The sequence below is a fragment of the Phaethon aethereus genome (genome assembly GCF_964289735.1).
Source record: "Phaethon aethereus genome assembly, chromosome: W".
NCBI classification, from domain to species: domain Eukaryota; kingdom Metazoa; phylum Chordata; class Aves; order Phaethontiformes; family Phaethontidae; genus Phaethon; species Phaethon aethereus.
In genome coordinates this window covers 11,992,374-12,136,552 of record NC_138581.1, presented here as the reverse complement: position 1 = coordinate 12,136,552, position 144,179 = coordinate 11,992,374, and the positions used below count along the sequence as shown (strand labels likewise).

Below are 144,179 nucleotides of genomic sequence, written 5' to 3'. Positions count from 1 at the left end.
CTGGGTCAGCAGTCTGTCAACTTTTGATGAAATGCTGTACTTGGAGTGAACTTTGCTTATTATAATATCATTATAATACCAAAACGCACACCCCTCTCAAAAGTTACCCACCTCCCAAGGTGCAACCACTCCTCAATGAGCGTGCACACTGAATTTTTCCTAGTCTGTGCCTTTAAACGCGAAGCGAGAGAATTTTGGACCAATCCTGATAAAGGTACGTATGACTAGAGTCACTCAAGCTCCACCTGTAAAGTAAAACACTATAAAATAGTTTGAGAAGGACTGGATGTCAGGGAAGATACCATCGCTCCTGACCTTTAGGATCCGCCGACGGGCTGACCCTCTCTTCCCCCCATTGGGACGCCTTTGGGTAAGATTTGAACACTCGACTATCCCAAGTGAATCCCCGGGAACTTTAGGAATCTCTATATAGAGTTGTTTTATTACCCCACGTGTGTGTAACCCGGCCGTATTTAATTTATTGTATGTGCTTTGCAGACAGTGAATTTATCAATGGCAATCCAAAAGAATTTGTGCATCTGTTGCTTCAATAAATCGCACTATTGATTGACTCAGCCAAGTGTGTTGTCCCTGAATGCGACTGTACCTCTGAGTGCGGCCGTGTTAGTTCAGGAGGTGTCCGGCTGAGCAGGCAGTGTGATGTTAGTAGTGCATCCAGACCCGTGATAGTCCAACGAAGGTGTTGGGCGCGACCGGACTACTAACGCTGACTTTGGGCATCACTCAGAACCTAAGCTCAGCCGCCCCCAGTCCCTCTGATATCTGAGGATCGACTGGAACGCAAGGGGGTTTAGTTTCTGCCAAATTGCTCTGCCTCTTAACGCAACAGCATGCGTGGGGGTCTCAGGTGGTCGTTTGGGGAGTTAGCCCCCTACTCCTTTTTCCCTTTTATGGTCACAGGTCTCCTAAGGACAGTTTCTTCTCCTTGGATGTTTGTCCCTTCTGCTGTTCAGCCAAGTGGTTCCTTTTTATCATCCTTCTTTGAGCACTCCTGCTAGAATGTTCTATTCTCAAGGTTAATTTCTCAGTCCTTGCTCTTAACTCTTCTTTGTTTTGACTTCATGAGGCCTCTTGGTTCTACACTCATGCTTTCCTTGTGATTAACTATTTACACATAGCTGAAATGTTAGCATTGAGGCAAGTATAGCCTAAGGACTATGAGAGTAGGCTGTTAAACACAATCACACAGTCATTAGGCCAAAGAAATCGGTACAAAAGCCAAACCAATCATGCAATCAACAACCCTCCAGAAAGTACACACAACTACAAGAGGAAATTTACAAAGCCCACACCTGACTAATTACACATGCTGAAATAAACTCATAAGTGTCCCAGGTCCTTGTTTCATGTCACTGTTATTTAGATCAATTACATAGCACCACTTTTTGTCTATAATTTTGGAATGTGGGATAGACTCAAGGGTTTTGTGCACCCCACCCATACATATCTGTATTCTTTTACCTATTGTCTAGCTCAGAACCTCTGGATTGGCCATCCCCACTGCCTAGCATGCTCCACGGAAGCCACAGTGCAATCTGCTGACTCCTCCACCACCCTTGCTACATTTGAAGGTGGGGGTTGAGCTTTCAAATGCATCTTCTACACTTGTGACAATGCAATCATCAGGCACAGTCAGCATGGGTTCACAGAGGGAAAGTCCTATCTAACTAAATTTGATATCCTCCTACGATAAGATCACCTGCTTAGTGGATGAAAGGAAGGCGGTAGATGTAGTTTTTCTGGGTTTTAGGAAGGCTTTTGATACTGTCCCTCACAGCATCCTTCTGGACAAGTTGGGATGAGCAGGTTCATGGTGCGCTGGGTGAAGAACTGGCTGAACAGCAAGGGCTCAAAGGGTTGTAGTGAATGGGACTACATCTGGCTGGCGACCAGTCACCAGTGGTGTTCCTCAGGGCTCAATTCTAGGGCCAGTTCTGTTCGATATTTTTATCAGTGATCTGGATGCAGGAGTTGAATGCACCATTAGCAAGTTTGCTGATGATACTAAACTGGGAGGTGCTGATGACTCTCGCGAGGGACGAGAGGCCTTGCAGAGGAATCTAGATATACTGGAGCATTGGGCAGTCATCAATGGCATGAAATTTAACAAGAACAAATGCCAGGTTCTGCACCTGGGATGGAGTAACACCGGGCACAAGTATAGATTGAGAGAGAGATGGCTGGAGAGAGGGATCTAGGGGTGCTAGTTGACAGCAGGCTCAACAGGAGTCAGCAGTGTGCCCTGGCAGCCAAGAGGGCAAACCATATTCTGGGGTGCATCAAACACAGTACAACCAGCCAGTCAAAAGAGGTGATTATCCCTCTGTATTTAATGTTGGTGCAGCCTCACCTTGAGTATTGTGTGCAGCTCTGGGCCTCACAGTTTAAGAAGGATGTGAAGGAACGTCCAGAGGAGGGCAACAAGGCATATCCTATGAGGAGCAGCAAAGGACACTGGATTTGTCTAGTTTGGAGAAAAGGAGGCTGAGGGGGCGACCTCATTGCTCTCTAACAGCTTCCTGAGGAGGGGAAGTGGAGAGGGAGGTGCTGATCTCTTCCCCCTGATATCCAGTAACAGGACACGTGGCAATGGTTCAAAGCTGCATCAGGGGAGGTTAGGACTTGACATTAGGAAAAGCTTCTTTACCAAGAGGGCAACACTGGACCAGGCTTCCTAGAGAGGTGGTTGATGCCCCATGCCTGTCAGTGTTTCAGAGGCATTTGGGCAATGCCCTTAATAATATGCTTTAACTTTTGGTCAGCCCTGAAGTGGTTGGACAGTTGGACTAGATGATCATTGTAGGTCCCTAAAAACTAAACTATTCTATTCTATTCTATTGTTTAGTCTCTGTGAGTAATTAACGAGGCCCAAACTTGAGGGAAGGAACAAGATAACCACAAAGGGAACACAACTACTGAACTTCAAGTGAACTATCCTAATTAACATAGTAAAAAACCTGCCCTCGAGTAGGGAAAGCCCCCTACCAACAGAAGTCCCTTCCTCACTGAGCATGCACAGTAAACGAGAAGGACACTGGGACTTCAAGTGGAGACAAGGCTTGCGAGAACCAATAGGAACAAGGGTAACGGAGCCAACTTTTAAAAGACACTGATAACTGTTGCTCGAAGTGTATAAATATTTACCGTGTGTTAACTGAGGTGTGCTGGCTTTGTGGACCTACCACCTGGCACCCAACTCTGTGCAGATTTGGAATAAAAGCAAATATCTCGGCTCTGTGTGTTTTTCAGCTCTCTGCACACCGGGTGGAAGAACCCATATTTGGGACAACAGTTTTGGCACCCCAGATGGCACAGCCATAAGGCCTTGCCCGGATCGTCTTGCCGACCCCGACAGCGGAGAATCAGACCGGACAGGACTCCAGCATGCACTGACCTGTTGATCGGGGACTCCTCTGGATCTCCTCTGAGGTCAGGGCGACGAGCGACTCAAAGGTGCAATGCCTGAAAAGAGATATTTGCACAGGGCAAAAGGGGGGTGAATCCTTGGATTGGTGAGTATTAAAATGTAATTATTTTCATGGGAAAGGTACAAAAAGGTAAAAAAAAAAGTCGCATGCACATAAGTCGCCCGTAGACGCTGGCAAGGGGTGCCTTAATTGACCAGTGGGGTCAGAGCCAAGGGCGCACAGGGGTACGTTCTTTACATGCTGAAGCTTGGTACCAGGAGGGTGCCTCGCTGAGTGTGAGAACCAGGTATAGGCTATACCTATAGTAACAGTTGGCAAAATGGGCTTGAACCAATCCATGATTCCTCCCTGTAGCCCTTTGGGGTGTATTTTGAAGAACTGGAATAAATTTGGGGAAGATCCAATGACTATAGATAAAATGAAAAAACATTGTAATCAGTGGTGGCTAAATTACAAATTGGATGATGGTGAACAACGGCTGGAAAATGGGTCTTTACAATTTAATATTATACTGCAGTTAATGTTGTTTTGTCATCGACTTGGGAAAATGAGATGAAGTTTTGTATGTTGATGCTGTTATGACTCTGTACAGAAATCCTGATATTCAGAAAAATGTAAACTAACAACTGACCTAATGATGTATACAGCTTCTGATTATTAAAAAAAAAAAAAGGGATTGTAGCATAGGCTGTGATAATAAAAATCACAGAGGGAGAAGAGCAGGAGGATGTGCAACTGTTAGTCCCAATGGCCCCACCTTCCACCTTTATATAGATAAGTGGTGAGACCGGAAGGATTGCCAGTTTTTGTACATGTCCTGTTCACTACCTCTGACCTGTTAAACTGGAAACAATCTGTTGGTTTATAGAGAGAAAATCCTGAAAGAATGCACCAACTTTTAGAGACTATAATGCTGATTCACAGTCCTAGTTGGGGAGGTGGGAGATGTACAAGCATTATTAAATACTTCCTTTACAGCAAAGGAAAAGGAATGATAATAAAAAAAAACAGGGAAGAAGGTGAGAAAAGAAATAGACAGGAGGACCCTGGGGATTATTTGCCTACTAGAAAAGACCCGGAGTGGGATCCTAAGGGGGGGGAAAGGCCCAGCTGAAGCAATACCAGCAATTAATATTATATGGGGTCCAGCACAGAGTACCAAAATCGAAAAATGTGTCCCCTCCCAGCTTCCCGTGCACCCCCCTCCCACCTTCTTGCTGGCAGGCCAGCATGAGAAGCTGGACAGTCCTTGACTGCTTAGCAATGACTAAAAACATCAGTGTGTTATCAACATTCTTTTCATCTCAAATCCAAAACACTGCACTGTGCTGGCTACTAGGAAGAAAATTAACTTAATCCTGGCCAAAACCAGGACAGAGGTGGGACAGGGCCCCAATGAATCACAGAATCACAGAATCACAGAATGGTAGGGGTTGGAAGGGACCTCTGAAGATCATCTGGTCCAACCCCCCTGCCAAGGCAGGATCACCTAGGGCAGGTTGCACAGGAATGTGTCCAGTCAGGTTTTGAAGGTCTCCAGAGAAGGAGACTCCACAACCTCTCTGGGCAGCCTGTTCCAGTGCTCCATCACCCTCACAGTAAAGAAGTTTTTCCTCATGTTGAGGTGGAACTTCCTGTGCTGCAGTTTATGCCCATTGCCCCTCGTCCTATCACTGGGCACTACTGAAAAGAGACTGGCTCCATCCTCCTGACAGCCACCCTTCAGATATTTGTAGACATTTATAAGGTCCCCTCTCAGTCCTCTTCTCCAGACTAAACAGCCCCAGGTCTCTCAGCCTTTCCTCATATAAGAGATGTTCCAGTCCCTTAATCATCCTCGTAGCCCTCTGTTGGACTCCCTCCAAAAGTTCCCTGTCTCTCTTGAACTGGGGAGCCCAGAACTGGACACAATACTCCAGGTGAGGCCTCACCAGCACAGAGTGGAGGGGGAGGATAACCTCTCTCGACCTGCTGGTCACACTCTCCTTAATGCACCCCAGGATACCATTGGCCCTCTTGGCCACCAGGGCACATTGCTGTCCCATGACAATAACTTATTGTCTACCAGGACTCCAAGGTCCTTCTCCATGGAGCTGCTTTCCAGCAGGTCAGCCCCTAACCTGTACTGGTGCATGGGGTTGTTCCTCCCCAGGTGCAGAACTCTACACTTGTCCTTGTTAAATTTCATGAGGTTCCCCTCCGCCCAACTCTCCAGTCTGTCCAGATCCCGTTGAATGGCAGCACAGCCTCCTGGTGTATCAGCCACTCCTCACAGTTTTGTATCATCAGCAAACGCTGAGGATACATTCCAACCCTTCATCTAGGTCATTGATGAAGATGTTGAACAAGACCAGACCCAGTACTAATCCCTGGGGAACACCACTAGCTACAGGCCTCCAGCTGGACTCTGCGCCGCTGACCACAACCCTTTGAGCTCTGTTGCTTAGCCAGTTCTCGATCCATCTCACAGTCCACTCATCCAACCCATACTTCCTGAGCTTCACTATGAGGATGTTATGGGAGACAGTGTCAAAAGCCTTACTGAAGTCAAGGTAAACCACATCCACTGCTCTCCCTTCATCTACCCAGCTAGTCACTCCATCATAGAAGGCTATCAGATTGGTCAAGCACGATCTCCCCTTGGTGAATCCATGCTGACTACTCCTGAGAACTTTCTTTTCATCCATGTGCCTAGAGATGGCCTCCAGAAGGAGCTGTTCCATCACCTTCCCAGGGATGGAGGTGAGGCTGATCGGCCTATAATGTCCCGGGTCTTCCTTCTTGACCTTTTTGAAGACTGGGGTGACATTGGCTTTCCTCCAGTCCTCAGGCACCTCTCCCGTTCTCCATGATTTTTCAAAAATGATGGAGAGAGGTGTTGCAACATCAGCCAGCTCCCTCAGCACTTGCGGGTGCATCCCATCAGGGCCCATGGATTTGTGAGTGTTCAGTTCAGCCAAATGATCTCTAACCCAAACCTCATCGACCAGTGGAGAGTCTTCCTCCCTCCAGGCTTTTTCGCTTATCTCCAGGGTCTGGGATTCCTGAGGAATAGTCTTAGCAGTAAAGCCTGAAGTGAAAAAGGAATTCAGTAACTCTGCCTTCTCTGCCTCCTCTGCCTCCTCTGTCACCAGGGCTCCCACTTCATTCACCAAAGGTCCCACATTTTCCCTAGTCTTCCTTTTACCACTGATATACTTGAAGAAGCCCTTCTTGTTCTCTTTTACTTCCTTTGCCAGATTTAGTTCCGAGAGGGCCTTGGCCTTCCTTGTTGCATCCCTGCATATCCTGACAACATTCCTATAGTCCTCCCAAGTGACCAGTCCCTTTTTCCACCTACTGTAAACTTCTTTCTTCCATACAAGTTTTTCCAACAGTTCCTTGCTCATCCATGGGGGGTCTCCTGCCTCCTCTACTTGATTTCTTACTTAAAGGAATGCACCGATCTTGAGCTTTGAGGAAGTGGTGCTTGAATATTAACCAACTCTCCTGGGCTCCCTTACCTTCTAGAGTCCTAGCCCACGGGATACCTCCAAGTAGGTCTTTGAAGAGGACAAAGTTAGCCCTCCTGAAGTCCAGGGTCGCAATTTTACTTATTGCCCTGCTTCTTCCTCGTACGATACTGAACTCCACGATGTCGTGATCGCTACAGCCAAGGCTACCCCCAACCTTTATGTCCCTAACCAGTCCTTCCTTGTTTGTTAATCCAAGGTCCAGCAGCACACCTCTCCTCATTGGCTCCTCCACCACCTGCGTCAGAAAGTTGTCATCAATGCACTGCAGGAACCTTCTGGATTGTGTGTGCCTAGCTGTGTGGCCTTTCCAACAAATATCTGGGTGATTGAAGTCACCCATAAGCACCAGGGCACGTGATTTTGAGGCTACTTCTAATTGTTTGTAGAAGGCTTCATCTACTACTTCTTCCTGGTCTGGTGGTCTATAGTGAACATCCACAACAATATTGGCCATATTAGCCTGCCCCTTGATTCTTACCCATAAACTTTCAACAGGTACTTCATCCCCCCCTAGGCAGAGCTCAATACATTCCAGTTGTTTACATACATAAAGAGCAACACCACCACCTCACCTACCTGGCCTATCTTTCCTAAACAGGACGTAGCCATCCATGACAACGTTCCAGTCATGCGAGCTATCCCGTCATGCCTCCGTGACTGCAGTGATATCATGGCCCTGTGACCACACCCAGATCTCTAGTTCTTCCTGTTTATTCCCCATGCTGTGTGCGTGCGTCGGTGTACAGGCATTTCAGGAAGGGAGTCGATCGATTGTCACAGACAATCTTGATATTATTATCACCCTCACCCTTCACATGTAGTTTAAAGCCCTGTCAATCAGCCCCGCTATCTCTTGGGCAAAGACTCTCTTGCCCCTGTGAGAGAGGTGTCTCCCGTTTGATGCCAGCATTCCTGGTGCTGTGTATGCCATCCCATTATCAAAAAAAACAAAATTGTGGCGGTAACACCAGCCACGGAGCCATGTGTTGATGGACCGGATCTTCCTGTTCCTTCCAATGTCACTGCTTTCAACTGGAAGGAGGGAAGAAAAAATAACCTGCGCCCTGGATTCTCTCACTAACCGTCCCAAGGCCATAAACTCTCTCTTGTTTGTGGACTACAAATTGCTGCTTCTTCTAGAACCCCCATGGAAAATCAGTAGTGGGTAGTAATCTGTGGACCTCACTAAGCTAGGAAGTTTCCTGGTGATGTCCTTAACCTGGGCTCCAGGGAGACAGCAGATGTCCCTGTGAGGAGGGTCTACGCGGCATATTGGACCCTCTGTTCCCCTCAGAGCAGAGTTGCCTACAACTACAACCCTTCTTTTTTTCCTTTTGTGTGTGGTGGTGATACAGGCAGTAGGCCTGTCTGACTCTGTAGACAACTCTGGTGTAGCTTGCCTGTCGTCCACATCCTCATTTGGCTGTTCTTTCTCAACCAGAGCCTCGTACCTATTGCTCAGAGGCACCTGGGGGGGCAAGGTGGGCAAGAGGGGATTTCGCCTTGCTGCCCCTACCATGGACTTGCCTCCACTCACTCTTTTCATTTAGGCTTCTGCCTTTGGCTTGACAGGGGCAGGATACAGAGGCCCCTTTGATCCTGGGTGCTCTCTGGTGGGTGCTCCCAATTCTGTTTCAAGGAGGGCAGAGCCTGGCTCCACCAGTCTATCTCCTGTTCACCCTCCCTAATGCTCCTCAACCTTTCAGCCTCCTCACGCAGCTCTGCCACCAGGCTGAGCAGGTCGTCTACCTGTTCACAGCAGACGCAGCAGTTCTCATCACTGCCACTTGTTGCCAGTGCAAGGCTCTGGCACTCCCTGCAGTCTGTGACCTGGACAGCTGCATGTTTCCATGGGAGTTCTGTCTGGGTTCCCACGTCCATTCTGGCAAGTGTAGAGGTCACCGCCTTCCACCTGGCCATGGCTGAGCTCTCCCGCGTGCCCCGCTCGCAACAATGGAGGAAGTGCTTACAGCGAGAAGGCCACTGCTTCGCTCCTTGCTGACTGGGAACTTACTGAACTTAACTCTTGCACTAGCAGAGCTCTTAGCGCCTGCCCGCGCGTCCTGTTGCGCAAACTACAACGCCTTGGGGTGACGCCCCAGATACGCCCCCTCACTGCTTGTTTGAATGACCTGGTCGCTGCGCTCCCTCGGGGCTTCTTTTATGGGGGGGGGTCTCGGCGAGTGACCGTTAGGCGCGTTTACGCCTCGTTTGGATCTGCACTGGAGCTGGTCTCCTCAGCGAGACACCTTCCCCGCACGCCCTGCCTGCGCAAAATGACGCGCCACGCCCTTCTGACGCGCTGCGCTCCGGGTCGCTCGCGCTCCTGGGGGCTGGTCTTGTACGTGAGGGGCTTTGGCTGCCGCCGCTCTAGGCCCCGCCCACGCTGAGTCAGAGCTGCCGCTCGCCAGGAGTCCGCTCTGCCGGCTCCGGGGTGGGGGCTGCGGCACCCTCTGCCTGCACTGCCGCCTTCGCGCTTTTGCCGCCTTAGGCAGGGTCCCCCCGGCGCGATCCTCCGCTCCGGAGCCCTTCGCCTCGGTGGTTTCCATGGGCCTTTTACGAGGGGTTATGTGAAGTAGCTAGAAAATGGATGGACTTGAATCAGCAGTCCTGGTTAACAGGGCAGGTCCCAGAAGACTGGAGGCTTGCCAATGTGACATCCATCTACAAGAAAGGCCAGAAGGAGGATCCTGGGAACTACAGGCCTGTCAGCCTGACCTCTGTACCAGGGAAGATCATGGAGCAGTTCATCTTGAGAGTGCTCACAGGGCATGTGCAGGAGAACCAAGGGATCAGGCCCAGCCAGCATGGGTTCATGAAAGGCAGGTCCTGCTTGACCAACCTGATCTCCTTCTATGACCAGGTGACCCGCCTAGTGGATGAGGGAAAGGCTGTGGATGTTGTCTACCTGGATTTTAGTAAAGCCTTTGACAGCGTCCCTCACAGCATTCTCCTGGAGAAACTGGCGGCTCGTGGCTTAGACAGGTTTACTCTTTGCTGGGTGAGGAACTGGCTGGACGGCCGAGCTCAGAGAGTCATGGTGAATGGAGTTAAATCCGGCTGGTGGCCGGTCACAAGCGGTGTTCCCCAGGGCTCGGTTCTGGGGCCCATCTTGTTCAATATCTTTATTGATGATCTGGATGAGGGGATCGAGTGCTCCCTCAGTAAGTTTGCAGATGACACCAAGTTGGGTGGGAGTGTTGATCTGCTGGAGGGTAGGAGGGCTCTGCAGAGGGATCTGGACAGGCTGGATCGATGGGCTGAGGTCAACTGTATGAGGTTTAATACATCCAAGTGCCAGGTCCTGCATTTGGATCACAACAACCCCATGCAACGCTACAGGCTTGGGGAGGAGTGGCTGGAGAGCAGCCTGGCGGAAAGGGACCTGGGGGTGCTGGTTGACAGCCAGCTGAACATGAGCCGGCAGTGTGCCCGGGTGGCCAAGGCGGCCAAGAGCATCCTGGCCTGTATCAGAAATAGTGTGGGCAGCAGGAGTAGGGAAGTGATTGTGCCCCTGTCCTCGGCACTGGTGAGGCCGCACCTTGAATACTGTGTTCACTTTTGGACCCCTCACTACAAGAAGGACGTTGAGGTACTCGAGCGTGTCCAGAGAAGGGCAACGAAGCTGGTGAGGGGTCTGGAGCACAAGTCTTATGAGGAGTGGCTGAGGGAACTGGGGTTGTTTAGTCTGGAGAAGAGGAGGCTGAGGGGAGACCTTATCACTCACTCTCTACAACTACTTGAAAGGAGGTTGTAGTGAGGTGGTTGTTGGTCTCTTCTCCCAAGTAACTAGCGATAGGATGAGAGGAAATGGCCTCAAGTTGCGCCAGGGGAGGTTTAGATTAGATATTAGGAAAAATTTCTTCACTGAGAGAGTGGTCAAGCATTGGAACAGGCTGCCCAGGGAGGTGGTGGAGTCGCCATCTCTGGAAGTGTTCAAAAAACGTGTGGATGTGGTGCTTCAGGACATGGTTTAGGGAACATGGTGTTGTTGGGCTGACGGTTGGACTTGATGATCTTAAAGGTCTTTTCCAACCTTAATGATTCTGTGATTCTGTGAATCCAGACGATGAGGCAGATCAGAGGATGTTCAAGATGCTGTTCATTGGGCAGCGACTCAGGATACAAGGAGAAAGTTGAGGGGGCAGGGGGAATGTTGATTTCACAATTGATAGAAATAGCATATAAAGTGTACAATGATCGTGATGAGAGGTGGAAAAAGAAAAAGAGAGCAGAATGAGGTTACAAGCATCTTTGCTGGCAGCAGCAATAAACAGAAACAATGTCAAGGGAAAGGTAGAGGAAGAGGCTCACAAAATCAAACCTCTCTAGGACCAAATCAGTGCGCAGCCCGTAGAAAGGAAGGGCACTGGAAGAATGAATGCCCAAACCAAAAGGGGCCAGAGGAACAAGATCACGCAGGAAACGCTAATCTTACTATGTTAGAAGGTTCAGACAACGAATGAAGAGGATCAGGGAAAACATTAAAGTCTCCCCAGCCAATGTCCTGGTTATAGTTAAGCTGGGGAATGAGACCATAGATTTTTAAATAGATAGTCAAGCCACTCATTTAGTAGTCACTCGTTGTAAAGGGCCCCTAAGCACAACTGCTATACAGATTGTTGGGACAATGGGAAAGAGAACATTAAGGTCATTTTTACCACCTATGGAATGTACAATTGGAAATACTAAACTAATTCACGAGTTTCTATATATGCCAGAATGCCCCCTTCCACTGCTAGCATGGGACTTGTTATGTACACTGAATGCACAAGTAACTTTTTCTGAGAACTCTGTACAGCTTCACATCCTATCCGAAACAGCATGGAAGGCACAAATCTGCCTACTGACAGATAAAACCCCGGAAAAGCCTGGAAACAACATCCTGGACACAATATTGGATGCAGTAATTCCTTCGCCATGGGCCTCAGAGAGACCAGGTAAAGCAAAAATGTAACTCGGATTACAGTAGAACTAAAGCCGGGGGCAAAGCTGGTAAGGGTAAATCAGTATCCTATTAAATTGGAAGCACACAAGGGTCTGAAGCCCTTGACAAATACTTTTATGCAATACAGATGGCTTAGAGAATGTCAATCTGAATTTAATACTCCTATTTTACCAGTAAAGAAGCCTTGTGCTGAAGAATATAGACTTGTACAAGACTGGACATACACCCTACTGTATTGAAACCTTACACCGTACAACTTTGCTACCTGAAACAAATGGCTATTTTACTGGTTTCAACTTAAAAGATGCTTAAACGGCCCTACTCTGTTTGGTAACATATTGACAAAAGACTTAGAACAATGGTGGGGTGAGAATGATGATGCAACTCTGTTACAATGCGTAGCAGGAAAGGGAGAATCAATTGGTGGAAATACCGAAATGTTCAAGAGATACAGAAGGCTGGTAGGTAACCCTGAATCTGCAAGTTTTTACTACAACCAAAATGATGGAAGCTCTCCTCAAGAAACTACATGAAGAAACTCAGCTGGGATCTGACGCTATGATCAGCAGTGTTAAGAGAGACGCTATAAGGCCAAAAATGCAATCAAGTGTGGACCTAATAGTAAGAAGATGTCAGACCTGTGTTGGGATCACCCTGCAAGGGCTCGACCTTAAGGAGAAGGAGCTGTGGCATTGAGAAGCTGGTAAACAGCTGGACACCTGCAGGGCTCAGCCTTGAGGAGAAGGAGCTGTGGTAAACAACTAAGAGGAAGCAAAGGAGCGCGTGGACATCTGCAGGCAGCGAATCCTGACTGTGTGAGAAGCGCGTGGACTGTGTGTGGTAACCAACTAGGACGTATGTTGTGGCACGTGAAAGAGCTGTAACTGCATAAAAAGCGGACACTTGTAGCAATAAAGGTCTTTGGCCTGAATCCCCGCCAGAGTCCGTGTCCTATTACTCCACAAATGGCGCCCTAACAGGGACCTGAATTGTGGGAAGAGAACGACCGGTGGAGTAGCCCAGCTGAAAGGAGAAAATAGCAGCAGACCAGAGAGCTGCAGGGGAAAAATAGCAGTGGGACAGAGCGCTGCAGTTTGGATGAATAATCACCAAAGAGGTGAGCAGCTGGGGACATTAAGTAATGGGGTCGCAAATATCTTCGGAAGAAAAAGCAGTCCTTTGTATTATAGTAAAAATTCTGAAGAAAAGGGGGATTACTTATGATGAATAAACTTTGCGATTATTGTTAGCATTTTTGAAGAGCCAGGGGCTAGCAGCAGACTCTGCAACAGTTTTAGAGCTAGATACTTGGGACAAAGCAGGGAAATTGGTGTTTGAGGCAGCCTCTAAAGAGGATCATATGGCTGCAAAAGTGTTAACAACCTGGCAATTAGTCAGAGACTCTATAAAGGCAATAAAATCAGAGCGGACAGCGGCGGCAGCAGCTGCCGCTGCCACAGCCTCGGGAGAGAAGGGAGGCCGAGCTGGGGATGATGAGAACGAGTGACCCCCACCCGTGCCCCCGTCCCACCGCTAACGCAACCAACGGAGGTGGCGAGTCCTCCTTGGCCCCCACCTCCTGACCTGGAACATGAGCGCTGGTCGCCCGTGCCGCAACAGGAGGGGGCTGCCTGGGGCGATCCTTCCCCCAAGTCAAGATACGACCCTGCCCAACATTGGCAAGGCATGAGACAAGAGACCTTGGCAGAGGGGGAGGGGACGGAGCGAAGTGGGTACCGGCCAGGTTGGTACGGCCGGCAGTAAGACCTGAAGATCCTGTCACACGTCCCACGGACGCAGAGTCTGACTCCAATGTATCGCCAGCTGATGCTTTCACTCTTTTGTATGGGAAATGACGGCTCGTTGACCATCTCAGCGGCACTCCCTGGACGGTCAAGAGCAGGAAGTTCAATATGCCATATTTGTAAAACGGTGTTGTGGGTTTGTTCTATGTCGTTGTAATTATTGTCACAAATGTATCATTTCTTTTACAGGGAATCAAAGAGTATATTTCAATAAGATACTCTCCCCACGGTGTATACGGTGTAACAGAGTTGGGGAGGATAGAGAATTTTGGGTATATTCGATATTTCTAGCGGTATCATTAGAGGAACATGGAAAGCTATTAGGGCAAAGCGCTCTATAACTACAAATCCTTTGGTGAGATATAATAAAGGTTATTATAGCTTTGTACGGGTGCTTTTTCCATCGCTAGGAGTAGTACAGCTAGAAAAAGCAATAGTTAACTTGTCGGCAGAAATGGAAATTATTGCTAATCGCACTGTAGACGTGATTTTAGGCTTGCAGCTGTATACGGAGGGGTTAACAGATGGAATTTTGGCCTGTGAGAAAAGTGCAGTTAGCATAGGAGAAAACGGATGGCTGGGTAAGAAATAAATACTATGCTGGGTGAGAGAAAACAGCCCACAGAGATAAGAAAGTTGATCAAGGTTAGGGGAGGATGTGGAAGACGTGCAGCAACGGAGGAATATAAAGCACAATTCACAATTTTGTTTGCCTTGTAACATTCTGCTCTTTGGCTTAAGCATAGTTGATATGTGACTGCTGGATTATGGTAATATGCTGTGTGAACAAAGCCTATGAACCAATAGACGGGATGGCTGTGGCACGTGCAGCACGTCTGGCCAGCGGGCACATACGCCATAGGCTCCCTGTGTTGAGAGGTGGCAACCAAGGCGTGTTCCGACACTCGCTGGCCATGTGTGTCGAAACTCATTCCTCTGCAAATGTATAAATACCGGGATTTCCCAAAGGGCAGTGGGCCGGTGTACGGCAAGGCCACCGTTGCCTCCGTGGGGACACCCACGTAAAGCTGGCACCTACCGACTGCTGGGCTGAGTTCGCGGCACAGGATGATACAAGAATGTACAGATGGTCCATCTTCCTCACAGTCCTTGGGTTGCAAATGATCCATCAGGTTTTGTTTATAGATAAACAAAAAGGGGGAGATGTTGGGATCACCCTGCACGGCTTGACCTTAAGGAGAAGGAGCTGTGGCATTGAGAAGCTGGTAAACAGCTGGATATCTGCATGGCTCGGCCTTGAGGAGAAGGAGCTTGTTATTGCCATAACAATCAAGCTAGGGAAGTGATTAAAATTTTATTAGAAGAAATAATTCCCCAGTTCAGAATCCCTGAGGGCTTATTCTCCGATAATGGACCTCATATTATTTCAGAAATAATCCAAGGGGTGTCGAGGTTCCTTCAATTGAGATGGGATCTACATACCACTTGGAGATCACAGTCTAGTGGGAAGGTAGAAAGAATGAATCAAACCCTTAAAACACAAATTTCCAAAGTATGTCAAGAAACCCAGCTTACATGGGTAGATATCCTATCAATTGCCCTGATGAGGATTAGGATCGCTCCATGGATGAGAGAAGGGATAAGCCCCTTTGAAGTGTTATATGGAAAACTATATCCCGTCAATGAGGTGGGTAGCTGGAGTGATCAGATAAAAGGTGAAGGAATTTCACATTAAAGGCGTAGGAATTTTGAAAGATTATTTTTTATCTCTCTCGTGGGTATTATCCTCTTTACACAGGTATCTCAACCAGTGGGCTCCGCATTCATGCATAGCTTGGATATAGGCAGCCTTTGCGATAGCTGTCGAGAGGTCATTTAAAGATTTAATGGGTAATACCAGAGGTTCTCCTCTCTCTAGCATATCTATTCCACCAGCCCAGTATGCCACTCTGCTTGTTATCGAGTGGGGATCATTCAGTGGTGCAGGGCCACCATTTAAAAAGACACCAGGACCCCAAAATCCATTGACTTCATCACCACTTAGTAAGATCCTATCTCCCCCCCGTTAAACACTTTAGTTAAAAATCTATTGCCTACTCCCATTGGGATGAATCTCTGGTAAAAAAACCTTTTACAACATAAGGATCTATGCCAGTTGCTGGGATGTGCCTGAGATGATGGACAAAGGACTTTATTCACCGTTCACCATGATGCAGAAGAGGGACATCATGTTTTGGACTGTATGAAGAAAGATGGAGAACATAGATGGTGGGAAGCCCTCCTCTGATGTCATGTGACATCCCGTTGAGATCTTATCGTCACTAACGTGTTTACGTATATTGCTTATAATCATATTGTACTTTAAGGTTTGGCTCATAATGAAGCAAATAGCTCTAATGCAAGGTAGGCATGCTCACCACAGAGGAAAGTAAAATCCTCAGACCTGAAAGCTTTCCTATAAAGGATAGAAATTTTCCAACAAGACATATGGCAATGGGAAGAAAGCATAGAGCAATTCTGGAAAATGCTGAAGCCTCCCAAGGATGGGGACTTTAGAATGAAAAGATCTAAGTGAGACTTATTTGAAATATTGATTATTTCTCTAAGTCTTAAAGGGGGGAATCTGTTGAAGGCATGGAAGGAATGAAGCTGGGGGTATTGTTTAGTCTCTGTGAGCAGTTAACAAGGTGCAACCTTGAGGGAAGGAACAAGATAATCACAAAAGAAACACAACTACTGAACCTTGAGTGAATGTCCTGGTTTCAGCCAGGGTAGAGTTAATTTTCTTCATAGAAGCTAGCGTGAGGCTATGTTTTGGATTTGGGAAGAGAAAATGTTGATAAGGTTTTGAGTTGTTGCTAAGTAGTCAAGGACAGTCCAGCTTCTCGTGCTGGCCTGCAGCGAGCAGGCTGGGGGTGCACGGGAAGCTGGGAGGGGACACAGCTGGGACAGCTGACCCAGGCTGGCCAAAGAGATATTCCATACCATATAACGTCATGCTCGGTATATAAAGCTGGGACGAAGAAGAAGGAAGGGGGGGGACACGTTCGGAGTTATGGTGTCTGTCTTCCCAAGAAACCATTACGCGTGCTGGAAGCCCTGCTTCCCTGGAGATGGCTGAACACCTGCCTGCCCATGGGGAGTAGTGAACAAATTCTTTGTTTTGCTTTGCTTGCGTGCGCGGCTTTTGCTTTACTTATTAAACTGTCTTTATCTCAAACCATGAGTTTCCTCACTTTTACTCTTCTGATTCTCTCCCCCGTCCCACCGTGGGGGAGTGAGCGAGCGGCTGCGTGGTGCTTGGTTGCCGGCTGGGGCTAAACCACGACAGTCCTTTTTGGCGCCCAACGTGGGGCTCGAAGGGTTTGAGATAATGACAAGTTTGATTGGAATGTGCTAGATGATAGAATTTATAGCTGTTATTGCTGTTTAGCCATTAATTGCCAGGCCCCTGTGCTTGCCATTGGTTTGCCTTCCCTGCATATATTAGAGTCCGGTGCTCGTTAGTGGCTGCTTTTTGCTTTCGCTGCTGCTGCCGTGCTGCTGTACCGCTGATCGTCTGACCCTGCTGTGCCTGGGAAGATTCTGATAACAGCAATGGCCTTGCACCTGGGCTGGCAGATGGCTGGGGTATTGCTGGTTTTTTTTCTGTGCTGCTGTACTGACTAGGCTGGAACTCCACTGTGAACTCGAGTCGAAGGGACTGTGACCTGTGGATGAGTTCATGTGGGAGCAGGACACCCCGAAGCGTCTGTGGCCATGCGTAAGCCCATGCCAGGAGCAGGTATATCTCGAAGCATCTGTGGCCATGGTTATGTCTGTGCCACAGCAGGTATACCTCTGATGGGATTGTGGCACAAGGATAAGTCCACGCTGGAGAAGGTACATCTCGAAGCGTCTGTGGCTGTGGATAAGTCTATGTTGCAGCAGGTACACCTCAAAGCATTATTGGTTGTGCATGAGGTCATGCTTGGAGCACCTCAAAGTGTGTGGCCATGGAGAAGCCCTCAACAGTGCAGGTATATTGCTGGAGGAACTGGAACTATGGGTAAGACCACGTTGGAGCAGATGTATCTCTGGAGGTAGTGTGGCCTGTGGAGACGGCCATTTTGGAGCAGGTGCACCTCGAAGTGACTGCAACTGTGGATAAGTCTATGCCGCAGCAGACATACCCCTGGAGAGACTGTGGCTCACGGAAGGGACTGCAGTCTGTGGATAAGTCCAAGCTGGAGCAGGGGCAAGGGGAGGAGTTCATTGCAATGTTAAACCCTATGGTCCAGTACAAAGGGCCCAGGGGTGGAGATTGTAATGGAAGTACCTTTAAACTCTTGTAACCTGGGATTTGAGTTGCATGTTATAGGAACTACTATAGCAGGAACCACCTGAACCAATGGAGGACAAGCCTTACAAGAAGCAGTGCCAGTGCAGCAGTGACCTGACCTGAGCTGGCTTTGGTGCCCAGTAACTCCATGCAACACCCCACCTCGCCTGTCCTGAGTGACCACCATAAGAGATGGAGCCCAAAGTCATGGACTAAATGAACTCAGCAGACATTTCACGGACATTTTAGAAGGAAGTCTATGGACTAAGGGGATGATAATCTGTGTATTATATTAAAGGATGGGAAGGGGGGTGTTGGTTGATGAGGTTATATTGGATAGTGTGGTACCTGAGCATGACGTAAATGGTATGGAATAAGGGGTGGATAATGTCCTGGTTTCAGCCAGGGTAGAGTTAATTTTCTTCATAGAAGCTAGCGTGAGGCTATGTTTTGGATTTGGGATGAGAAAATGTTGATAAGGTGCTGATGTTTTGAGTTGTTGCTAAGTAGTCAAGGATAGTCCAGCTTCTCGTGCTGGCCTGCAGCGAGCAGGCTGGGGGTGCACGGGAAGCTGGGAGGGGACACAGCCAGGACAGCTGACCCAGGCTGGCCAAAGAGATATTCCATACCATATAACGTCATGCTCAGTATATAAAGCTGGGACGAAGAAGGAGGAAGTGGTGGAAGGACGTTCGGAGTTATGGCGTCTGTCTTCCCAAGAAACCATTACGCGTGCTGGAAGCCCTGCTTCCCTGGAGATGGCTGAACACCTGCCTGCCCATGGGGAGTAGTGAACAAATTCTTTGTTTTGCTTTGCTTGCGTGCGCGGCTTTTGCTTTACTTATTAAACTGTCTTTATCTCAAACCATGAGTTTCCTCACTCTTACTCTTCCGATTCTCTCCCCCGTCCCACCGTGGGGGAGTGAGTGAGCGGCTGCGTGGTGCTTGGTTGCTGGCTGGGGCTAAACCACGACAGTGAACCATCCTAATTAACATCTAATTAACATATAATTGGCATAACAGAAACCTGCCCCTGGGCAGGGAAAGCCCCCCCCTCACAAAAGCCCCTTCCTCACTGAGCATGCCTAGGAAAAAAGAAGGATGCTGTGACTTTAAGTGGAGACGAGGCTTGTGAGAACCAATGGGAACAAGGGTAACGGAGCCAACTTTTAAAAAATACTTATAACTATTGCTTGAAGTGTATAAATATTTTCTGTGTGTTAACTGAGGCATGCTGGCTTTGTGGACCTACCACCTAGCACCCAACTCTGTGCAGATTTGGAATAAAAGCTAATATCTCGGCTCTGTGTGTTTTTGACTCTCTACACACCGGGTGGAAGAACCCATATTTGGGACAACAGTTTGAAACAGGGCTTTGATGTTATAAACATGTTAGGAGGAGATATCTCCCATGTGTCCGGCGCTGTAATGAAGATATCTACTTAATAACACTTTGATGTTATTGAGTTTAAATTTCTTTGAATCATTTGGCGACCCAGATGGGACACTCTCTGTTCGGCTGCAGGACCTGATGAGCCTGGGACTCTCTTGGGTATCCCCGGAGACCTTTTCCGGCAAGACTCCTGGTCTCAATTGGATCACTGTGGGAACAGACAAGACCCTTTGGTGAGAAGACATCTTTATATTTTAAATTGGTAAGATGACCGGTCGGGTTTGGGAATCGTCCATAAGACGTGAAATGAATCATGCAGGTCGGCGTATACCGGGTTGCTAGCACCTAACAGGTATACATTTGGTTATTTGGTTATTTGGTTATTCGCCATTTGGTTATTTGGCATTTTAAGTAAGGTACCTGTTTTTTTGTATAAGGGGATTGAAACCCCTCTGTTTGTATTAGGGGTTTAAGTCCCCATTTGGAGAATAAGGGATTCTGGTCCTATCTGTATAAGGGGTTCGAGTCCCCATTTGGAAACAGGTCTGGTTAACTGTGATCTGACATTTGGCTATTGAGTTTTGGATATCGATTATTGGTTTTTCATTTTTAACAATTGTGGTTTGATGTTTGGTTATTGAATTCTGGTTATTGGCTGTGAAATTTGCATCAGGTTAAAATACTTTGGCATGGGTGGGTCACAAAGTGGCAAAATTTTGAAGAAAAGCCCACTGGGATGCGTTTCGGGCCATTGGAAGGAGTTGGGGGGACCACAGGAAGGAAGGGTGGATAAGAAAACATTAATTAAGTACTGTAATCAGTGGTGGCCTCTATATAAGTTAGACGATGGAGAAAAATGGCCCTTTAACGGGACATTGAAGTACAATACATTACTGCAGTTAATGTTATTCCTCCAGAGGGAAGGAAAATGAGATGAGGTAGTTTATGCTGATATGTTTTTCTCATTATGAAATCATCCAGAGTGGCAGAGAGACTGTGGGATTAATATACCCCCTTCAGAACCTTTTGTTCTGGCTCTGGAAAAGGAGAAAAGGAAAGAACTGGGAAAGTTGAAGCGCTGCTGCTCAGCATGCAGCATAGGGCAAAGATGTCTTAAGTTGAAGGAAAAGGGAGAATCAGAGGAGAGTGCCTCAAATTGCCAGGAAACAAACTGCCTACCGTAATATCAGGAACGGAGTGTCGGGGACCTGGGGAATCTACCCTAGTGGATCCACTGGTTAAATTAAAGCTAGGGGAACAGAAAAAGGAGGTAGAATTTTTAGTAGATACGGAAGCCTCATATTCTGTTCTAAATCAACAACTAATTCCCGTAGATAAAGAATTTGTAAGTGTGGTGAGTGCCACAGGTCAGCAGGAAAAAGCCTTTTTCCTGCAACCACTTAAGTATAAATTAGGAAAGCATATTGGAATCCACAGATTTTTGTATATGCCTGGGTCTCCTAAGCTGCTTTTAGGGAGAAATTTGTTAGAACAATTAGAAACTAAGATTGTTTCTGAGAAAGGAAGAATTAAATTTAAGATTAAAGAAGACCAATTGATAGAGATTTTAAGCCTAGCCTTGATTCAGACAGAAGAAAAGAACCAGATACGCCAGGAAATTTTGGATCAGGTTTTTCCAGGGATGTGGGCATCTGGAGTTCCTGGAAGGGCTAAGAATGCAGCCCCAGTGGAGATTAAACTAAGACCCGGAGCAAGACCAGTCCGAGTCAAACAATACCTCTAAGAAGAGAAGATAGAGAAGGGATAAAAGGGATAATTAATGACTTTTTACAATTTGGGTTATTGAAAGAATGTGAATCTGAATATACACTCCTATCCTACCAGTGAGAAAGCCCGATGGAAAAAGTTACCGCTTAGTACGGGATTTAAGGGCCATAAATAATATAGTTGAGAACCTATACCCTGTAGTGGCAAATCTTTATACATTACTAACTAAACTTAAGAATATTCAAAACTGGTTTACCATTTTGGATTTGAAGGATGCCTTTTTCTGTCAAAGAGAGCCAGAAACTTTTTGCATTCGAATGGGAAAATCCCAATACCAGGAGAAAAAAACAGTTAACTTGGACAGTGCTACCCCAAGGATTTAAAAATAGCCCAACTATTTTCAGTAATCAATTAGCCCGGGAACTTGAGGGGTGGGTTCTGCCATTCCCCGAATGGGACTCTATTACAGTATGTGGATGATCTGTTAATCAATACGGAAACCAAGGAGGAATGCATCCAATGGACTCTTAGCTTGTTACATTTTCTGGGACTAAGTGGTTATTGAGTCTCTCAGCAGAAGACTCAATTAATTCAGACACAAGTGACGTACCTCGGGTACAAGATTTCGGGAGGACAGCGGGAGCTGGGAACAGAACGAAAGGAGGCCATCTGTTGAACACCGAAACCCACCACAGTAAAAGAATTAAGGACCTTTCTTGGAATGACAGGTTGGTGCAGATTATGGATCTATAATTATGGGATACTAGTAAAGCCTTTGTATGATTTGTTGAAAGGAAGCCCTTCACAGCTAGTTTGGACTAGAGAAGCAGAAAAAGCCTTTAAGCAATTAAAGACTGAATTAATGAAACCACCGGCTCTAGGGCTCCCTGATGCATCCAAACCATTTTGGCTCTTTTCACATGAAAAACAAGGCATTGCTTTGGGCATATTGGCACAACGATTGGGACCATATAAGTGGGCAGTTGCATACTTTTCTAAACAATTGGATGAAGTAAGCAAAGGCTGGCCCAGTTGTTTGAGGGCCGTAGCAGCAGTAGTACTTAATACTGAGGAAGCCCGCAAATTGACCATGGGCCAGAAGATAACTGTGTTGGTGTCACACAGTTTCAGCAGTGCTGGAACAGAAGGGAGCACATTGGTTATCACCTTCCTGGTTCCTGAAATATCAGGCCCTTTTAGCTGAACAGGACGATGTAACAACTAATGTTGTGAATCCAGCATCTTTTCTCAGTGGCGAAGTCACTGAACCAGTAGTCCATGACTGTCTGGAGACAATGGAAGTGGTTTACTACAGTTGACCTGACCTAAAGGAAGAACCACTGGAGGATGCTGAAGATAACCTGTTCACCAACGGAAGCAGTTTCGTGAAACAGGGGATCTGTAAGGCCGGTTATGCGGTGACCACCACTTGTAAGGTAATTGAAGCTAATCCTCTACCCGCAAGAACGTCGGCTCAGAAGGTGGAGATAATTGCCTTAATTCAAGCATTGGAAATTTCAAAAGGAAAAAGAGTCAACATATGGATGGACTCCAAATATGCTTTTGGAGTGGTACATGCTCATGGAGCTATTTGGAAAGAAAGAGGGTTGCTTACTGCTCAAGGAAAGCAGGTGAAACATGCTAAAGAGATTCTGCAATTGCTGAATGCCGTACAATTGCCAGAGAAAGTTGTGATTATGCATTGTAGGGGACATCAAAAGGGCAGCACTGACCAAGAAATTGGAAATAAATTGGCTAGACGAGCTGCAGAACGATTAAATTATGTGGAAGCTTTTTCCTTAATTCCAGATGGTAAACTCAGTGTTATGGAGGGTAGACCTTTACCTATTTATACTTATACTAGTCTGCGGTCTGTTTGTTTTAAGTACTTGTTGTGTAATTCGGTGTTCTATATGGTGTTGTCAGAAGAATGTGGATGACTATGCCACATGGAAAAGAAATAAGATAAAGCATGAAGTTACATCAGGGAAATATTTTAAGAAAAGACTAGATGAAAATGGCACATTATAAATATGGTTGTGAAAGAATTCGCAAAGGTAAAAAGAAAAGGGGGGAATGAAACAGGGCTTTGATGTTATAAATTTCTATTGTATCTTTTGAATCATAACTGAAACTCCTGTGTAAGAGAATTGTGTAAGATAAGTGAACCATGTTGAACATCCTGTATCTTGTAGTTAAGGATAAACCACAGAGCTGGCAAGAACTGGTACTAAGTTGCAGTAAAAGTCAAAGCAGAAAGGAGCATGTGCAAGAACCCACTAGACCAAGAAGTTCACCTAAAGGACAGCAGAAATAAGGGGCTTGATATCACAAACGACCACCAGGGACCAACAGAGGACCACCGACTCATTTGACAACGCATGTGTCAAGGACATTTGAATATGTAAAGCATTTATCGGAAATGTCATAAATATGCAAATAATTGCAATGAATATGAATGTATGTACTTTATATAATTCGGATGCTGGTAACACGAGGTACGCATGTTAGGAGGAGATATCCTCCATGCGTCTGGCGCTGTAATGAAGATAGATATCTACTTAATAACACTTTGATGTTATTGAGTTTAAATTTCTTTGAATAATTTGGCGACCCAGATGGGACACTCTCTGTTCGGCTGCGGGACCTGATGATCCTGGGACTCTCTTGGGTACCCCCGGAGACCTTTTCTGGCAAGACTCCTGGTCTCAATTGGATCACTGCGGTAACAGACAAGACCCTTTGGTGAGAAGACATCTTTATATTTATAATATAAATTATTTTAGTTATATATATAAGGTATATAAAGGATGAACTTTTGTTTCAAGGCACACACGTTAGGAGGAGATATCCCCCATGCATCCGGCGCTGTAATAAAGATGTCTGCTTAATAACACTTTGATGTTGTTGAGTTTAAATTTCTTTGAATCAAGTTTCTCCCAAGTAACTAGCGATAGGACAAGAGGAAATGGCCTCAAGTTGCGCCAGGGGAGGTTTAGACTAGATATTAGGAAAAATTTCTTTACTGAGAGAGTGGTCAAGCATTGGAACGGGCTGCCCAGGGAAAGGGTGGAGTCACCATCACTGGAAGTATTCAAAAAACGTGTAGACATGGAACTTCAGGACATGGTTTAGTGGGCATGGTGGTGTTGGGTTGACCGTTGGACTTGATGATCTTAAAGGTCTTTCCCAACCTTAATGATTCTATGATTCCATGATTAGTGACGATGGAACCTGGACTATGCAATTGCCTTCAGGAGGAAAACGACAACATACATTAGGTACGTTAGTGATACATTTATGTACTTTCTGGAAGGTTATTGATTACATGATTAGTTTAACTTTTGTACAGATTTCTTTAGCCTGATAACTGTGTGATTATGTTTAACAGCCTACTCTCATAGTCCTTAGGCTATACTTGCCTCAAGGCTGACATTTCAGCTATGTGTAAATAGTTAATCACAAGGAAAGTGTGGGTGTAGAACCAAGAGGCCTCATGAAGTCAAAACAAAGAAGAGTTAAGAGCAAGGACTGAGATATTAATGAGTACAGAGAAGATATCTTTACCTTGAGAATAGAAACATCCTAGCAGGAGTGCTCAAACAAGGATGATAAGAAGGAACTGCTTGGCTGTACAACAGAAGGGGCAAACATCCAAGGAGAAGAAACTATTCTCAGGAGACCCATGACCATAAAAGGGAAAAAGGAGTAGGGGGCTAACTGTCCAAACGACCACCGACAACCAGCCGAGACCCCCGCGCATGCATAGTGTAGTTTTGCAACGCCAGCATTATGTAAATGTAGTAGATCGGCAGGGAGGCGGAGATTTTTCGGAAAATGTAATGAATATGTATAGCTTGTTACAATAAAAGAAGTGCTTATGAAACTCAAGACAGACACATTGGGCGGAGTTATCCCCTGTGTCTCCAGTACTGCAATAAGGAATGCCTGCCTTCTAAAACTTCAAACTAAGTGTTAGAGGGTTTTCTTGCCAACTTTTTTGGTAACACAGGTCTTTCTGGCTGGACTTGTGACCCCGTGGAAGGGACCCAGGCTGGAGCAGTTTTTGAAGAACTGCAGCCTGTGGGAAGGACTCACGTTGAAGTTCATGGAGGACTGTCTCCTGTGGGAGGAACCCCACACTGGAGCAGGGGAAGAGGAGGAGGAAGGAGCAGCAGAAACAATGTGTGATGGACTGACCACAACCCTCATTCCCTGTCCCCCTGTGCCGCCCGGGAAGGAGGAGATAGAAAAATCAGGAGTGAAGTTGAGCCCGGGGAAGAAGGGAGGGGTGGGGGGAAGGTGTTTTAAGATTTAGTTTTAGTTCTCATTATTCTACTCTGATTTTGACTGGCAACAAATTAAATTATTTTCACCAACTTGAGTCTGTTTTGCTGGTGACTGTAATTGGGGAATGATCTCTCCCTGTCCTTATCGTGACCCACAAACTTTTCATTACACTTTCTCTCCCCTGTCCAGATGAGAAGGGGAGTGATAGAGTAGCTTTGGTGGGCACCTGGCATCCAGCCAGGGTCAACCCACCACAGATATTAAGGAAAAGGGGAAGCCATAAACAGAATATACAGGCACAAACCTGACAAGCAAATATAATGCGGAGAAAGACAAGAAACAAACCCGGTCAGTCACAGTAATTGATGGGCAATCAATAAACCACAGGCAAAGAGGGACTTTGTGACTGATAAGGATGCAAACCTGAGGGTCCAGAATGTTGGATGGGGGTCAGTAGAACTATGCAAACTGATGAGGGAATGTGCAGGGGAAGGGAAGTGGGGACGAACAGTGGGGTAGACAGACATGTGTATAAAAGGTGCCAGTCTTGTGTAAAACAGGGCCAGTCAGCACGCTTGTCTGACTGACCCCTGTGCCTGATCACTGCAGTCTGTCCTATTGTCTTATTAAATCCTTTCTTAACTATGTCTCTGCCTAATCTTGCTCTCTGTTTCTTGTATATGTGTGCTGCAAGTGCCAGCTACTTGGGAGACCAGCATGAGTGGATTTGGGGCCAGCAACTGGAGTCAGACCAGGGGTGTGGGTGCCCTGAGGCCATGGTACCAACAACTGGAGTGAGTGATAAGTCTCAGCATCAGTAGCTGGAGGGGCCACAGAAGCTGGAAGCGTTATACCAGAATATCCTCACAGGCTCCTTGGTAATACCTGTTAGCTGGCTTATGATCCAAGTCTTTTTTTGTCTGTTGGATAACGAACATGTTGCTAATGTGATGTCAAGGTTCCTAGAACTGCTATCACCTCCCATAGCCTGGGACTTTACACCTGAGCAGGCAAGCAACCCTGGAAAACTGACTTGCCACCTGATAGAAGGGTGCCTTGCCTCAATGAAAACCAACACCTTCTAGCACTGTACTGGGGCCTGGCCTGTGCCCATCAAGCCACAGTTCAGGACTCTCAGAGGACTGTGGTCAATGCAGGGGCCCAAACAACAACTACAGTAATTGCCCCAGTAGTGAAAAAGAAACAATAGACAAGGAGAACAATGGGTCCATATCATCACTTAGTAAGGGAGGAGGAAGAGGAGGAAAGGTTTGATCAAGAAGCTGGTCCTTTGACAAGGAGATTGGAAGGAGAAACTGGCGGCTCGTGGCTTAGACGGGTTTACTCTTCGCTGGGTAAAGAACTGGCTGGATGGCCGAGCCCAGAGAGTTGTGGTGAACGGCGTTAAATCCGGCTGGCGGCCGGTCACAAGCGGTGTTCCCCAGGGCTCGGTTATGGGGCCGGTCTTATTCAATATCTTTATTGATGATCTGGATGAGGGAATTGAGTGCTCCCTCAGTAAGTTTGCAGATGACACCAAGCTGAGTGGGAGTGTTGATCTGCTGGAGGGTAGGAGGGCTCTGCAGAGGGATCTGGACAGGCTGGATCGATGGGCAGAGGCCAACTGTATGAGGTTTAATAAGGCCAAGTGCAGGGTCCTGCACTTTGGCCACAACAACCCCATGCAATGCTACAGGCTTGGGGAGGAATGGCTGGAGAGCAGCCCGGCGGAAAGGGACCTGGGGGTGCTGGTTGACAGCCGGCTGAACATGAGCCGGCAGTGTGCCCAGGTGGCCAAGAAGGCCAACAGCGTCCTGGCCTGTATCAGGAATAGTGTGGCCAGCAGGAGTAGGGAAGTGATTGTGCCCCTGTACTCGGCACTGGTGAGGCCGCACCTTGAATACTGTGTTCACTTTTGGGCCCCTCACTACAAGAAGGATGTTGAGGTGCTGGAGCGTGTCCAGAGAAGGGCAACGAAGCTGGTGAGGGGTCTGGAGCACAAGTCTGATGAGGAGCGGCTGAGGGAACTGGGGTTGTTTAGTCTGGAGAAGAGGAGGCTGAGAGGAGACCTTATCGCTCTCTACAACTACCTGAAAGGGGGTTGTGGCGACGTGGGTGTTGGTCTCTTCTCCCAAGTAACTAGTGATAGGACAAGAGGAAATGGCCTCAAGTTGCGCCAGGGGAGGTTTAGATTGGATATTAGGAAAAATTTCTTCACCGAGAGGGTGGTCAGGCATTGGAACAGGCTGCCCAGGGAGGTGGTGGAGTCGCCATCTCTGGAAGTGTTCAAAAAATGTGTGGATGTGGCGCTTCAGGACATGGTTTAGGGGACATGGTGGTGTTGGATTAATGGTTGGACTTGATGATCTTAAAGGTCCTTTCCAACCTAGTGATTCTGTGATTCTGTGATTCTGTAAAGGTACAGACTAGGAAAAATTCAGTGCGCACACTCATTGAGGAGGGGTCGCACCTTGGGGGGGGGTAACTTTTGAGAGGGGTGTGCATTTTAGTATTATAATGATATTATAATTAGCAAAGTTCACTCTAAGTACAGCACTTCATCAAAGTTGGCAGGTCCTTGGCCCAGGACATTGTAAGCGCAGCTTATCAATGTACATCCTGTGCATCCCTAAACTCCCCTGTTCACAGAGCGTGGCCACGAGGTCTCCACTCTGCTCCACCCTCCATGTAATCTCTCCCAGAGTCAGCACACCAGGCGCCCCTGATGTTGCCAACATCCAAGGCCGTTCAGGGAGTCTCCATGGCACAGACCCGTTGTACGAGTGCTACGTTCCACCTGGTTTCAAGGCTGTTCTTAGAGGGTAAATTTCCAAAGTACCCCTCAGCGATTACTCCACACTGACCTCATCAGAACTTCAAGACATGTGGAAAGATTATAGCCACCAGCCAGGTGAGCGGATTGCTGCCTGGCTGCTCCAATGCTGGGATAACAGGGCCAAGAGTCAGCAACTGGAAGGTAAGGAAGCCCAACAGCTGGGATCCCTTGCTAGAAACCAGGGAATTGAGAGAGGAATTGTAAAAGAGGCAGCAATTTGCAGTCTCTGGAGATGGCTCCTCTCAAGTGTGAGGGCAAGATATCCATTCAAGGAAGACCTTGCGAACTCCCCAGGAAAGCAGACTACAGCAGATGAAGGCATCCAGTACCTGACAGAATTAGTGGTGGTGGAAGTCATCTACAGTGATCTAGACAATGATGAGGTCCCCAAAGATCCAGAGGATGTCCTGTGCACACGGGATATGTGGAGGAAGGTGATTCAAAGTGCCCCAGTGTAACCAAGGTGGTAGGGAATTAAAATAAAATAGGGTTAGAAAATAGGTTTGTGAATTTGTAGCAAGTTGTAACTATAAGAACATTATGCACCAGCAATGCTGCTCGAGAACCCACCTAACCCTTCCCATCTTGATTTAATTATCAAGGAGTTAAGTGTAACATTGTGATCATGGTATTATGTTTTGTTCTAATAACAAGTAGTCAGAAAGAAGGAACACCTTGGTCAGTTCTACGGTCCGGTGGGTAGGTAATTATTCATTCTATAGTCTTGTCTTAAAACAAAGGACTGTGGGGTGAATGATTGCATATTGGACCGACAGCCCGTGAAGGCCTATTTAGTGTTGCCAAGCTTAAGTGAACTTTGTAGGAAAGGTAATTCCGGCAGGGGGAGATCGCGACCACCGACTCAGAGACCACCCACTCAAGAAACCCTCCGACTCAAAAGATTAAGGAAGTAAAATCCCAAGAAATTATAGTGAGCATGCGTGGTCATTTACATGGTAGGCGAGGAATACTTAACCAATCATTGTATGGACACTTGATGAATATGTATTAATCTTGTAATCATAGGCCTATAAATGTTTGATTTTTGAACTGATCGACGAACACGATTTAGGAGGAGCTATCCCCCGTGTTCCCGGCGCCGTGAATAAAGAATGCCTGCCTTTTAACACTACATTGGTGTTACGAGGTTTATTCCCGATTTCGGTGACACCAGCATCATATTGTAACAGCTTGGCAGCGATGTATTGCCTGAATATGGATACACCAACTGTGGAGAGAGTGTCGTCTTGGCTCCAAAACTTCGAGGAAAATCTCTGTCCCTCCTCATCCTTACGGGCCAGTGCCTTGGCTGTCAGGGGCACCCCCAGAAATCAGTCGTCTCCTATTGTTGTGGTTTAACCTGGCAGGCAGCTAACCATCACAGAGTCATTTGCTCACACCCCCCTCCCTGGCAGGATGAGGGAAGAGAATAAAAAAAAAAAAAAAAAAAAAGGCAGAGAGTAAAATTTGTAGGTTGAAATAATGACAGTTTAATAGGACAGAAAAGGAAGGGGGAAAAAAAATGATAAAAGGATGTACAAAACAAGTGATGCACAATGCAATTGCTCACCATCCACCAACCAATGCCCAGCCCCTTCCCGAGCAGTGTCCCTCCCTGGCTAACCCCCCAGTTTATATACTGAGCATGATGTTGTATGGTATGGAATATCCCTTTGGCCAGTTTGTGTCAGCTGTCCTGTCTGTGTCCCCTCCCAGCTTCCTGTGCACCCCCAGCCTTCTCGCTATCAGGCAAGCATGAGAAGCTGGACTGTCCTTGACTGCTTAGCAACAACTAAAAACATCAGTATGTTATCAACATTATTTTCATCCCAAATCCAAAACACAGCACTATACCAGTTACTAGGAAGAAAATTAACTCTATCCCAGCCAAAACCAGGACAGTACCAAAAGAAAAGATTGTTCAGATGAAGCGTTTAATGCAATACAAGAATTAAATCAGAATATTCACAATTACACTGACACCAAAGTCCAATAAAAAGTAAATGCTATTCAGTAACACACAGGGGAATGCTTTATTTCACTACTTTCATTTTATCCAAATAGTCTTCAGTATCACATGACTCTTCCTTTCTGTCCTCCACTTTATACTCCAAATATTGTTTGCTAATCTTAGCCCAAAGTCTGTAAATAGTCCCAGAGCTAACACTGAAAGGTCAGTCATATTGAATGCTGCATAATCACCAATTGCAAACACACTGAAACAAGATGCTTAAATACTGTTTTATTCATTTATTATCTGTGCACAAGAGATATCTACCAATAAAAACTCAAGAGATATACAGTATTTTTTACATGGTGGTTAAAAGTAATTAGAGCATCACATGACAACAGCTGAAAGTAGTGTTTCCAATTACAAATCATAATGCATGTTAGAACCTCAATAAAAAAAGACAAAATGCCTTAGAAACAAGTTTCAGAGTACAAGGCAGTGCTCCTTTAATTTGCGCAAAGGTAATTTACAGTTAATCTGCTGCAATGAGAAAATGTTACAGTGCAAGTTTCTTTATGACTAGATGTGAATGTATAACTAGAACAGCAATTCTAGTATATTTTAAATTAACTTGCCTAAGCATTCCCCCCCCCCCCCCCCGAGATGTTTACTAAAGATGCCAGAAGATTCTACACTAAAACCCATGTCTTACTACTTTTTCTTTTTTTTCCCCTGGACTTTTTTGGTTACTTATAATTTCATTCTATTGCAATGTGTAAATTTCTAGAAATGAGCTGCCTCCATTGTATATGTTGTATTTAGAATTCATACAAATAAAAGCAAAAATGGTAAATTACTTAAGCAGTATAAATCTTACAGCATTTTGCTAGCAAAAAAATACATACCAAAATCACCATAAGCAGCATTGGTACCCACAAATTATAGCCTTCAATTGTTTCCTTTTTAACTTGTATCCTACATAAATTACTACTGAAGGCTAAAGGTTTAGTAGTAAATAAATTGGACAGTTGTAAGTCAGACAAAGCCTGCTCAACCAACTGTGAAAGCTGATATTGTTTCCAAAAAAAAAAAGAAATAATTAAGAACAAGTGTGATGCATGTAACAGAGTGAAAATGCGTCAATTCCCTGTTTGAAGAAAACTACTGCACTTGACCTTAAAATGCATGACTCGGTTATAACAAGACAATCCCAAGAGTCAGAATGAAATAAAGCAACTATTTCAAAGATTTAAGAACTGTTATCAAAAATAAATTACATTTTTCCAAGTTAAAGAAACACTGCTATGAAGGCTGAGCACCAAGCAGCCTTTCGATAGCTGCACTGATATCTCCTCCTGTTGCTATTAAAGCTTGTAAATTTGCTTCATGGTTCAAAAAGCCCATTGCACTCAGCTGCTCCAGTTGGTGCTGAAATCTAACTTCTGGATTTTGTAACTGCTAAGAAGAAAAATCTCAAGCTATAAAAACATAATACACATTTGGCAAAGTACAGGATTTAAACATAGTTAGTTCTGAACCACTTCTTGCCTTTTCTAATTTCTGAATGCATGTTTTTCAAGTTCCCCAAACTAGACTATGACAAATTTCATTCACAATTGAATTACTGATCAAACAAGTCAGATTAGCCTCAAATTTTTAGTATCTTCATTTATGTGACATTTTTGAACTACAAGAGCAGCTGCTTGTTTGATAAAAAAGGAACAGTTAAATCTGATAAATGTGTCCCAAGAACAGTTTCCTGAAGATGTACATGCAGACTTTTTTTTTTTTTTTAAATGAAAGAATCTAATCTACTAATGTGGGACAGCAGGATTTTGAGAATTTCAGTGTTGACAACAGTGAATGTGACAGGCTTTTTTTTTTCCTTGACATAAAAGTTAATTCTTTAATGCTCCAAGTATTTGTTGACTAAATTTACCAAAAGTCTAGTTAGAAAAACTTCAGTCTAAGGCAGTGACAGCTGTGCTTTATGAGTTGATCTTGCTCAAATAAAACTGTTCAAACTAATGGCAAAATTCTCAATAATTTCAGTTGTATGATCTTCAACTCAGAGGCATTTTTGAAACAGAACAATTATATGAAAATAATATGCTTTAGGTATATAGGGTCAGAGTAATACTGAGAAGCCACTTATTTAAATGAGTGAGACAGTTTACATAACAACACAAGATTTTTGCAGCTACTGCTAATTTTCCTTTTGTTCTACTTAAAGTTTCATCCATTGAGAAATTCCTACCAGTATTTAAGAACTGCATGTACTTCCAAACCAATAAAATGTAAATATACTGGCTGAAATTTAAACATTCCTCTCTCACCCCCCCCCCCCATCTGCTTCCCCCAAGCAAAACCACAGAATACTGAATTGGTAGTATAAGATCTGGCAGGATAAAAATATCTATGGGAACATAGTTTCCTATAGCTACGCCTACCACCGCTTTCTCATGGTTACATAAAGTAACATTTTTCTGTCAGATCAGCAAGCTGAACTGCCTTATTCTGTGGCAACAGAGGAGGTAAGAGCAGGGCTGTCCCTTTTACCAGCAGTCTGCCATTACACTGGATATTTACCACAGTGTAATGGTGCTGTTTCACACAGCACTCTTGAGGTACCTCTCCACTGTTATGGGTGTGCCCCCTTTAAAACCAGTCTTGCTCACCACCCTACATTTACCTGCAAAGCTTGACTTCTGGAGCTCTCCAGAAAGCCTGAATCCCACTTGGTATGTTAACACAATATACACTGTTCAGTCTGGACCTGCAGGATGTCAGGGAAGCATGCTACAAATTCAGGCCCCAAATAACCTGAGCATGGCTACTATGAAGCATGGAACAGATGCTGTCACAGCTACAGAGTAACAACCAGCAACACAGATACAAAGTACAGAGATAATGATGTTCAATACCCTTAAGTTCTTTTCTTGTCTGAGCCCACATTTCACTTGCCAGGGAACCAGTCTTCTCTTTAACACCTTAATCTGCTTCTTTCCAGGCATTTGAGAAACTCAGAGGTATGAAAATAGGTGTACAACAATCAACCATTCAGAGGACACATTTACTCAAATGTGATGTTTTTCCAGCATTTATTTGCACAGCTAGAACATCACTTTTAAGCTTCCTTTGCTCTCCTTTGACCAGAAACATTCTGTTGGTTTACACTGGGGGGGTGGGGGGCTGGATAGTTAAAAAAACCCTAACAAACAAAAACCAAATACAACCACCACCCAAAACCAACAACCACCCCCCCCACACACACTAGAATACAGTGACTTACTTTACCTGAGCATTTGCACCAGCAAGTGCCTGCAACATTTGTTGGACAAACTGCTGGTGACCAGGTTCAGCAGCCCCTGATGTTGGACTTGTATTTTCACTGGGAACAGAACTAGGTACAGTGGACCCTGTAGGAGCTCCAGTGCTTCCCAATCCACCTAAACCAGGATTGAATCTGCACAAATGACAAAGAGAAATACATCCCTAACATAGAAAATGGCATAGAAATGTTGTAATGTCTCTTCCCATTATATGCAATTACTAAGTAAAAATTCTGTCAAATAAAAAAAAATGGATGACAACTTAAGTAAAGCACCAAAACAAAGACCATAGCCATCATTGCTTAAAAGTGCATTGCAGCAAGTGTGACAGATTCTAAAACAAGTTTAGTGAAAATAAAAAATGCAAGAGGAACAGTCTATAAAAACTGGATAAACCTCCACATGTTAAAAAGATGGATAAAAAGATGAAAAAAACCCAAAACACAAAAGAAAAGTTCTTGTATAAATTTGTACGACCAATTCTTACCCTGGTATAAGTCCCGGTGCTTCTGTTGCTAGCGTCTGCAAGCCCTGCTGAATCTGTAGCAAAGCCTGCATTGCTCTAGGGTTTGACATAGCTGATAACGTATCAGGATTCTGCATCTAAAAACAGGAGAGAAACTCATAATTGAATAATATACAGACATTCAAAGTTGATCTTTATCACTAGATGTTTTATAGAATCTGATATCCTTTCAGAACTTGCTGTTTCTCAACTTTGTATTTGAATGTTTACATTAAATGATTCATATTTTTCTTGAGAAAACTTTCACAGGAGGTGATCAACAAGCTCTCTAGACTCCTTTTAAATAAGGAGAGCATAAGGAAAATTATTTCTCATTACTTCTTCTAGTAGAATTTATCATCTTCCAAAGTCATAGGAGTGTATTAGTTCAATGTAATTCTAAATTAGTCTCCTATATCATACTACTGGTAAGCAACAGGGTTGAATACAGTGAAACCTGATTAGTAGGTATCTAATAAAGATGTTTTATAACTTTCTGTTTCTAGCTAAATTCAGACTACAGCTATTCAATCATAATTTGTGCATGTGTTCATATCTGTAGTGCCATCAACACCTACAGACATACAAATACTCTGCAAAACATACTAGCAAACATGTAATATTCAAGGACCCTCATTCTACTGTAAATTCAACTAAAAACTGGCTTTTGCATCCACAGATATGACATACTTTTGATTTCTGAAATTAAACATCTAAACCCCAGACTGCTTTAGATACAAAACCAAAACTAATGGCTTATGCTCACCCCTGCTTATAGATGCCACATGTAAGGTATTTCTTTCAGTTAGAAGTCTTGACAGCCAGATCTGCTTCAAATAGCAGACAGGCTGGTTAATCTCAGCAGCCTTCACTTGGTAACTAGACCAAATTCCTCCTGCTGCAAAAACATTTTTTGATTCAAAGAACTGCACAAATTAAGGTTAAGCTTCCTCTGGTGCAAAACAGAAGAGCAGAATAGGGCAAAGATCAAATGTTGATTCTGTCCTGAAATATGGGTGTGTAATGAGACTTGAGCACAGCAAGTTTTTAAACACTCTCCATTTGTCTCGGATTTGTATCTTTGTGATAGCTAAAAGTCAGAGGAGAATAACTAAATGTATAGCTGAAGTTCATCCAAATCTTTAAAGGAGGAAACCATTTTAGATTCACTGAAGTAAGCTGCTGTGATTACTTTGTTTAATAAAATAACCTTTAAGCCATGACTTACTATCTGATATTTAGAGTTGTTTTTAACAGAAAATTGACCCAATGATCCTCTGAGCACTTGGATCTCTACTAATGTTTTGAAACAAAGGTCTGAGACAAGGAAGAAGGTTTTAATATGTAAAATCAATCAAATGTGAGTTCTGTAAATTTCCTTTTGCATGCGAGGATTGTGTAAGATAAACTGTTGTGGAGAACTTCTTTTATCTTAACCAAGTAACTGGCAGGAACCAATAAGAACCAGTACAATGTTAAAATACAAGCTAAGCAAGTGGACAGAGCCAATAAGAAAAGAGTTCCTCTGGAGGACAGACAAGGGGACCAAGTACTGCAAAAACCCACCAGAGACCACCAGAGGACCACCGACTTGTTTAACAGCGCATGCGTCAGGGACATTTGAGTATGTTAAACATTTCTTGGAAACGTCATGAATATGCTAACAATTGCAATGAATATGAATGTATGTACTCTATATAATTCAGATGCTGGTAACACAAGGCACGCATGTTAGGAGGAGATATCCCCCATGTGTCCAGCACTGCAATAAAGATGTCTGCTTAATAACACTTTGATGTTATTCAGTTTTAATTTCTTAAGTTTGAATTTCTTTGAATCAGTTTTTAATTCCAGCTGTAGAGTAGCAGTAATTCTGGGTAAAACTTATGTAAAAGGAGCAGAAAGAGTAGTTCATGAATGTGTTTTCCTAGTTGTGCTGAGCAACTGGCCATTTATTGCAAGTGCTTTCCATTATACAGAAGAGCATTTCATAGTTTCCATCACCCAATCCCATAATATAATGGCAACAGATGAGTGAGGAAGTATGGGCTGTGATACTGTCAACATTCTGAGAACATCCAGGTATTTCTCCAGTTTTACTTCATCTGTTAATGTTGTTGATCATCTGACCTAACATGGAGAAAACAGCAGAGAACTACCTGTGCAGGTAAACCCCAAGGTGATATTGATGGAAAGAGATACAAAAGCATTAAGAGTGTCTGGGTGAAGATTAGGGGGTTGGAAAACAAAGCAGACGTCGTAGTGGGTGTCTACTACTGATTGCCCGGCCAGGATATTAACACTGATGAGTTATTCTATAGGCAATTATGAGAAATCTCTGGATCAATATGGGAGATTTCAGCTTCCCAGGCATCAACTGGGAATACCATACTGCTGAGCAAGTCTGGGAAATTCCTGAGGTTTGTGGAAGATAACTGCATGGGATCAGCCAGTTAGACCAGTTTCGGAGCACAAAGGCGAGATGGTGGGAGTTGTGATTCGACTCAGCTTCATCTCACCTTGACAGATCCTTATCTATGCAGAGATGACTTGGGGGGAGCTGCAGAAATGGCTCAGCCCGGGGTTGCCTGAACAGTGCATCATGACAAGAACCAAAACCTGAATGGTGCCTTGAATAATCCCTTAACAAACAAATGCCCTGAGCACCATTCCACCACTATTCAGTTACTTTGTGTGCTAGCAATACAGACTAAGGGGCCATCACATCACCAGAGATAAACATATAATCCACTCAGGCTAATCCTGCCCCCACCCATCAAATCAGGAACTAAAAACTGTAAAGTTTGAGCAGAAATTGGGGGATGAAACAAAGGTATGAGACAAGGAAAAGGTTTTTAACATGCATAATTAATCAAATGTGAGTTTCCATAGAATTTTCTTCTATAAGGATTGTGTAAGATAACTGCACCGTGGAAGACTTCTTTTATCCTGTGGTTAACCTTCACCACACAACTGACAAGAACCAGTGCAAGGTTGAGATAAGCAAAAGACAGGTGGAAGGGACCAATGAGAAAAGAGTTCATCTGAAGGGCAAATGAGTTAAGGGGGCTAAGTGCCATAAACGACCACCAGAGACCACCGACTCATTTAACAGCACATGTGTTAAGGACATTTGAATATGTTAATCATTTCCCGGAAATCTTATGACTATGCAAATAATCACAATGAATATGAATGTATGTACTCTATGTAACTCAGATGCTGGTAACACAAGGCACGCATGTTAGGTGGAGATATCCCCCATGTGTCCGGTGCTGTAATAAAGATGTCTGCTTAATAACACTTTGATGTTATTCAGTTTGAATTTCTTAAATTTGGATTTCTTTGAATCATTTGGTGACCCAGATGGGACCTCCTCTGTTCGGCTGCGGGACCTGATGAGTCTGGGACTCTCTTGGGTACCCCCAGAGATCTTTTCCAGAGAGACTCCCATTCTCAGTCGGATCACTGCGGGAACAGACAAAGACCTTCTGGTAAGAAGACATCTTTAAATCTTGAACTTGGTAAGATGATCGATTGCATTGGGGACCGTCCGTAAGGTGTGAAGCGATTTGCGCAGGTCGGCGTATACCAGGTGGCTAGCAACTGTATGAGGTTTAATAAGGCCAAGTGCAGGGTCCTGCACTTTGGCCACAAGAACCCCATGCAACGCTACAGGCTTAGGGAGGAGTGGCTGGAGAGCAGCCCGGCGGAAAGGGACCTGGGGGTGCTGGTTGACAGCCGGCTGAACATGAGCCGGCAGTGTGCCCAGGTGGCCAAGAAGGCCAACAGCGTCCTGGCCTGTATCAGAAATAGTGTGGCCAGCAGGAGTAGGGAAGTGATCGTGCCCCTGTACTCGGCACTGGTGAGGCCGCACCTTGAATACTGTGTTCGGTTTTGGGCCCCTCACTACAAGAAGGATGTTGAGGTGCTGGAGCGTGTCCAGAGAAGGGCAACAAAGCTGGTGAGGGGTCTGGAGCACAAGTCTTATGAGGAGCGGCTGAGGGAACTGGGGTTGTTTAGTCTGGAGAAGAGGAGGCTGAGGGGAGACCTTATCGCTCTCTACAACTACCTGAAAGGGGGTTGTGGCGACGAGGGTGTTGGCCTCTTCTCCCAAGTAACTAGTGATAGGACGAGAGGAAATGGCCTCAAGTTGCGCCAGGGGAGGTTTAGATTGGATATTAGGAAAAATTTCTTCACTGAGAGGGTGGTCAGGCATTGGAACTGGCTGCCCAGGGAGGTGGTGGAGTCGCCATCTCTGGAAGTGTTCAAAAAACGTGTGGATGTGGCACTTCAGGACATGGTTTAGGGGACATGGTGGCGCTGGATTAATGGTTGAACTTGATGATCTTGAAGGTCCTTTCCAACCTAGTGATTCTGTGATTCTGTGATTTGGTAGGGGATTAAATTCCCCATTTGGAGGGGCTGCGTCCCCGTTTGGAGGTCTGGTTAACTGTTATCTGACTTTTGGCTAATGCATTTCGGGTATTGATTATTGGTTTGTCATTTATCAGATTTTGGTTATTAACGGTAAAATTTGCATCAGATATGGGAGGATCACAGAGTAGCGGAATTCTAAAGAAAAGTCCATTAGGATGTGTTTTACAGCACTGGAAAGATCTGGGGGGAGTGCTGGGAAGTGTCGATAGAAAAACTTTAAGTATTGTAATCAGTGGTGGCCTCTCTATAAATTAGATGATGGAGAAAAATGGCCCTTTAACGGGACATTAATACATTATTACAGCTAATGTTGTTCCTTCGGAGAGAGGGAAAATGGGATGAAGTGGTTTATGCAGATATGTTTTTCACTCTGCAAAATCACTCTGAATGGCAGAGTGTGGAATCAATTTAACACCCCAGGACCCTATGGTCCTGGCGATAGAAAAAGACAAAAATAAGCAAAATGGGAAGCAAAAAAGATGTTGCCCGACTTGTAGCATTGGACAAAGATGTTTAAAGGTTGGTTCACAGAATGAGAGATTAGAGGATTGTTTGACCCTGACTGGGAGGATGTGGATGCAATGTTGGTAGAGAAATTGCTGGAGACTGCTTGGCAAGTGTATCGGAATAGAGATAGTCAGAAAGAGAGAGTAATGGGCAAAACAGTTGCCAATGCTACAGTGGCTGCTTTGCGCACCACAAGGGCCAGGTAACCTCTGGGAACCCACCAGGAAACACCACTAATGGGAAGAGAGGAGCCATGAGAAGTAGTGTAAGTGCCCCATCTAGGGGAAATCAACCCCTCCCGAAAGATCAGTGTGCTTATTGTAAGCAAAGGGACTTCTTAGAACAATTGAATGCTGAAATAGGATTTAGAGATGGAGAAATTGAATTTAAAATACCAGACAAGAACCACATTGAAATTTTAAGTTTGGCTCTTACTGAACCCCAAATTGGGAAGAAGAAATTATACAAGAAATAAAAGGCCAGGTATACCCAGGAGTATGAGCCTCAGGAATACCTGGAAAGGTTAGAAATGCAGAATTGGTTGTTGTTAAACTCAAAAGAGGGAGCATGACCTGTTAGGGAAAAGCAATATTCCCTAAAAGGGGAAGATAGGGAAGGAATAAAAGGGATAATAAATTACTTTTTACAGTTCAGATTATTGATAGAATGTGAATCTAACACTCCTATCTTGCCAGTGGGGAAAAAAAAAAAAAAAAAAAGCCAGACGGGAAAAGTTACTGTTTAGTGCAAGATTTAAGAGCCATAAATAATGTAGTTGAGGACTTACATCCTGTGGTGGCAAATCCATATATGCTACTGACTAGGTTAAAAGAAACTCAAAACTGGTTTACCGTTTTGGATCTAAAGGATGCCTTTTTCTGTTTACCGCTTGCCAAAGAGAGCCAGAAAATTTTTGCATTTGATTGGGAGAATCCGGATACCAGGAGAAGAACCCAGTTAACTGAGTCAGTGTTACCACAAGGGTTCAAAAATAGCCTGACAATTTTTGGGAACCAATTAGCTCGGGAACTTGAAGGATGGAATCCACCATCTCCAAATGGGACATTATTACAATATGTAGATGATTTATTAGTTGCTACGACAACTAAAGATGAATTTCCTGGGACTGAGTGGTTACAGAGTATCTCAGCAGAAAACCCAGCTGATCCAGACACAGGTAATCCACCTTGGATACAGAATTTCAAAAGGACGAGAGCTAGGAACAGAACAAAAGGAAGCCATCTGCCAGACACCAAAGCCAACTACGGTAAAAGAATTGCGGACCTTCCTTTGAGATGACAGGTTGGTGCAGATTATGGATTTATAATTATGGGATATTGGTAAAACCCTTGTATGATTTGTTGAAATGAAGCCCTTCACTGTTAGCTTGGACTAGAGAAGCAGAAAAAGCCTTTAAATTATTAAAAGCTGAATTAATGAGAGCACCAGCCCTCAGACTTCCTGATGTGTCCAAACCATTTTGGCTCTTTTCACATGAAAAACAAGGCATTGCTTTGGGCATATTGGCACAACGATTGAGACCATATAAGCGGGCAGTTGCATACTTCTCTAAACAGTTAGATGAAGTAAGCCAAGGTTGGCCCAGTTGTTTGAGAGCCGTAGCAGCAGTAGTGCTTAACATTGAAGAAGCCCGCAAATTGACCATGGGCCAGAAGATAACTGTGTTGGTGTCACACAGTTTCAGCAGTGCTGGAACAGAAGGGAGCACATTGGTTATCACCTTCCTGGTTCCTGAAATATCAGGCCCTTTTAGCTGAACAGGACGATGTAACAACTAATGTTGTGAATCCAGCATCTTTTCTCAGTGGCGAAGTCACTGAACCAGTAGTCCATGACTGTCTGGAGACAATGGAAGTGGTTTACTCCAGTCGACCTGACTTAAAGGAAGAACTGCTGGAGGACGCCGAGAATAATCTGTTCACCGATGGAAGCAGTTTTGTGAGACAAGGACATCGTAAGGCCGGTTACGCGGTAACCACTAGTCGTAAGGTAACTGAAGCTAATCCTTTACCTGCAGGAACATTGGCTCAGAAGGCGGAGATTATTGCCTTAATTCGAGCATTGGAAATTTCAAAAGGAAAAAGGGTCAACATATGGACAAACTCCAAATATGCCTTTGGAGTGGTACATGCTCATGGAGCTATTTGGAAAGAAGGAGGGCCGCTAACTGCTCAAGGAAAGCAAGTGAAACATGCTAGAGAGATCTTACAATTGTTGAATGCCATGCAACTACCGAAGAAAGTTGCAATTATGCATTGTAAGAGACACCAAAAGGGCAACACTGATCCAGAGGTTAGAAATAAATTGGCGGATTATGAGGCTAAGCTGGCGGCAGAACAGACAGAAATTGTAAAAACTTTTTCTCTGATCCCAGATGGTAAATTCAGTATAATAGAGAATGAAAAATTAGAGTACTCTAAAGAGGATAAAGTTATGATAGAGGATCTAGGAGGAAAGGAAAATCAGCAAACCGGAGCATATACAACACCAGATGGAAAAATAATAGTTCCCTATAACATTTTACGGAAATTTATCCAGGAAGAACATGGCAAAACGCATTGGGGGGTGGATGCGTTATATAAATATTTAAATAAGAGGATAGTGAGTCGAAATTTATATTCTACCGTAAAACAAATTACTCAAAGATGTGAGACTTGTTTGAAAAACAATCAAATACTAGGTATAAAGTGCAAATTGGGGCGATCGGGAAAGGAAATATACCGGGACAACAGTGGCAAATAAATTTTTCCAAACTCCCAAGAAAAGGGGGGTATCAGTACCTATTAGTATTAACAGATACCTTTTCAGGTTGGCCAGAAGCCTTTCCTTATAGGACCAATAAGGTTAGAGAGGTAATGTGAATACTTTTAAACGAAATCATTCCTAGGTTTGGAGTTCCGGCAGTAATACCCTCAGACAGAGGTACCCATTTTTGTGCACAAGTAGTACAACAGATTAGTAATAAACTGGCAACTATATACCCCATATCGATCACAGGCAAGTGGACAAGTTGAGAAAATGAATCATTTAATTAAACAACAACTGGCTAAATTAGCCAGGAGACAAATTTGTATTGGTACCAGGCGCTTCCGTTAGCCTTATTACAAATTAGAATAAAACCAAGAACAAAAGAGAATCTAAGTCCATTTGAAATTCTGTTTGGAAGACCATATCAATCCCGATATCAAGGGGAAGATCTCACTCAGGTAGGTGAAAATTATTTACAGAAGTATATAATAATGTTAAGAAAACAACTGAGATAAACAAATTGGTACTGGGAACTAGGTCAAGAGGATTGAATCACCCTATTCATCCTTTTAAGATAAATATGTTGTATTTGTTGTAAATGTGATGACCATGAGTCCAATCTGTGAAATGATTCACTGGGACCAAAATGTGCACTTAATGCTATCCCAGAATGTTACACCAATCCAAAATTCTGGGAACACACCACCTTAGAAAGAAGCCCCAGCGTAAGTTGGAACTGAGAATTGGAGATAAGTATTTTACCTTTACCAGATTTTGGCTGGCCATGTTTATACAATTCAGGGAGTGAAGAATTTGTGGGCTATTTTGAAAATTGTAGTGAGGAATTATTGTTGGAATTGTCAAGAGCAGCTCGTATTATGGTGAGACTAAATTTTACAGGCCTCCCGGTTTCCAATGGAACAGGATGGTAGTGGTTGCGTGGTGGAACTGCCTGGAAAATATTACCCTTAGGATGGAAAGGAGCATGTACACTGGGAGCTCTGGTCCCCAATGTGACGATAATTAATAAACTACATCAACAGAAGGGATGGATTAGAACTTTTCTTAGACGGACAAGAGCTCACAATGCCATTGCAGATAGACCCACAAAATACCAGAGTTTTGTAAGGTGGCTCCTCCCATGGCTTGGTGTAAGTGAATTGCAAAAAAAAACTTTAATGAATATTTCAGCGGTAATAGAAATAATAGAAAATAGGACTATAGATGCAATACAGGCCCTACAGAAAGAGGTTTCTAGCCTGTCACAGGTGGTAGGTCAGAACCGAATAGCATTGGATCTATTGCTGGCCGCACAAGGACGTGTCTGTACCGTCATAAACACTAGCTGTTGTGTGTATGTGGATCAAAGCGGTAGGATATCTACTGATTTGGAAGAAATTTGGAAACAGACTAAGATGTTAGAGTGACTTTAGATGACACCTCTTGGGGATTTGAGGAAGTCTGGAACAGATTAACCTCTTGGTTACCAAATCTTAAATGGATTAGAGAATGGTTTGTGCTTGTATTAATTAGAAGTCTATTTGTTTTGTGTACTTGTTGTATAAATCGACGTTCAATGTGGTGTTGTCAGAAGAATATGGATGATTATGCTACCTGGAGGGAAAATAAGATTAAGCATGAAGTCGCAACAGGGGAATATTTCAATCAATGGACAAGTGATGATGGTATATTATCAGGAATTGTGAAAGAATTCACAAGGATGGTAGAAAAGGGGGGACTGAAACAAAGGTATGAGACAAGGAAAAGGTTTTTAACATGTATAATCAAACGTGAGTTTCCATAGAATTTTCTTCTATAAGGATTGTGTAAGATAACTATACCGTGGAAGCCTTCTTTTATCTTCACCACACAACTGACAAGAACCAGCGCAAGGTTGAGATAAGCAAGACAGGTGGAAGGGACCAATGAGAAAAGAGTTCATCTGAAGGACAGATGAGTTAAGGGGGCTAAGTGCCATAACCGACCACCAGGAGACCACCGACTCATTTAACAGCGCATGTGTTAAGGACATTTGAATATGTTAATCATTTCCCGGAAATCTTATGACTATGCAAATAATCACAATGAATATGAATGTATGTACTCTATGTAACTCAGATGCTGGTAACACGAGGCACGCATGTTAGGTGGAAATATCCCCCATGCATCCGGCGCTGTAATAAAGATGTCAACTTAATAACTCTTTGAATTTCTTAAGTTTGAATTTCTTTAAATCAGGGAGAGCCTTTTTCCAATGATACAGCTGGCCTATAGGAGATTCTTCCCCCCTTGTCCAGGACACTGTACAAGGTAACTTCCCAGGGATTAAGAGGCCTTACCTGAGAGAGGGTATGTGATTAAGAAACATACGTATGGTATTTGGCATGCTTTAAGACCGTGATTAGCGCACTCTTTTTAAGGTATTAATATCTAGCGTGCCTGTGGTTTTTAATTGCAATAGTGCATTCCTCCATTGTATCCATAAAAACCTGCAATAGTGGTGTATTGGACTTGTGAGCGAAGTTCAAATAAATTGTTAATTTGAACCTTACAGTGAAATCTCTTTCTCACAGTCACAATAACTTCTTGACACAAGTACTCAGTGAGACAACTAGGAAAGATGCCCTCCCAGACTTGTTATTTGTGAAGAAAGGAGGACTCGTGAGAGATGTGATGGTAGGTAGCTGTGTTGGCCACAGTGATCAGGAGATGGAAATTTTTTGTGTAATAAGAGAAAAGGACAACAGCGTTGCTTCCCTGGATTTCAGGGGAGCAAACTTTAAGGTACTCAGGGGGCTACTTAGCAGTGTCCCCTGGGAATCTTCTTTTGACAGCTTAAGGGTCCATGAGCGCTGGTCAGTTTTTAAGAACCACCTTTCAGAAGCACAGGAGCAGGCAATCCCATTGTGTCATAAGTCTAGCAAGCAGGGCAGAAGACCAGCTTGGCTGAACAGGGAGCTCTTATTGAAATTCAGGAGGAAAAAGAAATTGTATGATCTCTGGAAGCGAGGTCAGGCTGCACAAGAAAATTAGAAAGATGTGGTTCATACATGCAGGGAGAAGACACAAAAGGGCAAAGATCAGCTAGAGTTGAAAGTGGCCAGCGTTATGTCAGACAACAAGAAAGGATTTTTTAAAGTATATTAACAGCAAGAGGAGGTCTAAAGAAAACATTGGACTGATACTTATTGAAGATGGTCACCTGACAAATAGGGATGAAGAAAAGGCGGAGGCATTCTATGCTTTTTTTGCCTCACTCTAATAATACTGATAGACCTTGGGCTGCCTGGTCCTCTGAGTGGGAGGACCACAAGTGCAGGAACAGTGACTTTCCATTTGTGGACACTGAAATTGTAAGAGATCAGCTGCATGTTCACAAGTCCATGGAGCCTGATGGGATTTATCCCAGAGTACTGAAGGAGCCAACAGATGTTACAGCAGGACCCCTCTCGATCATCTACCAAAGGTCTTGGGAGGTCCCTGCTGACTGGAAGCTAGCCAATGTTATTTCAATTTACAAGAATGGCATGAGGGAAGACCTAGGAAACTACAGACCTGTTCGATCAAGCCTCTGTACCTGGAAAAATATGGAGAAAGTTATACCGGATACTATTGAAAAAGCATTTAAAGGACAATCATCAGGCACAATCAACATGTCCTGCCTAACTAATTTGATATCGTTCTACAATAAGGTCACCCACTTAGTGGATGAAGGGAAAGCAGTGGCTGTAGTTTTTTGTGATTTTAAGAAAGCTTTTGATACTGTCTCTCACAGCATCCTTCTGGACATGTTGTCCAACTGTGAGATGAGCAAGTACTAGGTGAACTGGCTGAATGGCAGGGGCTCAAAGGGTTGTAGTGAATGGGGCTATATCTGGCTGGTGACCAGCCACCAGCGGTGTTCCTCAGGGCTAGTTCTGTTCAATATTTTTATCAATGATCTGGATGCAGGAGTTGGGTGTGCCATTAGAAAGTTTGCTGATGATACTAAACTGGGAGGTGCTGGTGACTCTCTTGAGGAATAAGAGGCCTTGCAGAGGGATCTAGATAGACTGGAGCATTGGGCAATCATCAATATCATGAAATCCATGTTGTTATTTATTTTACTCATAACACTGCCTACATGGAATGAGATCCTGGCAACATACATTTACTTTGATTTGCAATGACTGCCTAATGATGGAAACTCATGCACTGGATTAAATTTTTAATTACTAAAAATCTTGCTTAGTCCAGTTTAAAGGACACAGTCCTAGTATACACTGCGACAGTTAAGATAAAGCAAATAGTGGGGCTGCAACCACAGTGGTTTAAGAGGGAAAGCTGGTGGTAAGGCAATCTTTACAGACAAATATCTTCAGAACCCTTTCCACTACTTTTGAATTAGCTTACAACTTGCCTCTTTCAAGGCATGCTGTAAGATTCCTTTACCCCAAATAATCAGGGCAGAGTGGAGGAGGTATGGGAAAAGTACTGTAAAAGCTTATCCTGGTAGTGGGAAAAGTGTCATGGTTTAGCCCCAGCCAGCAACTAAGCACCACACAGCCACTCGCTCACACCCCCACGGTGGGATGGGGGAGAGAATCGGAAGAGTAAAAGTGAGGAAACTCATGGTTTGAGATAAAGACAGTTTAATAAGTAAAGCAAAAGCCGCGCATGCAAGCGGAGCAAAACAAGGAATTCATTCACCACTCCCCATGGGCAGGCAGGGGTTCAGCCATCTCCAGGGAAGCAGGACTCCGTCACGCCTAATGGTTTCTTGGGAAGACAGATGCCCTAACTCTGAATGTCCCTCCACCCCCTCCTTCTTCTTCGTCCCAGCTTTATATACTGAGCATGACGTCGTATGGTAGGGAATATCTCTTTGGCCAGTCTGGGTCAGCTGTCCTGGCTGTGTTCCCTCCCAGCTTCCCATGCATCCCCTGCCTTCTTGCTAGCAGGCCAGCACGAGAAGCTGGACTGTCCTTGACTACTTAGCAACAACTCAAAACATCAGCACCTTATCAACATTTTCTCATCCCAAATCCAAAACACAGCCTCACACTAGCTTCTATGAAGAAAACTAACTATCCTGGCTGAAACCAGGACAAAAAGTAATAATGTTTTTTCTTTAATTTGCAAAAGAATCACGTAGGAAACCATTTTCCTCTGGCTGGTATGCAGTATGAACAAGTCATTTCTAAGCAAAGGCACAACAGCAAATCAAAGCAGTTGAGCTAGTCACAGACAAAACATCCACTAAAAGCCAGATTTAACTTTTGAAAGGGACAGAGAGATAAATCAAGCATTTCATTATCAAGGGATAATGCAACTTGGTGTCTGAAAGTAATGAGAATACATGTAACAGAATCTAGCTTTAAGTGAAATCAAGGAAAGGCACCAGTTTATTCCAAAAATTGCTCATTGAATTTCAGACATTTATTAACAACACTTAGTATCTCATCTTACTTGTTGAAGGAAAGTAGGAAGCTGTTGTCTCATTTGCTCCTGAAGTTGAGGATTTCCAGCAAATAAAGGATTATTCAACATCATCTATGGGACAAAAATAACATCATAGATCAAGCAGTAGATCAAAAAGTAAATACTAGAGTGGATTAAGACAACTATTTACCACATATGAATCAGATAAGATAACAGTCTATGATAACCTCGGAGTAATTATCTCCCACTTCTCCTTTGACCAAAATTTGTTCTGAAACAATGAACCACCAGCCTGAGAATCACCATCATTGGTGGTGTGAAGTTGTTGTGGTTTTGTTTTGTTTGTTTGTTTGGTATTTTTGGGTGTGTTGTTTGTTGTGGGGTGGTGGGGGTGTTAAACTTTTGAAGTGAATCCTTGCCAGATCCTCGCATTTATGTAACAAGAAAAGCCTTTTCTGGTCAGCCTCCACTGGAGATGTGATGGTTTCCCTGTAAATATCATCTGCAAAAAACCTGGGATATTTTCCAATTAAGTGTTTAATATACAAAAGATAATATTATTATCTCAGTTTAAGATTTGACTTTGGATATTACTACTGTAAGTAAAATCAGAAAGCATTTCTACAATACCATTCATAAAACAGCAGTAAATATCAGCCCTTTTATTGTGAGCAAGGATCACAGATGAGAAATGAAAACCAGAACAGCTAGATATGGCACCAACTCCTTCCCCTCTACTTCTGTCCTCCCAAGCCAGGGTGGGTATTTATTTACTAGCAGTTATAATTAATTTTTAATCAAAGCATTTGTTTTGTTTAACTGGTTCTTATGCTAGGCCACTAAATTCTAGGGCTGTATGAAACATACACAAACTCACAAATCCTTACAAGAGAATGCCTGACGTGATGTCCAACTACAAATTGAAGAAACTTAGTGCAACAGATTGCTAAAGATACCTAGGTAATAATTTCAGTAAATCGGGCATTAACATACTTTAAAAACTGGACCATTCACAACAGACAAATTATTGTTGAGAAGTTGGCAAAATTACTCTGTACTAAAAAAAAAAGTAACTGTATCATAAATTCAATTCATTTTTTCACTTCAGTGCACACAACACATTGCTACACCAAAAGTATTTACCTGTACTGCAAGATCAGGATTCTGGCTCAATGACTGCATCATGCTTCTCATATAGGGTGCAGACAACATATTTTGCATAAGTTGTGGATTTTCTGTTATCTGCTGTAACAAGCTCTGCATTCCTGGTGTGTTGAACATACCAACTTAAAAAAAAAAAAAAAAAAAGGGTCGCTTTAGTAAAAATCTTGACTATAATCAAATTATTTAGACTGCCTAGAACTGGGATACAACTATGTGCTTTTTTTTGTTGGGGTTTTTCTGTTTGTTTTTTGTTTGTTTGTTTTAAATGCGCTTTAGCCCCTTAAATACATCTCAACATGATTCTGCTTACACAGATGCATCTGCCCTAGGAACCAGTTAAGCCAGAGGTTGTATCCAACAAGCAGTCCCATTAAGTACCTACATTATTAGCTGTTTTCCTGTTTGTCTCCAAACAGAAAAAAATTATCATTCATCTACAGATTCCCTACTTTTGTTATTTTAAGGCAGTCCACAAGTATTGTTAGTGCTCTTCATGTACTTTTCATGTTTGCTTTTCTACAGAGGACTTCGATACTAATCAAATGTTCTATAGAACTAAACAGCAATACAAACTTTCAATCAAAACATCTCTTTCTAATAACAGAATCATTTCAGCAAACTCCTGAATATTTGCAAATATATACAATTGCAATAACAGACACACCTCCTAGTCCAGGTCTCAAATTTGGTATAGTTGAGTTCTGCCCCGTACTAGCAGAGGTGCTATTTCCGACATTACTACTGCCACTGCTCTCACCACTGGTGCTGGTACTTGTGGAACTCTGAGAGGTGGACTGAGAAGCCCAAGGATTTGGTAAAGGATCTCTATTTTCTGTACGAGATGGCTGACTGTCTCCTCCTGATGATGCATTGCTTACTAAGGAAGCAAATGGGTTACCTCCAAACTACAGAAGGAGAAACAAACACATATCATCTATTAGTAGACTATTTTAAAGCCTGCTAGAAATGGCAAATTACCTTTCCAAAATTACACGCAAAGATAAATGTCGATGGCTCTTAATCAATTATAGTCACTGTCCTAAAATAAGCCATTGTAAATATTCTGAAAAGATACCAACGTTGAAAGAGATATTTTCTCTAACAACAACAAAAAAAGATAAGTTAATCACACCTCATTTTAAACCCAACGTTTGCTACTACACTAGTACCTCGATCACAGTAAGATTATATCTTGCATAGTGGTTTCCAACTTAGAAAAAATCCAAAGTCTTTTTTTCTTCCCACCTTAGGTTTCAAGCTACTAAACACATTCTTAATTTTTCCTGGACCTCAGGAATTTTATAAGTCCAAGATTTAAAAATAAATAAATTTAGAATATATATAACAAAAAATTAACATTAAAATAGCTTATCAAACTCACAAAACAATCTTTATTCCTTCAAGTTTAAAAGAGCATAGGAACAAGCCGCACATTGACTTCAAGCTTCAAGAAATTAAGTTTTGTCAAGTACGCATTTGAAAAGTTACATTATTTATCTTCTTTCATTTTTGGGGAAAAAAAAAAAAAAAAAAACCCAAACCAAAAAAACCCAAACCAAAACAAAAAAACCCAAACCAAAACAAAAAAACCCAAACCAAAACAAAAAAAAACCCCCAACAACAAAACACCACCACCACACAACAAAAAATAAAAGTTTACTTTCAGTGGCCCCTACAATCATTTCTCACCTGTTCTTGTGCTGCATTCAACATTGGCTCCTGAATATCTGTGTACATACGTCGCAAGGCATTGTAGCCACCTGGTATACTTTCAAGGTTGCTCAAGGCTCGGTCTTGGTTTCGCATCATTTCCTGCATCATTGCAGGGTTTCTAGCAAGTTCTAGTGTCTGAGGTAGAACATTTAATTTGTATTAATAAAAAAAAAAATCCATTCTAAAGTTAAAACATCAGCATTTAACAGTATCTCAGTTACTAATGTCTAACTCCATTTGAAATTAGGATTAAAGCCAAATCAAGATGTCATCTTAGTGGGAGGGGAGTCAATAGAATTTGATATTTAGCCAACATTCTGACACAACTGTATTGACTAAACAGAAGAAAAAAAAACCCTGAATGTACCATCCTGTTCTTTCTTGTCTCTTCTCAACACAATATATTTCTACCATTTCTAACATCAGTACAGCATGCAGCTTATAACATGAACTTGAAAAATAAATACCTTAATTTTCCAAAGCCTCCATTTGTTTCTTGATGCTTTCTACCACATAAGGCATACCTTACATAACACATAACTTTAGAAGCAATCAGAAGTACCCACAGTTCCATAAACCGGAAATAAGCAGTATTTTGGAGAATTATTACTTTATAGTAAACTCACTGTTGACTAGACAACAGAAGATTTCAGGCGGCATCCAACTCTAAACTTGGAAGATATGATTATACAGTCTTCAGCATCTTTCAAAACTATGCTGCTTTTTTTTTTTTTTTAAATTATCAGCTTATTTCAGCCACCAGCAGCTAGAAATAAAAACATCAGTTTCCTATAGTGACCTTTTACAGATTGTCTAATAAGCCTAAATTCCTCAACAATATTTTGACACTCATCTAAGCATGTCTAATTCTTGCTCTTTTGTTCACAGTTACAGTATAATCAAAGGTCATGAACTCAGAGATCTTTCTACATACCTGTCTCATTATATCTGGATTATTCAGCATGTGACTGATTTCTGGATTTCTCTGTATCAGTTGCTGCATTTGAGGGTTAGCCATAATTAACTGTCTCATCAGATCAGGATTTGAAAGCATGCTCTGAACAAATGGATTTTCCATTATCTGAACCATCATTTCTGGGTTGGACATAAGTTGTCGTTGCATCTGACTTTGTAACTCTGAAAAATTTGATGCATTTAAGCCCAGGCTACTTAGGCCTGCCAAACCTCCAAGGCCACCTTTAAGAAAAAAAAACCAAAAAAACAAAAAAAACAAACACCAAACTTTCAGCCTCTAGTATGTTTCTAAACACATCCAAGTTCTTTCTAAGTACAAAATACATAAACATAACCCACACTTCAAAATAATGAAACTCAATGGAAATTCTATCTTTGCAAGACTGTTAAGGAGTCATCCACTAAGAGTTTGCTTCTTTACATAAGAAGAAACCTAGAAATCCAAACCACATCTGAAAGATAACTTGTTACAATTCTAACAGCTTTTCTTCTACTTTACTATAGCTGAGGTAGAAGGGATGTTTGAGTTTTGGGGCCTCAGGTTAATTCCTAACACTTTCCAATACACTTGTAATAATCATTTATAGACAGACCACCACCACGAGGCAGGCAGACCACTGCCACAAGGAGTCTCTTAATACGACGCATACTCCCTATTCTAAACAAAAGGTAGAGCTCTTCTTTTTGCTGATGCAACAAGAACTAATAATGCTTTAAATTCTCCTCCTTTGCAGAGTTCAGCAAACACAAAAGTTTCACATTTTTAGAAGGTACTAGTCAGTCTGGAGAACTGTTTACAACTAAAAAAAAAAAGCAACTGCTTAACAGTTTTTCCAGGGGTTTTGTTTTGCTTTTTAAAAAGAAAGCAAACAATGGAAAAGCATGACTAATAAAACCCAGTAACTATGGATAAAGATATTTTTAAATCTATAGACTTCTGTCTCTATTCCTGAAAGAGAAGACTGATAATGCAATCAGAACCCGAGAAATACTGGTTTCTAGGCTAGGAGTAACTTTGTTACTTCTGTTCCAAGTCATGATGTTATGAGTCCAACTCAAACGCACCATTAAGGAGGAGACTGGAAGGAGTTTAATTATCTATAGTGCCAGAATATGATATCAGTGGCACCTTATTACTGAAGATGAAACAGCATAAGCCTGAAGTTCTGTACATAAAAATTAAGGAAACAACTTACCTCTGATAACTTACTGATCAGAAACTTATTACAACCAATACCACAGATTTTTGTAATCAGTAATTTTTTTTAAAGTCCCGTTTACATTAGAAAAAAGCTCCAGGGATACTTACCTGAAACCAAGATACCCACCATGTTACCTAACAAATATTCTTACCCAAGCCAAGAGAGTTACTATTTGTTGAAGTTGGTGTTGAGGTATTACTGCTTGATATTGATGTGGTAGCAATACTGCCAATGGTGTGTGTTTGTTGACCTGGATGATCTTGTGATCTATAAAAAGCAAGTTAAAAAAATTACAAGTTGAACAAGGCGTGGTAGGTTGACCCCAGCCAGTTAAATCCCCATCCAGTTACAATGTCATTTTCCCCCCACCTCAGGCAGGATGGGGGAAAAGAATCAGAAGGGCAAGAGTGAGGGAAAAAAAAAAAAAATCATGGGCTGAGATAAAGACAGTTTAGTAAGTGGTGAAGAAAAAAAAAAAAAAAAAAAGTGATGCAAAGGCAATCCACTCACCACCTCCCACCAGCAGACCAGTGCCCAGTCCCCTTCCCAACCCCAGCCTACTCACTGGGGGTGGGGGGTGGGGTGGGGAAGCAGGCACAAAGCAAGAGAGAAGGAAGGCCTTAATGCTGTACAAGCACTGTTTAGCAATAGTTAAAACATCAGTGTATTATCAACACTGTTAGGTCAAAAATCCAAAACACTGCACCATACAGGCTGCCATGAAGAAAGTAAAACTATGCCCAAGCCACACCCAGTACACAAGATCTGGCATTTAATACAGTAATGACATTTAATGCATCAACAGTATCATACTTGAGAATCTTAATTTACATTTTTATTCTTTCTAAAAATAAATAAATAAATACACTATTATCTCTAGATGTCGTCTTGGCCAAACTCAAGCAGGAAGTATACAGAAGGTGGAAGCAAGGATGGGTAACCTGGGAGGAATACAAAGACATTGTCTGAGTCTCTCTTATAGAGAGTTAGGAAAGAAAGCCCAAACGGAATTGAATTTGGCAAGGGATGTCAAAGATAAAAAGAAAGGCTTCTATAAGTACATAGGTGACAAAAAGACTAGGGAAAACGTGGCATTGCTGCTTAATGAGACAGGGGACCTGGTTACACAGGACATGGAAAAGGTGGAGGTACTGAATGCCGCCTTTGCCTCAGTTTTTACTAGCAAGACTGGCTTTCAGGAATACCAGGCCCCTGAGACCAGGGGAAAAGGCTGGAGCAAGGAAGATGTACCCTTGGTGGAAGAAGATCAGGTCAGGGAATACTTAAGCAAACTGGACATACAGAAGTTCATGGGCCCTGGTGGGATGCACACATCATGGTGACTGGGAGAAGTGTCCGTAGACTGGAAGAAAGCAAATGTCATTCCTATCTTCAAGAAGGACAAAGAAGACCCAGGAAACTATGGGCCAGCCAGCCTCACCTCAATCCTTTGGAAGGTGGTGGAACAGCTAATCCTGGAAACCATTTCCAGGCACAGGAAAGACAAGAAAGCCCTCAGGAATAGTCCAAGGATTCACCAAGGGGAAGTCATGCTTGACCAACTTGATAGTCTTCTGTGACAAAATGACTGTCCCTGTAGATGAGGGAAGAGCAGTGGACATTATCTACCTGGACTTCAGTAAGGCTTTCAACAGTGACCCCCATAACATCCTCATAGAGAAGCTGATGAAGTAGGGGCTGAGTGAAAAGAATGGAAAACTGTCTGAGTGGCTAGATGGAAAGGGTGGTGATCAGTGGAACAAAGTCTAGCTGGAGACCAGGAGGTAGCAGTGTACCCCAGGGTTAAATACTGGGTACAATCATGTTTAATATGTTCATTAATGATCTGGATGATGGGGCTGAGTGTACCCTCAGAAAACTTGCTGATGACTCAGAACTGGAAGGAGTAGCTGATATGTGAGAGAGTCGTGCTGCCATCCAGAGGGAACTTGACAGGCTGCAGAAATGGGCTGACAGGAACCTCATGAAGTTCAACAAGGGGAAATGGTGAAAAGTCCTGCACCTGAGGAGGAACAACCCCAGGCACCAGTACATACGGGGGGCCACCCAGCTGGAAAGCAACTTGGCAGAAAAGTCCCTGGGGGTCCTGGCAGACACCAAGTTGAACATGAGCCAGCAATGTGCCCTTGCTGCAAAGAAAGCTAATGGTATCCTGGGCTGCATTAGGCAAAGTATTACCAGCAGGTCGAGGGAGGTGATCCTTCCCCTCTACTCAGCACTGCTGAGGCCACACCTGGAGTCCTGTGTCCAGTTCTGGGCTCCCCAGTACAAGCAAGACATGGGCATACTGGAGGGAGTCCAACAAAGGGCCACAAAGATGATGAAAGGACTGGAACATAGAATCATATGAGGAAAGGCTGAGAGAGCTGGGACTGTTTAGCCTGGAGAAGAGAAGGCTCAGGGGAGATCTCATCGGTGTATATAAATACCTGAAGGGGGGGTGCAAAGAAGATGGAGCCAGCCTCCTGTCAGTAGTACCCAGTGACAGGACCAGAGGCAACTGGCACAAACTGAAACACAGGAGGTTCTTGTCTGATCATAAGGAAATGCACTTTTTTTTTTTTTTTTTTTTTTTTTTTTTTTTTTTTTTACACTCTGCAGGTGACAGCACTGGAACAGGTTGCCCAGGGAGCTTGTGGAGTCTCTGTCCTTGGAGATGTTCAAAAGCCGGGACATGGTCCCAGGCAACTGGCTCTAGGTAGCCCTGCTTGAGCAGAGGTGTTGGACCAGATGACCTCCAGAGGTCCCCTCCAACCTCAACCATACTGTGATTCTCAGACATCTATAATCTCATCACTTCTTCAGAACAGTAGTTTCTAACATTAAGAAAATGGATAGGCATCACTGCAACCGTTACCACCTTTTCATCCTATCCCTGGGGTGCCTGTCAATGAATTGCTTCCTCAGTCCTTACCTTGCTTTAGGGATCCTGATGTACTCCTACCCCCTCAAATAGTACTAACTCCATATCTGGGGCTTAAAGAAGAGAAGGCTAGCAAGATCTATAATACAGGTTTTATTCCATGCCACACCTTTAGTAGGACACCCGACTGAACGTCAAATTAAATTAAAGTCTTATTTCATCACAAGACTAATATCAGAATTTCAATATTCTTTAAGACTGTAAGAGCACGGTAACAATGTAGTTACACAAAGTTAATGCCATCATAAACTAGCACAAGCATTAAAGGCTGCTTGCCCAATTCATATGCTCACCACACCTGTCTACTGCAGAGGCATAAACATGGGTGCTACCATGCAGTGAAACAGATCAAAGACTGTTCAGATTGTCTTCAGACTGGTATTCTGCACCAACTGTAACTAAGGAGCTGATTCAAGTGATTTAATAGTAATGGCTCAGTTTAGAAAATAACATTAAAAGGCATAAGCATGATATCTAGGGACACAACCTTACAGAATTTGGGTTGCTTCTCTTGTTCAATAGCAGGAGTATTTGTATTGCTTTTGAATGCATTGTAGTCAAACCTAAGTTTGCCCAACAGAAAGCTATCACACTAGGAATTAAGAATACGTTTACTACTTAGAGGTAAAAAGAAGACTGCTCGTCAGTCAGGTTACCTGTTTTGCGTTTTGATGACCAAGTGAACCGTGAGTCCATCATGAATCCCATGCTGAATCAAAGTATCTTGATCTTTTAAAATTTTTCCAGCAAATATCAAAACAAGCTGATCAGTATGGGACTTGAAATGCTTAGAGATTTCTTCCTTGAACTAAACAGAAGTTAATATTGTAGAGTTACATAATTGAATAATGAACTATTATTTTTTAAAATAATTTAAGGAAGAACTATTTTGCTCACATTTATTATATTAATCCACTTGCACGATATGTTTCGCTTGATACAACCTAGAAACACTTCACTAAGTTTTCTCACCTTTCTTTTTATCCAAAGGAAGATGGGAAATCACGTCATTCTTTTTCTGTACAAGTGTTTCATATCTAGATCACTAAATATATAGCTGGCAATAACAAAAATGGGCTTCCACTTAAAGACTATACTGTCATTTCAGTCAGGCACATACCCATGATGCAATAAATATATAGCAGTACACATGCCATTGAAACCATCCATTGCTGACACACTGAGGATGCAACAACACATTATGTTAATTCAGTCCACATTTGTGCAGGCATTGAAAGGAGCAGCATCCTTTCTTATTGGACATATTAGTGCTACCTTTCACATGTCAAAACTAGGAACCCTTTCTATACAGTCAAAAATTATTTCTTAGGTGGCTCAGCTCTCTCATTCAACTTGAGACAGCTACATGAAATGTGCTTACAGCCCAGGGCATGGTGAACAGCCACATATTTCAGCTGACCGTGAAATCATACCTTCATTAAAACAACTGAACCAGGAAAAGCAATTGTATTTCTTCCTGCTTTCTTAGCCAATAACAATCTTGTTATGCTTTGACTGACTTCTGACTGAGATTCATTATTCTATAAAAAAGTACACTCGCAGAAAAAGTAATTAGTTCACAAAACATTGTCCTGGTTTCGGCACATTTGCTGTGATTAAATGACAACAAACATAAAAAGACAAATATAAGAAAACCAAATCAATTTATTGAACGTGACTAATCAGTAGACTAAATGTTTCTGAAAGGATCTTAGACAGTTAGGAAGCTCTCTAGAAGCTCACATTATTTCACACTTTTCAAGTAGCATGGCAAACTTAATTTTTAAAAGAATCCTATTTCAAACATCTTAGTGAACTCTCATACTGGAACCCCAAATATTAATCTTGCAATGACTGATTAGTAAATAGAATCATAAAAACATTAAGCTTGGAACAGACCTCTAGGATCATCAAGTCCAACCATCAACCCAACACCACCATGACCACTAAATCATGTCCCGAAGTGTCATGCCTACATGTTTTTTTGAACTCTTCCAGTGATGGTGACTATCACTTCCCTGGGCAGCCTGTTCCAATGCTTGACCACCCTTTTAGTAAGGAAATTTTCCCTAATATCCAATCTAAACCTCCCCTGGCGCAACTTGAGGCCATTTCCTCTCATCCTATCACTAGTTACTTGGGAGAAGAAACCAACACCCACGTCGCCACAACCCCCTTTCAGGTAGTTGTAGAGAGCGATAAGGTCTCCCCTCAGCCTCCTTTTCTCCAGACTAAACAACCCCAGTTCCCTCAGCTGCTCCTCATAAGACTTATGCTCCAGACCCCTCACCAGCTTCGTTGCCCTTCTCTGGACACACTCGAGCACCTCAACGTCCTTCTTGCAGTGAGGGGCCCAAAACTGAACACAGTATTCAAGGTGGGGCCTCACCAGTGCCGAGTACAGGGGCACAATCACTTCCCTACTCCTGCTGGCCACACTATTTCTGATACAGGCCAGGACGCTGTTGGTCTTCTTGGCCATCTGGGCACACTGCTGGCTCATATTCAGCCGGCTGTCAACCAGCACCCCCAGGTCCCTTTCTACCAGGCAGCTCTCCAGCCACTCCTGCACAAGCCTGTAGCGTTGCATGGGGCTGTTGTGACCAAAGCACAGGACCCGGCATTAGGCCTTATTAAACCTCATACAGTTGACCTCAGCCCATCGATCCAGCCTGTCCAGATCCCTCTGCAGAGCCTTCCTGCCCTCGAGCAGATCAACACTCCCACCCAATTTGGTGCCGCCTGCAAACTTGCTGAGGAGCACTTGATCCCCTCATCCAGATCATCAATAAAGATATTGAACAAGATGGGCCCCAAAACTGAGCCCTGGTGAACACCACTTGTGACAGGCTGCCAGCTGGATTTATCTCCATTCACCACAACTCTCTGGGCTCGGCCATCCAGCCAGTTCTTTACCCAGCGAAGAGTGAACCTGTCTAAGCCACGAGCCGCCAGTTTCTCCAGGAGAATGCTGTGGGGGACGCTGTCAAAGGCTTTACTAAAGTCCAGGTAGACAACATCCACAGCCTTTCCCTCATCCACTAGGCGGGTCACCTGGTCATAGAAGGAGATCAGGTTGGTCAAGCAGGACCTGCCTTTCATGAACCCATGCTGGCTGGGCCTGATCCCTTGGTTGTCCTGCACATGCCCTGTGAGCACCCTCAGGATGAACCTCTCCATAATCTTCCCCGGTACAGAGGTCAGGCTGACAGGCCTGTAGTTCCCAGGATCCTCCTTCCGGGCTTTCTTGTAGACGGGCGTCACATTGGCAAGCCTCCAGTCTTCTGGGACCTCCCCTGTTAACCAGGGCTGCTGATAAATGATGGAGAGTGGCTTGGCAAGCTCCTCTGCCAGCTCTCTCAGTACTCTCGGGTGGATCCCATCAGGCCCCATAGACTTGTGGGTGTCCAGGTGGCTTAACAGGTCCTTAACTGCTTCCTCATGGATTATGAGTTTATTCCGCTCTCCATCCCTGTCTTCCGGCTCAGGGGGCTGAGTAACCTTAGGATAACTGGTCTAACTATTAAAGACTGAGGCAAAGAAGGCATTAAGTACCTCAGCCTTTTCCTCATCTTTGGTGACAATGTTCCCCCCCTGCATCCAATAAAGGATGGAGATTTTCCTTGGCTCTCTTTTTGTTAATATATTTGTAGAAGCATTTTTTGTTATCCCTTACAACCGTGGTCAGATTGAGTTCTAGCTGCGCTTTTGCTTTTCTGATTTTCTCTCTGCATGACCTAACAAGATCCTTGTACTCTTCTTGAGTTGCCTGCCTCTTCTTCCAAAGGTGGTAAACTCTCCTTTTTTTTTCCCTGAGTCGCAGCAAAAGCTCCCTGTTCAGCCAGGCTGGTCATCTTCCCCACCAGCTCATCTTGTGGTACATGGGGACTGCCTGCTCCTGCGCCTTTAAGACTTCCTGCTTGAAGAATGTCCAGCCTTCCTGGACCCCTTTGTCCTTCAGGACTGTCTCCCAAGGGACTCTCTCAACCAGTGACCTGAACAGGCCAAAGTCTGCCCTCCGGAAGTCCATGGTAGTGGTTTTGCTGACCCCTCTCCTTACTTCACCAAGAATTGAGTATTCTATCATGTCATGGTCGCTAAGTCCAAGATGGCCTCCGACCACCACATCTCTCACCAGTCCTTCTCTGTTTGTAAACAGCAGGTCCAGCAAGGCACCTCCCCTGGTGGGCTCACTCACCAGCTGCGTCAGGAAGGTATCCTCCACACACTCCAGGAACCTCCTAGACTGTTTCCTCTCTGCTGTGTTATACTTCCAGCAGATGTCCGGTAGGTTGAAGTCCCCCACAAGAACAAGGGCCAGCAAATGCGAGACTTCTGCCAGCCGCTTGTAGAATGCTTCATCTGCCTCTTCATGCTGGTTGGGTGGTCTATAACAGATTCCCAGCAGGATATCTGCCTTGTTTTCTTCTCCCCTCATCCTTACCCATAAGCACTCGACTTGGTCATCACAATCATTGAGCTCTATGCAATCAAAAAACGCCGTAACATAGAGCCACTCCACCGCCTCTCCTTCCTTGCCTATCCCTTCGGAAGAGCTTATAGCCATCCATTGCAGCACTCCAGTCATGAGAAGCATCCCGCTATGTTTCTGTGATGGCAACTATGTCATAACTGTCCTGCTGCACAATGGCTTCCAGCTCCTCCTGTTTGGTGCCCATGCTGTGTGTGCATTGGTGTAGATGCACTTGAGCTGGGCTATCGATTTCACCCCCAACTCTGGCATGCCACCCCTAGGCTCATCTCTAGTGAGCCTGGTTTCATCCCCTTCCCCCTTCGAATCTAGTTTAAAGCCCTCTCAATGAGCCCTGCCAATGCATAAGCAAGAATCCTTTTCCCCCTTGGAGATAGCTGAACTCCATCTGCTGCCAGCATGCCCAGTGCCATGTAAACTGCCCCATGGTCAAAACCCCCAAAATTCCACCAATGGCACCAGCCCCTGAGCCATGTGTTAACCAGGTGTGTTTTCCTGTTCCTTTCTGTATTCCTCCCTGCCACTGAAGGGATTGACAAAAACACTACCTGTGCTCCTGATCCTTCAGCCAATCACCCCAGTGCCCTGAAGTCCCTTTTGATCACTTTTAGACTTCTTTGCACAATCTCATCACTACCAACCTGCATAACCAACAGTGGGTAGTAATCAACGGGCCATACCAGACCAGGGAGTTTCCTAGTAACATCTCTCACCCGGGCCCCAGGGAGGCAGCAGACTTCCCTGTGGGTTGGGTGCGGTCGGCATACTGAGCCCTCTGTCCCCCTCCTGGATAGCTGTATGTTTGTGTGGGAGCTCCATCTGGGTCGACATATTCCTTCTGGAGATGGCTTTTGGCCGAGTGGAGACCATAGCTAGGTCCTCTTCTGGGAGGGCAATAACCACCAGTTGAGAGAGCTTTTAGAGCAAGGAGCTGCAGACTGCACCCTTCCTGCACTCCTTCCCTGCGCCAACTGCCACGCAAACTCAGCAACCTTTATACTAGTAATATTTAGGCTTACAAGCATTCTAGGAAGCCATTTAATCCATTCCTACCTGAAGTGGATTACTTACCTAAATTATTCAGACATTGTCATGGGTTGACCTTGGCTAGCCACCAGGTACCCACCAAGCTGCTCTATCACTCCCCCTCCTCAACTGGACAAGGGAAGAGAGAAAATATGACAAAAGGCTCACAGGTCGAGATAAGGACAGGGAGATCACTCAGCAATTGTCACCACAAGCAAAAAATACTCAACTTGGGCTATTTAATTTATTGCCAAACAAATCAGAGTAGGATAATGAGAAATAAAAACAAACATAAAAAACACCTTCCCCCCAACCTCTCCCTTCTTCCCAGGCTCAACTTCACTCCTGAATTCTCTACCTCCTCCCACCGAGTAGCACAGGGGGACAGGGAATGGGGGTTGTGGTTAGTTCATCACACATTGTCTCTGCCGCTCCTTCCTCCTCACACTCTTGCCCTGCTCCAGCATGGGGTCCCACCCACAGAATACAGTCCTTCACGAACTTCTCCAGCATGGGTCCTTCCCACAGGCTTCAGTTCTTCAGGAACAGACCGCTCCAGGGTGGGTCCCCTGCAGGGCTACAGGTCCTGCCAGCAAACCTGCTCCAAACTGAGCTTCCCACAGGGTCACAGCCTCCTTCGGGTGCATCCACCTGCTCTGGTGTGGAGTCCTCCACAGACTGCAGGGTGGATATCTGCTCCACTGTTAACCTCCATGGGCTGCAGGGGGACAGCCTGCCTCACCGTGGTCTTCACCATGGGCTGCAGGGGAATCTCTGCTCTGGCGCCTGGAGCACCTCCTCCCCCTCCTTCTTCACTGACGTCGGTGTTTGCAGAGTTGTTTCTCTCACATAGTCTCACTCCTCTCTCTTCTGGCTGCTGTTGCTCAGCATTTTTTCCCCCTTCTTAAATATTTTATCACAGAGGCGCTACCACCGTTGCTGATTGGCTCGGCTTTGGCCAGTGGCAGGTCTGTCTTGGAGCCGGCTGGCATTGGCTCTGTTGGACATGGGGGAAGCTTCTGGCATCTTCTCACAGAAGCCACCCCTGCAGCTGCACCACCCCCCCAGCCTTGCCACACAAACCCAATACAGACATATTTATCCATCCTGTTCTCAGACATCCCCAGTGATAAAGACTCAATAGTTTTCTTCAAAGAAATCTATTTCAGTGCTTCACTATCCTGTTCTTCATTGTCCTGTCCACTACAGACATGGCAAACAGATTGTTTCTCTCCTCAGAATAAGGGATGCAGTACAGCTAATTTTTCCTTGAGGGTTGTGTTTTCTAATATAACCATTCCCACCACTCTCTGGATTTTCAAATCCAACCATATATTTCTATAAGTGTAGGACTCAAAACTGGCCACAATATTCCATATGAATTCTTATCCATAGTTAGAACAAAAGGAGAAATTCCACATCTTGCAAGCTATATTCCCATTTATAAGTTAGAAAATAGTTACGGAAAAATATCAGTTTAACAGTGTTGTCTCCTTTAACAGCTATATCGTCTAGACCCTTTCCTGCAGAAGAATTATGTAGGCAGTTGCTTCCCGCTCTGCATTTTTCTGGTTAATTATTCTTAAGAAAACTGTTATGATTTAACCCCAGCTGGCAGCTAAGCCCCACACAGCTGCTCACTCGCTTCCCCACAGTGGGATGGGGGAGAGAATCAGAAGGGTAAAAGTGAGAAAAACTCATGGGTTGAGATAAAGACAGTTTAACAGGTAAAGCAAGAGCCGTGCACACAAGCAAAGCAAAACAAGGAATTCATTCACTACTCCCTATGGGCAGGCAGGTGTTCAGCCATCTCCAGGGAAGCAGGGCTCCATCACATGTAACGGTTACTTGGGAAGACAAATGCCGTAACTCCAAATAACCCCCCTTCCTCCCCACAGCTTTTATTGCTGAGCATGATGTCATATGATATGGGATATCCCTTTGGTCAGTTGGGGTCAGCTGTCCCAGCTGTGTCCCCTCCTAACTTCTTGTGAAGAAGTGTAAGAATCATAAAAGGCCTTGACTCTGTGTAAGCACTGCTCAGCAATAGCTAAAACAACCTTGTATTATTAACACTGTGTTCATCACAAATCAATATCATAGTCACATACAAGCTACTATGAAGAAATTTAACTCTTTCCCAGCCATAACCAGTACAAATATACATTCTATTGCAACATAAAACCAGCAGAAATCCTCATAATTTGGTACAAAGTAGATGCATAAGAATAAATAACTACCATACTGTCCCAAATCAGAGGGTAATGACATTTATCCAAACTCATTTACTATCGTGTTTTCCACAATGGGTTGTTACAGTGAATTCCACAATTTAGTTGTGTAGTAGATCTGTAATTCATTTACATCAGAATGCTGATGCAGTAGTATAATCAACATTGTTTACTTAATCCTAAAAACTGTTACACATTTTTAGAAGCAGCTATTTATCCATGCGGTTAAGGAAACAAGACACTTCTAGAGCTTAACCACACAGTATCTAATATTGCCAGTAAGCAGGTATCAAAGCATATATACTTCCCTTTCTCTACTAACATGCAGCCATGGTAATCAGATGATCTGTAAAAACAGCACTACAGTAAGAAATTAATACAACAGCCTGTGTACTAGGACCACAAAAGAACTCCTACAATAATCAATGTGGATGATCCACATGTGCAGGGGATATCTTTCCAGCCAGTATAAGATGACTATTATGAATACCAAGCCATACTTTTGCCTAACTGAAGCATATCTACATTGCATTCTACAGTGAATTTTGTTTTATATTATCTTCATATTCTCTTCAAGGTCAGGCTGGATGGGGCTCTGAGCCACCTGATCTAGTTAAAGGTGTCCCTGCTCATTGCATGGGGGTTGGACTAGATGACCTTTAAAAGGTCCCTTCCAACCCAAACTATTCTATGATTCTAAAAGCCCAGCAGAGCTGCAAAAAAAAAAAAAAAAAAGAGGCATCAGGTCTCTTCATCAGCATCACTTGCATTCAGTACAACCTCGAGACTTCTGCATGAGAAGGTATGAACAGAAACAGCCCTTCTGCGTTTTCATCCACAACAGAAGACCATACAAAACCTAGGTTATCACCTAAGATATTTTGCAAACAAGTCTCCTGATTACTGTTAACAAAGATATCATCAATAATAGATTAGCACATCTACAGCACACTTTTTGCTGAGGCAGAGGTTAGAGAATCATTTATGTATCTGTCCAAAAGAATTCTGAAAACCATTTTCAATACAAGTGTGGGGATTTTTTTGTTTTAAGTTTTCAGTATCTAATATGTTGCTTCTGAAAAAAGAAAATGTAAAAAGATTAATACAATTCAGTCTTCAGCATCACCCAATCTCTGCCAGTACTGGAAGAAGATTAGCCCTAGGCTGAAGTTCGACAGAAATCACTACTGGTTGTATTGCAAAATAAAGTTGGGGAGGATGGAAGAGAGGACTTTTTACCATCCTCTGTGAGCAAAGATCCCTCTTCATTATTCTTCATCTCTCATTGTTAACTGTAACTAAACTGCAAGACCATTTCCCCATAGCAAATGGCAAAAAAAAAGTTTATTTAAATTCAAACAGTGAAGGGACAAGAGTCATTACTAGCAATTGTATTCTTATTCCCACAGGTCTTATGTGTGTAGCTTTCATAGGACTCCACCACTCTTACTGGCAACAAAGAATTCTGGGAATGAGGCGCTCCAGCGCCATGGTAATGAAAACAGCATAAACTCTGGAAACTGTTAGATGTGAGCAGTGAAGACAACTAGCTCAATTTTCTTTACCCTAAACAGAACTTTAGGTGTCAATCCAGTATGCATCACCTCAGTGTCTCAAATTCTCAAATTAAACATATGCAATTGACAGCAAATGGAGGAAGAGAAAGGAGACAACAATGGGAATTCATACATATTAAGGCAGTTATAAGAAAAGAATCTTTGGAGTAGTTAAATCTTCAATTTGTACAACTGAACTAGATAACACTATCAGTAAATTAGAGATAATACTTTATAATAGCTTGGCACTTAAGGAAACCAGAAGCAGGTAAAGTTAAAAGTCTTGCCAGCTGGCTGCAAATGATGAACATTTCCATCTAATTCTCCTACTGCACTAACTCTTCCCTTTTAATTAATATATAGGTACTACAAACAATGGTTTTAGACAATTTGTTTTACTGTTCAAAAATTCAAGCTTGACTTCATCGCAATAGAGTACTACAATAGAGTACATTACAATATCACAAACATGTTCAGTTTCATCCAAACATAAAAAAGGGCTTGAAACTGTAGAAAAGTAATGTTTCTCCACACCTAGCACCTAACATATTCACAGAAACTAGTTGATTGTACTGCTCTAGTAACTGAATACAGTAACAATAATGTAAAAATGTATATCAATTTTGGACATAACAGGGGCATCAGTAGGAAGAACACACAGGGGCATTAACACAGAAACACAAGATTATCATGTAGATGGACAGAGGCCTAGTTTCCCTAAGAAAGAAAAAAAAAAGCATTAAGTGAATTAATTCAAGGGCACAGCCTCCTAAAAAGCATAAAAACGTATCAATCTGACATGAATTAGAGCAGATCTGAAGTTAGTCTTGAAGTACCTTGCCTGCATTACCATTTCACCTTAACTTCTTTCTATTAAGAACTTCCCCCCCCTTTTTTTTTTTGAGGGGGTGCTGGTTTTTTGTTTTCTTGTTTTTTGTTAAGGACAAGAACAGTATAGTTTTTTTACCCTAAGAATGTTTTTAGCAGCACTCTAACACTTACTGTTTACACACTCAATGATTTCCATACCAAATATCCTCAAATTCACATGATCTTAAAACCCAGTACTCTTAACAACAGAACTCTGCTCTTTTGTTCCACAGTAACAGAAAGAGAACAGGCTCCACAAGTCAAGTTAGAACTTATTACACCTGCTCAACTTGATGGCCTCTGAAGGTTCTTGACATGCATAGGTGAGGGCCACAAAAACGATCAGAGATGGAAGACCTCTCCTATGAGGAAAGGCTGAGAGACTTGGAGTTGTTCAGCCTGGAGAAGAGAAGCCTCTGGGGAGACCTTATTGAAGCCTGCCAGTACTTAAAGGGGGCCTACAGGAAAGATGGGGACAGACTTTTTAGCAGGGCCTGTTGCCATAGGACAAGGGGTAATGGTTTTAAACTAAAAGAGGGCAGATTCAGACTAGATATACGGAAGAAATTTTTCACAATGAGGGTGGTGAAACACTGGCACAGGTTGCCCTGAGAGGTGGTACATGCCCCATCCCTGGAAACATCCCAGGTCAGGTTGGACGGGGATCTGAGCAACCTGATCTGGTTGAAGATGTCCCTGCTCATTGCAAGGGGTTGGACTAGATGACCTTTAAAGGTCTCTTTCAACCCAAAGATTCTATGATTCTATTAAAAGCATTATTATTATATTAAAAGCATACAGAAGTTAGGAAAGATGCTCTACTATCAAATCACACAATGCTCCCCTTAACATGTACACATGTATGCATGATCTTTATATGCCAAACATGGACAACTTGTGATTGTGAAAACCAGGCACAAATCTGAAACACTGGATTTATGGATTTAAAGTTTCAACAATAATATTTATTCAAATTTTTAAAACAGAGAATGCAACTCTAACCAGATGTCCACTTGTCAATGAACAGAGTCCCAAGACAATGTATATATTTACATATATAGTTTGGTAGGTGAATTTGTTTATAATTCAGCGTAGTACCAAAAGCACGATTTTCAAGTATATAATTAATTTAAAGATATACTACACACTGATAATAGTAATCTATTACTACTGAAAACTATATTCCTCACTGAAGAAAGGTTGACCTTAAATAAAAACAGAGAAAAAAAGTAATTTAAACTGTTTTCTATGGTTATATGAACTAAGCTCAATTTCACTAACTTTCCCAAACAGACATTACCCGGAAATTTTCAGATAATCATAGGATTGACAATAATTCTCTGCAAGAACTGCAGGCTTTTAGAATTAATAGCACACATTTGCTATATCCAGTGTTCACAAAATGCATAATTTGATGTCTTAGAGCCTGCATACATGCTGGTGGATAGTAACTCTGAATCAATTACAATAACATCTTGAACTTTGCCAATGTTGCTATGTTGGCATTCCAAGAATGCCTACAGGGTAAACAGACCAAATGAAGAAAGTAAAATTGCTTTTAATGGAACTGGTTCCAACACCTCATCACTCAAAGAATTCAAGTCCTTCACTAAGAAGAGACAGTAATGCACAAGTAGTCTGTAATATGACTGCTCACTCTGTGCATATGAGTTTTACCAAAACACACTGTTAAGTCAAGCCCACAGAACCCACAAAATAAAACAAAGGAAAAAAATTAAAGATGAACAGAGCTAACTGAGCTAAAGTCTCCTGTGTATTGGGATTTCAAATCAGCAGGCCTATTCATCTTTACCTACCATGAATAGAAGTCTTTGTACAGAGCAGTGTATGGGCCTGCAAGTTCAGTATCATACCAAGTCAAGAAAGGAAATACTTGGTCCTTGTCTAAATACTGAGCCAAGCTGTGCTCAGCATAATCAAATAAGTTCCGTGGAAAATAAAGACAGATGGGTGACACACACAATCAACTGACCTCCCAGAGCAGTTTGGTACTTGAGGGTTATTTTCCATTCTAACCTACATACTGCCTGTTCTTAAAGGCACAACATAGGATCAGCAATAACAAACCCTATGTTACTGAAGTCTTCTAACATAGGTAAATCTTCCTCAACTTTGAACGGTTGCAAACCTGACTTACATCAATGGAGCAACACTTTGCGTAGCCCTAAATTTAGCCCAAATAACCTGAAATATTTATCTAAAAGTCTTAGGGGTTTGTTTTGGCTGTATTCTGAAGTGACTGTAAACAAAAACAAGTCACTAAGTCGTCATATTAGCTACAGGAACTCAGAGCAAAATAGATGCTATTCAGTTGTACAAGTTTAGGCCTCCCCACCACCACCAAATAGGACAGATATTGCCGGCTTGCCTATACCAACAGAACAACCCACTTGCTGATCCCATATACATTTGAGCAGATGCTCAATTTGTTTATTTGAGGTTAACCTATTTTCAGGGCTGGCTCTAGAAATACAACATCTATTGTTATGCTATATAATGCTTATTATTAACAATTTATTTTGTCATTTTAAGAAAAACAGCCAATACTAGTCACACTACAGTCATGCATATTTGTTTTGTACTAGCTGTAACTTTGTCCAGGAATCAAAACAAATGGCGGACCCACAGGGGCAGCAGCAGCCTTACTTCACAGGAAGATTCAACTGCAAATCGAATCTGTTAATATCAGCTCAAAGGGATACCAAGACAATATTTAAAGTTTAAGATATCTATAGACGTTGAAGACATTTTAAAACAATAAAAATTTAAGTGATTAATAGAATATATTATTGTTTTCAGTAAAAATTTATGGTTTTGTTAGCTTGTATAACTATTTCAGTTTTTAAGACAACTGTCTACTAGAAAAACCTGATATTCCCTTTGGGACTCTCATTTGAAATCATGTTGTTTAAGTTAAATATATTGCAGATTCACATCTTAAATGAGTTTGTTTATAATTCCTGAAGTCCCCAATATTATTGCACTCAAACTGTTTTTCAGGACAAATGTGATTCTTAAATTAGAACCAACATGTTTTATAAAAAACAAAACGCAACTACAAAGAATTTTAGAGGTAGGTGGCGCAAGAGTCTGTAAAATGTATAGAGCTAGCGCCTCGGCTAGATGATCACTCGGAGCTTTTTAACTCACGTTTTGCATTTCCCCTCTGAAAACATGTTTTCTGACTCATCAGCAACTAATGCTTTAAAGCTCCGTTTCTATGCATCAGTTGCTCTCTTACATATGTAACCTTTTTTTGGTGAGGTTTGCAGTTACTGACTGCACAAAAAAATAACATGATGTCAAGTTGCATACATTGAATTTCAGAAAAATTTTATAGAAAACGAAGTAAGCTCTGAACCTCCTTCAGGGAACTTCACCTTTTCAAGTATTTTAGCATAGCAATATCTACATCCTTCACAAGTAGGAGAGACTGGCTTTATAGATATCTGCCTTATGCTTTGACCACACCTTTTGTACGATTTGTAGCATCCTAATCTAAACAAATTAAGTCCTGGCAAATACTCACATGGAAGGCCTCCAAAAAAACTGAAGTCCTGCAGGAAATAGTGTCAATGATTCAGTAGGTGCCACTGTTTCTCTTGAACCAAAGGCACAATGAGATACTAACTTTCGTATAAACTTAAAGACCCTAACAATTTAGTTATCAGACACTAGTACACTGAAGCACAGCAGAAGTTTTATACAGTCTAAAGACGTGGCTTTTCTAAAATTAAGATATCTTTGCCATAGTCTACTTGCTGTTTCTAAAGCCAATTTTAGATCAAGATAATTATTGGCACTATAACACTACCACGTAGGTGATTGCATATGTTTTCTACAGTTGTACTAGTTAGCCAGCGAGCCTCCTACTGCCAGACTGAGTCAGCTCGGCAAGGCAACTCGGAATTACAAAACGAGCCGGGCCGGTTCTCAGCATCGCAACAGGGAGGAGCCGTGGAGGAGATGACGCAGAAAGCTTCTTCAACACTCCCGATAGCCTCAGTTAACAGCGGCCCTCCACAAGGCCAGATCAGCCCCCATACTCGCCCAACAGCGCCAAGAACAGCTCAGATAAGCAGAAGCTGCTTTGTCATCGCAAAGGGCCCTCACCCCCTAGCGTGGGAGGCGGAAGCCACAGGCCAGGGCTCTTCCCCCTGGCTGCGCTCCCCACCCACCACCCCCAACCCCTCACCTGCTGAATGCTGCTGGTCTCAGGCACAGCAAACTCTTCCTTCTCCTTGGGAGTCTTCACCGTGATTTTAATGATCCGCGGCTCGACAGCAGCGAAACCCTGAGCGGACGACTCAGAGGAGCTGTGGGCCCCCGCAGAGCTCTCCGCGCTCTCCGACATGACGAGTGCAAGCCTAACTCGCTCTAACCACACAATTCCACGCAAGTCCTCCACACCGCAACCTCACTCCTAAAACGGCAGACAGAAACAACCCAGCTCACCCGCGGCGCGCACTGATGACGTCCCGAACCGGGGAAATTACTAGAAAGGGGGAGCTGTCTCTCTGGGCGTGGGTTCGCATTCAGCACGCTTGCGCGCTAGGAGCGGTAGTTTGAAAATTTTAAATCCTAAAAAGAGACAGTGACAAATAGTTCCTTAAACTGCCATATGGAAGCTTTAAATTTAGTTTCGGATATAGTCAGGTGACTTCAGTACTCTGAAGTTCCAAGTAAATACGTTAAAAATGTTATTATGAGTTTTACAATATTAAAGTGTTGATGTCCTACATATAATTACAGTATTACTTGCATATAATATAATGCACAATGATACTGTATGAAGTAACAAAGCCATTCTATGACCTGTATGACTTTCATGTTAAAAGGAGAGGGAGAAAAATTATATACAGCTTCTGAACCTATTTAAAGAGAGATCATAAAATTGCCTTTTGCTTCTAGGTTACTTGTTTAGCATCAGCTTAAGGGTAAAATTTAATATCTCAGATAACAACCTTTAACTACTTTAAAAATATAATTACTATGGAAGCATAGCTAGAAATCAGATTTTCCTCAAATTTGGACAAAAAAAGACACAAAACCCTCCCCCATACCACCACCCCTTAATCCATACTTAAATTTAGCATCACCAAATTAGGTCCTTTCCCAAAACATTAGTGATTTTCCTATCCATCAGATAGGAAATTCCAGATTCCTATCTCTGTTTTAGTATCAAATATATGGATGGCTTTGAATTCTAGAGTCAAATGTCCTTTCTTCCTTATCCTTAAGTTATCCTGGAATTACCTTTTCCTACAATAGTCTGATTCATCAAGTTGGCTTGGTCTACTATTGGGATAATTTCTCAGAAACTATTTAAATTGGTTCAGTAAATTTTTACTAATCCAATTAAAAACCTGTTAAAGGTTTTAAAACTGGAATAACGAAAAGTGGCTAAAGCCTATCCCAAGTTTTGTCTGTCCTAGAGCTTCAATTTGTTACAGTAAAAATTATTTCAGGCATATTTAACCACTGAGCTTTTCCTTGGTCATGCTGTTTCCTTTTCCACAAATTAGAACTTGACCCTACAAAGTGTTGAATTCTGATCCAGCAGAGCACTTTGACACATGCTAGTGATACATTGTCCTATTGACTGGCAGAATGAGGGCCATTATGAAATAACATTTTGCACTGCAATCAAGTGGTAATTTCAAGCAGAAATCAAACAGATCAAAGGACAAGGAGATGTTCCTCATCCATGGCTCTTAGTTTATATGCTACCTTATGATGACTTTATCATTTTACACTGCTGTATGGTATTATTACTTGGAGTACAGTTTGTACTAAAATAGCACAAATGCTATCTGCTTTAACTTAGTGGAGATTTACAAATTTTCATGTTTACAAGTCAGATGAGAGAATTAATAATCTGTGTTATTTTCTGAGAATACCTGAAGGACAAAGAATACAAATTCATATAAAAGAATAACTTGCAAATCATAAAAAGCCCTTAATTAAGCAAAGAGGAAGTTTTAATGGTAGTTTTATCATCTTAATTTTGTACAGATGAAATGGAAAAGGAAGTTTATTTGCCTATACTGAAAGTGTCAAGGTAGAAAATACCCTGAAACATGACAACATCCTTGTGTGTTCAAACTGAGATAGTTCAGAATGCAGCTTATACACAGTGCATAGAAAATGAAAATGATCCAACAAAGGATTTTGAGTTCTTACTCCTCCATAAGCTGTTTTTATTTTGAACAAGATTTTTTCACTTTTCATTTCTTTACTTTTGATTTTACGTTTTTTCCCCACTTCCTTCCTTCCTCCTGTGCTTTTATTTCATTTTTCTATAATGATCTATTATCACAGAATCACAGAATCACAGAATCACTAAGGTTGGAAAGGACCTTCAAGATCATCAAGTCCAACCATTAATCCAACACCACCATGTTCCCTAAACCATGTCCTGAAGCGCCACATCCACACATTTTTTGAATACTTCCAGAGATGGTGACTCCACCACCTGCCTGGGCAGCCTGTTCCAATGCCTGACCACCCTCTCGGTGAAGAAATTTTTCCTAATATCCAATCTAAACCTCCCCTGGCGCAACTTGAGGCCATTTCCTCTTGTCCTATCACTAGTTACGTGGGAGAAGAGACCAGCGCCCTCATCACCACAACCCCCTTTCAGGTAGTTGTAGAGAGTGATAAGGTCTCCCCTCAGCCTCCTCTTCTCCAGACTAAACAACCCCAGTTCCCTCAGCCGCTCCTCATAAGACTTGTGCTCCAGACCCCTCACCAGCTTTGTTGCCCTTCTGTGGACACACTCCAGCACCTCAGCATCCTTCTTGTAGTGAGGGGCCCAAAAGTGAACACAGTATCCGAGATGTGGCCTCACCAGTGCCGAGTACAGGGGCACAATCACTTCCCTACTCCTGCCGGCCACACTATTTCTGATACAGGCCAGGACGCTGTTGGCCTTCTTGGCCACCTGGGCACACTGCCGGCTCATATGCAGCCAGCTGTCAACCAGCACCCCCAGGTCCTTTTCCGCCGGGCAGCTCTCCAGCCATTCCTCCCCAAGCCTGTAGCATTGCATTGGGTTGTTGTGGCCGAAGTGCAGGACCCTGCACTTGGCCTTATTAAACTTCATACAGTTGACCTCTGCCCATCGATCCAGGCTGTCCAGATCCCTCTGCAGAGCCCTCCTACCCTCCAGCAGATCAACACTTCCACCCAACTTGGTGTCGTCTGCAAACTTACTGAGGGAGCACTCGATCCCCTCATCCAGACCATCAATAAAGATATTGAACAAGACCGGCCCCAGAACCGAGCCCTGGGGAACACCGCTTGTGAACGGCCGCCAGCCGGATTTAACGCCATTCACTACAAGTCTCTGGGCTTGGCCGTCCAGCCAGTTCCTCACCCAGCGAAGAGTAAACCCATCCAAGCCACGAGCCGCCAGTTTCTCCAGGAGAATGCTGTGGGAGACACTGTCAAAGGCTTTACTAAAGTCCAGGTAGACAACATCCACAGCCTTTCCCTCATCCACTAGGTGGGTCGCCTGGTCATAGAAGGAGATCAGGTTGGTCAAGCAGGACCTGCCTTTCATGAACCCATGCTGGCTGGGCCTGATCCCTTGGTTGTCCTGCACATGCCCTGTGAGCACTCTCAAGACCAACCGCTCCATAATCTTCCCCGGTACAGAGGTCAGGCTGACAGGCCTGTAGTTCCCAGGATCCTCCTTCCGGCCTTTCTTGTAGACAGGCATCACATTGGCAAGCCTCCAGTCTTCTGGGACCTCCCCTGTTAACCAGCACTGCTGATAAATGATGGAGAGTGGCTTGGAAAGCTCCTCTGCCAGCTCTCTCAGTACTCTCGGGTGGATCCCATCAGGCCCCATAGACTTGTGAGTGTCCAGGTGGCTTAACAGGTCCTTAACTGCTTCCTCCTGGATTATGGGCTGGTTATTGTGCTCTCCATCCCCATCTTCCAGCTCAGGGGGCTGAATACCCTGTGGATACCTGGACTGGCTATTAAAGACTGAGGCAAAGAAGGCATTAAGTACCTCAGCCTTGCCCTCGTCCTTGGAGACAATGTTCCCTGCCATATCCAGTAAGGGATGGAGATTCTCCTTGCCTCTCTTTTTGTTGTTAATGATAGACATGGGTGGGGTAATCCTGGTTATACGTACAAATTGGGGGACAAGAGGCTGGAGATCAGCCTCATGGAAAGAAATCTGGGGCTTTGCGTTGACGGCAAGTTGTGTTAGTCAACAGTGTGCCCTGGCAGCCAAAAGGGTCAACCGTGTCCTGGGGTGCATCAAGCACAGCATAGCTAGCCGGTTGAGGGAGGTGATTGTCCCACTCTACACTGTACTGGTGTGGCCCCACCTTGAGTACTGTGTGCAGTTTTGGACACCTCAATATAAGAAGAACATCAAACTATTAGAGTGTGTCCAGAGGAGGGTGACCAAGGTGATGAAAGGTCTCAAGGGTAAGATTTATGAGGAGCGACTGAGGTCACTTGGTTTGTTCAGCTTGGAGAAGAGAAGGCTGAGGGGTGACCTCATTGCAGTCTACAACTTCCTCAAGTAGGGCAGCGGAGGGGGAGGTGCTGATGTCCTTTCTCTGGTGACCAGTGATAGGACACGAAGAAATGGAATGAAGCTGCATCATGGGAAGTTCAGATTGGATATTAGGAAAAGTTTCTTCACTGAGAGGGTGGTTGGTCACTGGAACAGGCTCCCCAGGGAAGTGGTCACAGCACCAAGTCAGAGTTCAAGGAGCATCTGACAATGCTCTTAGTCATATGGTTTAGTGTTAGGTAGTCCTGTGAGGAGCAGGGAGTTGGACTTGATGATCCTTATGGGTCCCTTCCAACTTGAGATATTCTATGATCTGCACAACTTTTCTGCATCAACTTCTGATCCTAAAGAATATAATTCAGAATAAGTTTGTTATTAGAGACAGCAATTTAATTTTTATACCATTCCTTTTTCCTCACCCACAATTACAGCATTTACTGCAGCAATACAGCTTCTTTATGTACAGATAAATAACTTTATAGAGTACAAAGTGCTTATTAATAAACAGATCAAGACTCAAGCCAGACAGAAATCTTGCACAACTCTCCTTCCAATGAAGTCTCTCAACTTCAACAGCCAGGTCAGACCACTAATGTGAACTCTGCCAGGTTCTGTAAACATTCATTAGAAGTCAAATTCTGAGCATTCTTCCATATAATTTAAAATAATTTATACTCCTAATAATTCCAAATAACGTCATTTTCAAAATTGTTTCCTTTAATTGTTACTTGTTAATAGGTGTCCGAGAAGAAGAAAATTCTGCCTTCTATCTAATAGACCTGATTTACTTTGAGTCAAGCATCTTACCAGTTTTCATTTCACCTTAATTCCCAACTCTGACTAGACATCTCTACGTTGTGATTTTTTCCCATAGGTAGTTGATTTAATCAATTGTAGTCACTTAAATTTGCAAAAAACCCCACAAACCAAAACAAACAAAAACCCCACACCTCATACACAATTGAAAATGAACTTGCAGTGACCAGAGAATATTTTGCATCAAAATCAAAATACTGGCTCAAGCCAAGTTGAATCAAATTGAGAATATCAGTAAAAGGTTTTAAACCAGTTTAGCTAAACTCAGTTTAAAGTTATACCTTAAGTTAAAATGATGCAATCCTGAGTTTAGACAAGGCCTCAGGTAGTATAATTACATTAAGACTTACAACCAAGATCTCTGAGGTTTTGCTATAAACTAGACATAACATTCCTTATATTTCTGAACATTAAAACCAGAAGATAACACATTCACCTTTCACGTTTTTCATGCATAGGGGAAGAAAGAAAAAAAAGTATTAACTTCTACTTCCATATGTCCAAAAGGAAAAAAGAAAAATGCAAGAAAAAAAAAGAAAGAAAAAAAAAACAAAACAACAAAAAACCACACAAGATACGTATTAAGTTTCCCTTCCCATTCCTGAGTTGAGGTTAGGACTCTTGTTTTAGAGTCAATTTAAAAGGTTAGGACAAATACAGAATACTATTGAAGATTTGTACTAGAAATCAGAATAGTGACAAATCTGACTGTCAGTACGTTCTATACACTCACAATCTAAAATGCCTCAGATTATGGGAAAATAGCAAGAGAATTGCTAAATTTTCAGAAGAAAGCATACTTGCAGTGTGTGTGTGTCCCTCCCACCCCCTCCCTCCCTCTCCTCCTCCCACCCCTGCCAAAACAGGCTGCAACAACTATAAGATAAGCTTTCTCTTTATGAACATTCAGTTATTACAAATGTAAAAGGAACAAGATATGGAAAAATGGCGTTCCTCCCCCCCAACAGTCATACACAACTAACTTCTAAGAATAAGGGTGACATAATGGAGAACAAATCAGGGGATTAAAGAATTTCCTTGCAATTTATACTGGACTGCTTGGCTTGTTAAAGGAGAAGCTGCTGCCTGAGCATTCACACACCAATCAAGGAGTCGCACACACACCACCCGAGACTTTAACTGCTAGGACCAGAGTCCCTTCGCAACAGGTGACTCCAGTGAGCCATCGAGTGCCCCTTTCAACTCCTCACACACACACTCACTCTTGGGTGCTTCCTCTTCCCTCAGGCTTGACCCTAGGTTTCCCAAAGCAGAATCTCCGACGTGACGTACACCAGATGAATTTATTAGGTGGTACAGCAGTGTAGAACAGCTCGAGCTGGGTGCCTCTGGAGAGGGATCCTGAACAAAAGAATCTCTGGGCAATTATACCCTTACAGTCTAAGTTCCCCTCCCCTTACGAGACGGTTCGGTCCAACAGTAGTATTTGGGTCTGGGGTCTCCTTGTTCCTCATTGGAGCCTTTCACTGTCTCCAGGCGGGCCGTTCTTTTTCTTTTCTCAAGGAGGCAACTTCTGCTGATGGATGTGACTATCTTATATTTCTAATTTACACCAGTTTGGGGGCGTTCCCTCATGTAACTAAGTAAGAGTTCGGTATAAGTTCATCAGTATCTAGGTGAAAAATCTCAGCTTGCGGCCTAAGGCTTTTTACTAATGCTATACAATGGATTCCATTTGAACTAGGAAGTGACTCCTATAACAGGCTAATTATCAAGTGGTGAACTGTGAAAGGAGGACATTGGTGAACAATGAGAACCGTATTCAGCATTACCCAAATTAGAAGTGTGTCTCTATTTCTTTAGCACTTAAAGACAGAATAAACTTTTTATGAGGAGATGAACATGAACTTCTAGCATACAACTTCCTTCTCCTTTTAATAGAATTCCTTATGCTGATAATCAACAAGCATTACACAAGCTAATTTTCATTTATATCAAATTCAATAAGACAAGAAAAAATACTGTTCCATAGTGCTGTGGGGGGTAATGATGACAGACAGACACCTTTTACTGATGGTCGGGGGGGGAAATCTATGTCAAGGAGGGACAGAAGGGTAATTTAAAATTTACAGGAAGACAAATTTAAAGAATATTGGAAGCCAATCTGTTGGCTTTTGGCTTCAAGATATCTGAAATAATACAGCTTTGAATTCTTATCTCTAAATATAATTTAACAATTTAGTGATGACTTGAAACAGAGTAATTGGATTTCAGGAAAACCTGTATCCTGGATTTCCTAATTCAAAATTGCTCACAAATATGAATATATAGAAAGAAGGTATATCTTAAAATTACAAGCCTTGTTTGGGGAAAATAAATATTTCTTAATGAACAGCAGATAATTAAAAACAAACCAACAAACAAAAAGAATTTGAGTTTTAAAATTTGAATTAGACTATCAAAAAGACAGATTACTTTCACAGAATCACAGAATCACTAAGGTTGGAAAGGACTTTGAAGATCATCAAGTCCAACCATTAATCCAGTGCCACCATGTCCCCTAAACCATGTCTTGAAGCACCACATCCACAGGTTTTTTGAACACTTCCAGAGATGGCGACTCCACCACCTCCCTGGACAGCCTGTTCCAATGCTTGACCACCCCCTCAGTGAAGAAATTTTTCCTAATATCCAATCTAAACCTCCCCTGGCGCAACTTGAGGCCATTTCCTCTCGTCCTATCACTAGTTACTTGGGAGAAGAGGCCAACACCCTCGTCGCCACAACCCCCTTTCAGGTAGTGGTACAACGCGATACGGTCACCCCTCAGCCTCTTCTTTGCCAGACTAAACAACCCCAGTTCCCTCAGCCGCTCCTCATAAGACTTGTGCTCCAGACCCCTCACCAGCTTTGTTGCCCTTCTCTGGACACGCTCCAGCACCTCAACATCCTTCTTGTAGTGAGGGGCCCAAAACGGAACACAGTATTCAAGGTGCGGCCTCACCAGTGCTGAGGACAGGGGCACAATCACTTCCCTGTTCCTGCTGGCCACACTATTTCTGATACAGGCCAGGACGCTGTTGGCCTTCTTGGCCACCTGGGCACATTGCCGGCTCATATGCAGCCAGCTGTCAACCAGCACCCCCAGGTCCTTTTCCGCCGGGCAGCTCTCCAGCCACTCCTCCCCAAGCCTGTAGCATTGCATCGGGTTGTTGTGGCCGAAGGGCAGGACCCTGCACTTGGCCTTATTAAACTTCATCCAGTTGGCCTCTGCCCATCGATCCAGCCTGTCCAGATCCCTCTGCAGAGCCTTCCTACCCTCCAGCAGATCAACACTTCCACCCAACTTGGTGTCATCTGCAAACTTACTGAGGGAGCACTCAATCCCCTCATCCAGATCATCATTAAAGATATTGAACAAGACCGGCCCCAGAACCGAGCCCTGGGGAACACCGCTTCTGACCGGCCGCCAGCCGGATTTAACGCCATTCACCACAACTCTCTGGGCTCGGCCATCCAGCCAGTTCTTTACCCAGCGAAGAGTACACCTGTCTAAGCCACGAGCCGCCAGTTTCTCCAGGAGAATGCTGTGGGAGACACTGTCAAAGGCTTTACCAATGTCCAGGTAGACAACATCCACAACCTTTCCCTCATCCACTAGGCGGGTCACCTGGCCATAGAAGGAGATCAGGTTGGTCAAGCAGGACCTGCCTTTCATGAACCCATGCTGGCTGGGCCTGATCCCTTGGTTCTCCTGCACATGCCCTGTGAGCACTCTCAAGACAAACTGCTCCATGATCTTCCCCGGTACGGAGGTGAGGCTGACAGGCCTGTAGTTCCCAGGATCCTCCTTCCGGCCTTTCTTGTAAACAGGCGTCACATTGGCAAGCGATACACCTAGCAATGTTTTATCCATTAGGACAAGATGCTGCAGTTACTATTTGGTCAAAGAGTACACAGTTCTGAAAGATAGTATCAGTGCAGGTTACATCAATTCTAAAGTGTCTTCAGTCCCAAGGATGTGGTATTTGGAAATTAATTTTGAAAAGCTGATCAGAACAACCACCACCACACAAACTGTCGTGGTTTAGCCCCAGCCGGCAAATAAGCACCACGCAGCCACTCGCTCACTCCCCCCTCCCCAGGTGGGATGAGGGAGAGAATCAGGGAAAAAAACGTCACAGGCTGAGATAAAAACAGTTTAAAAGGACAGAAAAGAGGATAATAATAATGATAAATAAACAAGTGATGCACAATGCAACAATTGCTCACCACCTGGTGATCAATAGCCCATCCTCAAACAGCGATTCCTACCGCCTGGCCAACTCCAGTTTATATATACTGGGCATGACGTTATATGGTAGGGAATATCCCTTTGGCCAGTCTGGGTCAGCTGTCCTGGCTATGCCCCCTTCCAGCTTCTTGTGCACCTCCCCGCTGGCAGAGCATGGGAAGCTGAAAAGTCCCTGACTTAGTATAACCACTACAACTACTTAGCAACAACCAAAAACATCAGTGTGTTATCAACATTATTCTCATATTAAATCCAAAACACAGCAGTATCCCAGCTATTAGGAAGAAAATTAACTCTGTCCCAGTCAAAACCAGGACACAAACAAACACACACAACCACAAAACCACAACAACCTAGGACAAATAAGTCAGTGAAGCAACAGCAAGACTTCCATTATTATTATGAAATTTAAATAATTTTGGACTATTAGCTACAATGTCTAATTTCTTTAACTTTTATTCCACTTTTAGCACCTTCATGCTATTAATTTTCAGAAGTCACTGATAACCATAAAAGTTTAACAGATTCATGGTATTGATTCAAAAAGTTAAAGAAATTTAAACTCAATAACATCAAAGTTTTATTAAGCAGACATCTTTATTGCAGCGCTGGACGCATGGGGGATATCGCCTCCTAACATGCGTGTGTTGAAACAGAAGTTCATCCTTTATATACCTTAAAGACATGAATATTCACACATTTTCCAAGAAATCACCGCCTCCTTGCTTATCTACTACATTTACGTAATGCTGGTGTTGCAAAACTACACTACGCATGCGCAGGGGTCTCGGGTGGTCGTCGGTGGTCATTTGGGGAGTTAGCCCCCTACTCCTTTTTCCCTTTTATGGTCACAGATCTCTTGAGGATAGTTTCTTCTCCTTGGATGTTTGCCCCTTCTGTTGTCCAGCCAAGCAGTTCCTTCTTATCATCCTTGTTTGAGCACCCCTGCCAGTCTGTCTCTGCGCTCAAGGTTAAGAGATCTTCTCTGTTCTCTTTAATCTCTCAGTCCTTGCTCTTAACTCTTCTTTGTTCTAATTTTCATGAGGCCTGCTTTCCTCGTGATTAACCTTCTACACATAGTTACAATGTTAGCATTGAGGCAAATACAGCCTAAGGACTATGAGAGTAGGCCGTTAAACATAATCACATGGTTATTAGGCTAAAGAATTCTATACTGAAGTCAAACTAATCATGTAATCAATAACCTTCTATATATTAAGAAATTTGCAAAACTTACAGTTGATTAGTGACACATGCTAAAACCTTATAATTGTTTTAGATCCTTGTTTCAGTATCAAGAAATCAATTAATAAAGACTTTTTTTCCTGCTTTCCTTTCACAGAATCACAGAATCATTAAGGTTGGAAAAGACCTCTAAGATCATCAAGTCCAACTGTCAACCCAATACCACTATGCCCACTAAACCATGTCCTGAAGTGCCACGATGACCTAACAGGTCAGTTCAAAGCACATTATTTGATGTCACTGAGACCATCTTGAAAAACAGGTAAAATTACATCTACAGAAAATAAGAATACCTGATATTAATTATTAATTCTACCTGCAATAGTTTCACTTTGGATCTTTCTTGCTCTAATGCAACATGAAGCATAGTTACCTAAAAACATATAGAATGTTAATTTACAAAATATGCTTTACATCCACAAGTTTACCAAATCAAAATAGTTCTCTGTTAGTATCGTGTTGGACAAACAGGCAATACATGCTGGCTTCAAGAAAGATTAACACTATGATTGTACATGAAGTGAAAGTACAAGTAAAATATTGCATAATGACAATTCTTTCCCAAGCAACATTCATTGGTTTACCTCTATAATGTTATATGAAAGTTTTGGACTCTGCATTAATTCCTGCCATAGTGCACTTAACTGATATAATATGCAATACAGATGATCTTATTACATTACCCTCAAAATATAGTAGTGTTTTATGATATTAGGTTTGTGCAAGTTAAGGACTTAAAACTAATAGTCACTGCAAACCAAAAACAGACACAAAAATTTTGCATATTCTCTACTACAATGGCTTATTAACAGTTATGTCCATAAATAATTCACTGCTCAGTTAAGTTGGTAAACCAGCCATTTTCAGACTTGAGACTAGAAAGCAAAAAAATGGAAAGAAGCACCTTCTTCTGCAGTATCTTTCTGGGCTTCCTAAGCTTGGGTTACCAAATAAAATTCTTAAAGTGCTGTTGAGGGCAAAATCCTTTCAGGTGTGCTCAAGTATGTCTTTCCAGAAATTGCTCTAAATGTATCATGGTGGAAATTTACATAATACACATCCTCTGACACATAATGCCTGGCTAAGCATGAAATGTAACATTTTTTACTTATTAGTCAACCCATGCATGTGTGCCCCAATAAATTGCATCTTTGAAAACAGTCATGAAATTTTATATTAAGAAACCCTCGCTTACCTGTAAGGTCAGTTCATTCTTGACACTTTGCGATTCATCAACTATAGGAGTATTTCTGCTTTCTCTTTCACTGCAGAGAGAGAAGGAAACTGAGTGTGAAGATTTTTCTGGATTTACAGCTCTTCATCTGCAACAGCACTGTGATATTGCTCCACTTCACTGTTTTAAACTATCTCCCATTTTCACTGAAAGAACAGTAGATGTTAATTAAAAAAACAACCATTAGTTACCTGTGCCATTACAGAATCACAGAATCACTAAGGTTGGAAAGGACCTTCAAGATCATCAAGTCCAACCATTAATCCAGCACCATGTCCCCTAAACCATGTCCCGAAGAGCCACATCCACACGTTTTTTGAACACTTCCAGAGATGGCGACTCCACCACCTCCCTGGGCAGCCTGTTCCAATGCCTGACCACCCTCTCAGTGAAGAAATTTTTCCTAATATCCAATCTAAACCTCCCCTGGCGCAACTTGAGGCCATTTCCTCTTGTCCTATCGCTGGTTATTTGGGAGAAGAGGCCAACACCCTCGTCGCCACAACCCCCTTTCAGGTAGTTGTAGAGAGCGATAAGGTCTCCCCTCAGCCTCCTCTTCTCCAGACTAAACAACCCCAGTTCCCTCAGCCGCTCCTCATAAGACTTGTGCTCCAGACCCCTCACCAGCTTCGTTGCCCTTCTTTGGACACGCTCCAGCACCTCAGCATCCTTCTTGTAGTGAGGGGCCCAAAAGTGAACACAGTATTCAAGGTGCGGCCTCACCAGTGCCGAGTACAGGGGCACGATCACTTCCCTACTCCTGCTGGCCACGCTATTTCTGATACAGGCCAGGACGCTGTTGGTCTTCTTGGCCACCTGGGCACACTACCGGCTCATATTCAGACGGCTGTCAACCAGCACCCTGTTGTGGTCCTTTTATACAGGGCAGCTCTCTAGCCACTCCTCCCCAAGCCTGTAGCGTTGCATGGGGTTGTTGTAACCCAAGTGCAGGACGCGGCACTTGGCCTTATTAAACCTCATACAGCTGACCTCAGCTCATTGATCCAGCCTGTCCAGATCCCTCTGCAGAGCCTTCCTACCCTCCAGCAGATCAACACTCCTACCCAACTTGGTGTCATCTGCAAACTTCCTGAGGGAGCACTCAATCCCCTCATCCAGATCATCAATAAAGATATTGAACAAGACCGGCCCCAGAACCGAGCCCTGGGGAACACCGCTTGTGAACGGCCGCCAGCCGGATTTAATGCCATTCACCACAACTCTCTGGGCTCGGCCATCCATCCAGTTCTTTACCCAGCGAAGAGTAAACCTGCCTAAGCCACGAGCCGCCACTTTCTCCAGGAGAATGCTGTGGGAGACGATGTCAAAGGCTTTACTAAAGTCCAGGTAGACAACATCCACAGCCTTTCCCTCATCCACTAGGTGGGTCGCCTGGTCATAGAAGGAGATCAGGTTGGTCAAGCAGGACCTGCCTTTCATGAACCCATGCTGGCTGGGCCTGAGCCTTTGGTTGTCCTGCACATGCCCTGTGAGCACTCTCAAGACGAACTGCTCCATTATCTTCCCCAGCATGGAGGTGAGGCTGACAGGCATGTAGTTCCCAGGATCCTCCTTCTGGCCTTTCTTGTAAATGGGTGTCACATTGGCAAGCCTACAGTCATCTGGGACCTCCCCTTTTAACCAGGGCTGCTGATAAATGATGGAGAGTGGCTTGGCAAGCTCCTCTGACAGCTCTCTCAGTACTCTCGGGTGGATCCCATCAGGCCCCATAGACTTGTGGGTGTCCAGGTGGTTTAACATGTCCTTGACTGCTTCCTCCTGGATTATGAGGAGTATATTGTGCTCTCCATCCCCATCTTCCAGCTCAGGGGGCTGAATACCCTGCGGATGCCTGGACTGGCTATTAAAGACTGAGGCAAAGAAGGCATTAAGTACCTCAGCCTTGTCCTCGTCCTTGGAGACAATTAGTAGCAACTTGAAAAGTTCTGAAGAGTAATCTCCAATGTAGTGAGAGACTAATTTCTGACTGAGCTTAGCACTAGTGACTGTCCTGGTTTCAGCTGGGTTAGAGCTAATTTTTTTCCTAGTAGCTGGTATAGTGCTGTGTTTTGGACTTGGGATGAAAATAATGTTGATAACGTGCTGATGTTTTTAGTTGTTGCTAAGCAGTCAAGGACAGTCCAGCTTCTCGTGCTGGCCTGACAGCGAGAAGGCGGGAGGTCCATGGGAAGCTGGGAGGGGACACAGCCAGGGCAGCTGACCCAGGCTGGCCAAAAGGATGTACCATAGCATATGACGTTATGCCCAGTATATATAAACTGAGGGAGTTGGCCGGGGACCGCCACTCCTCGGGAACCGGCTGGGCATTGGTCAGTGGTTGGTGAGCAAGTTCATTGCGCATCACTTATTTTGTATATCCTTTGTTATTATTATTGTTGTTGTTGCTATTATTTTCCCTTCCTTTTCTGTGCTATTAAACTGTCTTTATCTCAACCTACAAATTACTTTTCGTGTTTCTCTCCCCCATCCCACTGGGGGGGTGGGGGTGGGCGGGGGAGTGAGCGAACAACTGTGTGGTGTTTAGCTGCCTGCTGGGTTAAACCACAGCAGTGACTAAAGTAAACAAAGTACAACTCATACAGCCTAAGGCTTCAACCTTTTTTATCTATGGACATATAACCGGCAGGTAAGAAAGCGTAAGTAAAATTTTACCTGCAGGATATTCTGTAACAAAAGATAAGGAAATGTCTGAAGATACAGACAAAAAGGGTGCCTGGAGGCTGCAAAAGCAAATCAGAAGACCCCAGACTCCACGAACAGGATTGGATGAGCAGAAGTGCCATCAAGTGACCTACAGAGACTATAAAATCCAGTAATAATTGACAGGCGGGGTTCCTCTTCAGAGGCACCCAGCTCGTACTGTAACTTCTATTGCATATTAAACATAGTAAAAGGAAGAACTCTGATTCTTTTATTAAAGTGGAACCTAGGGACAAGCCCTGTTGAGGTGGCATCCACATAATTCCTACCATGGTCTAGGTGGCATCTGCATAATTTTTACAACACCCAACCTTGCTCTAGTTTCCCCATTGTTAACCCTGCAGGCAGCATGGATTTGAGACATCCATTGTGAACAAAATCCATCGGAAAACTGAATCTTGGCCATGGGTCAAGATTTTTGGACTGTAAACTTCATGTATGAGTTCAGACATAGCTATGGAAACTTATACTAGTATTAAATATTTACTAAAATAAGGATGTTTAAATTTTTTATTTAGTTAACATCTATGAAATATGTATGGTTAACTTAAAATTCTCAATATGCAGAAACTAAGGTTTTTCAAGGCTCAGTTCTGCCATGAACTGTCTTTCCCCCAAATAGAGAACATTTCTAAATCTGTAGAAGATTAGACTTGGTAAAACCACAGAATTACTATTTTATAATACATCAGTGTTATTAGGCAACCAAGAGTTAATCTGTATATGTGTAAATGTGGACACAGCTGAGGTATGTTCTGTGCCTGGGAACAAGCTGAGTGTCCTTGAGTTTGTCAGGACTGGATAGTGAAGGAATTTCTAAACTTGATTTTGCCTCAAATTTGTCCTTCGAGACAGGAACATCCCAAAGTATGAATGAACTAATTGTGAGGTTAATCAGTATGTTTAGAATAGTCAGCCAAAAGCATGATTAAACTGTATCCTTAAGCGGGCTATCCTCATTATAACACTAAAAATCACACCCATAGGTCAAGACAACCCCAGACCGGGTCAGACTCCCACCCTTGAGCATGCGTAGTATGTAGAAATGATTGTGTAATCGTATGTAAATTAACTGACCAATCAGTGTGAAAGGGGCTGAGTTAAGGTAGTGGCTATGGATAAGACTATGTATAAGCAGTGCCATGAAAAGGTGTGCTGGCTTTGTGGACCTACCACCTAGCACTGAACTCTGCGCAGATTTGGAATAAACCAATATCTCATCTTTGTGTGTTGAATTGGCTTATTGCACAGCGGGTAACGAATCCGACTTTTCGGACATTAGTATTCCACAAACATGGGTGGTGGTGTTAAGGGAGAAGCCGCTGCCCAAACATTCACACACCAATCAAGGAGTCACACACACACCACCCAAGAGTTTAACTGCTAGGACCGGAGTCTCTTCACAGTGGGTGACACCAGTGAGCTGACGGGTGCCCCTTTCGACTCCTCACACACACACACTCACTTTTGGGCACTTCCTCTTCCCTCAGGCTGGACCCTAGGTTTCCCAAAGCAGAATCTCCGACACGACATACTCCAGACATTTATTGAGTGGTAGAGCGGTGAAGAATGCGGGAGAAGGATGGACTTCACAACTCTATGAGAGTTATATTCTGAAGCCGTTTATTGCCTTGTCTGACTCCAATATATATCATAATTTTTGCTTAGTCACTGCGCACACACTCATGATTGGTTACAGCTTGTTACACACATTATTGCAATTGGCTATATACAAAATATCACGCGCTGTCCACGCGCCTCTCACACAGTCAGGATTCGCTGCTTGCAGGTGTTCCTGTACTCCTCTGTTTCTTCTTAGTTGTTTACCACAGCTCCTTGTCCTCAAGGCTGAGCTGTGCAGATATCCAGCTGTTTACCATCTTCTCAATGCCACAGCTCCTTCTCCTTAAGGTTGAGCCGTGCAGATCAATGCCACAGCTCCTTCTCCTTAAAGTCGAGCCCTTGCAGGGTGATCCCAACATCTCCCCCTTTTTGTTTATCTATAAACAAAACCTGACGGATCATTCACAACCCAAGGACTGTGAGGAAGATGGACCATCTGTACATTCTTGTATCGTCCTGTGCTGCGAACTCAGCCCAGCAGTCGGAAGGTGCCAGCTTTACGTGGGCGTCCCCACGGAGGCAACGGTGGCCTTGCCATACACCGATCGCCCTGCTCTTCGGGAAATCCCGGTATTTATACATTTGCAGAGGAATGAGTTTCGACACACGTGGCCAGCGAGTGTCGGAACACGCCTCGGTTGCCACCTCTCAACACAGGGAGCCTATGGCATATGTGCCTGCTGGCCAGACGTGCTGCATGCGCCACAGCCACCCCGTCTATTGGTTCGTAGGCTTTGTTCACACGGCATCTTACCATAATCCAGCAGTCACATATCAACTATGCTTAAATTAATAGCAGAATGTTACAAGGCAAACAATTCTAGCTGTACTACTCCTAGCGATAGAAGCTACTCCTAGTGATGGAAAAAGTGCTTGTATAAAGCTATGAAAGCCAATATTATATCTTACCAAAGGGTTTGTAGTTATAGAGCCGTTTGCCCTAAAAGCTTTCCATGTTCCTCTCATGATACCGCTTGATATTTCAGTGTGATTTACCCATACATTTTCTTTTGGCTGAGGTGGCATCCAGATTGCGATGACACCTGATAGTGTCAAGATGTGTCCGACGACGACGATGGTGACTGTTTCACCCATGGTTTTACCCATTTTGCGGGTACCCAAGGAGTTCCAGAATCTGTAATGACACAAGCATAACCTCGTCCCCAGGTTAGCAGTTGAAAAGGTCCTTCCCACATATTCTTTTCCAAATTTTTAACTTTTACTGGCACATTTTGTGTTAACTCACATAGGCTTCCTGTCATTCCTTTTACATGTTTTATTATGGGAGGCACTGTTTCTCCTTCTGCTAGACGCAAATAATTTAACACATATAAGGCTTTATTCAAACGTTCTTGGGGTGGTGTGGTAGCCTCTCCCCCTTTTTGTTTTTGCAATAAACACTTCAGGGAATGATTCATTCGTTCAACAATAGCTTGTCCAGTTGGGGGATGCGGTATTCCAGTAACATGCGTCACTCCCCATTGAGCAAAAAATCGTTGGGTTGACTGGGCTACATAACAAGGACCATTATCGGTTTTAATTTGTAGGGGGATACCATGGGCTGCGAATGCAGCTCGCAAATGCTTTTGTACATGCCTACTAGTTTCTCCTGTTTGTGCAGGGGCCCAAACTACTGCAGAATAGCAATCAATTGAAACATGAACATATTTAAATCTTCCAAAGTCAGCGACATGTGTCACATCCATCTGCCATAGTTGTAGCGAATGCAATCCTCGGGGATTTACTGTAATTGCGATTCCTGGGCCTATTTGTTGACAATCAGCACAAGTCTGTATAATAGCTCTAGCGTCACCTGCACTTAGATTAAATTGTCTCGCTAAAACCTTGGCAGATTGATGGAAAAAGGCATGAGAGGCTTGTGCTTGACCTAAAGGGTCCAGGGCAGGTCCAGCCCATACTGTGGCAGTCAGCCGATCAGCTCTTGCATTTCCTTCTACCAATTCCCCTGGAAGGTTGGTATGGCTGCGTATATGCATAACGTAATAAGGATGTCGTCTTTTCTGCAATAAAAACCAAAGCGTTCTAAATTGTTGATATAGCTGTTCCTGCTGTACTTGTCTGAGGATTGAACCTTCCAATCTTTGGAGTACTCCAGCTACATATAAAGAATCAGTAATTATATTCACAGGTTCTTCAGACCATAATTTAAAGGCTTCAATTACTGCCTGTAGTTCTACCTTTTGAACTGATCCTGGCACGACAAGTACCCGTTCTTTCCATTCTCCGCGCTCTCGCCATACTATTGCTGCCTTGCCTGTTTTCCCACCACCATCCGTAAACACTGTAGCACCTTGAACTGGATATTGACTACACTTTGATTTTTCTTCTACTTCATGGTTTTTAAAAAAGGTAAACATTTTGTGTGATGGATAATGAATCTGAATGTCACCTTCAAATCCTGCTAATGCAGTTTGCAAGGGAACAGAGTGCTGCAAAGCCCAAGTCAAATATTCTTGTTGTAATGGTATTAAAATCGTTTTCAGGTCCTTTGCCGATATATCAATAATTCTGTTGCGCCCTTTCATAATCAAATTTGCAGAACACTCTGCTTTTGTGGTGATGGTTTTTCTGTGCTACTGAGGTAAAAAGACCCATTCTAAAATTCTCAATGGGTCCGCTTTTGATTCTAGCTTTGTTATCCACTGTATTATAAGCGCATAGGGATGTCGCTCGTGATTGATTACTGCCAAAAGGATCCCTATCGAGGGGTCTACCCTAGAACTAAATGCTTGAGTTACCTTTTCAGAAATGTTTGCTACTGCTACCCAGGCTTCCTTGGTCAATTGTCGAGGAGAGTTTAACCTGCTATCCCCTCGCAAGAGCTGAACCAAGGGCTCCATATCTTGGTTTGTGATCCCACAAATAGGTCGAATCCAGTTAACGTCTCCTACCAATTTTTGTACATCATTTAATGTTTTAATCTGAATTCTTAATTCAACCTTTTGGGGGGTCACCGACGTTTCAGTGATCATCCACCCCAAGTACCTCCAAGGCGCTTCAGCTTGTATCTTTTCCGGCACCACTTGCAGCCCACTTTGCCTCAAAAGCTCAACGAGCTCCCCGATCATTTCTTCTGGATTTAATTGATCATCAGCCAACAGTATGTCATCCATATAATGATAGATGAGATATTGAGGCCACCTTTTTCTGATTGGCTGTAAAGCCCAATTTACATAAATTTGAGACATCGTGGGTGAATTTTTCATGCCTTGTGGCAATACTGTCCAATGATATCTTTGCATGGGTTGCGCCTTGTTTGTACTTGGGACTGAGAATGCAAAATGTTTGGCATCATCTTCATGCAGAGGGATTGTAAAAAAGCAATCTTTGAGATCTATAATCAAAAGCTTCCAATACTTCGGTATCATACAGGGAGATGGTAGCCCTGGTTGCAAGGCTCCCATGTCCACTATAACCTTATTGACTTCTCGCAAGTCATGTAATAGTCTCCATTTTCCACTTTTCTTTGGAATCGCAAAAACAGGTGTGTTCCAAGGACTAGTGGTTGGCACAATATGGCCTTTTTCTAGCTGTTCTTTTACCAAATCTTCCAGGTGGGCGACCTTTTCTGCGGTCAGCGGCCATTGATTTACCCACACTGGATCATCGATTTTCCATTCCAGTTTGAGCACAGGTCGCATTTCAATGGCTGTTACCGAAAACCCTGTGGATCGCTAGAGAGTGATACATTCATTTGACTCAGTACATCCCGCCCAAGCAAACTTAATGGTAATGCGGCTACATAGGGTCGTACTGAACACACTAGCCCGTCTGGATTTTCACAGGTTAGAGTTGTTACGCTCTGTTGTGTTGCAGAAAACCCACCAACTCCTACAAGTCTGTGAGCTGGAGACTGAGCCAGCCAGCCTGGTGGCCACTCTCGCTGACTGATTATGGTCACATCAGCTCCTGTATCCACTAACATATCGATGGTCCATTGTCGTGGTCGCACGGTGGGGTCAGGATGCCTTAACTTCATTTTCAAAGTCGGTTTTCTTCTGCTGATATCTAATGCTGGAAAGATTTGTGGTCTTCCTGTTGAGCCAAACCCTCCATTCCCCCTCACTGATTGCGTTGCCTGAGGTACAGAAGCAGTAAAAGGCACCAATTGTGCAATACGTGTGCCTGCAGGAACCGCAACAGGAGGAGATGGAGTCCACAATATTACTTTGATGGTTCCCGTATAATCAGCGTCAATGACTCCAGGGAGAACAAAAAGTCCCTGCTTTCTTGCTGAAGATCGTCCTAATAACAAAGCACTCAATCCATATCCTAATGGTCCATTTGCGTTAGTCGGGACATCATAAACCGACATGTCCCATAAGGTAACTTCTACTGTTGTTTCCACCTCCATTCCGGCACTCCCTCTGGTTTGGGCACTGAGGCTTGCCAAGCAGCCTGGTGGTGCTTCCCCATTTGTGTCATCATGCGGGGTGCCTTCGTGCTCAGTCGCCCGTTTCCCAATTTCATACCATCCTGATGATACTTTGAACAACATTCTGAGGCTTCATGACCAAATTTTTGACATTGACCACATGGTGCTCCTGCTGGGCCTATTCCTTGCTGAAAGGGTCCTTGTTGGAAGGATTTATGACCTGTCCCAATCTGCCTAGGTCCTTTCCTTGTGGCCTTGCGCTGAGCTCTAAAATGGCCTGTTTTTCCACAATTAAAACATTTTTTCTCCCCTTTTCCATTTATAAATGGCTTAATTGCTGCTGCAAAGGCACTTGCGAGTGTCTCTGCCTGATGTGTGGCAGAGCCTACTCTGTTGCAGGCTTCTACCATTTGTACTAATGTTGCTTCTTTTGGCAAAGCTAACAAAATTCTTTTACAATCTACATTGGCATTTTCTACCGCCAAATTCAACAACACTGCTAGTTTTGCGTCTTCATTGGTATACACCTTATTCAAAGCGTCTCTCAGACGATCAACAAAAGACATAGATGGTTCATCTCTCCCTTGTCTAATTTGAGTGTAAGATGGTTGCCTCTTTCCCTCCTCAGGGACCGTTCGCAACGCATTCAACGCTAGTCGCTCAACTAATTGCAAGGCTTCTAAAGGCAGCCGAGCTTGCAATCTAACATCCACAAAGGGTCCCTGGCCTGTCATTTGTTCCATAGTAATGTTCTGAAGCGGATCGCCATCTTGACGCTCCAGGTTTCTCAGGGCTTCTTGCATACAGAGTTTATACCATCTGTCTGCCCACAATAACCTTTGGGTTGGTGTCAACAGCATATCTATCGTCTGCCGACAATCCCATGGTGTAAGAACCATTCCCGTGAATATGTTCTCTAATAGAGCTTGCGTGAAAGGTGATTGCAAGCCATAATTTTGCACTGCCTTCCGCACTTCCTTAATCAAGTCCCAATGAAATGGGTCCCAGCGATTGGGCCTGTGAGGCTGTACACTAACAGGAAATGCCATCAGTAACTCTGTTTCCTCGTCTTTCATTGCTCCTAAAAAAACGTCTTTCCACCGCTCCCTAGGGTCGCCTTTCATTCTAGGCTCTCGCCTCCCTATAGTCTCTACAACAGGCTCTTCTTCTTCGTCGCTGCTATCAGGCAATGGGGGCCGTAAAGGTGGCAGGGGCTCGGCTGAGGGCTTCAAAACTACGGCTTTCGATCGGTTAAGTCTGGGTGGTTTCGGGGGTGGTGAAGCCCGCCCCATCAATCTTTCACACGGGCACACAGGGGAACATTGAGTACATTGTTCTGGGCAACGTTGTCCCGTCTTGCCCTCACATACATCATCGTAGATCTGTTTCTCTGACTTATCTAATGCGGCCCGTTCACCCGGTGCATCTGGCACCTCAGGCGGTGCAGTCGGAGTCGCTGAAGGTCCTGGACCCTCTGACTCAGTTAAGAAGGGATTGGTTGAAGGCGGTTTAACAGCCTCCTCCATATCAGCTGCAGCTTTTCTCTCTGCCTTTAAGGCTTTTAATGTGGTTAATATCAACTTCCACGCTGTCACTAACTCTGCGGCGGTTTTCTCAATATGTTCCTATAACATTTTTCCTATCTCCTCCCACGTCTCTGCCTTAAACGCCACAGACGGATCGGGGGGGTACCCTTTCTTTCGGCTCCAAATTAGAAGCTGCCTTAGTGTATATTCATCATATTTCAGTCCTCTCTTAGAGAGCATATGCGGCAGGAGTCTGACTATCGCCCCTTCTTCATGCGATGTGTTCTGCCCCATGACGCCCCGGTTGCCCACCTCACCTCGCTGGGTGCTTCTCTGTTGCAACGTATTCCTTTTTCTTTTTCCTTGCGTCAGTCCCGCTGACTGCTATTCTTCCAACCGGGCTTCTCCCGCGGCGTCCTCTGCGCTCGACCGGTGTTCAACGATGAGATCCCAGAGATCGTATCACGTCGGGGTCACCAGTTGCGGGAGAAGGATGGACTTCACAACTCTATGAGAGTTATATTCCGAAGCCGTTTATTGTCTTGTCTGACCCCAATATATATCATAATTTTTGCTTAGTCACTGCGCACACACTCATGATTGGTTACAGCTTGTTACACACATTATTGCAATTGGCTATATACAAAATATCACGCGCTGTTCACGTGCTGTCCACGTGCCTCTCACACAGTCAGGATTCGCTGCTTGCAGGTGTTCCTGCACTCCTTTGCTTCTTCTTAGTTGTTTACCACAGCTCCTTCTCCTCAAGGCCGAGCCGTGCAGATCAACGCCACAGCTCCTTCTCCTTAAGGTCGAACCCTTGCAGGGTGATCCCAACAGAAGAACAGCCCGAGTTGGTTGCTTCCAGAGAGGAACTCCGAACAAAAGAAACTCTGGGCAATTATACCCTTACAGTCTAAGTTCCCCTCCCCTTACGAGACGGTTCGGTCCAACAGTAGCATTTGGGTCTGGGGTCTCCTTGTTCCTGATTGGAGCCTTTCACTGTCTCCAGGTGGGCTGTTCCTTTTCTTTTCTCAAGGAGGCAACTTCTGCTGATGGATGTGACTATCTTATCTTCCCAATTTATACCAGTTTCATAGAATCATAGAATCCTTAAGGTTGGAAAAGGCCTCTAAGATCATCAAGTCCAACTGTCGACCCAAAACCACTATGCCCACTAAACCATGTCCTGAAGTGCCACGCCTACATGTTTTTTGAACATTTCCAGTGATAGTGACTCCACCACCTCCCTGGGCAGCCTGTTCCAATGTTTGATCACGCTTTCAGTAAAGAAATTTTTCCTAATATCCAATCTAAACCTCCCCTGGCGCAACTTGAGGCCATTTCCTCTTGTCCTATCACTAGTTACGTGGGAGAAGAGACCAACACCCTCGTTGCCACAACCCCCTTTCAGGTAGTTGTAGAGAGCGATAAGGTCTCCCCTCAGCCTCCTTTTCTCCAGACTAAACAACCCCAGTTCCCTCAGCTGCTCCTCATAAGACTTATGCTCCAGACCCCTCACCAGCTTTGTTGCCCTTCTCTGGACACACTCCAGCACCTCAGCATCCTTCTTGTAGTGAGGGGCCCAAAACTGAACACAGTATCCGAGATGTGGCCTCACCAGTGCCGAGTACAGGGGCACAATCACTTCCCTACTCCTGCTGGCCACACTATTTCTGATACAGGCCAGGACGCTGTTGGCCTTCTTGACCACCTGGGCACACTGCTGGCTCATGTTCAGCCGGCTGTCAACCAGCACCCTGTTGTGGTCCATTTATACAGGGCAGCTTTCCAGCCACTCCTCCCCAAGCCTGTAAAGCCTTTCCTATCTCCCAATTAAGTGCCATCTTCATACATATCTTGCTTTGGAAATTGCTCAGTGCTTCATTGCATTAAAAAAAAAGTTTCTTTTTCTTTTTTCTAATTTTCTAATTTTCTGTTTTTAGGCCTGATCCCTTGGTGCATTTTAATGCACTTTCTCGATACTGTGATAGTCTAAATGGTTTATATTGCTTGGCAACTGGTAGAAGTCCCCCACTTTCTTCCCTTTTAGATTTTCTACCGTTTTCTCAGAAACATATTTTTTGTTTTCTTTTCCCCAACCTATCTGCTATCTACATATTTTCTTCATAAGGCAGCCTTTTCCTTAATTGTCCATCAATGGGCACCAAACAGGAGGAGCTGGAAGCTATTGTGCAGTGGGACAGCTATGATGTAGTTGCCATCACAGAAACGTGGCAGGATGCTTCTCATGACTGGGGTGCTGCAATGGATGGCTATAAGCTCTTCCGAAGGGATAGGCAGGGAAGGAGAGGTGGTGGGGTGGCTCTGTATGTTAGGGAGAGTTTTGATTGCATAGAAATCAATGATTGTGAAGACCAAGTAGAGTGCTTATGGGTAAGGGCGAGGGGGAAGGCCAATGAGGCAGATATCCTGCTGGGACTCTGTTACAGACCACCCAACCAGGATGAAGAGACAGATGAGACATTCTATAAATGACTGGCAGAAGTCTCACATTCGCTGGCCCTTGTTCCTGTAGGGGACTTCAATCTACCGGACATCTGCTGGAAGTATAACACAGCAGAGAGGAAACAGTCTAGGAGGTTCCTGGAGTGTGTGGAGGATACCTTCCTGACACAGCTGGTAAGTGAGCCTACCAGGGGAGGTGCCCCACTTGACCTGCTGTTTACAAACAGAGAAGGACTGGTGAGAGATGTGGTGGTCGGAGGCCGTCTTGGGCTTAGCGACCATGACATAGAATTCTCAGTTGTGAGCAAAGTAAGGAGAGGGGTCAGCAAAACTGCTACCATGCACTTCCAGAGGGCAGACTTTGGCCTGTTCAGGTCACTGGTTGAGAGAGTCCCTTGGGAGACAGTCCTGAAGGACAAAGGGGTCCAGGAAGGCTGGACAGCCTTCAAGAAGGAAATCTTAAAGGCGCAGGAACGGTCCCCATGTGCCGTAAGAAGAGCTGGCGGGGAAGGCGACCAGCCTGGCTGAACAGGGAGATTTTGCTGGGACTCAGGAGAAAAAGGAGAGTTTATCACCTCTGGAAGAAAGGGAAGGTAACTCACGAAGTGTACAAGGATCTCGTTAGGTCGAGCAGGGACAAAATTAGAAAGGCAAAAGCCCAGCTAGAGCTCAGCCTGGCTACAGTCAAAAAGGATAATAAAAAATGTTTCTACAAATATATTAACAACAAAAAGAGAGGCAAGGAGAATCTCCATCCCCTACTGGATATGGCGGGGAACATTGTCTCCAAGGATGAGGACAAGGTTGAGGTACTTAATACCTTCTTTGCCTCAGTCTTTAATAGCCAGTCCAGGTATCCGCAGGGTATTCAGACCCCTGAGCTGGAAGATGGGGATGGAGAGCACAATAACCCGCCCATAATCCAGGAGGAAGCAGTCAAGCACCTGCTATGCCACCTGGACACCCACAAGTCTATGGGGCCTGATGGGATCCACCCGAGAGTACTGAGAGAGCTGGCAGAGGAGGTTGCCAAGCCACTCTCCATCATTTATCAGCAGTCCTGGTTAACAGGGGAGGTCCCAGAAGACTGTAGGCTTGCCAGTGTGACACCCATTCACAAGAAGGGCCAGAAGGAGGATCCTGGGAACTACAGGCCTGTCAGCCTGACCTCCGTACCGGGGAAGATTATGGAGCGGTTGGTCTTGAGAGTGCTCACAGGGCATGTGCAGGACAACCAAGGGATCAGGCCCAGCCAGCATGGGTTCATGAAAGGCAGGTCCTGCTTGACCAACCTGATCCCCATCTATGACCAGGTGACTCACCTAGTGGATGAGGGAAAGGCTGTGGACGTTGTCTACCTGGACTTTAGTAAAGCCTTTGACAGTGTCTCCCACAGCATTCTCCTGGAGAAAGTGGCGGCTTGTGGCTTAGACAGGGTTACTCTTCGCTGGGTAAGGAACTGGATGGATGGCTGAGCCCAGAGAGTTGTGGTGAATGGTGTTAAATCCGGCTGGTGGCCGGTCAGAAGCGGTGTTCCCCAGGGCTCGGTTCGGGGGCCGGTCTTGTTCAATATCTTTATTGATGAACTGGATGAGGGGATCGAGTGCCCCCTCAGTAAGTTTGCAGATGACACCAAGTTGGGTGGGAGTGTTGATCTGCTGGAGGGTAGGAAGGCTCTGCAGAGGGATCTGGACAGGCTGGATCAATGGGCTGAGGTCAACTGTATGAGGTTTAATAAGGCCAAGTGCCGCGTCCTTCACTTGGGTTACAACAACCCCATGCAATGCTACAGGCTTGGGGAGGAGTGGCTGGAGAGCTGCCCGGTAGAAAAGGACCTGGGGGTGCTGGTTGACAGCCAGCTGAACATGAGCCGGCAGTGTGCCCAGGTGGCCAAGAAGGCCAACAGCGTCCTGGCCTGTATCAGAAATAGTGTGGCCAGCAAGAGTAGGGAAGTGATTGTGCCCCTGTACTCGGCACTGGTGAGGCCACATCTCGGATACTGTGTTCACTTTTGGGCCCCTCACTACAAGAAGGATGCTGAGGTGCTGGAGTGTGTCCAGAGAAGGGCAACAAAGCTGGTGAGGGGTCTGGAGCATAAGTCTTAAGTTCTGCCAGCAAACCTGCTGCAATGTGGGGTCCTCTCTCCATGGGTCCACAGGTCCTTCCAGGAGCTCGCTCCTGTGTGAGCCTCCCATGGGGTCGCAGCCTCCTTCGGGTGCATCCACCTGCTCCGGTGTGGGGTCCTCCACAGGCTGCAGGTGGATATCTGCTCCACCGTAGAGCTCCATGGACTGCACAGGGACAGCCTGCCTCACCATGGTCTTCACCAGGGGCTGCAGGGGAATCTCTGCTCCGGTGCCTGGAGCCCCTCCTCCCCATCCTTCTTCGCTGACCTTGGTGTTTTCACATATTCTCACTCCTCTCTCCAGCTGCAAATGCTGCGTGCCATGGTTTTTTCCCCTTCTTTAATATGTTTTCACAGAGGTGCTACCACTGTTGCTGATTGGCTTGGCCTTGGCCAGCTGCGGGTCTGTCTTGAAGCTGGCTGGCACTGGCTCTATCGGACACAGGGGAAGCTTCTATCAACTTCTCGCAGACGCCACCCCTGCAACCCCCACTGCTACCAAAACCTTGCCACGCAAACCCAATACATTCCACCCCTCGCCTCTGTGAATTTTATTTTTAACAATCTTCACAAACTTCACTTACATCAACAAAAATGAATTCCCCACACCAAAATCAAAATAACATCATCACAACACCAAGCAGAAGTGGGCAATTTACACACACAATCCACCCCTTGTCCCTTCACCACAATTATAACAGCTGAAGTTCCCCATGATCATTCCATTCTCTAACATTGTTCAGTCTATATTTTGCCCGTTACCTCTTCCAATTACTATCCTTATGTCAAATTCCTCGTGCCTCACGTTGGGTGCCAAAAAGGTCTGTGGTGGTTTTGTTGTCCCACAAGCGGGGTCCGGTACCCCGTGTGCAATAGGCCAATCTTACACACAGGGCCGAGATATTTATTTATTTCTTGTTTGCGCAAAGATGGGTGCTAGGTGGCAATTCCACAAAGCTAGCACACCACACAGAGGAACTACAGCATATTTATCTCATTATGTGTTTAGTAAAAATAGTGGAAAACCTGCCCAAATTTACATTCATTGGTTAGTGATTACCATATCAGTTGCTACTGGTCAGTCATATTTTAATTAGCTTTGCTTGCCATGTAAATCAGCATGCATGCTCTTGGCAGATGTGGGGGGGCAATTTGCATAGTCCCTCAATTGAGTCAGTGGTCGTGATCTCCCTCTGACACCTTCATGACAGTTACTGTGGATTTTGCTGATTTCATACCAGTGGCATTCTTCTATCCTTGTTATCTTCCTTGTAGCAAGATGTTTTCCTTTACCAGTCCTTGAAGTCCCTTTTTTCAGTTCCTCCTTTGGAGGTTGGTGATTAGTAAGGCATGCAAGTCTATACAAAGCAATCAGGCCTAAATTAAACAGTGTCACTATAACCTAGGCATTAACCCAAACATAGAGTTTTATTCAGTCTACAATTTGACCTTGGGTGGATGCCAGGTGCCCACCAAAGCCACACTATCACTCCCCCTCCTCAGCTGGACAGGGGAGAGAAAAATATAATGAGAAGATTATGGGTTGAGATAAGGACAGGGAGAGAGCATTCACCAATTACCGTCATGGGCAAAACAGACTCAAGTAGGGGAAATTAGTATAATTTATTACCAATCAAAATCAGAGTAGGATAATGAGAAATAAGACCAAATCTGAAAACACCTTCCCCCTACCCCTCCCTTCTTCCCGGGTTCAACTTTGCTCACGATATCTCTACCACCTCCTCCCCGAGCGACACAGAGGGACAGGGAATGGGGGTTGTGGTCCATTCATCACAGATTGTCTCTGCTGCTCCTTCCTCCTCAAGGGGAGGACTCACACTCTTCCTCTGCTCCAGCATGGGGTCTCTCCCACGGGAGACAGTTCTCCACAAACTTCTCCAACATGAGTCCTTCCCACAGGCTGCAGTTCTTCACAAACTGCTCCAGCCTGGGTCCCTTCCACGGAGTGCCATCCTTCAGGAACAGACTGCTCCAGCATGGATCTCCTGCAGGGTCACAAGTCCTGCCAGCAAACCTGCTCCAGCGTGTGCTCCTCTCTCCATGGGTCCACAGGTCCTTCCAGGAGCCTGCTCCAGTGCAGGCCTCCCACGGGGTCACAGTCTCCTTTGGGCATCCACCTGCTCGGGTGTGGGGTCCTCCACAGGCTGCAGGTAGAGATCTGCTCCACGGGCTGCAAGGGGACAGCCTGCCTCACCATGGTCTTCACCAGGGGCTGCAGGGGAATCTCTGCTCTAGTTCCTGGAGCACCTCCTCCCCCTCCTTCTTCACTGACCTTGGTGTTTTCACATATTCTCACTCCTCTCTCCAGCTGCAAATGCTGCATGCCACCTTTTTTTCCCCTTCTTAAATATGTTATGTTTTCACAGATGCGCTACCACTGTTGCTGATTGGCTCGGCCTTTTCCAGCTGCGGGTCCGTATTGGAGCTGGCTGGCACTGGCTCTATCAGACACAGGGGAAGCTTCTAGCAACTTCTCACAGAAGCCACCCCTGCAACCTCCCACTGCTACCAAAACCTTGCCATGCAAACCCAATACAACTGTATACTTATTTTTCCTGTCACAAGTCTCTTTGTGTATATTTTGCTCTTGTTCATTCTTGAAAGAGCTTTTTTCTTAATAAAGAAGCTGTCACCTTTCACTTATAATGTATCACCCTAGTCCATAATTAATTTTTACTCAGTTATTTTTAATTTTTTAAACAGTTATTGTTTTCCCTCCAACCCACTGTAAACAGGAAAAGGCTATAGTACAGATCAGTGGAATGCCCAGTTTCTTAATGTCATGGGACCATGCACACGTGCATACACATGCATCACAGTTTGCCGCTGCCACCCCACCACCCCCTCAAAACAAGGATCTTTAAAAACAGAGCAACTTTCCAACTCCAGTGTACCAAAACACTGTATCACTGCCACAAACAATAAATGTCAATATTTACACGAACTAGAAGGAAATGAAATTACATTTTAATAGATGCAGTATTTAGTAGTTTTAAAAAATTACTTTTTAGCAAGGCCTTTGATGGCCACCTAGAACTGTATTAGGCTCTCTGGAAAACTTTATAAAGTTAAACAGCTATATAAACAATCATCACCTTGCCAATATCTATATGCATTATGTTTATTCTGAAAAGTGCAATCAAGTGCTAATTGCGGTAAATATAAATGATTTTATACTTCCAAAATTTCATTTGGTGAGACCAACTCCAGTACATAGTAAAGACAGTTGTTAACAAAGTTCACATCTTTATATAGCAACACTGTGATATTTATAAATGAGCAAATCTATTTCCTCGTGTTGCTGAATCTGATCTCCAGCCTTGCTTGTATGTAATAGGAGAAGGTAAAACAGAACACAGGGTTCCATTACTGTTACACTGCAGCTTTAAAGACTCCTCTTAAATCTGACAAAATATACATTGTTCTCTTTAAGCACTTCAAATAGTGGAACAAATATACAAAATCCCCCAACAATATATCGGTCTTAAATGCAAGAAAAGATTCTTAGAATCTTAGGAAAAAAATAGGTTGGAGAAGACCCATGGAGGTCTAACTCCCTGCTCAAAGCAGAGCTAATTTACAAGTCAGATCAGGTTGTTCAAGGTCTTGCCAAGTACTAGATCAAGTCTTTGCTTTTTCCTGACAGTGAACAAAAGAGTAGCACTAGGAAACAACTAGTGGGTGGATATACCAGATACAAAGTTTATTCCTGGATGTTTTGTCTTGATACTTTAATTACTTTTAGATGCTTAACCTACTTACCAAGAAAGATCACTTCATGTGGTTCTGCAGGAATAACTTCATTCTAGAAAGGAAATAATCTGTAGCCAATCTAAAACATCCCTACAGATTAGTCACATTTTAATAAATATTTTGTTCCAAAAGCATAAAAAGGTTAAATTTACTACTTGGAGGCATTATCAACTACATACCTCCCGCTGAGCTATATTTTTCAGTTGCTGAATTTCTACATCTTTCTTTTCAGGTTTGCACTTCAGCCATTCTGTTTTTCCATCTTTCAAAACATTCTCCTATAAACAAGCAAGTATCATTAACAACTCAGTCATGTGAATTTTATTCTCAGGAAAGGAATCTTATTCTTCTTTGTTATTAAAAAAAAAGTATTGGCATGCTGTATGAAGCGAAAAATATTTCGGTCACTGTCGTGGTTTAACCTCAGCCAGCAACTAAGCACCACGCAGCCGCTCACTCACTCCACCACACTGGGATGGAGGAGAGAATTGGAAGAGTAAAAGTGAGGAAACTCATGGGTTGAGATAAAGACAGTTTAATAGGTAAAGCAAAAGCCACACACGCAAGTAAAGCAAAACAAGGAATTCATTCACCACTCCCCATGGGCAGGCAGGGGTTCAGCCATCTCCAGGGAAGCAGGGCTGCATCACGTGTAATGGTTTACTTGGGAAGACAGACGCCATAACTCCGAACGTCCACCCCCTCCTTCTTCTTCGTTGCAGCTTTATATACCAAGCATGACATCATATGGTATGGAATATCCCTTTAGCCAGCCTGGCTCAGCTGTCCTGGCTGTGTCCCCTCCCAGCTTCCTGTGCACCCCCAGCCTTCTCACTGGCAGGGCAGCATGAAAAGCCAGACAGTCCTTGACTGCTTAGCAACAACCCAAAACATCAGTACATTATCAACATTTTCTCATCCCAAATCCAAAACATAGTCTCATACTAACTTCTATGAAGAAAATTAACTCTATCCCAGCTGAAACCAGGACAATCATAGGTGTTTTCTGTTTAAAAAAAAACACAACACAACACTAAGTGATTTAAATACCTCTTCCAGTAAAAGAATACAAACATTTTTTTTAAAATGCTCTTTTAAGATTATCATGCTTTTGTTTTGTGATATCTTGTAATCAGGTGCTGTCTTCTAATCATTAAAGAAGTTTAATTAGGCAACTTTCTTCACTTCAAAGTGATTCCCATCATACATGCCTGGCTGTGTTCATGAAAAGTACAGTTATCCACTCCATTGTAATTGGTGAGCTGGTCTCTCCTTTTTTCTCTTTTAAGTATTTTGTGAACATCATCTTCCAGCCTATTGAAAAACTCTCCATCATGTAACCAAGTATGAGATGAGTTCAGTTCCTGTCAAAAATAAAAAAAGTATTCTAACTTATCTCCCTTTACACATAAGTTAATATTGAGCTAAAATTGTTTAAAAATATAGCTTAATTCACAGAAAAGCACAAAACCCAGATATTTTACTGTTGTATGTCATGAGAACACTGTGACTTCCTAGAAAATTATTCCAATTGAAGTCTAGAAATCAATTAACATTTAACTGATGAGATTACACAAAAGCATTAAATTAGAATTTAATATTTTTGTACTATGTCCATACTAGTTTCTTTTATTTTACTGTTAACTATTCTTCTCTCTAAGAGTTTTAATATCAGAGGACTGTACCGCAACATAGCACCATTAGTATTTTATCATGTACTTTGCTTCTCTTTTTTTGTACTACGACTGATTTTTTTTGGCATGCTTTTAAATCTGCAAATTGCAAAATTTACTTCTTTAGCTTTCATATAGTCTTAAAGGCTTTCTTAGAGCTTGCTTTTGCAATTTCTCAGATACTAGAACTGCAGACATACAACTCTAGTAAATCTGCATGCATCTGTATATTTGATTGTTGCTATGGAGAGTGACCATACCTTTTGCAGAAATAGCTACTTTCTAAACAGAGTTATTCTCACTAAGTAGTTTAATTTTTAAAAAATAAGACTTACCTCATGTTTTTTAGCAAGGTTCTCTGAAAAAGAATAAGAAAAAAAGGAAGCGACAACAATAAGTTACTCAAATCTTGTACAGCTTGCTAGTAAAGCAAATATCTCGCTGTATACCTGAATGCCTTTCAGTTGCCTCTTCTTAAGATACTAATGTTGTGCTTTCATTTTTTCCTCTATCCAGATTCTTCAGAAAGAATGCATTTACTAAATATTGTAAATTTTAGATTAAAATATCCTTTAAAAATAAACTATTTTCTTTCTTTTTCAGCCTCTATCAATTTCTTCAGTAAAATTTGGAATCTCTGCTCTATAGACACAGATTGAAAGAGTTCTAAAGGTGTAAAAATTAGTATAACAAGTTCTTTCAACATTTGCTCATTTTAATAAAAGCCAGTACCATGAAGAAAGGCAAACAGTGCCTTGCTAATATCCAGGGAACAGAGGAACTCAGTTGCCCAAGAAGTGGGGCAACTTAGTACAACCCCCAAAACCCTCTACTTACAAAGGAAAATAAGAAAGAAGAAAAAAGTCACATTAAGAGCATTTCAGTCCCCCACCACCTCCCACCCTAGGAATACATGAAATTATGTTTTCCCTAACCTCTTCTAACACTAATGAGTCCACTGCTACATAATGAACTTTTAGCTTTTAGACTTAATAGGACACACAGTGTTCAAGCACAGTATTAATGAACAGAGACAAAACTAGAGAGTTCCAACTTAGAGGGCATTTTGCTATTAAGATACACACTATCAAAATTCCAAATAGAATAGTTCATGAACCGATATACTAATATGGTAAGGCATACTCGAGGCATGGGCCCGTGTGAACCTCATGAAGTTCAACAAGGCCAAGGGCAGGGTCCTGCACCTGGGTCAGGGCAACCCCCAGTATCAGTACAGGCTGGGGCATGAAGGGATGGAGAGCAGCCCTGTTGAGAAGGACTTGGGGGTACTGGTGGATGAAAAGCTGGACATGAGCTGACAATGTGCACTCGCAGCCCAGGAGGCCAACTGTATCCTGGGCTGCACCCAAAGCAGTGTGGCCAGCAGGTCGAGGGAGGGGTTTCTGCCCCTCTACTCTGCTCTGGTGAGACCCCACCTGGAGTACTGCATCCAGCTCTGGAGCCCTCAGCACAGGAAAAACATGGACCTGTTGGAGAGGGTCCAGAGGAGGGCCACAAAAATGATCAGAGGGATAGAACACCTCTCCTGTGAGGACAGGCTGAGAGAGTTGGGGTTGTTCAGCCTGGAGAAGAGAAGGCTCCAGGGAGACCTTATTGCAGACTTTCAAGTCTTAAAGGGGACTTATAAGAAAGATGGGGACAGACTTTTTAGCAGGGCCTGTAGCGATAGGACAAGGGGTAATGGTTTTAAACTAAAAGAGGGCAGATTTAGACTAGATATAAGGAAGACATTTTTCACAATGAGGGTGGTGAAGCAGTGGAACAGGTTGCCCAGAGAGGTGGTAGATGCCCCATCCCTGGAAACATTCAAAGTCAGGTTGGACAGGGCTCTGAGCAACCTGATCTAGTTGAAGATGTCCCTGCTCATTGCAGGGGGGTTGGACTAGATGATCTTAAAAGGTCCCTTTCAACCCAAAGATTCTATGATTCTATGATTACTGTCTGACTGAAAATCTTTCAGAGGCACAGTGAGAGGTTTGTCTTTTTCTTGCTGGTTCTTTCTTTTCTCTTTCTTATTCACAGACTTTGACTGAGGCAAAGTACTTTCCATGTGTTCATATTCCTGGAAGATTAAAGTCCCACTGGTATAATTTCCTTCAATATCCAAATATTTTTCCCAAAGCTTTATAAAGAAAAAAAGTATATTGTAATATATTAAAGCAGATTTTAGCCTTTACAGTAATTTGCAGGCTTCTGATAGGTGCCTTATAGTCTTTAAGCCAATCAGCAATTGAACATCAACTCTGTCCTCTGAAGTATATTGCTCTTCACTAAATAGAGAATGAATTATAAGCCTAATACCCCATATAACCTAGATAAATTTTTATCCAAAATCTGATAATCTGAAAGTATAATGAAGTCAAACACAAGAAGGCAAAGTGCTACACACAGCAGGTTAACACTTCCTTTAAAAAACAGGAGGTATACGGTACTTTCATTTTATTCTCAAAATATACTTACTTATTCACTAGGAATCAGACAACTATTAGTATGCAGCAATGCTCTACCAAACAACCTTACCTCCTCTTGAAAACAGACAGACTGGTACATGATAGCCATTTTAATCCAAGCCCTGCCTGTGCCACTCCCCCACCTCCCCATCTGCATTAACATTCTTAGCAAATTGTCACTGTCCTACATGTTTGGTTTGATTCTTAGCCAAAATAATTTTAAGAAAAAGGTTGTTATATAGAAAGCAATGATGAAAATTGAATGCTTTTCTTTCTGTAAAAGCAGAATTGTTTATCTATACTCGTGTACTGTATATTTTAAATATACAGTATGCACTTTAAATTATTCAACAAAGTTAATTCTCAGGAAGTCTACAAAAGATGTTATTTCACTGTGCCTGAAGAGCCTTCACTTTCAGAAAGAACTTTTAATACAGAAATTTAATACTGTTTTTTAATAATTATAGTATTCCCCCAAACTGAATTATCATACAAAGGTATTTACACAAAAGTGTATATGTAATTTTTGCTTCTTTATGATGCATAATTTTTAACATTTAATGTATTTTCATAACATTTCATAGGCTCCTGACTTACTGAAAATAAGAAATAAGTTCCTGCTAGAAATTAAAAATTCATCAGAGCACACTATATCACACATTTTAGCAGCCAGTTCTCTTGTTCCCTAAAAGAAGTACCCAGAAAATAGCATCTTGATCAGCTAAGAGAAAATGTAGACTGCTTATTAGAACTAAAATATTTAAACAAACACAAAACAGAGGGGAGGAAAAAAAAAGTGTTAGCAAAAATGCAAAAGACACTAACATAACTAACACTTTAAGGCATAAAGAAAAGTCAGTGCTTTCATTCTCAGACTCTCCAAGCATGATGGATTTTTTTCTGAGGAAGTAAGAGGAGGATCTCTTATTGAATTTTTAAAAATACAGTGTCTTTATAGGCCAGAAAACTGAAAAGGTAAAGCTAATTTTCGGGCAAGGAATGCAGGAGACCAGCATGGTTCAGTAAAGACCTCCTGGTCAAACAAAAGTGTAAGAAGGAAATACACAGACAGTGGAACCAGGGACATGTATCCTGGGAAGAATATAGGGATACTTTCTGGGAGTGTAGGGGTGGGATCAAGAAAGCTAAGGCACAGTTGGAACTGAATATGGCAAGGGATGCAAAGAATAAGAAGGGATTCTACAGGTACGTTGGTCAGAAAAGGAAGACAAAAATAATTGTACACACACCCCCCCCTTGACAAATGAGACATGGGATCTGGTGACAACTGACATAGAGAAAGCTGAGGTACTCAAGAACTTTTTTGTCTCAGCTTTCCCTGGCAATTGCTCTTCCCACATTTCTTGATTCCCCGAGCCTCAGGACAGGGACTGGGGAAATTAAGTCCCTCCCATCATAGAAGAAGATCAGGTTCGAGACCACCTGAGGAACCTGAACATACACAAGTCCATGGGACCCGATGAGATGAATCCCAGGGTCCAGAGGAAATTGGCTGATGCAGTTGCCAAGCCACTCTCCATGATATTTGAAAAGTCATGGCAGTCAGGCAAAGTCCCCAGTGACTGGAGAAAAGGGAAACATCACGCCCATTTTTAAAAAGGATAAAGAGGACCCTGGGAACTACCAACCCATCAGCCTTACCACCATGCTGTCGTGGTTTAGCCCCAGCCGGCAACTAAGCACCACGCAGCCGCTCGCTCACTCCCCCTCCCACAGTAGGGTGGGGGAGAGAATTAGGAAAAAAAAAACCTTGTGGGTTGAGATAAACACAGTTTAATAGGACAGAAAGAAAGAAGGAAACAACAATGATAATACCGACAAAGGAATGTACAAGAACAAGTGATGCCCAATACAGCAATTGCTCACCACCCCGTGATCGACAGCCCGTCCCCGAGCAGCGATTCCCGCCCCCCGGCCAACTCCAGTTTATGTACTGGGCATGACGTCGTATGGTAGGGAATATCTCTTTGGCCAGTCTGGGTCAGCTGTCCCGGCTGTGTCCCCTCCCAGCTCCCCGTGCACCCCCAGCCTGCTCGCTGGCAGGCCAGCACAAGAAGCTGGACTGTCCTTGACGGCTCAGCAACAACCCAAAACATCAGCACATTATCAACAGTTCCTCATCCCAAATCCAAAACACAGTCTCACACTAGCTTCTGTGAGGAAAACCAGCTCTATCCTGGCTGAAACCAGGACAGTATCCACCCCTTATTCCATACCATTTACGTCATGCCCAGGTCCTGTACTTTCAATACATTCCAATTATTCATTATTACTCTTCCTGTCTTTTAATATATACACACAGATATCACTTTCTTAGTCCATGGGCCATCACTTTAAAATGTCTGTGTAGTTCATTCAGTCCATGACTCTGGGCTTCATCCATCATAGCAGTCTCTCAGGGCAGGGGAGATGGTATGTGGTGTTGGATCGTTATCTGGCACGGTCCATGTCCGTGATCTGCAGGTCGAAGATGTCGGTCTCGAGGGATTTGTTGGGCGCAAGCTGCTGAAGCCAGTTCTGGTTCCATCACTGCTGCATGTTGCTTAGTTTCGGTGAAGCTCATTCTTCATCAGTCTGGGTGATTCTTACTGTAATACCATCGATATGGTAGATAGCAACCATAGTAGTAATGTCATACTGTATTGTGTAACAATTAACATAATACAATTCAAATCATTGACTATTTTCACCCAAAATCAAGTCTCCTTGAGGTACACATCGGACTTCCCCATCCTTCCGCATTACCCACCAAGTGCACCCAGGTCCCTGGGCAAAGGCAATCCCACGAACGGGTTTACCTTTGCCTGAGGCAGGAGTAACCCAGACTGTCTTCCCCAGCATATTTCTCACATGCACCACAGGGACTTTATCCCCTTCTACAGTACGTAAAAGTTTTGATAGGGCAGGGCCGGCTCTATTAGTAGATCCCCTAGTGTTGACTAACCAGGTGGCTTTTGCTAAATGTTTATCCCAATGTTTGAATGTCCCATCACCCATTGCTCTCAGTGTAGTCTTTAACAGTCCGTTGTATCGTTCAATTTTTCCGGAAGCTGGTGCATGATAGGGGATGGGATACACCCACTCAATGCCATGCTCTTTGGCCCAGGTGTCTATGAGGTTGTTTCGGAAATGAGTCCCGTTGTCCGACTCAATTCTTTCGGGGGTGCCATGTCGCCATAAGACTTGCTTTTCAAGGCCCAGGATAGTGTTTCGGGCGGTGGCATGGGGCACAGGGTATGTTTCCAGCCATCCGGTGGTTGCTTCCACCATGGTAAGCACATAGCGCTTGCCTTGGCGAGTTTGTGGAAGTGTGATATAGTCAATCTGCCAGGCCTCCCCATATTTATATTTCAACCATCGCCCTTCATACCAGAGAGGCTTTAACCGCTTGGCTTGTTTGATCGCAGCACACGTTTCACATTCATGGATAACCTGTGCAATAGCATCCATGGTCAGGTCCACCCCTCGATCCCGAGCCCATCTATATGTTGCATCTCTTCCCTGATGGCCTGAGGTGTCATGGGCCCACCGAGCTATAAATAATTCACCCTTATATTGCCAGTCCAGATCCACCTGAGCCACTTCAATCTTAGCAGCCTGATCCACCTGATGGTTGTTTTGATGTTCTTCGGTGGCCCGACTCTTGGGTACGTGAGCATCTACATGGCGTACTTTTATGACCAGATTCTCTAGTCGGGCAGCAATATCTTGCCACAATTCAGCAGCCCAGATGGGCTTGCCTCTGCGTTGCCAGTTGCTCTGCTTCCATTGCTGTAGCCACCCCCATAGAGCATTTGCCACCATCCATGAGTCAGTATAAAGATAGAGTACTGGCCATTTTTCTCGTTCAGCAATATCTAAAGCCAGCTGGATGGCTTTCACCTCTGCAAACTGACTTGATTCACCTTGTCCTTCAGCGGCTTCTGCGACTCGTCGTGTAGGGCTCCATACAGCAGCTTTCCACCTTCGATGTTTGCCTACAATACGACAGGACCCATCAGTAAATAGGGCATATTGCCTTTCATTCTCTGGCAGTTCATTATATGGTGGAGCCTCTTCAGCACGCGCCACCTCCTCTTCTGGTGATATTCCAAAATCTTTGCCTTCTGGCCAGTCCATGATCACTTCCAAGATTCCCGGGCGATTAAGGTTTCCTATTCGAGCCCGCTGTGTAATAAGCGCGACCCACTTACTCCACGTAGCATCAGTCGCATGATGCGTAGAGGGGACCCTCCCTTTGAACATCCAGCCCAGCACCGGCAGTCGGGGTGCCAGGAGGAGCTGTGCTTCAGTGCCAACCACTTCTGAGGCAGCTCGAACTCCTTCATATGCTGCCAGTATCTCCTTTTCAGTTGGAGTATAGCGGGACTCAGATCCCCTATATCCTCGACTCCAAAACCCGAGAGGTCGACCTCGAGTCTCTCCTGGTGCCTTCTGCCAGAGACTCCAGGTAGGGCCATTCTCCCCGGCTGCCGTGTAGAGCGCATTTTTAACATCTTGTCCTGCCCGGACTGGCCCGAGGGCTACAGCATGAACTATCTCCTGCTTAATTTGCTCGAAGGCTTGTCGTTGCTCAGGGCCCCATTTAAAATCATTCTTCTTCCGGGTCACTTGATAAAGAGGGCTTACAATCAGACTGTAATTTGGAATATGCATTCTCCAGAAACCCACAACGCCCAGAAATGCTTGTGTTTCTTTTTTGCTAGTTGGTGGAGACATAGCTGTTATTTTGTTGATCACATCCGTTGGGATCTGTCGACGTCCATCTTGCCATTTTATTCCTAAAAACTGGATCTCTTGTGCAGGTCCTTTGACCTTACTTTGTTTTATAGCAAAACCAGCTTTCAGAAGGATTTGAATTATTTTCTTCCCTTTCTCAAAAACTTCTTCTGCTGTGTTGCCCCATACGATGATGTCGTCAATGTATTGCAGATGCTCTGGAGCTTCACCCTGTTCCAGTGCAGTTTGTATCAGCCCATGGCAAATGGTAGGGCTGTGTTTCCACCCCTGGGGAAGTCGATTCCAGGTGTATTGGACACCCCTCCAAGTGAAAGCAAACTGTGGCCTGCATTCTGCCACCAAAGGGATCGAGAAAAACGCGTTAGCAATATCAATGGTGGCGTACCACTTGGCTGCCTTTGACTCCAGTTCATATTGAAGTTCTAGCATGTCTGGCACGGCAGCGCTCAGTGGTGGCGTGACTTCATTCAGGCCACGATAGTCTACTGTCAGTCTCCACTCTCCATTAGACTTTCGCACTGGCCATATGGGGCTGTTAAAGGGTGAGCGAGTCTTGCTGATCACTCCTTGGCTCTCCAGCCGACGAATCAGCTCATGGATGGGGATCAGGGAGTCTCTGTTGGTGCGATATTGCCGCCGGTGCACTGTTGTGGTAGCGATCGGCACCTGTTGTTCTTCGACCCTGAGCAACCCCACCACAGAAGGGTCCTCTGAGAGACCAGGCAAGGTGGACAGCTGTTTAATTTCTTCCGTCTCCAAGGCAGCTATACCAAAAGCCCACCGGTACCCTTTTGGGTCCTTGAAATACCCTCTGCTGAGGTAGTCTATGCCCAGGATGCACGGAGCCTCTGGGCCAGTCACAATGGGGTGCTTCTGCCACTCATTCCCAGTTAGGCTCACTTCGGCCTCCAGCACAGTCAGCTGTTGGGATCCCCCTGTCACTCCAGAAATACAGATGGGTTCTGCCCCTATATGGCTTGATGGCATTAAGGTACATTGTGCACCAGTATCCACTAAAGCCTTATATTCCTGTGGGTCTGATGTGCCAGGCCATCTAATCCACACAGTCCAATAAACTCGGTTATCCCTCTCCTCCACCTGGCTGGAGGCAGGGCCCCTCTAATCCTGCTCATAGTACTCGTTACCCACTTCTTGTAAATAGGAATCAGAAGTCCCCTCAAGAGGATCAGAGGTGAGATCAGCTCTTCTATTCTTTCTGGGGAACTGCCCACTGGAAAGTGGAGCGACGATTTTCCTCGAGGAACCTGAACCCCCTTTTGTAATTGTTTTCCCTTGCAGCTCACGTACTCGTGCCTCTAGGGTCGAGGTAGGTTTTCCATCCCACCTCCTCATGTCCTCTCCGTAGTCACGCAATTGAAACCACAGGGTGGCTCGCGGTGTGTATCCTCTATATCCTCTCTCTTGAACAGAAGAGCGTTTACTCCTAATGGCTGAGACACTGGTCCGTACGGGTGGAGGGTAGGGCATATCCTCTTTGAATTGCCGGAACTCCTGGGACAGTTTCTCTACAGCAGAGACGCAGGCCCGTAGGGAGGAAGAGAGACTTTCTTCGTATTGCCGGAGTTGGCCAGCCAATTCATCCACCGTTGGTCTCTCTCCGTCTTTCCAGGCCATTATTGCTAATGAGTTGGCATATGATGATGGTGCACTCCGTACAAACTTCCGCCACATAGGTCGCGTGCAATTGACTTCATCTGGATCTTTGGATGATTGTCCATTGTCCAAGTCACCATAAATCACTTCCAGCACCGCTAGCTCCCTCAGGTACTGGATACCTTTCTCCATGGTGGTCCACTTGCCTGGGTGACATAGAACATCTTCCTTGAAGGGGTACCTTTCCTTCACACCCGACAGGAGTCGTCTCCAGAGGCTGAGGACTCGTGCACCTTTTCCAATTGCTTTGTCAATGCCCCCTTCCCTAGAAAGGGATCCCAGCTGCTTGGCTTCCCTACCCTCTAATTCCAGGCTACTGGCCCCATTATCCCAGCATCGGAGCAGCCAGGTGACAATGTGCTCACCTGGACGACGGCTGAAATCCTTTCGCATATCTCGCAGTTCACTCAGTGATAGAGATCGGGTAGTTACCGTCTCTTTTATGAGTTCTTCCTCTTCCTCCTCTTCAAGCGATGACCTGCTCTCTTCCCTCTTCAGTCCTTGTGATGGCCCTGCTTCAGAGCACTCTGCCTCCTCACTCGCTTCCTCTGCCTCCCTCTTAGCAGAATCTTCCTCCTCCCTTACTAAACGAGCTGACTTCCGCTTCCAAGATTTCTTCTTTTGTACAGGGGCAACTGATACTGGGATGGGCTGGTTCTCTGGTTCAGCTGCAACAGTCTGAGTAGCTACAGTGCCTGTTGCAGGGGTTGGAGTAGTCACAGTGCCTGCCACATTGCCATCAGACCCAGAGACCCTCTCTCCCCTTTGCACAGTGTTAAATAGAGCTCGGTAGGCATGGGCCAGGCCCCAGCACATGGCAATGATTTGTGTCTCCTTGGAGCTGCCAGGCTGACAGCATACTTCTTCCAGATATTCTGCTAGTTTATCAGGATTCTGCACTTGTTCGGGAGTGAAGCTCCAAAACACCGGAGGTGCCCACCGCCCCAGGCATTTGCCCATGCTGTTCCACACGCCCTGCCATTCATAACTATCCAGCCTTGGGGCAGATCTCCGGGTGATATTCTTAAATCGCTTGCCAACCTTAGACAAAACCGAAACAATGTTCCCCAGAAGTAGCAATAGAGGTATTATAACTACCCAAGGGTGTTCAAAATACGGAAAAATTACTGTGATGAAGGAGGAAACGTTATGATAGAGGGTAGCAAAGGTATCATTCTGCATTTCCTCCATAGAAAGCCTTTCAGAGGCAGAAGTATAATTGCTAATCGTCTCCACAAGACTGTAGCCAAAATACAGTAACGGCTTTAGTACAGAGTTCAGATGATACCACATTAAGCTCAAGGTCAGTGCTCGAAAAACAAAACTTGCAGGCGAGTACAGCAGCCCGCAGAGACCAACACCGATCCTTAACATGTACAACAAAGACGAGAGCATCATGCAAATCAAATAAACTGATATTGTGACCTGCAACTGTTATTATCTCAAGCCTCGGGCCCCACGTTGGGCGCCAAAAAGGACTGTCGTGGTTTAGCCCCAGCCGGCAACTAAGCACCACGCAGCCGCTCGCTCACTCCCCCTCCCACAGTAGGGTGGGGGAGAGAATTAGGAAAAAAAAAACCTTGTGGGTTGAGATAAACACAGTTTAATAGGACAGAAAGAAAGAAGGAAACAACAATGATAATACCGACAAAGGAATGTACAAGAACAAGTGATGCCCAATACAGCAATTGCTCACCACCCCGTGATCGACAGCCCGTCCCCGAGCAGCGATTCCCGCCCCCCGGCCAACTCCAGTTTATGTACTGGGCATGACGTCGTATGGTAGGGAATATCTCTTTGGCCAGTCTGGGTCAGCTGTCCCGGCTGTGTCCCCTCCCAGCTCCCCGTGCACCCCCAGCCTGCTCGCTGGCAGGCCAGCACAAGAAGCTGGACTGTCCTTGACGGCTCAGCAACAACCCAAAACATCAGCACATTATCAACAGTTCCTCATCCCAAATCCAAAACACAGTCTCACACTAGCTTCTGTGAGGAAAACCAGCTCTATCCTGGCTGAAACCAGGACACATGCCTGGTAAGATCATGGAGCAGATCCTCCTGAAAGACATGCTGAAACATATGGAAGGCAGGGAGGTGATTAAACAGCCAACATGGCTTCACCAAGGGCAAATTGTGCCTGGCTAATCTAGTGGCCTTCTACGATGGAGGGACCGTCTTGGCTGATAAGGGAAGAGCTACGGATGTCATCTACCTTGACTTCTGTAAGGTCTTTGATATGGTCCCCCACAACATCCTTGTCACTAAATTGGAGAGATATGGGTTTGATGGATGGACTGTTATATGTTAGATAAGGAATTGGCTGGATGGCCACATCCAAAAAGATACAGTCAATGGCCCAATGTCCAAGTGGAAACTAGTGATGAGTGGTATCCCTCAGAGGTTTGTACTGGGATCAGTACTATTTAATATCTTCATCAGTGACATAGACAGGGGGACTGAGTGCACCCTCAGCAAGTTTATAGATGCCACCAAGCTGAATGGTGCAGCTGATTGGCTAGAGGGATGGGATGCCATCCAGAGGGACCTTGACAGGCTTGAGGAATGGGGCCTGTGTGAACCTCATGAAGTTCAACAAGGCCAAGGGCAGGGTCCTGCACCTGGGTCAAGGCAACCCCCGGTATCAATATAGGCTGGGGGATGAAGGGATCGAGAGCAGCCCTGCTGAGAAGGACTTGGGGGTACTGGTGGGTGAAAAGCTGGACATGAGCCAGCAAAGTGCACTTGCAGCCCAGGAGGCCAACCGTATCCTGGGCTGCATCAAAAGAAGCATGGCCAGCAGGTCAAGGGAGGTGATTCTGACCCTCTGGTCCACTCTGGTGAGACCCCACATGGAGTCCTGCATCCAGCTCTGGGGTCTCCAGTACAAGACAGATGTGTTAGAGTGGGTCCAGAGGAGGGCCACAAAAATGATCAGAGGGCTGGAACACCTTTATGAGGACAGGCTGAGAGAGTTGGGGTTGTTCAGCCTGGAGAAGAGAAGGCTCCAGGGAGACCTTATTGCGGCCTTTCAGTACTTAAAAGGGGCTTATAAGAAAGACAAAGACTTTTAGCAGGGCCTGTACTGACAGAACACGGGGCAATGGTTTTAAACTGAAAGAGGGTGGGTTTAGACTGGACATAAGAAAGATTTTTTTTTACGATGAAGGTGGTGAGGGACTGGAATAGGTTGCCCAGAGAAGTTGTGGATGCCCCATCATTGGAAGCGTTCAAGGTCAGGTTGGACAGGGTTTTTTTGAGTAACCTGATCTAGTGGAAGATGTTCCTGGCCCATGGCAGGGAATAGGACCTAGATGATCGTTAAAGGTCCCTTCCAACCCAAATCATTCTATGATTCTATGATTTTTAAGATTCAAGCCTTAAACTTGTACAACTTCTACATTAGAATGAAGCCCGCAAATACCTTTTTGTGTTCTTCATATTCCTGTTTGCTTATCAATAATGCTTTTTCAAGGTCTGCTTGAAACATTTCAGATGTCAGCTAAAGAAACAAAAATAACAAATTCTGATTTGTTTAAAAAAGGAGAAAGAGAGACCAAACCACTAAAACCACATTAAAATTTCAGTTTCAGTAAACATATCACTACAGTTGTCAGAAAGTTTCACTGGTGTGACATATGACAGTATTAACTAATATGCCTATTTGTATCGTAAGTAATAGAATACCTTCAGGAAACTGTGTGATGTAAGTGTACGATAAATAAGTTGTGCACATCTTAATGTCAATACAGTTACCGTCATTAAGATTTGTTTATATGAGATTTCTTTAAAAGCATTATTTTTAGTCTTGATGTTCTGAAACATGAAAAACAGAGGGTGTTAAAAGATGAAAAGTGTCATTGTAAAAGGATCACTAGGAAGCCCAAGAGCTCTTTGCTTATACACTGGGAGGGTTGGCAGGGGGAGAGGGGTGTATGTCCAATAGGTAAGCTCTGAGCACACCTAATACTCTTAAGCAATTGAGATCCATGAACAAAGTTCTTTAGAGTGACTTTCTCAAGACTCTAAGATTCAAGGTAATTTGATTCTGCCTTTAATGCATTTCACACAAACATGAGCGCTAGCGCTCTCTTCCCCCGTCGCGAATGGATAATTTAGGCCGCTTAAAGAAGCACCACCAAAGATATCAGAAAGCAAATGATTTTAATATAAATTTGTAAAAAGCGCGACTGAACAGAATTCGATGGCAAGGTCCACTCTATTACTTATTCAACATGGAAAAGGTATACAATGAGAAACCAAATTACAATTAAATTGGAATGATTTACTCGTGGATCGAAATGGGTTAATGTGTGTGTATGTTGAGGAGAGAAAGTAGGGGAGACCCTCCCGCTGAGTCACGAGGTTCAGAGTGGACCAAAATCCACCCCTAGTCCCAGACTTGGTCAGTGGTTTATGACTAAGGTTAGGTAAGGGAAGTAAAGGAATGCCCTCTCGTTGAGTTACGAGGTTCAGAGTGGATGCCCTTGCTTTCTAAACTCCTTCTCAGAGAGGAGTCTAGGTGCAGCTGAATCCACCCCTAGTCCCAGACTTGGTCAACAGTTCATGACTAAAGGGATAGGGTATCAGGGATTCTGGTGTAGTGATATATGTTGTGCTTGGTGTAACTTTAGGACGGCAACAATCTAATACAAAATAACAGCGGTCAAATTCACTAATGATATTGAGATAAATCACAGTATCAAATCATATAAAACTTAGCAGCATAATCAACTTAAACTTACTAAGATTCCTTAATCACACACACATATAGGTGTAGAGATAGAGACACATAAAGAGATATAGAGAAGAAGAGATAGATATGTACAAAGGTGCCTATTAAATATCCCCCTCGAATTTGGTCAAATACTCACATCAAATGCTTTGTGTCACTCAACAGGTGCACAGTCGAGCCTCTGAGTTGATCGTGAACTTCAGGGTTTACGGACTCTGAGAGGCGTCCCACTCGGAGGGAGGTGGTGGTCGCAGCCCGCTGCAGTCCAGAAGAGCTCAAAGGGTCTCACTTGGGACCACTATTTATAGGACTGGGAGATGATTGACTTTAGGCATCAGTGAATTTCCACAATCCAGGCAGGTGGTTTCTCAAGATTTAGTGGTGAGGCTGCCGGGATTGTCTGGAGATAATTGATTAGTTCTGTTCTTGTTCTGTACCTTGTTTAGGCGATCGGTTCCTGATACACTCAGTGCCATTCTCCTCCTTGGCTACACAAGAGTGCTTGGTACGGTTGAGGGGCTCTCAACCGCCAAACCCTTTGTTCAGAGTCCAAGGCTTGTCAGACAACTTAGAGCGGCCCAGGTACAAGGTGAAGTGGGGGGGGGAGTGCACACCCCCCCATTTGCCTTAGTCTTAAAAAGCTATAAAAGCTATACACAGACTATAAAATTTATATTCCTAAAACAGTGGGAATGATGTAATAAGCCTGTACGTGATCAACAAGTGATAAGGGCTCCTCCATGTGAAGCTTCCTTCTCCCACAGCAGGACCTCACCGCTAAATGGCTAAGACACTTGACTTCGGTAGGGTAATCCCTGAGTACACATATATACACCATGCAATATCCCCCAATAAAAATAATGCAGCTTTAGATAGATAAAACAGTGCAGATGTAAAACATCCTACAGTCTTGGCACTCTCATAGGAAGAGGAAGAGATGAGCTTGGAGCATTTCAATCTAAGAATGAACATGCCAAATTTTTTTTCAAGTCATTTAACAACTAGACCACATAGAAGCTTGACACAATTCTGATAAGAAGATTGCAGACAATAAAACGAATTCTCACTAAAACTGTTGATGACAATATATAACAAAGCGTAACAGATATAAAAGTTCATGGTTCCTTGTTGTAGTGATCCTGACCAGAAGACCACTGTACATTGAGGAGTTAGTGATCCACATAACAGTTAACCTGAGTAGGCCCAGGTTGTATACAGGGCTTGGCCTTCAGGCCTGTGTTGTGCTACACATAGCCCTTGTCTGCAGGATAACCTCAGCCAGCTCATTCTAAAAGAGGAGCCTGCAGGCATCTCCCACTTGGTACTGGCAATTATGCCACCTGAATGGCTTTGCCTTTATCTAGGAGTGCAGCAAGAAATGTTTTCTTGTAAGAAAATTCTATAATAGCTTGAATGACTGTCTTGGTTTAGCCCACCTCCGGACCAAATGCAAGCACTTGCTCTATCCCCTGAAAACCCCCTCTCAGCTGAGAAAGGGAAATTGGGGAAAAAGGAAACTCATGGGTTCAAATGGGTTGAAATTGAAACAAATTTAATAAAACAATAAAACTAGTATTAATACTAAAGCAATATAAAGTACACAGAGTTACACTCAGCCTAGATAGTGGTTGCGAGCTGCGCACCCCCAGCAGCGAATGCTGGTTGATGGACGCTGCAAGCAGCACAGCTCCAGTGCAAGGAGAGCAGGTCTCAGGAGCAGGGCGATGGGCAAGACCCTCCAAGGATGGCAGCCATTGAGGGAGAGAGAGATTCCCAGCAGACTCCCCAATTTATAGCGAGCGTGACGTTTATGGTATGGAATACTTCTGTTGGCCAGCCTGGGTCAGCTGTCTTGGCCTCCATTCCTCCTAGCTTTAGCACCTGGCTATCTCAAGGCTGCTAGAGGCCTTGATCACTATGGAAACCTGCATACCATGGCTGGCCATGAACTAAAACAAAGTGCGTTATCAACTTTGTTCTCACAGTAACGGATGCTGCAGTCTTCTCAGAAATGCAGCTTTCCTGAACAGAAAACTGATTTTACGATCCTATCCCAGCAAAACCAGGACAATGACCAAAAGGGGGAAAACCTGGGAATCTGTTCTATGGACAGGGTCTGCACAGCCTGCTGTGCTTGGATCAGAGGCCTTGTTTATGCTATGCCACCTGGGGTTTCCACCATCTAAAGTGATGTAAGATTATGCTATTCTCTTCTTGCAGTGTTAGTTCTAAGAAAAAGCATTTTAAAATGATGCCTTAGAGAGTCTGAGTGCCTTTCTTACTGGGATTATAACAGACCAGCACCTCCTGATGCAAAACATTTGGTGTGGTTGGCAGATCCCAGTGAGAAATGCCTTTCTGTAGAAAGAACAATGAGTAAGAGAGAAACCTTGTGCCTGGCTCGTCCCACACACAGCCATGGAGGGTATTTGCAAGGTATTTGACTGAGGCAGTTTCCCCAGTGCATTGGGAAATTGAGAAGGAATTCCCTACCCGAGCTGAAGTATCATGTTGTCTTAGAAAACAGGGGCTAGGGAAAGGAAAAGTCAAGGAAAATTTGCACCATCTTTGGTTGTTACTAACATGCTTCAAATGAACATGAGGGTGTCTAGAGCTGATGCAAAAAAACTACGAGCTGCAGGTGCAGGTCTGCACAGCAGCCCCATGGCAGCAAACGGCAGTGCAGGCACCCACAGTGCAACCCAGGAAGGGCACTGCTGAGGTACGAGTTATTTGCCAGAAGGATGAATAGTGAGACATGGATCCTTGTTCCTCTGGTGAGGACAAGTGGACAGAGGGGTCAGAGGATGTGTGGCAACAGCATTTCCCTCTGGCCATTAGTGATTCACAAAGCAAAGTGGCCCCCCAGGGGACATTCCAGCACACTATCTCAGCGCGCAATTTTATACAGCCTAATTTGCAAGGTTTAACAAAAACATATCAGCAAAAGCCAGGAGAAAAGCTGGCAAACTGGCTATTGTGAATATTTGACTTTGGAGGAGATAATGTACATTTAAATCCCAAAGAATTAAAGTGCTTGGATGTCATCTTGCAAAATCCTATGATTACCCAGCAACTGAGAGAAGCACAGGGTAATGTATCCCACTCCCTGATGGTATGGCTCCAGGAAGCTTTAAAAGCAGAGTATCCCTCACCTACTGATTAGGACAACAAAGCAGCATCCTGGAAAAGCATAGCTGAGGCTGGTCAGTATTTACAGGAAGTGGCCATATGGCTGTGTTTGACACTGGCCTTTCTATATAAAGTTTGTTTCAGGGTCATGACTCCCTTACTGTCTAATCAGTGGAGTGGTGGGAAGAAAAAAAGTCTTTCTCCCCAAGAGCCTTCATTTTTATGGAATATCAACATTGCACTCTAACAGTGATCATGCCCATATCAACTATTTCACTAAACTTTTATTCTAGCAAAATAAAAGTTAACACAGAATTTGTCAGAATATTTACAGTCCACACTGCACCTCCATTCTTTATGCTCAGTCCCTTGTGACTGCAGAAAACTATTTGAAATGTAGCTGTACTGCAAAACAATCTACTCTACAACCTTGAATCTCATGATAGCATTTAGGTTTTGTTTTGTTTTGTTTTCCATTAAGAGTGATATAAAATCTCTTCAGAACTGTAACATAACTATCGTGTTGCAACTTTGGTATTACTCTAAAGTTACTTGTAAAATAAAAGAATCCCAAGGCAACTTTTACAGGAGTGTAGCCTATATGTCAGTAAGATATGAATAAAAATCAAATGTTTATGACTGAGCTTACTTTGACCATTTTACCACCCAATAGTTAGACTGTATAATTCTCTTATTTGCCTGAAATGATTGTTTTATAGCATGCAGAATACAAGAAGTACTGAACAAAGTAAGCCTGTACCTTAAAAGTAATTCTGAAGCTAATTAGCTCAGGAAATTTTCAAAAGGATTATCAGGTCATTACTCCACTGCTAGGACAATCATTCAGAAGCCTAGAAAGTTAAGAACTTGTCTATACTGTTTAAGGAGGCACATATACAAAAGCATTAGCAACAATCAAAACCCAAGGACAGCATCCAAACATTAATCATTTATCAATATAGCTTTCTGTATTTCCTCTTAATTAAACAGAAAGCAGTTCAATACAATCTTTTTTTGCGAGACATAAGTTGAAGATATCTCTGTAAAAGAAAATAACATCCTAGTAGCTGCCAGCATAGAAGTTCAGTAGCTTCACAAAACACTTTGTAAATCCAGTTGGTATCGCTTATTTGTGGTTTGACTTGGAAAAAAAGTATGTTCAAAGTTAAATACACTCAAGGGCATCTTCAAGCATACCAGGATAGCCCAAAGATGTCTGAGGATCTATGTGAATGTGATATATGGAAAAGAAAACACAAACCTGTAGCAGACATTCATTTAAAAGGAATCTAGAAAAAAAGCATACTGAAATATTCCTTTAAGTATCACACAATAAATGCACTAAAAAAATTATTTGTCCATCTCCACTATTTTTGTCTAAAATGGTTAAAATACTGCCAATAATTCAAAACATTCATATGCAGCATCATACAAGAAAAATCGCTATACATTCTTCAGCAACTCAGCATTTAAAATATTCCTTTTTAATAGAGTCAAGAACCAAAATGACTAGTTTTAAATGCACCTATTCTTCCTAACTGACGTCATAGGGACAACAAACTATTTCATCTGTTTAAGTTAAAGGTTGTTTTACTCTTTCAGATCAAGTGCATATCTTAAGTAATTTCTGTTTGTTGTTGTATTGGGTTTGCGTGGCAAGGTTTTGGTAGCAGGGGGGCTACAGGGGTGGCTTTTGTGAGAAGCTGCTAGAAGCTTCCCCTATGTCCGATAGAGCCAATGCCAGCTGGATGCAAGACTCAGCCAAAGCTGAGCCAATCAGTGACAGTGGTAGCGCCTCTGTGATAACATATTTAAGAAGGGGAAAAAGTTGCTGTGCAACAGCAGCCAGAAGAGAGGAGTGAGAATATGTGAGAGAAACAACTGCAGACACCAAGGTCAGTGAAGAAGGAAGGGAAGGAGGTGTTCCAGGTGCCAGAGCAGAGAATCCCCTGCAGCCCATGGTGAAGACCATGGTGAGGCAGGCTGTCCCCCTGCAGCCCATGGAGGTCCATGGTGAAGCAGATACCCAACCTGCAGTAGCTGTGTTCCTTTTGTGATTATCTTGTTCCTTCCCTCAAGGTTGCACCTTGTTAACTGCTCACAGAGACTAAACAATACCCCCAGCTTCATTCTTGCATGCCTTCAACAGATTCCCCCTTTGAGACTTAGAGAAATAATCAATATTTCAAATAAGTCTCACATTAATTCCTTGCATACCTTCCACTTGTCGAATTTCATAAGCACTTCTTTTATTGTGACAGGCTATGCATATTCATTACATTTCCCAGAAATTTTATACATATTCCTCTTATTTCCTGGAGCTAATTATCATAATTTTGCACATGCATCGTGACTTCTGAAATGAGTTGGAGGGCTGCTTTTGCGACCACCAGATTCCTCTGTCTGTGTCCTTCAGTCGTAACCTCAGGTCATTTTACCATATATGGTCCTGTAACATCTGCAGTGCTGGGTCTGCAAGTTCTTGTTTGCTCTTATCTCTCAGTCCTAAAACCCTTCTTTGTTTTAATTATCTCATGAGGCCTCTTGGTTCTAACACACATGCATTCTTTGTGATTAACTATCTACACATAGTTGAAATGTTAGCCTTGAGACAAGGATAGTCTAAGGACTATGAGAGTAGGTTGTTAAACACACTCACAGAATTATTAGGCTAAAGAGATCTTTAAAAATTAAACTAAAAATGCAATCAATAACTTTCCAGAAAGTACATAAATGTATCAATTCCTCCCTTTTCTAGAGACTTCTAAAGGTTCTCCTTTCAAGTCTCAAACTAAGCCACCGTATTTTTTTTTCCAACTTAATTGGAAGAAACAATTGCAACACTGGATCATTATGCAAGCCAAAAAGCATATCGCTAAGATTATTATAATGACTACAAAAAGATTCTTTAGCGAAGCGAGATTTGGTAACCATGAAGTGAGTTTGTTCCATATTTCTTCAAATTCACAAGAGGTATCATCTTTTGCCATTTCATGTTGAGAGAAGGGGTTAAGGGAATCTTAGCAGTTAATTAGTAGACAAGGTTTGAAATCTTGTTAGCTATTGCGTAAAGTAACTAAAGCAGGAGATCTGTAGTTCCTTACAAAGACAGTTCCTGATAAACTAACAGGAGCAAGAAGATTTGTGGCTCCTCACAAGGACAGTCCCTAATAAGAATTAGGAACTTGCCTCAAGAAACTAGCTAAAACTGACCCAGCGGTTTGAGTAAGAACCAAGGAACAACCAAGTCTGTGCAGGGACAAAAGGTTACCAGCGGTGACAAAGAGGAACCACCAACCTTCATCCCCGTGACCCCTGACAACCACCACTAGGAGACAATGTGCAAGCGCAGATGGGAGGGGTTCATGGAAATAACGTCTTGGAATTCATTTCAATAGGAAGCGGGGACAGGTCATGCATATGTATAGGCATATTGCGAAACTTTATGTATATGCAACACTTTGCTGTATATATTTGAAGTAAGTGCCGCGTTGGGGTGCACACGGTTTTTGGTAGGACTACCCCCCCGTGCTGCCCAGCGCTGAATAAACATACCTACTTTACAATCTTACGGATTGTGGAGTCTGTTTTCCGCATGTCAGTTTTGGCGAGCCAGGCAGGAGGGTCTCTGCTTAACCGCGGGATCGGCTGTGGAGCGGACGCCCCTGGGCGCGCCTCGAGCACTTTCCTTGGAGGGGACTCCGCTGCCAGCCGCTCACCGTGGGAGCAGACAACCACCTCCTGAAGCCGCGGAAGAAAATGGTATGTTTTATGAGGGGAGCCTGTAAGTCGTACACGTGGCCGGGGCAGCTGGTAAATCATGCAGAGACGTCTGACATGCAGCACAGTCCCCATATGGGAGGAGGGTACCCCGTAGGAGGAGGGTACCCTGTATGGGAATAAGGGGATTTGCTGACCGAAGGGGCAGCCGCTAGCGATCTTGAGGGTAGATCGAGCAAATCCGAGGTCACCGCTGCATCCCAGTGTCGGGAGCCAGGATGGACCTGCTAATGACTGGTATATAAGAAGCAGGAGAAGGGTAAGCGGACCTCCTCGCAATTGTGGTAGGGTTACTATTTTTGTATATATTTGCAGCTGCTGGATGGGTGTTACCTGGAGTGATAAATGTATAAATTGAGTACCCGGGAATTTTATGTTAAAAGTCTTTGTCTTTATGTGTGTAATGTATAGAAAGATTGTGAATACCTTTATATGTTAATGAAGAAGCGGGGCAAAGGGAATTACTCCTTTGGTGGTTTGGGCTCGAACCTTGGAAATTTTTAAACGAAGGAGGACATTGGATAAAAAGGGGAAATGAACAATTTTATCTGAGAGTAGCGTATGTGACTCCTGCAGGGCAGAAAGTGGTCTTAGATTGAGAACAACCTTCAGACATTTTATAAGCCCCAGTGCTGGTGGACAAATAGGAATAATTCCCTGTTTTGTGTGTGGAAAGGAAAATCTAATCCCGGAAATTTGGGAAGTGTGGGAAAAGAACTGGAAAGAAACCATAAAGAAGTGTAAGAAACAGCTTGTGTGGAAACTTATTGAAAAGTATATCAGAAACTAAAGTAATAGAAGAGGTTTGCAAAATGGGTAATACTCATGAGGGAGTTTTGAAGAAAAGCCCCCTGGGCTGTGTGCTTGCTCATTGGAAAGACATTGTTGGAACTGGAGGGACAGAAAATGAAAAGACCCTTATTAAGTATTGTAACCAATGGTGGCCGTTGTATAAATTGGAGAGTGAAGCTAAGTGGCCACTTAATGGATCTATAGATTATAACACTCTTTTACAATTGGTGTTGTTTTTAAGGAGAGAAGGGAAGTGGGATGAAGTTTCATATTGCAGATATGTTTTTTACCCTCCGAAACCATCCGGAGTGGCAAAGGGACTGTGGAATGGTGCCACCACAGGACCCTATGGTACTCGCACTTGAGCGAGAAAATAATAAGGAACTTAAGGGTAAACTGAGGCGGTGTTGTTGGGCATGTAGTATTGGACAAAGGTGTACTAAAGTAGACAAAATTCACCAGGCACCAGAACAAGGTCTAACTGATTTGTTTAAGCCTCCCCCTCGACCACAGGAACAGGATGCGGACTCGGATGAGAACTCCACTCCCCTGGATGGTCCCATACCTTCCCGCACAAGGAAGAAAACTGCCTCTAGGACTGTCCCTACAGCTTTACAAGCCCCTCTCCGAGAGGCAGTGGGACCTGATGGAGGAACAATGATGATTAAGGTGCCCTTTTCCACCACTGATCTAGGAGAATGGAGAAAAGTTGCAAGGGACTATAGAAGCGACCCGGTGAGTGTTACTAAGCATTTTCAGTTCATAGTAAAACAACATAATCCAGACTGGAAAGATATACAGTTGCTCTTAGAGTATACGACAGAAACAGAAAAGCAATTAATTTTGAAAACAGCAGGGAATTTAGCTGAAGACCATTACAAGATCACGGGGGGGGATGTCAAAGAATATTTCCCCTCCAAGACCCAAAATGGGATGCTAATAAATCTGCCCATATGGAGAGGTTACAGGAATATCAAGAATGGATTTCGAAGGGAATGGAAAGGGCTATTCCCAAAACCATAAATTGGTCAGCTCTATATGCAGTTAAACAAGGTCCTTCCGAGTCCCCATCCGAGTTCCTGGATCGATTGAGGGATGTAATGCGCCGTAGCACGCCGCTGGATCCTGGGTCAGAGGTAGGAATACAACAAATAGTCTCCCTGTTCTTGGGTCAGTCCACGGGGAACATTAGGTGCAAACTCCAGAAGCTGTGCCCTACAGAAGGTAGAAATCTGGAAGTGTTGCTGGATGAAGCGTGGAGAGCATTTAGTAATAGAGAGGAAGAATATAGACAAGGGCAAAGAAGAATGATAGCAGTTGTCAGGGAAGAGGAGGAAAGGAGGCCTAGACGAGAACCGTCTTGATTAAGTAAGGATCGATGTGCGTTGTGTAAGAAATTTGGTCATTGGAAAGGAGAATGTCCAAGAAACAAGGAAAAGAGGCGAAGCCACCAGACAGGAAGAATAGTAGCCCATGTGAAAGAGGATTGACAGGGACCTGGGGAATCTACCCTAGCGGATCCACTGGTTATAATGAGGCTAGGGAAGGAAGAACAAGAAGTAGAATTTTTGGTTGACACAGGGGCAACATACTCGGTTTTAAATCAAGCCTTGATGCCCCTGGGAAACGACTATATCATGGTAAAAGGAGCGACTGACCAAAGTGAAAAGGCATATTTTTGTAAACCTTTGAAGTATAAATTGGGAAAACAATGGGGTATGCACAAATTACATTTGAAAAAGGAGAAATTACTCTGGAAGTAAAAGATCAGCAATATATCCAGATACTGAGTCTATTCTTAACCAGTCTCCCCGCAGAAGGAAAGATTAGGGGGAAAATTTTAAACCAGGTATATCCTGGGGTATGGGCCACTGATGTACCTGGAAGAGCAAAGAATGCACTACCTGTTGAAGTTAGACTCAAAGAAGGCCGGCAACCGGCAAGAGTTAAGCAATATCCCCTAAAGAAGGAAGATAAGGAAAGAATTCGGCCAGTGATTGAAAAATTTTTACAAATAGGATTACTGAAAGAGTGTGAGCCTGATTTCAACACCCCTATATTACCTGTTCGTAAGCCTGACGGGTCATACCGTGTGGTCCAGGATCTACGGGCCGTAAATAAAATAACTGAGGACCTTTACCCCCTAGTAGCAAATCCATATACCCTGTTGATTGTATTAACACCTGAACTAACTTGGTTTACTATTTTAGATCTGAAGGATGCCTTCTTTTGCCTCCCTCTCCATGAAGCCAGCCAAAAATTATTTGCATTCGAATGGGAAAACCCCAAAAGTGGTCGCAAGACTCAGCTCACTTGGACGGTGTTGCCACAAGGATTTAAGAACAGTCCTACCATCTTTGGCAATCAGCTCGCAAAAGACTTGGAATCTTGGGAAATACCGTCTGGAGAAGGGAAACTGTTACAATATGTGGATGATATCCTGATCGCCACCAAAACAAAGGACGATTGTATGATCTGGACGGGCAAAGAGACCATACGAGCCTTTGAGCTACTAAAGAAAGCTTTGGTGTCGGCTCCAGCCTTAGAGCTCCCAGACTGGAAACATGGGAGAACCAGTGCATCATGACTGTTTGGAGACTATTGAAACAACGTATGCAAACCAACCAGATCTAAAAGACAGCCCTATGGAAAGCGGAGAAAACTGGTTCACAGATGGAAGCAGCTATGTCCTGAGTGATAAAAGACATGCGAGATATGCCATTACCACTAGTCAAGAAATAATAGACCTTTGCCCGTAAATACCTCTGCACAGAAAGCAGAAATAATTGCTCTGACCTGAGCCTTGGAACTGGCTCAAGGCAAAGTTGTGAATATTTATACAGACTCAAGATAGGCCTTCGGAGTTGTGCACGCGCATGGAACAATCTAGAAAGAAAGAGGGTTATTGAGCTCTCAAGGGAAAACTATTAAGCATGCAAAAGAGATTTTGAGACTGTTGAAAGCAGTCCAACTTCCTGAGAAGGTGGCGATTATACATATTAAGGCACACCAGAAAGTGAGCTCGGAATTGGAGAGAGGAAATGAGCTGGCGGACAGAGAGGCAAAACAGGTAGCTAAAACAGAGATAAAAACAGAAGGAGCTTTAATGCCTGATGGGCAAATCTCCCTAGAAGGTAAACCAATATATACCAAGGAAGATCAAAAACTTATCACAGATCTGGAGGGGTCATATAACGAAGAAGGGTGGGCTTATACCCCACAAGGAAAACTGGTTATTCCCTCCTGCCTAATATGGCATTTGGTAAGGGAAGAACATAGGAAAAGGCATTGGGGGATGGAGGCTCTATATAAACATTGAATTAAAGAAATTGTGGCCAGAAATTTATATACTATGGTGAGACAGGTAACTCAACAATGTGATCTTTGCCTCCAAACTAATCCCAAGAATACCCCCAAGCCAGAAATGGGCCAGATTGGGAAAGGCAATGGGCCTGGACAACGACAGATTGATTTTACAGAACTTCCAAGAAAAGGGGGGTATCGATATTTATTGGTATTATTGATAAACCTTTTCAGGTCGGCCAGAGGCATTCCCAATCAGAACAGCTAAAGCTCGGGAGGTAGCTAAAGCATTGGTACAAGAGATAATCCAGCAACTATATCCTCTGACAGAGGACCACATTTTGTCTCTACTGATCCAGCATTTCAGTTACTTAATTATACTGACCTCCCGGTTCCGCTAGGGACAGGGTGGTACTAGTTGTGTGGTACAGCAGCTCGGAAAACTTTACCTCTGGGGTGGCGGAGAGCATGTACTTTGGACACCCTGGTCCCCAACATCACTATTATTGATAAAACAACACAGAATCCCGTGAGAAGAAAATGGAGAGCCACTTTAATCAGAAACTGAAGGATGAGTAACCCCTTAATAGAAAAGCCGACAAGCTATCATAGCTTTGTGTGGTGGCTAATCCCATTTCTGGGGGTTAGCGAGTTAGAAAAGACTATAATAAACATCTTGGCTGTAATAGAGTTAATTGAGAATAAAACTATAGATGCCATCAGGACACTCCAAGAAGAAACTACTAGTTTATCGAAAATAGTATCACAAAATTGTATAACTCTAGATTTATTATTAGCCTCACAGGGAGGGGTGTGCACAGTAATCAATGTCAGCTGTTGCATGTATGTAGACAAAAGTGGGCGAATATCTGCTGACTTACAGGAGATCAGAGAACAAGCAAAAATCCTACGTGAAGTAACTCAAGATGACACCTTCTGAGGGTTTTCTGAGCTGTGGGAAAGGTTAACCTCTTGATTACCAAACCTATCATGGTTAAAACGATTATTTGTTACTCTAATAATTATTGTGGTTCTATCCATAGCGCTTTGTGTTATAGTTCGATGTGCCCTGTGGTGTTTTCGGAACACAGGGGACTCCTACGGCAAATGGAAGAGGAACCAGTTACAACGCAGGCTTGAGTCTAACAAGTATTTTGAAAAGATGCTGGATAAGGAAACACTGTATTAGGAACAGGCATAGTAAAAGAATTTACTAACTTCTTAGAAAAGGGGGGACTGAGAGAAGGGGTTAAGGGAATCTTAGCAGTTAATTAGTAGACAAGGTTTGAAATCTTGTTAGCTATTGCGTAAAGTAACTAAAGCAGGAGATCTGTAGTTCCTTACAAAGACAGTTCCTGATAAACTAACAGGAGCAAGAAGATTTGTGGCTCCTCACAAGGACAGTCCCTAATAAGAATTAGGAACTTGCCTCAAGAAACTAGCTAAAACCGACCCTGCGGTTTGAGTAAGAACCAAGGAACAACTGCGTCTGCGCAGGGACGAAAGGTTACCAGCGGTGACGAAGAGGAACCACCAACCTTCATCCCCGTGACCCCTGACGACCACCACTAGGAGACAATGTGCAAGCGCAGATGGGAGGGGTTCATGGAAATAACGTCTTGGAACTCATTTCAATAGGAAGCGGGGACAGGTCATGCATATGTATAGGCATATTGCGAAACTTTATGTATATGCAACACTTTGCTGTATATATTTGAAGTAAGTGCCGCGTTGGGGTGCACACGGTTTTTGGTAGGACTACCCCCCCGTGCTGCCCAGCGCTGAATAAACATACCTACTTTACAATCTTACGGATTGTGGAGTCTGTTTTACGCATGTCAATGTAACACTTTAGTCTGTGTCCAAATTTCTTCTAAATCAGTAGATATTCTGCCACTTTGGTCCACATACATGCAACAACTGGTGTTTATAATAGTACAAACACCTCCCTGTGAGGCCAGTAATAAATCCAGTGCCATTCGGTTTTGGCATACTACCTGTGAGAGGCTAGAGACTTCTATTTGTAATGCTTGAATTGCATCTGCTGTCCTATTTTCTATTACTTCTATTACTGCTGAAATGTTTACAATAGTCTTTTCTATTTCGCTGACTCCAAGCCATGGGATGAACCACCGAACAAAGCTGTGAAATCCGGTAGGTCTATCTGCAATTGCATTGTGAGTTTTTGTTGTTCGCCTAAGAAAAGTTCTTATCCATCCTTTTTTTTGATGTAATTTATCAATTATGGTCATATTGGGAACCAGAGCTCCTAATGTACATGCTCCTTTCCGTCTTAAAGGTAACACTTTCTGGGCTATATTACCACATAACCGATACCAACCAGTATCCGTGGGAACAGGAAGACCTGTGTAATTTAGGGTCACAAAAGCAGGAGCTATTCCTGACAAATTCAATAATCGAGTCTTGTTACATTTTTCAAAACTTCCCACAAATTCTCCGTTTCCCAAATTGAATAAACACGACCAACTAGAATTCTTTCCTCGAATTTTCTGAGATCTGGGTACAGATCCAGCAATCACTTTTATGGAGTATTTGAGTAACATTCTGGGACAGCATTAGATGTACATTTTGATCCCAGTAGATCATTTCACAAACTGGACTCATGGTTATCAAATTTACAATAAACACAACATATTTATACATCTTGTCGTTTTATCTTCAGCTTCAAAGGATCCTGTTGTTCTATCACCCATGGAGGGGAAGCCTTCTTGATCCTCGAAGAGTGAATCCAGGGTCCTTTTTCCCAAACCTTAACAGCAGTGTATGTCGTTAGGAGAACTTGGAAAGGTGTTTTCCACTTTTCATTTAACGGTTCTGAATTCCAGGATTTCACATATACCCAATCTCCAGGCTGAAACGGGTGTCCTGGGGAATCAAGACCTAAAGATTTATTCAGAACAATTTGTTTATATATTCCTTGTAGAGTTTTTCCTAGTGATATTAAGTACTTTCTCATATCAGTCTCCCCAGTTATATGCATATTTCCTAGTAAACTGGGTATTTGGTATGGTCGGCCATACAGGATTTCATAAGGGCTTAGCTTATATTTTCCTCTGGGCTGAATTCAAATTTTCAATAGGACTAAAGATAAAGCTTGTACCCAAGTCATAGATGTTTCCTGACATAATTTTCCCAATTGTGTTTTCAGAGTAGAATTAATTCTTTCTACTTTTCCACTCGATTGTGGTCTATAAGGGGTATGGAGAGCCCAGGAGATTCCCAGTAATCTGCTCACCTGATAAACAACTGCTGCTACCAAGTGGGAACCTCTGTCTGATGACATTCCGAAGGGGACTCCAAATCATGGAATGATTTCTTTCAACAATATCTTTACTACTTCCCTGGCCTTGTTGGTGTGACATGGAAAAGCCTCGGGCCAACCTGTAAAGGTATCTACTAAAACAAGTAGATACTTTAACCCCCCTTTTCTTGGTAATTCAGTAAAATCAATTTGCCAATATTCTCCAGGCAAATGTCCTTCTTTATTTATTCCAAATAGGATTTTGTTTTGGGTCTTGGGATTATTTTTGCAACATAATTCACATCTTTTGGTAATTGACTTCACAGTTTCTATCATATTTTGGCTGATTATTATATTTTGTAAGTGTTTTAATAAATTTTCAGTTCCCCAATGTAATGTACTTTATTATGTTCTTGTTGTACTAAGTTTCTCATAAGAAAATAAGGTACTACCAATTGACCATTAGGGGACACTGCCCATCCACCCTCCCTCTTATGAGTTAACAATGTATCAATTAGTTTTTGATCCACTGGGTCATATTTTGGTGTTTCTGCTAAAAGAATTTTCTTTTCTGGGACTAGAGCTAGCATTTCAGTGCCTTTTTCTGCAACCTCTTTTGCCGTTAAATCAGCCAATTTATTCCCTTTCCCTTGAGTGGTTTTATCCGATTGATGTGCTTTACAATGCATTATAGCAACGGCCTTCAGGGCTTTGACACTTTCCAGCAAGCTCAGGATCTGTTCAGCATGTTTAATTTCAGTTACTTGTGCTGATAACAGCCCCCTTTCCTTTCAAATGGCTCCATGAGCATGCACTATCCCAAATGCATATTTAGAATCAGTCCAAATATTTACAGCTTTTCCAGTACTCAACTCCAAGGCTCATGTCAAAGCTATTAGTTCAGCCTTCTGTGCAGATGTTTTTGGAGGCAGAGCCTTCGCTTCTACTATATCTTTGAGTGTGGTTACTGCATACCCTGACAATGCGTATTCCATTTCACACAAAGCTGCTACCATCGGTGTACAGTTCCCCATCTGGATTCTCTAAAGGGGTATCCCTCAGATCTGGTCTGCTGGAGTATGTCTCTTCAATGTGTGAAATATGTTCATCTGATTCATGTGATGAAATGTAACCTTCTGTACTTCTATGGATTTCTCCTGCACCATAAAAAGGGGTATTTTACAGGAGAAACTTAAACTACTTTGCTGGTATATCAGCTCAAACCAGTTTGACCACTGACTGCATAGTATTGTGTAAAGAGAAACTTGTAAAGTGCATGCATAAAGTTTGGGGTCATCCTGGGGGCACGCTGAGGAAGATTCGAGAAGACTCTAGAAGGAGAGGAGGGCATGTGCCGAAGAAGACACACCTATTCATGAATATGTATTAGCAGACATGCCTATTCATGAATATGTATTAGAAGACAGGATCACGCTGAGGAAGATTCGAGAAGACTCTAGAAGGAGAAGAGGGCATGCGCCGAAGAAGACATGCCTATTCATGTGTTGGGATCACCCTGCATAGCTCGACCTTAAGGAGAAGGAGCTGTGGCGTTGATCTGCACGGCTCGACCTTAAGGAGAAGGAGCTGTGGCACTGAGAAGCTGGTAAACAGCTGGATATCTGCACGGCTCGGCCTTGAGGAGAAGGAGCTGTGATAAACAACTAAGAAGAAGCGAGGAAAACAGGAACACCTGCAAGCAGCAATCCTGACTGTGTGAGGGGCGCGTGGACAGCGCGTGATATTTTGTATATAGCCAATTGCAATAGTGTGTGTAACAAGTTGTAACCAATCATGAGTGTGTGCGCAGTGACTAAGCGAAAATTATGATATATATTGGAGTCAGACAAGACAATAAACAGCTTCGGAATATAACTCTCATAGAGTTGTGAAGTCCATCCTTCTCCCGCATTCATGAATATGTATTAGCAGACAGGATATAAACCAAGAACAGGAACTGTACTGCATGCGTCTTGGTGGAGCGGAGACTCCCAGTGCACCCAGCGCTGTTTGCTTGCCTCTATTCGCTTAATAAATTGTAAACTTAAATTGGAATCCTGTTTGGGACTAAATCATTTATCACAATTGGGGGCTCGTCTGGGATGGTCTTGGTTCCTGAATTCTGACTTGATCTAGGAGGGGCACCCCACCTTTTGGTGGCTCCTGATCGGGTCGGGTCGGGACTAACGCCATCCTGTACCTGAATAGGGGCAAGCAAAGAATTTGATTTTTTTATGAGCTCCCTTGCCGGCTGCAGCAGTTTATTTTGCCCGTAATTCTGCGTGCGAAGATCCGAATGAAGACGACGGAGTTGCAAGTATTTAAGGTGTATACCGTTCGGTTGGGTGGGATTCGGTTGCCTGTGTGTGTAAGAGTGTGACTGAGACGGAACCTAGTTCCGAAGCATTTGTGGAGGTCTTCTAACCGCGGTTCCAATCTCCCGTGAGGGACTTGGCCGGTGAAGGACCGAAGCGATTCCTATGGGATTCGTGGGTGGGTGATAGGTCCTAAACCCCCTGCAAGACACTCTTACTGGTAACCAAGGGCTGTAGGAATTGCCACAGTAAAAATTCCTAGATGGGTCAGACGAAATCGAGAACCCAGGACCAGAAGAAAGGGAGCGAATTACTAGAAATACCTCCGGAGAGTCCATTAGGAATAATGATTAAAAATTGGAATGATAGGGGCCCCAGAAAAGGAAAAAGTAAATTAAAATTAGTTCAATATTGTATGGTAGAATGGCCAAAAGAACCTTTGAGACCACATGTCTTTTGGCCCGTTTTTGGATCTTTTGAAGACTGGGTCTGCCAGGCCTTAAATATATATGTTAATTCAAAGGAACCTTTTAGTCAGGAGGAAAGCGATTATGCCTCACTATTTAAAAGTGAAAAGGAAAAAGAAAAAGATTATAAATGGGAGCCACTGGATAACCTACCGCCTCCATATCCATCTTCAGCGGTGGCTCCCCCTCCGGTGGCCGTAGTACCTCTACCTGTACCACCGTTGCCCCTACCTCCACCACCAACAGCACCGGAATTAGATTGACCTCCGGCTGCATGTACAAGAAGTAGGACTGCTGTATCTGAGGGAGCTTCTCTATATCCCTTACGAGAAGTACCCCTCAGAGGCAATCAGGGAGGCATCGGGTTTGTGGCAGTCCCATTAAATAATCATACAGGGAATAAGGGAAGAGGTTCCCCGAGGCCGAATACAGTGGCTGGGACCGCACTCCTTAGAACACAATTTGTAGCTAAATCCTGGGGGGATATAAGACTTAGAGAAGCCCAGAAAGTCCATGTTAGGAGGGACGAAGAAAAACAAAAAGCAAAAATTTTTGTAGCAGCAGTAAGAGAAAGTCAGAAAAATAAGACTCCGTCTGGAGAGAAAAGCAAAAAAAAGAATAGAGCAGACACCCCGGGGACAGCCTTATTAATTGGTCCCCATAAAGAGGATACAGGGGCCGAAAAATCAACCATTCAAAAATTTCCAAAAGGAATAGAAAAAGGGAAGAGCTGTATGTCAGTAGTAGGGGCAAAAGGAGAGCCTTTTAAAGTAAATATCTTGCCTAATGATTTACTTCGGCTCCCTGAAGCGGAATACAATTTATTAGGAAGGGATTTGATTTTGAAGTTAAACTTGAGCATTCAGAGTCAAGGGGACAAATTGCCCAATTAGAATCAAGCAATACCCTATACCTATGGAGGGTCGAAAAGGACCTGTAGTTGCCCAAACATACTTGGTATAGTGTAATAGATTTGAAGGATGCTTTTTGGGCCTGTCCTCTGGATGAGGGATCCAAAGATTATTTTGCCTTTGAGTGGGAGGACGAAAACAACAATTAAGATGGACTGTGTTACCACAAGGGTTTACGGAGTCACCAAATCTATTTGGACAAACTTTAGAGAAAATCTTACAAGATTTCACAATACCCAAGGAGGTAAAATTATTGAAATTTTCTAGGGGAAAAGAGATTAAAGGTGTCCCGATCAAAGCTACAGTTGTAGAACAAGAAGTAAAATACTTAGGACATTGGCTGAGTAAAGGAAGGAAGAAGTTAGATCCTGATAGGGTATCTGGGATTCTATACACCCACAAACTAAAAAGGAAATTGGGCAAATACCTTTAGTGCTCCTTTAAAGGTGTATACCCCACACAATGTCAGAAATGTTTTACAACAAAAAGCGGAAAAATGGTTAACAGACAGCCGGATCCTAAAGTATGAAGCAATACTAATAGACTCCCCTGACTTAGAACTGAGGGTGACTTCTGCTCAGAGTCCAGCACAATTTTTGTTTGGAGAACCATCAGAGGTATTACAACATAACTGTTTAGAGGTAATTGAGACCCAGACTAAGGTGAGACCAGATTTAAGAGATACTGAGTAGGAAAATGGAGAAGCGCTGTTTATAGATGGCTCCTCCCGAGTGGTAGAAGGGAAGAGAAAATCGGGATATGCAATAATTAATAAGGACTTGGAACTTGTGGAATCAGGACCTCTGAGTCCATCATGGTCAGCTCAGGCTTGTGAGCTGTATGCCCTATGTAGGGCCCTGGAATTATTAAAAGGACGCATATGGGGTGGTCACACTTTTGGAAAAATTTGGGAAGAAAGGGGTTTGATTAATTCTCAAGGGAGGAACTTAATACATCAAGACCACGGGAGGGAGAAAAACAGCTTTACAGACCTTTTGAGAAAGTACAAGTCGATTTCAAAAATATTTATTGGTAATAGTAGATCATTTAACACAGTGGGTAGAAGTTTACCCTGTAGCACGAGCTACGGCACAGATGGTGGTAAAAATTTTATTGGAATATTTGATACCTAGATATGGGATAATCCAGTACATTGATTCTGACCAGGGCACACATTTTACTTCTAAAATAATAAAACTATTATGTCAATCATTAGGTATTCAGTGGGAATACCACACTCCGTGGCACCCACAAAGCTCGGGGAAGGTAGAAAAAATGAATAAATTAATGATTGAGACACAAATGCCCTGGACGAAATGTTTACCATTGGACAGTGAGACTGGATTATCGCCATATGAAATGTTATATGGCACGCCTTATTTTCAAGGAATGCCTCTGGGGAATGATGTAATTGTGGATCATAGTATCCAACAATATATAATTACCATTGGAAAAAGATTAAAAGAATTAAGAGAGATTGGGATGGTGGCCCAAACACCACCTTTAGGATTTGCAATTACAGAAACAGCTGTGAGAACTGCTGAAAAAGGATGGACACATGTGTCGCGAGTGAAAGGTCCAGTGAAGGAGTAGAAAGTCTAAATTGCTGTGGGAATTTTATTGTGGCTACTCCTGTAGAATTGGTGAACAGGGAGACTAATAACAGGGATCAGTTTTGCAAGTATACTAGTGTCTGGGAGGATCAGCAAAGCCTTTGTGTAGAAGGTGTTGTTTATTTGTAAGAGCAAAATGTTCTCAGTATCTCTCCAAGAGGAGGACAAGAACATAGTTTAAATAATATAGACTTCAGGTGCATCCGCTGTGGAACATCCACCCCCTTAGAAGAATTAATTTGGGTACTAAGAAAGCACCCCCTTAAAGGAAGGAAGAGGGCAAGACCGGAGGGGAACTGGTGTTGCGGCTTAAAAAGGGTCTGCCAAGGGCTGCAACCCCTTTGGGCTGTGACCGCCGATCACTATGGCCCTGACCGGACCTCTTCTAGCTCTACTTGGGGTGAGTTCCTTGACTCTGACTACGGCAAATAACTGTAGTCAATGTGTAGTAACCACTAGAAGGGGATGGATAAGTTAAGTAAGGTTGTAACATCCAGCTGGGGTTTACCCCAGAAGTGTGTAGGACCTGTAAACTTAGAAAAGTGGAAACAGGAAAAAATAACCAAAATGGGACTTGTGATATAAAGAACAAAAGATCATGAAATAGAAACAGGAGTGAAACATGAAATTCCCACAGTTGCTAAAAATTGATTTGTAAATCTTGCTGAAAACATTGCTAAGTCATTGAATATGTTTGTGGTGGAACAAATCAAGGTGAACGATGGCCATGGGAAGCTATGGAGAGCAATATAAGTAATCCCCAAATTTGGAAAACAATGGGAAAGGGTAATAGGAAACAACAATGGGTACTCCAAACGAGTAAGAATTGGAACTAGTAAGACCTAGTTTTTTCCTGTTACCCATAAATCGGGGAGAGCGACTAGGAGTCCAGGTGTATAATGAATGGCCTCCTGAGAGAAAAACTTGGAATGGAGTCAATCTAGGAGGATTTTGGGGAGATTTTATGGGTGGTGATTGGCTTACTAAAATTGGGATAGTTGTATTGGGGATATGTGGGGGATTGTTACTAGATTAATCCACTCGGTTATACAAGGAATGCAGATATCTGCAGTACTCGATTGGAAATGAAAACACGAATCAATACTATAAAGAAGAAGATGGGGGATTGTGAAATATGTTCATCTGATTCGTGTGATGAAGTGTAACCTTCTGTACTTCTATGGATTTCTCCTGCACCATAAAAAGGGGTATTTTACAGGAGAAACTTAAACTACTTTGCTGGTATATCAGCTCAAACCAGTTTGACCACTGACCGCATAGTATTGTGTAAAGAGAAACTTGTAAAGTGCATGCATAAAGTTTGGGGTCATCCTGGGGGCACGCTGAGGAAGATTCGAGAAGACTCTAGCAGGAGAAGAGGGCATGTGCCGAAGAAGACACGCCTATTCATGAATATGTATTAGCAGACAGGATATAAACCAAGAACAGGAACTGTACCGCATGTGTCTTGGTGGAGTGGAGACTCCCGGCGCACCCAGCGCTGTTTGCTTGCCTCTATTCGCTTAATAAATTGTAAACTTAAATTGGAATCCTGTTTGGGACTAAATCATTTATCACAAATGGTTTGCAGGCAGTCATGTTCTGGTGTTCCTTCGACTTGTCTGGCAGAGAGGAACATTGCAGGGTTAACAATAGCAGTCATTTGAAGTGTAACATCGTCTTGTTCTATGAGGACTACTTGATACTTTAGCATTTTACTGGGAGATAACCAGTGTCCCCCTTTTTGTTCTAATATTGTGACGACCATGTGTGGAACATAAACAGTCATCTTCTGTCCTAAGGTCAGCTTCTGGGCTTCCCGGATCAGCAGTACTGTTGCCGCTACTGCTCTCAGGCATCCGGGCCATCCTTGGCTCACAGGATCCAATTGTTTCGAGAAATAAGCTACGGCATGTCTTTGATCTCCTAAATGCTGCGACAACACTCCCAAAGCCACCGCTTGCCTTTCATAGGTAAACAATTCAACAGATTTTGTAAGATCAGGTAGTCCGAGGACTGGCGCTCTCATCAGGGCTCGCTTAAGTTGTTTGAAAGCATTTCTGCTATCATTTGTCCAATTTAAAAGATTTCTTGGTGAAATCTTTAACAATTCATACAGAGGTTTTACCAACAGTCCATAATTTGCAATCCACAGGTGACAGCACCCGACCATTCCTAGGAACGCCCACAATTCATGAACATCGCGAGGTTCGGGGAGCTGGCATATAGCTTCTTTCCTTTCTGTACTTAATTGTCTATGTCCCTTTAGGGTCTCAAATCCTAGGTAGGTTACAGTTTCTTGTGCGTTCTGTGCCTTCTCTTTAGACTCTCTATATCTACCTAGTCCCAGGAAATTTAATAAGCTAATTGTCAGGACTAGACACAAATCACAGGATTCTGTAGCAATTAATATATCATCCACGTATTGTAGCACAGTCCCACCTTTATTTTCTTGCTTCCATAATTCCAGTTCTTTTACCAGCTGATTTCCAAAGATAGTGGGGCTATTCTTGAATTCTTGGGGCAACACTGTCCAGGTATATTGTGTCTTTTGCCCAGTTTCAGGATTTTCCCACTCAAATGCAAACAGCTCTCGACTATTTAAGTCAAGAGGTATGCAGAAAAAGGTATCCTTTAAATCTAAAACTGTGAACCACCCCTGCTTTTCAGTTAGAGAGGTCAGCAAAGTGTAGGAATTAGCTACCACAGGATGAATATCTTGGACAATTTGGTTAATCACTTTTAAGTCCTGAACCAATCTATACATTTTCCCATCCACCTTTTTGATGAGCAATATTGGAGTATTATATTTAGATTCACAGTCTAATAATAGACCATATTTAAGAGATTTTTGGATTATGGGAATTAATCCCACCTTGATTTCTAATGTTAGGGGATATTGTTTTAACCTTACTGGTGTCATTCCTGGCTTAAGTTCAGCTCTTACCAGATCAGCGCACCTAGATTTCCCCGGTACTTCTCCTGCCCATATAATCGGGATCACTTGGTTTTCCACGTCTTGGGGAATTTCCTTTTCAGTCGTTGGTATAACCTGCAGTAACAAGTCTGTGGCTTCAACAATTTTAGTTTCAGGGATCAATACTTCTGCATCCTTAAATATTATTTCTGCTTCTAAATTTTCTAATAAATCCCTTCCCAGGAGGGGCTTGGGTGACCCAGGCAAATATAAAAATTGGTGTATCACCCATTGTTTTCCCAATTTAAATTTCGTTGGTTTAAAGAATGGCTGTATTCCTTGCTTTCCTGTTGCACCAACAACCTTTGTTTGTCTATTACTAATTTCTCCTTTTAATGTGTTTAAAACAGAGTATGTGGCTCCAGTGTCTACTAAAAACTCGACTTCTCCCTCTCCCAGCTTAATTTTAACCAGAGGTTCTGCTGGGAGAGATTCCTCTGGTCCCCTTCATTCCATCCCCACCGAGAGCAGTGTGTCTGGAGTCATTCCAAATTTCCGGTTAGGGCAATCACTTTTCCAGTGCCCTTCCTTTTTACAATATGCACACTGATTTTCTCCTAGCTGAGGCATGGACCTTCCATGGCTGCAACCCCATCTTTGACATCCTCCTCTGAAATTTCCTCTCCCTCTAGGAGTTCCTTCTAACACAGCAATCAGTTTGGCATTAACAGCCTCTTTCTGGTGATCTCTATCCCTGTATGCTGCCCATGCTACGTCTAATAATTTTCCCAAGTCTCGGGCATCCATCCCTTGCAGTTTCTGCAATTTTCTTCTGACATCATTTGAGGACTGGCCAATAAACAGCGAAGCTAATTAATTTATCCCTTCTTCCGAATTTGCATCTAGTGTAGTATACTTTTTGGCTGCCTCCTTTAATTTATTCATAAACTCAGTGGGAGACTCTTTCTGATCCTGTTTGATCTCATATAATTTTGACCAATTCAGCGCTTTAGGAATCACACTCCATATACCATACAAAATCCATTTCCGATATTGGGTTAAAAGCTGTTGGGATCCACTTCTATTGGGATCCCAGTGGGGATCTTCTGAGGGAAAGTGGTGTTCCACTGTCCCAGGGAGAGTCCCTGATGCTAACTGAGCCTCCACTTGCATTTGGTCAGCCCTGCGGATCATTCCTCTTTCAGTACTATCAAACAACACGGCCATTATTGCTTCAATATCTTTCCAAGCAGGATCCTGAGTTTTGATCATCATTTCAAACGCACTCGCCGTGCAATCTGGATCATCTTAGTAATTTCCAGCAGCTATTTTCCAATTATTCATATCAGTAATTGAAAAAGGCACTTTAACTGTAATTGGCCCATCACTTCCCACTGCTTTACACAGGGGAACTTACATAACTTCTCCTGTATTCTTAGCTCTTTTTTGCCCTGCAATCAGGCTAAAACCCTCAGCGCCTATACTAGACTTTACTCCCTGGTCCTCATTCCTCTCATCTTTCTCGACCTCACCTCTTTCCAATCTTATTCCTCCATAATCTCGATCCCTTATTCGTCTCACAGGAGCCACCAATATTTCAATATTTTCTTCCTCCTGTTCTGAAACTTTCAAACACCTTTGTCCTATACTACAAACAGAACAGCACCTCCTTAGTGGTTTTCCTAAATAATGTATTATAATTCAAAGTTCGATTCTGAGGCCACTTACTTCTCCCCATCATCCAACTTATACAAAGGCCACCATTGATTACAATATTTAATCAATTCTTCTCTTCTTGTACTTCCGCCCAGAGGTCCCGCAATCTGTTTCCAATGTTTCAATATACATCCCAACAGAGATTCCTTAAGAATATCACCCTGTGATGATGATACAGCCCCCATTTTACCGTAAAACAATTGCCAAAACCCAATAATCAATAGCCAGAATTCAATAACCAAACATCAGACCACAATTGTTAAAACAACAAACCAATAATCAATATCCGAAATCCAGTAGCCAAATGTCAGATCACAATTAACCAGACCCGTTTCCAGACGGGGACTCGAACCCCTTATACAGATGGGATCAGAATCCCTTTTATACAGACAGAGGGGGATTCAATCCCCTTGTACAGACAGATAGGTACCTTTACAGCCCAACCCTGCGGAGCTTTCGCTGCGTCTTTTACGGGCAGGTGACCAGAAATTACAGAAAGAATGCCTTTGAAACTTACCAACCAGGGGCCTTGGCTTAGAATTCTTTGGTCGGGGGATCGGAGGTTCTCCTGGAGAATCCCTCAGTGCCAGCTGGAGGTCCCAGGAACCGTCGAGATTCAAAAGTGCAGTCCCACCTGGGTCGCCAAAATGCTACCAAAAAAGTCATCAAGAAAGCCCTCTAACACAGTTTGAAGTTTTAGAAGGCAGGCATTCTTTATTGCAGTACTGGAGACACAGGGGATAATTCCACCCAGTGTGTCTGTCTTGAGTTTCATAAGCACTTCTTTTATTGTTGATACATTTATGTACTTTCTGGAAGGTTATTGATTACATGATTAGTTTAACTTTTAAAGATTTCTTTAGCCTAATAACTGTGTGATTATGTTTAACAGCCTACTCTCATAGTCCTTAGGCTATACTTGCCTCAAGGCTAACATTTCAGCTGTGTGTAAATAGTTAATCACAAGAAATGCGTGTGTGTAGAACCAAGAGGCCTCATGAAATTAAAACAAGGAAGAGTTAAGAGCAAGGACTGAGAGATTAATGAGTACGGAGAAGATATCTTAACCTTGAGAATAGAAACATCCTAGCAGGAGTACTCAAACAAGGATGATAAGAAGGAACTGCTTGGCTGGACAACAGAAGGGGCAAACATCCAAGGAGAAGAAACTATCCTCAGGAGATCCGTGACCATAAAAGGGAAAAAGGAGTAGGGGTTAACTCCCCAAACGACCACCGACGACCACCCAAGACCTCCGTGCATGCATAGTGTAGTTTTGCAACGCCAGTGTTATGTAAATGTAGTAGATAGGCAGGGAGGCGGAGATTTCTCAGAAAATGTAATGAATATGTATAGCTTGTTACAATAAAAGAAGTGCTTATGAAACTCAAGACAGACACACGTGGTCCTGTAACATCTGCAGTGCTGGGCCTGCAAGTTCTTGTTTGCTCCTATCTCTCAGTCCTAAAACCCTTCTTTGTTTTAATTATCTCATAAAGCCTCTTGGTTCTAACACACATGCATTCCTTGTGATTAACTATCTACACATAGTTGAAATGTTAGCCTTGAGGCAAGGATAGTCTAAGGACTATGAGAGTGGGTTGTTAAACACACACAGTTATTAGGCTAAAGAGATCTTTAAAAATTAAACTAATAATGCAATCAATAACTTTCCAGAAAATACATAAATGTATCAGGAGGATTTATGAGGAATCTTTTTAAAAGCAAGATTTCTGAGCTGAAAAAGCATAGGAAGTAATTTTTAATCAGAATGTTAACAAATATATAGAAACTGTCTTGATTATGACATTCAGACACACATGACATTAGACATGCATATATTTTATCTTGTTCTGCAGTTTGGTCTACATTTTTGTTTAATCAGATATGTTGCACACCAGAAGGTAAAATTTCTTTTGAATGTTAAGATTGGATCAGAAACACTGCAGCCACATAACAAAGGAATCAAACAGTAAATATACTTTGCCAGAGGAAAATCCCTTTACCTCGTTAGCCTGACTGCTGGTTTTCTTTCTTCTTTCTCCTTTTCTCTCATTTCTTGTCATTTGTAGATCTTCCTCCTGAAGCTTGGGATTTACCAGCACCTTGGACACTTCTGCCCTTTCCAGGCTCTGAATCAGTATCAATGTCCAGTTGTAGTAAGGCAAAATGAGATGCTGTGGTAGGAACTGAACTGATTAAAGCTGATGCCATGTTAAAGAATTTCACCAGACTGTGGATATCTCTAGGTTTGCTTTATTAACAACTCAGAGTTGGGCCATCACTTACAATACAAACCTTCTATATATAGTCCTTCATAATATTATGTAACACAAAAGATCTTGATATTTTTCCACAAAGTCTCATTTACTTAATATTTCATCAACTTTTGAAAGTCCATCAATCTTCCAGCTTCAGCTTATTCTTATCATTCTGTTTCAGTTCCTCCTCAGAAGTTGCTGTTCATTGATGCAGTCTCGGTCATCACGGTCGCTTATCTTTCTTATCATTCTTCACCTTCAATCTTCTAAGAAAAACTCAGGATGTTTTATTAACATATGCTTAACCTATGTCTAATGTTGCTTGCTCTATATTAATCACTTACCTCCTATCATTTTTATGTCTTAAACTTAATACTTAAGACTGATTATCTATTGATTTAACTCGACTGGGTTTTAAAACAGCCATGGTGGGGGCTATACAGGGGACAAATGAGCGGTTTTGGCATGGACCTATCAGCATTGTCTCATAAACACCTGCATTCTATTAATTAAATCTACCAGACTATATCTATTTATCAACTATTCTTTCTATTATTTTCTAAGTATAATACAATATCCTGCTAATCATTTATTTCCCTTTACAATTCCCTCCTTTTGTTTTTTCATTGCACTCCTGCAATTAAGCCTCACGTATAATTCCACACTTCTTGTCCTATTCTTCATATTATAGAGGAACAACAGGTTACACAGCATTGGAATAAAACAATCACACAAACTATCACAATTACAATTACTAAAACTATAACGATCATTTTCTTTAACCAAGTTGCTAAGTTTGGGAACCAGGACATTAGCCAGGAAAAAGGGTCAGAAAATCCCCAAGAAGTGTCGTCCTTTTGGATTAGCTGCATGGTTGAACTTACTTCCCAAATCTTATGGACATCAGTTATTAATTCCCCAGATCTATCAGTGTACATACAACAACTAACATTCAAGACAGTACAAACTCCTCCTTGAGAGGCCAAAATCATACCTAGTGCCATTCGGTTTTGAACAGTTAATTTTGAAAGCTCAGTTATTTCCTTTTGAAGAGTAAGAAATTCATGAGCTGTAGAATTCACTAATTGTTCAATTTCCCCTGAAATATTCAAAATTGCTTTTTCTAATTCACTCACCCCCAAAGATGGGATAAGCCATCTAACGAATGAGTGAAACCCAGTTGATCTTTCAATTAAGGGATTTTGTGTCCTCCTAGTCCGAATTAGAAAAGTTCTATGCCACGTTGGACCTAGAATAGTTCTCGGATGAATTTCCAAATCAGTAGACATTACTCCTAAAGTACAAATACCTCCCCAATCTGGTGGCAAAGCTTTGTAAGCTTTATTCCCACACAACTAAAAAATTCCTAAATCTTCAGGTGCTTTCCAACTCAATCGTAATCCTGAATTAATCGTGGTTGTGTTATAGCATCGGGTCCAATTTCCTATAAAGGAATGATTTTTGTACAAACCTTGATTATCAACACTTGGGGGATAGCATCTTTGCACACAATGTACTAGTGAATAATCTCCAAAATCAGATATACCTACTTCCCAAATTTGCTCTTCATAGGATTCAGAGAAGGTAGTATTATACCAATACCTTCTCCAATTTGCATCCTTGATTTACTGTTTTTGGTAAAGCCACACAAATCCAACAATCACTTAAATTTAAATTGCTTGTAAAAGACTTCATTAAAGATACATGCATATTATCTGCCCATTTATCCATAAAATTTTCCTGGTTAATACTTCTGAGTCTCCTTATTGATTGTTTCAGAGTGTCAAAGGGGGATATGCCACGACACGAATAATTCAGAGGAAACTGATAAATCACAACCCTATATTTGAAAGTAAAATGATTGCCTGATAAATGGTATCCATGACAACACCAATCTCCCTTACCAGAAAGTCCCCACAACCAATGATCATGACACCATGTTCCAATTCCCCATGTTGGTTCCTGAATGTGGATATGATATACAGGGAAAGGGTCTGAAAAGTCATGGGGGCTCTGCCATTTAGAATGGTCATAGCCATTGGCCCAAGTACTCCACGGATCATTAAGTCTAGACCGAACATTGGCACAGAATTCGAGAAAATTGTCAGTCGGATAAACAGGGTTTCTCTGTTCGATCTTTGGACAACTAGACAACAGAATGACCTTTCCAGCCTTTGTTTGATAACCTGTAACCTGACCCGTAAGCTGACAAGAATTAGCGCTATATACAGTGATAGTTCTATTGGTATTTGCATCCCGGTACCGTAGTGCAAACTTTGTCCACAGGGTGTCACTCTTGGATAAAATACATACA

The 144,179-nt window shown here is 43.5% G+C and overlaps 2 protein-coding genes across 2 annotated transcripts; both read right to left on the bottom strand.

The window, feature by feature from the left end:
- Positions 1–31,499: 31,499 nt before the first annotated feature.
- LOC309415179 (ubiquilin-1-like) lies at positions 31,500–69,719 on the bottom strand (the record flags this gene model as incomplete). The annotated part of the gene is made up of 11 exons (XM_082012620.1): positions 31,500–31,655; positions 33,495–33,663; positions 34,017–34,132; positions 47,199–47,282; positions 48,315–48,457; positions 49,000–49,240; positions 50,025–50,183; positions 50,983–51,245; positions 52,377–52,492; positions 55,826–55,977; positions 69,561–69,719. 11 exons carry the CDS (start codon positions 69,717–69,719, stop codon positions 31,500–31,502), a joined length of 1,758 nt encoding a protein of 585 aa, XP_081868746.1.
- Positions 69,720–80,494: 10,775 nt separating this feature from the next.
- LOC309415128 (G kinase-anchoring protein 1-like) lies at positions 80,495–141,818 on the bottom strand (the record flags this gene model as incomplete). The annotated part of the gene is given in 16 exon segments (XM_082012575.1): positions 80,495–80,593; positions 81,416–81,459; positions 81,462–81,485; positions 97,608–97,716; positions 100,268–100,366; positions 101,300–101,452; positions 102,097–102,119; positions 103,721–103,844; positions 114,086–114,163; positions 114,418–114,477; positions 139,383–139,531; positions 140,122–140,254; positions 141,310–141,342; positions 141,611–141,620; positions 141,622–141,656; positions 141,660–141,818. Coding segments are annotated over 16 exon segments (1,332 nt in total).
- Positions 141,819–144,179: the final 2,361 nt, after the last annotated feature.